At 37.8% G+C, this 121896-nt stretch overlaps 1 protein-coding gene across 4 annotated transcripts; it reads left to right on the top strand.

The window, feature by feature from the left end:
• Positions 1 to 8569: 8569 nt before the first annotated feature.
• On the top strand, positions 8570 to 72495 carry TRMT11 (tRNA methyltransferase 11 homolog). 4 transcript variants are annotated; one of them, XM_007190805.2, is made up of 13 exons: positions 8570 to 8690; positions 23744 to 23809; positions 25443 to 25516; positions 28766 to 28847; positions 28936 to 29028; positions 29267 to 29401; positions 30385 to 30541; positions 37666 to 37746; positions 40492 to 40656; positions 42007 to 42079; positions 42225 to 42356; positions 50029 to 50149; positions 69472 to 72495. In XM_007190805.2, exons 1-13 carry the CDS (start codon positions 8619 to 8621, stop codon positions 69601 to 69603), a joined length of 1383 nt encoding a protein of 460 aa, XP_007190867.1. In that variant the 5' UTR covers positions 8570 to 8618; the 3' UTR covers positions 69604 to 72495. The 4 variants fall into 4 exon arrangements, with proteins under 4 accessions (XP_007190867.1, XP_057383973.1, XP_057383972.1 ...); XM_057527990.1 differs by lacking the exon at positions 8570 to 8690 and adding an exon at positions 15491 to 15582; XM_057527989.1 differs by lacking the exon at positions 8570 to 8690 and adding an exon at positions 17455 to 17577.
• Positions 72496 to 121896: the final 49401 nt, after the last annotated feature.

Raw genomic sequence — 121896 nt, 5'->3', positions numbered from 1 at the left:
CTCAATGTTAGGCAGGTAGGTAGTGGAAGTTTAGGCTGAGAGACCAACATGTACTTTCCTTGGGTTCTGCTTCCATTATTATTTACTTAACAACTGAAGATCCAAATTCCATTTTGTTCACTGAAGGTGGAGAAAGGAATTTGGAATTAGGGGATATGGGCTCTCAAAATTAGATTTACAGGTTTTTCAGCACTGCTTTGTTAAGTAGCTTGCTGAGCACCCACACAGATTAGCAGTTACATGTTTCTATAAATCAGTTCAACTGTGATCAGCTTCAGAAAAGGAATTTTCAACATGTGCAACATGTTGTACTATGTGAACTTATAGTGATATAATTGACAGTATTATGATAACGATATGTAAGGTATTTAAGGAATTCTCAAATGGCTTATGGACCTCTTAAAAATGTGATTAGCCATTTGATTTAATTTATATGAGATTATACCCTGTCATAGTAAGTTTTTCTCCTTTGTTGGAAAACCCTTGGAACCTTACATTTTCAGTGGCTCTTCTCTTGTAAAGATTAATAATCAAATTATGACAAAATTCACTCAGCCTTTTCAGTAGTTCAATTATTTGGTAACTCTCTAGTCATCTATAACATTAGCTCAGTACAAAGCTAATTCATAACCTGTCTTAAAAATGTTTAAAATAGTATCAAGAGCATTATTTATGCATGTTGTGATACTTTTTTTTAACTGCAGAATTGTAAAATTATTAATAATGAACTATTTCAAACTGTTTACTTAGCTAAATTTCTGCTAAATCAATATGGAAAAATACTGTGTAAAATTTTGCCTATGGACTTAAAAAAAAATTTTTTTTAAAAGACTTTACTCCTTTAGAGCAGTTTTAGGTTCACAGCAAAATTGAGAGACAGGTACCGAGATTTCCTTATACCCTTCCCCCACACATGCAAGGCCTCTCCCATTATCAACATTCCCCACCAGAGTGGTGCATTTGTTACAAATGATTAACCTACACTAACACATCATAATCACCCCAAAGTCCGTAGTTTATCTTAGGATTCACTCTTGGTATTGTACATTCTATGGGTTTGGACAAATATATAGTGACATGTATCATTATAGTATCATACAGACTATACGTATTTTCACTGCCCTAAATGTCCTATATTCTCTGCCTATTCATCCCTCTCCCCTCCAACCCGTGGCAACCACTGATCTTTTTACTGTCTCCATAGTTTTGCCTTTTCCAGAATGTCATATAATTAGAATCATACAGTATATAGCCATTTCAAATTGGCTTCACTTAGTACTATGCATTCAAGGTTCCACCATGTGTTTTCGTGGCTTGATAGTTGATCTGTTTTTAGCACTAAATAATATTCCATTGTCTGGCAATACCACAGTTTATCCATTCACCTACTGAAGGACATCTTGGTTACTTCCAAGTTTTAGCAATTATGAATAAAGCTGCTCTAAACACCCATATGCAGGTTTTTATGTGGACAAAGTTTTCAACTCCTTTGGGTAAATACCAAGTCACACAATTGCTGGGTCATATGGTAAGTGTATGTTGAGTTTTGTAAAAAATTGCTAAGTTGTTTTCCACAGTGGCTGTACCATTTTGCATTCCCACCAGCAATGAATGAGAATTCCGGTTGCTCCACATCCTTGCCAGAATTTGGTGTGGACAGTGTTTGGGATTTTGGTCATTCTAATAGGTATGTAGTGGTATCTCACTTGTGTTTTAATTTGTGTTTCCTTGATGACATATGATATGGATCATCATTTCATATGCTTATTATCCATCTCTGTATCTTCTTTGGTAGAAGATCTTTTTCCAGTTGTTTTAATCAGGTTATTAATATTCTTGTTGTTGAGTATTCAGAGTTCTTTGTATATTCTAGATAATAGTCCTCTATCAGTTATGTCTTTTGAAAATATTTTCTCCTAGTCTGTGGCTTGTCTTCTTATTCTCTTGACATGATCTTTTACAGAGCAATGGTTTTTAATTTTAATTACGTCCAGCTTATCAGTTATTTCTTCATGAATTGTGCTTTTGATTTTATACCTAAAAAGTCATTGCCATACTCAAGGTCATCTGTGTTTTCTCCTGTTATTTTCTAGGACTTTTATAGTTTTGCATTTTACATTTAGGTCTATGATCCATTTTGAGTTAACGTTTTTGAAGGGTATAAAGTCTGGGTCTAGATTCATTTTTTTTGCATGTGGATATCCAATTGTTCCAGCACGACTTGTTGAAAAGACTATCTTTACTTTATGGTATTGCCTTTGCTCCTTTGTCAAAGTTCATTTGATTATAGTTATGTGGATCTATTTCTGGGCCCTCTAGTCTAATTCCATTGAACTATCTGTATTCTTTCACCAGTACCTCACCATCTTGATTATTGTAGTTTTATAGTAAGTCTTGAGGTTGGGTAGCATCAGTCCTCCAACTGTGTTCTTCTTCAATATTGTGTTGGATATTCTGGGTATTTTGCCTCTCCATGTAAACTTTAGAAGCAATTTTTCAATATCCACAAAATAACTTGCTGGAATTTTGATTGGAATTGCATTGAATCTATAGCTCAATTTGGGAAGAACTGACATCCTGACAATATTGAGTCTTCCTATCCATGAACATGGAGTATCTATTTATTTAGTCCTTCTTTGATTTTGTTCATCAGAGTATTTTAATTTTCCTCATATAGATCTTGTACATATATTGTTAGATTTATACCTAAGTATTTCATTTTGGGGGGGAGTGCTAATATAAATAGGTATTGTGTTTATAACTTTAAATTCCATTTTTTCATGGCTGGTATATAGGAAAGCAATTGACTTTTGCATATTAAGTTTGTATTCTGCCACCTGGCTGTAATCACTTATTAGTTTCAGTAGTTTTTTCATTGATTCTTTCAGATTTTCTGTATAGATGATCATGTCACCTATGAACAAAGACAGTTTTATGTCTTTCTTCCCAATTTGTATACTTTTAATTTTCTTTTATTGTCTCATTGCATTAGCTAAACCTTGGAGTTATAATGTTTAAAAGCAGTGGTGAGAGGGGACATACTTGCCTTGTACCAGATCTCAGTGGGAAGCTTTGAGTTTCTCATCATTAAATATGATGTTAGCTGTAGATATTTTGTAAAAATTGTCAAATTTGAAGTTCTTATCTAGTGCTAGTTTACTGAGAGGTTTTTTTTAAATTTATTTATTTATTTTTGGCTGAGTTGGGTCTTCGTTGCTGCACGCGGGCTTTCTCTATTTGTGGCGAGCGCGGGCTACTCTTCGTTGCGGTGCACGGGCTTCTCATTGCAGTGGCTTCTCTTGTTGCGGAGCACGGGCTCTAGGTGTGCGGGCTTCAGTAGTTGAGGCTCACGGGCTCTAGAGCACAGGCTCAGTAGTTGTGGCGCACGGGCTTAGTTGCTCCGTGGCATGTGGGATCTTCCCGGACCAGGGCTGGAACCCGTGTCCCCTGCACTGGCAGGCGGATTCTTAACCGCTGCACCACCAGGGAAGCCCGAGAGGTTGTTTTTTTTTTTTTAATAATAAATAGGTATTGGACTTTGTCAAACGCTTTTTCTGTATCTATTGATATGATCATGTGATTCTTCTTTTTTAGTTTGTTGATGTGATGGATTACATTAATTGATTTTCAGATGTTGAATGAGCCTTGCATACCTGGGATAAATCCCACTTGGCCATCTGGACTTTTTCAGCAGTACTATAAACAGAGGTTCAAATGAAAGATGTTTAATAAATTGGCTAATCCTAAAGTAGGAGTGGTTCACTGTCAAGAGATGTAGACATACCTCTTCTTTCATATAAGAACCGAAAGTCAAGAGTGCAGTCTTTATTATTGCAACACTCATACATTTCTAGATTTTGATGTCAAAAGGTCATCTACAAAAGTTGATGCCCACACTTTCATTAAGTGCCCAGTACTCTAAGTTGCTAAAATAAATCTGATACCTGTTGATTCATCTGTTTATGAGTCAGCTTTTATTTTAGCAATATAAATACAAAAAACCAGATCTCTGATTCAGCTTAAATAAACTTAATTAAAATGGCTAAGTGTACCTTTGACTAAGAAGAATCAGATCCTTGTTGTACGATTAGTTATTTAAAGCCACCTAGGTAGAGATGGATCCACAATTAACAATCATCCATTAATTAAACCAATCCCAAAGTCAAATACCTTTCAGGTATTGATACGTGTATTATATTTTCTGTTGATATAAAACAGGCATCTCAAGCTTAAAATTTCCCGTTCTCCTACCCATTCCTTTCAGTCTTCCCCATCTTTGTTAATGGCAACTGCAATCTTTCAGTTGCTCAGGCCAAAAATCTTGACTCCTGTCTCTCACACTTCATATCTAACCCATCAGTAAACCCTGTCAGCAGTATCTTCAAGATATATTCAGAATTTGACCACGTCTCACCACTTGTACTGCTGTCATCTTGGCCAAGTTCTCAGCGTTTCTTACCTAGATTATTGCAGTTAGCCTCCACACTTTCTCCCTGCTTTTGTCCTTGCCCACCCTACAGTCTATTCTCAACATATTTATACATTCAATAAATAGAACATGTATGCCTGAGTGTTCTCTCAGGCCCACAATTTCCAAACACTTTCCCCTCAGATAGACACAAAAAAGTTTTGGCATAAGGATGTTGCCTTAAAGGGACCTAAAACAGAAATCAGTTCATTCCTTTAAGTGCCCAGAGTCTTTGCCTTTTCAGACACTCATCCTCTCTTGCCTTGAATATTACTAGAATCTCTTGACTGGGCTTCATGCCTCCAGTTGCTTCCTTTCTAACACAGCCTCCATCAGAGTTCTTTCTAAATTGCTGACCTGATTATGCAATTTTCTTGCTTATGAAAACCTCACCATTTACCCTCAAGATTATTCATCAGCCTTTTCAGCTTTGTCTCCTGTACTTACACTCCGCATGCCAGACATTTTTACTATTTTAACTAAACTGAGCACACCTTTGAAAACCTGTTCACCTTTAAAGGCCAGGTAAAAATTTTACCTCCTCTGGGAAGTCTTCTCTAATACTTCCCATCCCCAACCACAGCATTAGTAAATATTCCTTCAGCTGTGATCCATGGCATTTTCCTAGCATAGACCTTACACAGTCTAGCCAGGAAATAATGGTATATTTCTTGCCACTGGATTTAGAGCTGTTTTAGGGTTGGGGGATCTAATTTTTTATCTTTGTATTCCCATTGCCTTAACCCAGTGACTGATCCATATTACTAGTCAGTAAATGTTGTATATTAATCTCTCAGTCCCTTAAAACGTTACCATAACAAACCAAAATCAGATCAAACACAATGATAACCCTAATTTCAGGCAACGTTCAATCCAAAAATCAAGAGTGTAACCTAGATGTCAAGATCCCCCTGATGTATGTCCTTCATGGCAGTATCCACGACCAATATAACTCAGGTGTGAAATCTCGTTGAGTTTCAAAAAAATCCACCCACGCCAAGCATTTCAAACACCTAATAACCAAACTTTTGCAGGGCAAGGGGAAAGTGTCGTCTAGCTCCTGCCATCTTGTTGACTCTCTTTTCCTCTACTTCTCCTCTCCTTGCTTTTGGAATACATTTATCTTATTTTCACTCTGGAATTTTAAAAACTTTCTCTGAAGCCTGAGTTCTAGTCAACATGCCTGGTCCACAGGAAATCACCTAACTTTGGAGGCTATACTAGGTATTTTCTCAGCTAAGGAGATTATCTTAGGTTCTCATTCTGACTAGTAAGACAGGAATATTCTTGTTATATCTTCTGCTGAGAAAAATATTTGCAGCATTTTGCAAATTTATCACATAAATTCTCTCCCCAAAGTGGGTGTGAAGAAAGCAAAACATGCTATTATCTGTGGTACCAGGGAATCAGAGCCCATCCATCCACCCACACAGCTCTCTCCCAGGCAGTGATTCTCAAATCTTAGTGTGCATTAGAACCACCTGGTGGGCTTATTTAAAACAGACTCCTGGGCCCCACGCTGGAGTTTCTGATTTAGGGGTGGGGCGGGACAGGATTTTGCATTTCTAAGTGGTTCCCAAAGTGATACTGATGCTGCTGGTGACTGCAGATTAAGTCAAACACTGAGGAGCTTTTAAAAATGTCTATGTTCAGGCCACATACCAGATAAATTAAATTTGAATCTCTGGGGATAGATTCTGGGCCTTGTATTTTTAAAATCTCCTCGGGTAATTCCAATGTGCAGCTAAATTTGAGAACCTGTGCCCTAGGGGATTGAATAAAACTCTTCTTTGGGCCCTGTTATAGTAGACACTCAGGAAAATCCCTTTTATGGGACTTGAGGCTATCTATACTATATATAATTATTTTCCTACTCATGGGAAGCAACTAGGAGCAAGAGATGGTGATTATTGGGAATTGTGCTTAAGCAAGAATCTGTGTGTTTTTTCCTAGGAAAGCTGCACACCTACTTTGAGACTTAATATTTGCAAACTACTTGTCAAAAGCCTTTCTTTAGAAATCATATTTGCTTCTTTTATTTTAGGAAGGAAAGAAGGAAGGGAGAGAAGGAAAATGAGGAGGAAAAGAGGAAGGACAAAAGATCTGGCCCAGATGAAGTAAATGCACTGTAAACTTATCCCTGATACACCAGTTCTGCCCAAGAGAAGTAGTAAATGGCATTCCATTCAAAGATGTGCAAAGCCACCTAAGCTACAAAGCTGAAGCCCGGAGCAGCGTAGATGATATCCAGGTCTTGCATGGCCTTGTATTTGAAGTGGAATAAAAGACTGATACCATTATTGGTATCTTGCAATCTCGATCTCATTGCGAACAAAAGAATCAATTTAAGGACCGGCCCAAAGAGGAAAGGTATCCCTAATTTTGGCAGGCCCTAGGTTAGGCTCCTTTTGGAAAGCTGTTTCCATTTCATACAGTTGCTCAGACTGGGGAGAGTTGGTCTCCTCTAGCTTAACTCAGTTATGCTGCCATCTTACATGTGCCTGGAAATGTATAACCCTTGATTATTAGAATTGTGGCAGCATTAGAGTTTAAGGATGACCAGGAGAGAAGGCTGAATCTCCAGCCTGTTTTCCTTCACATTTTTTTCTATGCACAGATCTTGCTTCACAGGAAGCAAATTAGTTGGTCTAGTTTGCAATTAGGGCTTCAGGTTTGTTCTGGGGAGTCTTTTCACCAGAGGATGAGATCTACTTTTCTCCACTTCTGGAGTTCTTGCTTGTTGGAAATTTGACCTCAAGGAGCTGAATCATATTTAAATCCATTGCAGTTGCTTATGTCTGAACAGGTGCCTCAGAGTCCCAACTTGTTCAGTTTTGTTTCCTGAGAGCAGCCAATGTTTTTTCCTCTCTTCTCTTCTTCCTGAATTATCTTCATTAAGACTGAAGATGCTGAGGACCCTTCTGGAATCTTGTGAAATAGAACTCCCTCAGGAATGCTTCACTATAGTGAAGTTTCCATAGTTCTTATATGACTTGTTACAATAAAACTTTACTCTCCAAACTGTTCCAAAACCCCTTGTTTTTTACTCATTGCAAAAATCTAGTCTTACTATGTATGAAGAGAGCTTTTCTCCCTCTCATTGGTTCACAAATCCCTATGGTTCTAAACCATAGGGACACCTAAACCCTTTTCAAGTGATAGATGTTTAGTCAGATGTATGGGCAACTTTGACATTACACGTGACTTCTGCCACTGGGACCTGTTAAGTCGCTAACTTCCTTTCTTCACTGACTGTGTCCTACTAGTCTCAACACTGTAGTGACCTGTTATAACCAGAACTCAAAATTCTCCTTTCCAATTCCTGGTCCTTCCCAGGAATACCTCTGGTTTTTTAATAAGCAGCAGCCTATACCAGAGGCTCCAATGCTTACACAATAGTAATCTCACAAGAGGAGCCAGGTCTCTAAGAGATCTGCCTTGGTGGGCAGATGGAGCTTTGGATCTTTCCAGAAGACAGACTTTGAACCTCTTTGCCCCTTCCAATACAAGTTTTTGAAAAAACTGCAGATGCAAACTAGTATATATAGAATGGATAAACAGCAAGGTCCTACTTAAGAGCACAGGGAACTATATTCAATATCCTGTAATAAACCATAATGGAAAAGAATATGAAAAAGAATATATATATGTATAACTGAATCACTTTGCCGTACCTCAGAAACTAACACAACATTGTAAATCAACTATACTTCAATAAGTATAGCTAAGTCCAGCTAAGTCAGTCCCCAAAGCCTGGAGTGGTTAGAGAAGTCTGCAGGGAAAAAACAGAAATTTCAGTTCAGTTTCGAAGACCTAGAATTTCAGGAGTTGTAGGGGAAGTTAAAAGTACATTCCAGGTGGAGGATCATTGGAACTACACTGTCTCCTCGCAACCTGCTCTTGAACACAACACAGCTTCTCACACCAGCTCCTGGTACACCGGGACCTCAAACAGAACGCACCCGGCAGCGAACGAAACTTCTCCTGGAGCTGCGGGGCTCAAATCCCGCAAGCCGGGAACCTCCGGACAGCACCGACTCTCCCCACTTCCGCTTCTGGCTCCTCAGGCTCCGCCTTAGCGGAAGCGGTCTGTAGGGGAAGAAAAGAGTGAGACACCTTCGGTGGCGCAGGCGCGCCGTGGGCTGATGCTATGGCGCTGCCGGGAGCCGTGAACAGGTATCTTCTGCTCATGGCACAGGAGCACCTGGAGTTCCGCCTGCCGGTAAGCGCCGCAGTGACCTCCACCTCCTTCTTCTGGAGAGGACGGCGGGGTGGAGGTTGGTGTGCGGGCGGAGGCGACCCACGCAGTCCGAGCCCGCGGGCATTGGGGGGTCTGTGCTTGTCGGGGGGATCACGCGTCCCCCCAGTCCCTCGGCCCCTGGGATTGGTCTGAGCTCGGCGTAGGGTGTGAGAGAGAAGTCCGAGACAGCCTCTCAGCCTTGCTAAGCATTTTCATTCATTCTTCAGCCCATGTGCCAGGTACCGGAGTCAGGCAGGTGAATATGACCGGTCCTCTCCCTCCTGGAGCTCTTCATCTAGAGAATAGAGACAGCAGACAGAAGTACTCAGGGTAGTGTTTTAAGTGTCGAATATGCGGGTCAGGTTTCGTGGGGGTTGGTGTAGTGGTGGTGATGGTGGGTGGTAGGGTTAGATGATGGAAAAGTTGGGGAAATTGTTTTATTTATTCATTCAAGAAACATTTTCAGAGTACCTGTAATTGAATATTCTGGACGCTGGGGATATAACGATGACAAAGTTTCTATCGTCAAGGAGTTTACTGTTTAGGCTAAGGGGTGAGCAGATGCATAAACATAGCACTATGAAATAACGTTGGTAAGTGCAGTGATAGATAGGTAGGGAAATAGCAGCATATAGAAGGGAAATATGATCCACCTGAGGGGTGGGTGATGTTGGCCATTAAGATGGCTTCCAGGACGGCATGACACTTGAACTGTAACCTAAAAGAAGAGTAGGAGTTAGCCAGGCCAAGGAGAGACATAAGTAAATTAGAATTACAAGCTATTCATTATTACTGGATTACCAAATATGTAGCAAAGAATGACAAGAAGAGAGCAGGAGAGGAGGGTAGGGTTCAGAAAATGCAAAGCCTTAAATACTCTGGATCTTAGAAGGGGACTTTATTGAAGAATTTTAAGGAAGTGACAGAATCAGATTTTTTTTAAAGAAATCACTTTGGCTGCAGTACGGAGGATGGATTTGAGAGGAATAAGGAGATAGGAGTTGAGTCTGTTGGAATAGTCTTGTTAATAAATTAAGAAGGCCTGAACTAGAGCAGGGGGTAAGAGGATGGAATAGACTGGGGAAATATTTAGGTGATCAAATCATCAGGGCTTGATGATTGATTGAAGGTGGGGGCAAGATGGACCAATCAAGGATGATTCCTGGGATGGATATAAGGGTGTTTCCACTTAAAATAGAGAGCACAGGCAGCTGTATGATTTAAATTTTGGTTATGCTGAATTTGTTATGCTTGTGTAACATCAAATGGAGATGACCAGGAGACAGTGAATATGAGTATGCACAGATGTTAATAGAGCTGCATGTACTGGTAATTAATGTTTGGGAGTCTTCTGTATATGAACTCTAGGAGAGAAAATGAAATTATTCAGAGAAAGCATAGCTTCAAAAGAGTGGTGGGCCAAATGCAGGTACTTGGAAGCATTGATATTAAGGGGAATTGGGAAAAGGAGGTCATGAAGAAGATAGGCAAGTGTCAGAATAGGAAGTATGTGAGACCATAAAAATCAAGAGGGTAAAGTTTTAGGATTTTGCTAGAGTGGTTGTGTAGTTTTAGACGAAGAAGCCAGATTGCTTGGTTTAGTGGTCACTGGAAAATGAGGAAGGGGAGATAGACTGCTCTTAACATAAGAAGGGAAAGTAAGAGATTGGTTAACAGTTTGAGGGGGCCCTAGAGTCAAGGGAGGATCCCTGTCCGTCTTGGAGAAATTGGCATGTTTGTAGGCTGAAGGGAAGGGGAAAATGGATATAAGGACACAGTGGGAGGTGTTGGCCTTTCAGTAGAAGGGGAGCGTGGGCAGAGGAGGCTTAAGATGGGTGTGGATAGTTGCCTGAGGGCCTGTTTTCTAGGTAATGAATGAGTCAAGGTAATTTCTTGAAAGATGGGGGACCAAGCGATTGAATGGAGAAATTGAGAAAAATAGTAAAATCTGAAATAATCATTGAGAGCAAAGAGGGAGCTGATGAGCTACAACAGTTGAGTAGAGAAGAACTCAGGTGTTAGAGCGAGGCTGAAAACCCAGCTGAGGGTGAAGAGCATGTATTTGTAATTGTGCCAAGATTCTGTGATTTTCTTCAGTTGTGTTCAACTCACTGGCCTTAGGAGTTTTGAAGGAAGATTGTGGCATTGATTCGGGACTAATGTGTTGCTGGGCAGGTGCGTTGATAAGATGGGGTGCAAGGACATAGAGTTTCATGGAAGAAGTAATATTTTAATTAGATCTTAATTGATAAGGGAGATATTCTGGGGATGAAGAGGACCAGAAAGTCTATTTCAGTCAGAAACGAAAGCAAGTGTAGAGGCACAAAGGGATGGTTGATTATGGTGGTTTGTGTGTGAGATGTGAGGGGAAGGAGGATGAAGTAATGGGCACTGAGGCTAGAGAGGTGGGTAGGATCCAGATTTTGGAGTGTTATGAAACCATTGGAAGGAATTTGGATTTTGTTTTAGATTTAATGGAGAGCCATTGACTTTTTTTTTTCCTTTTTAAGCCAGAAAGTGACAAACATTTTTTCTTTTTAAATCACTAAGTGACTAGCGATCATTTGTGTTTTTTTTTTTTTAATTAATTAATTAATTTATTTTTATTTATTTTTGGCTGTGTTGGGTCTTCGTTTCTGTGCGAGGGCTTTCTCTAGTTGTGGTGAGCAGGGGCCACTCTTCATCGCGGTGCACAGGCCTCTCACTGTCGCGGCCTCTGTTGTTGTGGAGCACAGGCTCCAGACGCGCAGGCTCAGTACTTGTGGCTCACCGGCCTAGTTGCTCCACGGCATGTGGGATCTTCCCAGACCAGGGCTCAAAACCGTATCCCCTGCATTGGCAGGCAGATTCTCAACCACTGCGCTTGTGTTTTACAAAGATAGCTCTGGAGTACAAGAGAAAGGATACCACTTAGAGGATACTGGGGTGGAATTAGAGAGAAGCCAAGGAGGGTGAGTGCCTATAGTCAGATAATGCAGGGAGAATGGAGTGGTTAGGCTGCAGTCTTAAAAATAGCATCCGTAGTCTTCGCTGGTTTTACCTGTTTTTTCTTTCTTAAATTCTTCTTAGTATCTTTCCCCTGTGCCAGTTTAATCTTCCAAAAGCTCAGCCCTCTTTTCTTTCTCCATTGTCCCAAGGCTGAAACTCTAGTCTGGCATTCAAGGCCTGCAGTTGCATGGTTTTCTCCTCTGTACCCTTCCACCCCCTCCTCCCAGAAACAGTGCAGCCAAAATAGACTTCCCCATTATTCCCTGAATGATGCCCTCTTGTTTGGGTCTTTCCTATCCCACTCTTCATTTTACCTATTTTATATAGTCAATATTCATTTAGATTTGCCCACATATTTGTTTATTTTAGGTTTATATTTTTTACTTGATTCTTTTTCAAATATGCTATTTCCTTTTTTTTTTAATCCTCTACCAAAATTCTAAATTTTGTCTTTTATCCCCTTCAATATAGAAAGCACAGTTATGTTAAAGTATGTAATTGAAAAAAGGGGTCCTGTGGGTCTGTTTCTTTTATGTATTGTTTCTCTTGGTTCTTTTTCATATGTGTGCTGGATGTTTGTTGAATATATGCCAGATATATTTGAAAATTTATTTGAAAAAATAATTGAGGGCTAGGATGATGTAAATCCTCTTGAAGCCTATAGGAGCATTAACACACTAGGATCACTTGAACTCGTTTTCAGCCATTAAGTTTTGTTTCTGTTCTGATTTGCACATACTGCTAGTGTGTGTAGCTTTTGGGGATGCCAATCTAAACTGGGTAGTTTATCAAACTTCCTTTCCTTCTCATTGTTGGCCCTATACTCTTTTTGTTCCTCTAGCTCCATTAAGCTGTCAAAAGGGCTGTCCACCCTCACAGCTGCTTTTGGAATTGGTAAATGTCCCAGGGAGAGAGTGGCTGCACCTTGAGATTTCTGTCCTCTCCTGGATCTTGGCTTGGTAATTCTTGTAATCTCTTTTTATTATTATTATTATTATTTATTTATTTTTGGCTGTGTTGGTTCTTCGTTTCTGTGCGAGGGCTTTCTCCAGTTGTGGCGAGCGGGGACCACTCTTCATCGCGGTGCACGGGCCTCTCACTGTCGCGGCCTCTCTTTGCGGAGCACGGCTCCAGATGCGCAGGCTCAGTAGTTGTGGCGCACGGGCTTAGTTGCTCCGCGGCATGTGGGATCTTCCCGGACCAGGGCTCGAACCCGTGTCCCCTGCATTGGCAGGCAGACTCTCAACCACTGTGCCACCAGGGAAGCTGCCCTCTTGTAATCTCTTGATGCCTTCAAGCAGAAGTCAGGGTTTTTTTTAAATTCTTTTCAGCAGGAGGCTTAATCTGAATCACCTAGTTTGCCATCATTGGAAGTGAAAGTCCTCTCTCTGTACAGATTCTCCCTGTGTTTCAGGGCTTAAGTGTGTTTCCATTGAAACTTTTCTTCTAAAACTGAAGTAATCTTTTCTTCCTTTGTACTCTAGTACAATATTTCTTTGCTTCTTTAAGGGCACTCACTGTTGTACACCTCACTTTCCAGTTACTGGATTAAATGTTAGTTCTAGTAGAGCTTAAGCTCCCTCAGGATAAATATATATTTATCTTTACATAGCTCAGTGCCTTGCATATATTAGTTGTTTAATAAATATTGAATTGAGTGAAATAGGATCTCTTCAGGGAAGGCAATCAAAAGGACAGTCTACACTTTTGGACCCATCTACTGTATGAGAACTGCTAGGCAGGAAAGCTATAATGAGTAGCTGCCTTTATGATTTAAAATGAAAGATTGAGTGCAAATGTGGTCTGGTTTTACCTCTGTGCAGTTAATCAGGGCCAGTTTTAGTTGGCAGCTGCCTTATTATACTAAAAGTAAAGTTCAGAGCCCTGGGTTTTATTGCTGGTTCTGAAGCAAACTAAATGGATGAAAGTGGCTAAAGAACTGAAAAGCTCATGTGAATTAATGCATCAGGTATGCATCAGATCATGCCATATTTTTATATCCAATGTCTAATATAAATTCTTCTGTTCCTGATGTAAAAATATTCTCAACTGGAAAGTGAATTTGCCATATGATGAATAAAAATCTTGTGTTTTGATTTTTCCAAGTAGGTTGATGTTGTAGTTTAATATGTGTTTTGCTTTTAAATTTGAAACTTGGATTATCATTTACTTTCACTTTTAAATCATTGCTTAGATTTTAGGTAATGGTGCTAATCCTATGCCATAAAATTTCCAATAATCCTCACTTTTTAAAAAAACCTCTTAGAACCTTTGTGCTTTAACCTGTTGCTAATTTCTAACAATGTATTCCAAGAGCAGCAAACTTTCCTGTTTTAAATGTAAAGCTGATTTCATAATATGGTTTAATACAGAATGAACAATAATCATTCTAGGTCAAGAGACAATCTATAACTTCATTTTTTTCTTTTAAGTATTATAACTTTGTCAGTCTCGCTTGATTTCTTGACTCACTGGACTTCAAGGATAGTGTTGGTCATCATCAGTTTGATTCCTTTAATAACAGCCTAGGTTCTTTGCTCCATTCTTTACAGACCTTACCTCGTGAGGTAGCTGATTCCTGTTTTATAGGTTGGGGAACTAAGGGTCAAAGGAGTTAAGCTTCTTGTAAAAAAAAAAAAAAATCACACAGCTGCTATTTGGAAGAACTGAAGAACAAATTGTGGTCTGACTCTGAGGTCCAGTGATGCCTCCTATTCAAATTTGTGTCACCCATGTTGCAAAATGACTTTTGGACTACCTTCAGTGATTTACTGATAGTCTGTGCTAGTTCTTGGTCTGTCCATGTGATTCAACTGATTTCAGCACCTTCTAATGCCAGGGATTAAAAAAATGATTTGTTGCATAGACAAAAGGGAAAACAGAGAAGGTACTAGTTGTTCAAAGCTCCCATTCTTCTTGGTCATGAGGGAGAGGACTTTCATGGTCTGGGTGTACATTCTCTCACGGTGGCTGTGGCTCATGGTGGGCTTGGTGTTAAACGTTCCTTCCCCTAGTTGGGATGAAAGGGGATTGTAGGCACCCTGCAGTGGGGACACTTATCTCTCATTAGGTTTACTCCTCTGTAAGACCTATACAGAGGAGTGGGATTCTACCTGCTTTATGTTATTTGGGGAGGCAAAATTTGTTAGTAGTATAAATCATAAAGTTTGTATAATCATCCTGTGTTTATCAGTACACAGTGATTGCTTCATAGACTATATGTACTATCTGAACAGATTTCAGTTTGCATACCTGATGTTTTAAAGTAGCTTTTGTATTCTCTTTCTGGTTCTGTAATTTTATCCAGAAAGGAGGTTAACATACCATAACATGTACATAATGAATCCACAGTGATGCTCCCTAGTTCATCACTTTTCTTTTTTTTAATTTAACATATATTTATTCATCTAATTAACTGGACAAGACAGCAGAGTTAATCTCTAAAGGGACTCCTGACATTTGGTAAAATTCTATTATTCATCTTTTAGTCTTTTAATCATAAATTAATACATTACTAATGATTTTAGTTTCTAGAAAAAGAATGGTTCCAAATACAGCTTGTAAACAAATATAGTAAAAATAATTTTCTGTGCTAGTAATCAAAAAATTAAAATAACAAGTTAAAAGTACTATTTTTTAATCTACTTAATTAACAAAAACAGTACAACATCCAACTGAGCAGTAGTGAAGGCAAATTGATACTCTGACCTTATAATTTAGAACAGTCCTTTAAGAAAGTATTTTGGGAGTGGCTTCAAGATGATGGAGGAGTAGACGTGGAGATCACCTTCCTTCCCACAAATACATCAAAATTACATCTACATGTGGAACAACTCCTACAGAATACCTACTGAATGCTGGCAGAAGACCTCAGACTTCCCAAAAGGCAAGAAACCCCCCACATACCTGGGTAGAGCAAAAGAAAAAAGAAAAAAGAGAGAGAAAAGAATAGGGACGGGACCTGCCCCTCTGGGAGGGAGCTGTGAAGGAGGAAAAGTTTCCACACACTAGGAAGCCCCTTCACTGGCAGAGACGGGGGTGGTGAGGGGGAAGCTTCGGAGCCACAGAAGAGAGTGCAGCAACAGGGGTGCAGAGGATAAAGTGGAGAGATTCCCACACAGAGGGTTGGTGCCGACTAGCACTCACCAGCCCGAGAGGCTTGTCAGCTCACCCCCGGGGTGGGTTGGGGCTGGGAGTTGAGGTTCAGGCTTCGGAGGTCAGACCCCAGGGAGAGGACTGGGGTTGGCTGCCTGAACACACAGCCTGAAGGGGGCTAGTGTGCCACAGCTAGCCGGAAGGGAGTCCGGGAAAGAGTCTGGACCTGCTTAAGAGGCAAGAGACCATTGTTTTGGGGTGCGCGAGGAGAGGGGATTCAGAGCACCGCCTAAATGAGCTCCAGAGACGGGCGCGAGCCATGGCTATCAGTGCGGACACCAGAGATGGGCATGAAACACTAAGGCTGCTGCTGCAGCCACCAAGAAGCCTGTGTACAAGCACAGGTCACTATCCACACCTCCCCTCCTGGGAGCCTGTGCAGCCCGCCACTGCCAGGGTCCCATAATCCAGGGACAACTTCCCTGTGAGAACACACGGCACGCCTCAGGCTGGTGCAACGTCATGCTGGCCTCTGCTGCCGCAGGCTCACCCCGCATTCTGTACCCCTATCTCCCTCCGGCCTGAGTGAGCCAGAGCCCCCAAATCAGCTGCTCCTTTAACCCTGTCCTGTCTGGGTGGAGAACAGATGCCCTCAGGTGACCTACATGCAGACACGGGCCAAATCTAAAGCTGAACCCCAGGAGCTGTGCAAACAAAGAGGAGAAAGGGAAATCTCTCCCAGCAGACTCAGAAGCAGCGGATTAAATCTCCACAATCAATTTGATGTACCCTGCATCTCTGGAATACCTGAATAGACAATGAATCATGCCAAAATTGAGGCGGTGGACTTTGGGAGCAACTGTAGACTTGGGGTTTGCTTTCTGCATCTAATTTGTTTCTGGTTTTATGTTTATCTTAGTTTAGTATTTAGAGCTTATTATCATTGGTAGATTTGTTTATTGATTTGGTTGTTCTCTTCCTTTTTAAATTTTTTATATATATATATATTTTTTTCCTTTTTCTCTTTTTGTGAGTGTGTATGTGTATGATGCTTTGTGTGATTTTGACTGTATAGCTTGGCTTTTGCCATTTGTCCTAGGGTTCTGAATGTCTTTTTTTTTTACTGTAGTTTTTAGTGCTTGTTATCATTGGTGGATTTCTTTTTGGTTTGGTTGCTCTCTTCTTTCTTTCGTTTTTTTTATTGCTTTTTTATTTTTAATAATTTTTTTCTATTTTAATAACTTTATTTTATTTTATTTTTTCCTTTCTTTCTTTCTTTTTTTTTCTCCCTTTTCTTCTGAGCCGTGTGGCTGACAGACTCTTGGTGCTCTGGCCGGGTGTCAGTCCTGAGCCTCGGAAGTGGGAGAGCCAAGTTAAGGACATTGGACCACCAGAGATGTCCCGGCCCCACGTAATATCAAACGGCAGAAGCTCTCCCAGAGATGGCCATCTCAACGCTAAGACCCAGCTCCACTGAGCGACCAGCAAGCTACAGTGCTGCACACCCTATGCCAAAAAACTAGCAAGACAAGAACACAAACCCACCTTTAGCAGAGAGGCTGCCTAAAATCATAATAAGTTCACAGACACCTGAAAACACACCACTGGACGTGGTCCCACCCACCAGAAAGAAAAGATCCAGCCTCATCCACCAGAACACAGGCACCAGTTCCCTCCACCAGGAAGCCTACACAACCTTCTGAACCAACCTTACCCACAGGGAGCAGACACCAAAAACAATGGGAATTACGAACCTGCAGCTTGCGAAAAGGAGACCCCAAACACAGTAAGTTAAGCAAAATGAGAAGACAAAGAAACACACAGCAGATGAAGGAGCAAGGTAAAAACCCACCAGACCAAACAAATGAAGAGGAAATAGGCAGTCTACCTGAAAAAGAATTCAGAGTAATAATAGTAAAGATGATCCAAAATCTTGGAAATAGAATGGAGAAAATACAAGAAACGTTTAACAAGGACCTAGAAGAACTAAAGAGCAAACAAACAATGATGAACAACACAATAAATAAAATTAAAAATTCTCTAGAAGGAGTCAATAGCAGAATAACTGAGGCAGAAGAACGGGTAAGTGACCTGGAATATAAAACAGTGGAAATAACTACCACCGAGCAGAATAAAGAAAAAAGAATGAAAAGAATTGAGGACAGTCTCAGAAACCTCTGAGACAACATTAAACGCACCAACATTCGAATTATAGGGGTACCAGAAGAAGAAGAGACAAAAAAATGGACTGAGAAAGTATTTGAAGAGATTATAGTTGAAAACTTCCCTAATATGGGTAAGGAAATAGTCAAGTCCAGGTAGCACAGAGTCCCATACAGGATAAACCCAAGGAGAAACACTCCAAGACACATATTAATCAAACTATCAAAAATTAAATACAAAGAAAAAATATTAAAAGCAGCAAGGGAAAAGCAACAATAAACATACAAGGGAATCCCCATAAGGTTAACAGCTGATCTTTCAGCGGAAACTCTGCAAGCCGGAAGGGAGTTGCAGGACATATTTAAAGTGATGAAAGGGAAAAACCTACAACTAAGATTAGTCTACCCAGCAAGGATCTCATTCAGATTTGATGGAGAAATTAAAACTTTTATAGACAAGCAAAAGCTAAGAGAATTCAGCACCACCAAACCAGCTTTACAACAAATGCTAAAGGAACTTCTCTAGGCTGGAAACACAACAGAAGGAAAAGACTTACAATAACAAACCCAAAACAATTAAGAAAATGGTAATGGAAACATATATATTGATAACTACCTTAAATGTAAATGGATTAAATGCTCCAACCAAAAGACATAGACTGGCTGAATGGTTACAAAAACAAGACCTGTACATATGCTGTCTACAAGAGACCCACTTCAGACCTAGGGACACATACAGACTGAAAGTGAGGGGATAGAAAAAGATATTCCATGGGAATGGAAATCAAAAGAAAGCTGGAGTAGCAATTCTCATATCAGACAAAATAGACTTTAAAATAAAGAATGTTACAAGAGACAAAGAAGGACACTACGTAATGATCAAGGGATCAATCCAAGAAGAAGATATAACAATTGTAAATATTTATGCACTCAACATAGGAGCACCTCAATACATAAGGCAAATGCTAAGAGCCATAAAAGAGGAAATCAACAGTAACACAGTCACAGAAGGGGACTTTAACACTCCACTTTCACCAATGGACAGATCATCCAAAATGAAAATAAATAAGGAAACAAAAGCTTGAAATGATACATTAAACAAGATGGACTTAATTGATATTTATAGGACATTCCATCTAAAAAACAGCAGATAACACTTTCTTCTCAAGTGCTCATGGAACATTCTCCAGGATAGATCATATGTTGGGTCACAAACCAAGCCTTGGTAAATTTAAGAAAATTGAAATCGTATCAAGTATCTTTTCTGACCACAGCACTATGAGACTAGATATCAATTACAGGAAAAAATCTGTAAAATATACTAACACGTGGAGGCTAAACAATACACTACTAAGTAACCAAGAGATTACTGAAGAAATCAAAGAAGAAATCAAAAAATACCTAGAAACAAATGACAATGAAAACACGATGACCCAAAACCTATGGGATGAAGCAAAAGCAGTTCTAAGAGGGAAGTTTATAGCAATACAGTCCTACCTCAAGTAACAAGAAACATCTCAAATAAACAACCTAACCTTACACCTAAAGCAATTAGAGAAAGAAGAACAAGAAAACCCCAAAGTTAGCAGAAGGAACGAAATCATAAATATCAGACCAGAAATAGATGAAAAAGAAATGAAGGAAATGATAGCAAAGATAATTAATCCTAAAAGCTGGTTCTTTGAGAAGATAAACAAAATTGATAAACCATTAGCCAGACTCATCTAGAAAAAAAGGGAGAAGACTCAAATCAACAGAATGAGAAATGAAAAAGGAGAAGTAACAACTGACACTACAGAAATTCAAAGGATCATGAGAGATTACTACAAGCAACTATATGGCAATAAAATGGACAACCTGGAAGAAATGGACAAACTCTTAGAAAAGCACAACCTTCTGAAATTGAACCAGGAAGAAATAGAAAATATAAACAGACCAATCACAAGCACTGAAATTGAAACTGTGATTAAAAATCTTCCCACAGGGCTTCCCTGGTGGCGCAGTGGTTGAGAATCCGCCTGCCAATGCAGGGGACACGGGTTCGAGCCCTGGCCTGGGAAGATCCCACATGCCACGGAGCGACTAGGCCCGTGAGCCACAACTACTGAGCCTGCGCGTCTGGAGCTTGTGCTCCGCAACAAGAGGCCGCAATGGTGAGAGGCCCGCGCACCGCGATGAAGAGTGGCCCCCACTTGCCGCAACTAGAGAAAGCCCTTGCACAGAACCGAAGACCCAACACAGCCAAAAATAAATAAATAAATTAATTAATTAATTAATTAATTAATAAAAATTCAGTAAAAAAAAAAAAAAATCTTCCCACAAACAAAAGCCCAGGACCAGATGGATTCACCAGCAAATTCTATCAAACATTTAGAGAAGAGCTAATACCTATCCTTCTCAAACTCTTCCAAAATATAGCAGAGGGAGGAACACTCCCAAATTCATTCTACGAGGCCACCATCACCCTGATACCAAAACCAGACAGAGATGCCACAAAAAAAGAAAACTACAGGCCAATATCACTGATGGACATAGATGCAAAAATCCTCAACAAAAATACCAGCAAACAGAATCCAACAGCACATTAAAAGGGTCATACACCATGATCAAGTGGGGTTTATCCCAGGAATGCAAGGATTCTTCAATATACGCAAATCAATCAATGTGATACACCATATTAACAAATTGAAGAATAAAAACTATATGATCATCTCAATAGATGCAGAAAAAACTTTCGAGAAAATTCAACACCCATTTATGATAAAACCCTCCAGAAAGCAGGCAAAGAGGGAACTTACCTCAACATAATAAAGGCCATATATGACAAACCCACAGCCAACATCGTTCTCAATGGTGAAAAACTGAAATTATTTCCACTAAGATCAGGAACAAGGCAAAGTTGCCCACTCTCACCACTATTATTCAACACAGTTTTGGAAGTTTTAGCCACAGCAGTCAGAGAAGAAAAAGAAATAAAAGGAATCCAAATTGGAAAAGAAGAAGTAAAGCTGTCACTGTTTGCAGATGACATGATAGTATACATAGAGAATCCTAAAGATGCTACCAGAAAACTATTAGAGCTAATCAATGAATTTGGTAAAGTAGCAGGATACAAAATTAATGCACAGAAATCTCTTGCATTCCTATACACTGTTGATGAAAAATCTGAAAGAGAAATTAAGGGAACACTCCCATTTACCACTGCAACAAAAAGAATAAAATACCTAGGAATAAACCTACCTAAGGAGACAAAAGACTTGTATGCAGAAAACTATAAGACACTGATGAAAGAAATTAAAGATGATACAAACAGATGGAGAGATATACCATGTTCTTGGATTGGAAGAATCAACATTTTGAAAATGACTATACTACCCACAGCAATCTACAGATTCAGTGCACTCCCTATCAAACTACCAATGGCACTTTTCACAGAACTAGAACAAAAAATTTCACAATTTGTATGGAAACACAAAAGACCCCAAATAGCCAAGGCAATCTTGAGAAAGAAAAATGGAGCTGGAGGAATCAGGCTCCTTGACTTCAGACTATACTGCAAAGCTACAGTAATCCAGACAATATGGTACTGGCACAAAAACAGAAATATAGATCAATGGAACAGGATAGAAAGCCCAGAGATGAATAAACCCACGCACATATGGTCATCTTATCTTTGATAAAGGAGGCAAGAATATACAATGGAGAAAAGACAGCCTCTTCAATAAGTGGTGCTGGGAAAACTGGAGAGCTACATGTAAAAGAATGAAATTAGAATGCTCCCTAACAGCATACACAAAAATAAACTCAAAATGGATTAAAGACCTAAATGTAAGGCCAGGCACTATACAACTCTTAGAAGATAACATAGGCAGAGCACTCCATGACGTAGATCACAGCAAGATCCTTTTTGACCCACCTCCTAGAGAAATGGAAATAAAAACAAAAATAAACAAATGGGATCTAATGAAACTTAAAAGCTTCTGCACAGCAAAGGAAACCATAAACAAGACAAGAAGACAACCCTCAGAATGGGAGAAAATATTTGCAAACGAAGCAACTGACAAAGGATTAATCTCCAAAATATACAAGCAGCTCATGCAGCTCAACATCAAAAAAGCAAACAACCCAATCCAAAAATGGGCAGAAGACCTAAATAGACATTTCTCCAAAGAAAATATACAGATTGCCAACAAACACATGAAAGGATGCTCAACATCAGTAATCAGTAGCAAAATGCAAATCAAAAGTACCATGAGGTATCACCCCACACTGGTCAAAATGGCCATCATCAAAAAATCTACAAACAATAAATGCTTTAGAGGGTGTGGAGAAAAGGGAACCCTCTTGCACTGTTGGTGGGAATGTAAATTGATTCAGCCACTATGGAGAACAGTATGGAGGTTCCTTAAAAAACTAAAAATAGAACTACCATACAACCCAGCAATCCCACTACTGGGCATATACCTTGAGAAAACCATAATCCAAAAAGGATCATGTACCACAGCGTTCATTGCAGCTCTATTTACAATAGCCAGGACATGGAAGCAACCTAAGTGTCCATCGACAGATGAATGGATAAAGAAGATGTGACACAATGGAATATTACTCAGCCATAAAAAGAAAGAAAATTGAGTTACTTGTTGTGACGTGGATGGACCTAGAGTCTGTCATACAGAGTGAAGTAAGTCAGAAAGAGAAAAAGAAATACCGTATGCTAACACATATATATGTAATCTAAAAAAAAAAAAAAAAAAAAAAGGTTCTGAAGAACCTAGGGGCAGGACAGGAATAAAGATGCAGATGTAGAGAATGGAATTGAGGACATGGGGAGTGGGAGGGGTATGCTGGGACGAAGTGAGAGAGTGGCATGGACATATATAGACTACCAAATGTAAAATAGATAGCTAGTGGGAAGCAGCTGCATAGCACAGGGAGATCAGCTCTGTGCTTTGTGTCCACCTAGAGGGGTGGGATAGGGAGGGTGGGAGGGAGATGCAAGAAGGAGGGGATATGGGGATATATGTATATGTATAGGTGATTCACTTTGTTACTCAGCAGAAACTAACACACCATTGTAAAGCAATTACACTCCAATAAAGATGTTAAAAAAAAAAAGTGTTTTTGGCCACATATACTCTAAGAAGCCATAAAATTTTTCACATCTCTGAGTATAGTAATGCTACCTTAAAGAAACAATCTCAAATGGAAAAAGCCATATATTTGTGAAAGTAAGTATTTACCTTTGTTTTAAACTGATAAAATTGAAAACACCTAAATGTCCAACATAAAGTATATTGTTTCCTAATGAAAAATTTGTAATCCTGATGCCAAGGAAGAAAATGTTTATGATATTAATATTCAAAGGGAAGACACAGGAATTCTAAACATCATTACAAACATGTTATTTCTTTTCTGAACATCCTCAAATCATCTAATTTATTTGTATTGATCCATTGTCAGATTTACTAATCTATTGTTTTTATAATCTGCTTTTTCCTTTTAAAAATCAGGGCATTTTCTCAAAGTTTTTTGGCAACCTCTTTTTTTTTTTTTTTTTTTCTAAAATTTCTTAGAAATTACTTACCATGATTGTGACTGTAAAATTTTTTTAGAACCCAGAGTTGTAATTTGTCTGGTATTGACATTTAAATACATTAGGTAGATAATCCGCTCTTTGTGTGTGTGTGTGTGTGTGTGTGTACATGTGTGTGTGTGTGTTATAACTGCATCTTAATAGATTTTAAGTTCCCTGTGTTAAAACGTATTCTCTCTCTGATATTTTCAATATAGGAAATAAAGTCTCTGCTTTCACTTTTTGGAGGTCAGTTCACCAGTAGTCAGGAAACTTATGGAAAGGTAAGTTGAATTTGTATTTTTCATTAGACCATATGTAGTATCCTTATAAATAGAACCTTGGATTTGAAGAGAAGAACTGAAAATCTTAAATTTATATTTTTATGGTTACTTGTGTCTGTTTTTAGGGGCAATTGAATAAAAAGGATATTTTGGAGAAATCTTGGTTTTGGAAAGTTAGATTTATTTCCAGTATTCACTTATTTTATTAGTTTTTAAATTGTAGTTCAACAGTTATCCCATAATTTATATGTGTCGCTTCATTGGGAAAAGGGCTGTCTTCTATTGATGAGGTATAATTAGAATTTAGAATTTAGCTGAATTTCAGGCTTATATTGGTACTCATTTTAAAATTTGTAATTGTGCATGTGTGAGATTGTGAGTTTATTTATATATTTTGTATTTGACAGTTTATCAGTGTATTAGAGGAGTTTGGAAAATAGAAAAAGGAAAAATCATTCACAATTCTTCTTTCTTGACGTGACTTATAATTTGGGGATACTGCTTTCTAGTCTTTTTTCATATACGTTTTTTCCCCTCAGTGGTAATGCTACCAGTGAACTTCTGCATCTCTTTTTCATTTGATAGCATTAATATAGGCACATATTTCTGCATAGCTTTCATTACTAACAGGGCTGTGTAATATTTTCCATCGATTAGCTCTACTGTAATTTATCTAATGATTTCATTTCATTCAGGTTGCTTTAAAATTTTTCCTATTAAAAATAATACTAAGATGACCATCTTTTTTCCTGTTTGGATTATTTTGAATTTTTCTGTAGGGTAGTGTAAATATTGGAATAAAGGCTGGGTGTGGCAGGGAGAACTTTTCACAAAAGATGAGAGAACTTAAGTTGAAAGTCCCCTGGTGTTGGACTTGTACTCCTGAATGAGTTTCACTTATTGAGGGAGGAGGAAAAGAGGGAGAGTATGGATATAATTGGGTGAGGGTGTTAAACTGAGGTTAGGATCCTGCTACATTTTGCTGCATTCTGGCAAATGGTTATCTGGGTGGAGCACAGAAGTGCCTATAATCTTGGGTATTAAAACCCGCTGATGCACTTGGAACTTTTTTCCTTAGATAAAATAATAAAAATAAATGATAATTTAATAATATACTGTATAATTTTCCATCATAGTTATTGCAGAGACAATAACTATGTTTCCCACCCCCTCGGGTGGCCACAACTACCTAGAAAAAAAGGGATCATTAAAAGAAATACATTACTTAGTAGTTAAAAATAAAATAGCTGTGTTATAAGAAATAATTAGCAACAATAAAAAATTCTGAAATTATACTTTGGGGTAAAATATTCATTAATTCTTGATCAAACTATATAAGAGCAAATACAAAATTAACCTGAAGTTTAAATATCCTTAAATTTGCTGATGTTTTCATTTATACAGTCATTTATAAAAGTGTTCTGATATTGTACTGTATTATCTTAACAGGTTACCTATTAAAATAATTTACTTTTTTTTTTTTTTTTTTTTTTTACTATTGGAGCAATTTTTATTTTGGTTAGTGTCAAATCAGATATTCTTACATAAAAGTAGCAGATAGGAATCTCTCCTTATTGACTTCTTAAACGAAAGCATATGAGGCCATGAAACCATATATTGTTGTTTCTTTCAGTCTCCTTTTTGGATTCTTAGCATCCCCTCTGAAGATATTGCCAGAAACTTAATGAAACGGACAGTGTGTGCCAAGTAAGAAAAACTTATAGTGTCCTCCTGCATGAGTGTAAACCAGACTTCTCGTAACTACTCTGTCCTACTTTTTGCTTATGTTGGCAGAAGGTAGAAGGGGTTGATTGTTGGGGGAGCTCAGCTTAGCTTGTAGTTACATGTATTTGCCACTGGATGGTGGTAGGAGAACAGAGGAGAGTTATCTGCTGAAACTGAGGGTGAGAGAATTTCAGTGGTGAAATGCAGAAACACTTGATTTAGAATAATTTTTTTAAACTTCTACATTAAGCAAGCATATGGTATAAGATGTAAATGCTATGTTATTACATAGGATAAATGCCACATTTAATTATAACCAAAGTATTGAAAACCTAAAAATGTTTTTCTTATAGATGGTTTTTAGTTAGATGAACAGATTGGTGAAGTGTAAGATGACAAAAAATGAGGACTACCATAAAGTATGTTTTCTGTTTTATTTGTTAGAGGAACTCTGATTATCATATCTTGATATGGATTAATATAATGATGTCATCCTCATTTATCCTGCCTGAGTGTTTTCTAGCTTTTATCATTAGTATCTGTTCTTTTTTCATTTCTTTTCTTTCTTTCATTTTTTTTTATTGTTGGAAAATTCTATCTTTGGGTTTGAAAATTAAACTGCATTTTTAGCTACCATTTTGAAAACTGAACAACTTATGTTATCCTTGAGTTGCTTTTTTTTTTACATGCCCCCCTGCCCCCAAACATTTCTGAAAACTTCTTTTTGCTTAGAAATTACAATATTTAATAATGCAGTGCAAATAAGAACTTACATATATCTAGTTTTGTTAGCATGGTTAGCAATACTTTATAGCATAGTATATAATTGCTATATTATTGAATAGACTACAACCCCCATATTAAATTTATCTTATTGAAAACTAGCTGCAGTGCTGAATCTAATCTCATAAATTGAGGCTTGTTGATGGGTCTTACTTAGTCAATAAAAATGACTAGAAAGCGGAAACAGAACTAAGAAACTTATCCTTTGAATAATTATTACTTTACATTAGCGTATTAAAATTTATGGCTCTAAGAAGTGTTTGAATTCCAAAGATAAAGCTTATAGGTTTAAAATAGCTACTTGAGAACCAGAACTTGTATACTTCCTTCAAAACTCATATCTTCTGATGAATGTATTTGAGTAATGGTACAATAAATAGTTGTGTAATAGTTGTATAACATTATGAAATAATGTCCCTGGCTGCTTTTTAGTCTCTGTATATTTTGCATAGCTATGGTTATACCTTAAGTGATAACTAAGTAAGAACAGTATTACTGCAAAGGCCTTCTCTCTATAAATTTAATAGAAATGGGGGAATTCATTTTCAGAGGATAAAATTTACAGTTCTAATTGTAGCATTAATTGTTCTGGAACTAATAGACTTTTAGAACTGTGCATTCAAACCTAACTTAAATTCAAATCTTTTTGTGGTAGAATAGGGATTGAAAGTTGATTTTATTTGACTTATTTTTAACATGGACTATTTTGAACATATCACAAGCAGTGATATATAACAAACACCTAGGTACCTACCTTGTTAGATCTCAACATTTTGAGATATTTGCCACAGCTTTTTTTTTTTTTTTAAAGAAATAAAACCATGACAGAAACCATTGGTGCTCCTTGTGTATCTTTCCCCATTCTATTACCCTTCTTCCCTCAAAGCATAGTTTCTTAAAGCATTTCTATTTGTCAGAAGGTTTCATTATTACTGCTATAATCAGTGAAATATTTTAGGTCATATTGATGTTATATTAGTAACTTGACATCCATGCTTATTTATATAGCACCCATGAGATGTGGCAATTCATATAAGTTTTATAATCTCTAAAATAGGGATCATAATAGTGCAGTCATATATATGAAAACCATTTACTCTGAAATCTAAATCACAAAAGGTGTTACTCCAGTGTTCCAATTATAACTGAAGCTTATGATGTTATATATGTAATATTTTTATTTTGCCATTTAAATATAAATTTATTAATGTTATATAAATTCTTTCTGAAAAAGAGGGTAGGGAGTATTATTTCATTTTTACTGATTCTAGGTTATCACTACAAGCATTAGTTCCTATAAATTACTGTATAATGGTTCATTAGGGATAATTATGATTTATGGAATTGTCTGTGCCTTTCCTGAATGGCCTGGAGTTCCTGTCTTTTTGCATATTTATATCTGAGAAGCAGTGTATGGATTCTGGAGTCAGATGGATTGGGTTTGAATCTTAGCTTCACCAATTGCTGTATGACCTGAGAGAGTTATTTAATCTTTCTGTGCCTCAGTTTCCTCATTGGTTAAATGGATGATGATACTGGCAGCTCCCTAATAGGATTCCTGTGAGGAATATGTGAATTAATATTAAATGGCCTTGGAACAGTCCCTGGTACTTTGAGTTATATTGTTAGCTCTTACTTAGCTAAGTAAGGGTAGTATTACTGTAGAGGCCCTTTTTCTATAATTCATTACAAGGGAAGGGAGGAATTCATTTTCAGAAGATAGTATACTCAGTCCTAACGGCAGCATTACTTACAATCATAAAGTAGTTGAATTCAGATGCACAAAATTGTGCTAATATATAGATCAAGTTCCATTATAACTAATTCTAAGAATTGATTGATTACAATGAAATTTTGCTTAATTTTTTATGTTCCTTGAAATTGATAGATGCTTGAGATTTTTCATAGTAAGAATTTTGTTTTTGTAGTAGTCATAAAAGTAATTATTACTAAATGTTATTAAATAATGGCTAAATATTAATGGTAACATTTTTATCTGGTCATTTTTCCTTTTGTTTTATTCAGAAGACAATGGAAATGATTGAATTTCCTGCACCTTTATTACTGTTTCACTAAAATCACAAGTCATTTTATGGAATCATTTGTGTTCTAGTTAAAAAATGCTGAAGTGATAGCACAACATTGTAAATCAACTATACTCCAATAAAAATTTTTAAAAAATGATGAAATGATTATGATGAAAACTTCAAAAAATTTTGACTTATAAATTCTCCTTCTTCTGTGTAAAGTTCAACTTCTGTGTTAATTTAGACTTAAGCTGTATTTGTTTCCAGGATGCATATTTCTCATTTATAGCTTAGAAAACATAGGCAATAATTGTTTTAGTGGAGCAAGCATAAAGAACCAGTGAAATAATTGTTACATATTACTGTATGAGCCCATTTTTTTTTTTTTTACTGAGGTTAATGTCAATCATTTATTTCCTAGGTCTATATTTGAACTATGGGGTCATGGAAAGTCTCCAGAGGAGCTGTATAGTTCTTTGAAAAACTACCCTGTGGATAAGATGGTGCGTAGTGAAATGTGTTTTTCTGTAAGCATATCTGTAGATACTGTAGAATTACTAAGCTTAAAGAATTTATCTGCTCTTATTTTAGGTTCCGTTTCTGCATTCAGATTCTACATATAAAATAAAGATTCACACATTTAATAAAACGTTGACACAAGAAGAAAAAGTCAAACGGATAGATGTAAGTGAATTTAGCAAAAACCAAAAACCTATGAGATTAATGTAATATAGCCACTGTTGATATATAATATCCGCAATGTCTACTAAGTGCTTCTTTTGTACCACATTATGTGCTAAGTACTTTTCATGTTTTGTCTTATTTAGTGCTGATACCAGACTTACAAGGTTGGTTTTATTATATAAGCACTATGTTTTCTTTTAAATTTTTATAGGACATTAGAATTACTTTTATTTTTTAGGCACTTGAATTTCTGCCATTTGAAGGAAAAGTGAATTTAAAGAAGCCACAACATATATTCTCTATTTTGGAGGATTATGGTTTGGACCCAAACTGCATCCCTGAGAATCCACATAATATCTATTTTGGTAGATGGGTAAGCAAGTGTTCTTTTTACCTATTCTATGAAACAGAAACAAAATCAGAGACATAGAGAATAGACTGGTGGTTGCCAAGGGGGAGAGGAGTGGGAGAGGGTAGGAGTGGGAGTTTGGGATTAGCAGATGCAAACTGGTATATATAGAATGGATAAACAACAAGGTCCTACTGTATAGCACAGGGAACTATATTCAATATCCTGTGATAAACTATAATGGAAAAGAATATGAAAAAGAATGTATATATATGTATAACTGAATCACTTCACTGTACAGCGGTAATTAACATTGTAATTCAACTATACTTCAATAAAAATTGCAAAAAAAGAAAAAATGCTAAGTGGTAGGCCTTTGGATTTGACTCTTTATATGTAAAACTTTAAAGGAGCTGAAGAGTCAGAACTACTGTATGAATTAAAATCAGTGGAAAATATGTTGTTGTGTGTTTTGTTTGTTTTTCCAGAGATTCTGATGAAATGCAAGAGGATTGTTAGATATGGGGCCCAGGTAGCCTTAAGACTCACTGGAAAGTGTGAACTGCTTTTTTAATAAAGCAGAGAAAAGGCAGAGTGCTGTGATAGCAGGATTCTCATTTGTGGAGCTCTCTGATCTAGGTTTCCATTCTGAAGAGAAATGAAATTACTGCAGAGCAGTTCTGCCCACTTCTCTGAGGCAGGAAGCAGTGGCTTATGTTACAGAATATTGTTATTTAGGAGAAAAAAAGAGGTGGCTAGAGCTCACCACCAAGCCCTGGAATAATTGCATTCAAATTCAATTCAAATTTGCTTTGAAAAGCAAAAGTAAATGGGAACACACTAAGAAATAAAGGTATTTGTCCATAACTGCCTTAATCACATATTTATGTGAAGCAGTGGTAAATGGAAAGAAGTTCTCATTATCAAGATACTGTGGGTTTATTGTGAATAATTATCTTAAATCTGTTCTGTACATTTACACAAATTGAAAATTATCTCTAATCTAGATTGCAGATGGGCAGAGAGAGCTTATTGAGTCATACAGTGTCAAAAAGAGACACTTTATTGGAAATACAAGCATGGATGCTGGTTTATCATTCATCATGGCCAACCACGGAAAAGTGAAAGAAAATGATATTGTATTTGATCCATTTGTTGGAACAGGTATTTTTATTTAATTGTTAAACTAGTATAGAGATATTGCTTGTTTATATTAGTTAAGGTCATAGTAATATTTTTGCTAAAAGATAAAATAATCTTTTATTTATCATTAGATAAGAGACAACCACATATTTGTATAGTAGCCAATATTTAACACTTTTGCCACGTCCAAAGAGGATGCTGAAAGAATTTTGTGGGGTTTTTTTCCCCAAGTAAACCACTAAGGGAAGTATACCATACATTGTAGAAATGTTGTAAAGCTATATAGTTTATTTAAGTAGGAAAACTCTTACTATACTTCAATTAAAAAAAAAAAAAGGAAAACTCTTGGGGGGGAGAAAGACTTGAGTGGCAAAATTTTAAAAAGTGTTCATCTTTTAAAATTGATAATTATATACTTACATGGAAAAAAATAATGTGCCTTTGGTTTGTGGAGGTTCATATGTGAAGTTTGAAAATAAGAAAAGTGACTAAGTATCAATGAACTAGAGCTTGGCTGCTGAGGCTATGACCTGGGTTCTGTATGCACTTGATTGGATGTCCTCATAATTAACTTTGTGTGGAAGTCCTAAAAGTCCAAGTTTATTTCATCTGACTCTGAAGACGTTTTCCTGCTTCAACCCATTTTTTTCCATCTTGCCTATACTTAGGGAGTACTCACATTTAGGTTCATCTGACTAAATTCATTATGATTCAGATCGTTTAGGAACAAATTATGCATGGTTGGAGTTTCTTCCTGTAGTGGTCTTTCCCCATCAGAAACTCATCAGTAACTTTGTAAGCAGTGATGATGCAGTAGCTACTATTTGTTGAATAGTAAACATGTCAGGTACTAGCTATGCACTCTAATGTTACTATCTAATTTAATTCTTACAACTACTGAAATTGAGATACTTAAAAAAATCTTCCTGAGATTATGGCACAGACAGAGGTTAAGTGACTTGGTCAAGGTTACACATTGTAGAAATCTCATGAGATTCAAACTCAAGCAGTCTAACTCCAGAGCTCGTGCTCTTTACTATCATAATGCTGCCTCTCTCAGCCTTAGGATCTGCCAGCCAGCTATGGTACCATCAACTAACTTGAGGAATACAATCCCATGTCATTAGGAGCACATAGAATCAAGGTCAAGAGATTTTAACTGGTGGGATTATTTCCTGTGTTGTTGAATTAATCTTAGTGAGTCTCTCTTCTGCTATTCTACCATTGTCTTCATATATCCCACCCCCAACATACTATTATACCTATTCCTTTCTTTCCTATCCTCATTATCCTAAGTGCCTCCCCAACTTTTTGAACTTTACAGGAAATAATGCCAAACTTATAGAAAAGTTACAAGATTAAAAACAGAAGAAAGAACACATACATATCCTTGACCCAGAGTAGACTGTTGTTAAAATTTGGCATCATTTGCTTTATCATTTATTTTCTCATTATGTTTATATACAAGGTATTTTTTTTCTGTATCATTTGAAAGTAAGTTGCATCCATTACATCCCTTTACCTCTCAAAGACTTGAATATGTTTCTTAAGAATAAGGATATTCTCTTACATAACCACAGTATAGTTTCCAGTGTTAGTAAATACACTATTAATACAGTACTTTAGTGTTTGTATTCCATTTTTGGTAATTGACCCACTGATGTCCCTTTATACCATCTTTTTTCCTTTCCAGGTATTGTATTTTGTTGTTAACATTTCTTTGATCCCTTGATGTGGAGTATATCCAAAATCTTACTTTTTCTTTTATAAAACTTACAATTTTGAAGAATACTATCCCTCCTCTCTTTATTTTTTATCCAGAATGTTCCTTATTTTGGGTCAACCAAACATATACATATTTTAGAAATTGTGAGTTTTCACATATACTACAAACTCTGGTCTAACCCTACAGATTTCTTTTTTTTTTTTTTCACTTAACAGTATTTCTTAGAAATCACTTCCTTTAGTTCATAGAGATTATCTTCGTTCTTTTTTATAGTTGTACTCCGTGGGTTTATGTACTGTAATTTATTCAAACAATCACCTAAACTTGGATATAGGTAGTTTCCCATATTTCACAGTTACAAATAATGCTTGCAGTGAATAATCTGTACATATATACTTTCATAGTGTTGGAAGTATAGCTCCAGGGTAAATTCCTAGAATTAGGATTGCTGGGTTGAAGAATGTAAGCGTTATGTAGTTTTGTTAAATGTGGCCAAATTACTCTCCATTATACCATTTTGCCTTCTCGCCAGCGATATACGAGCCCCTGTTCCCTCACAGCCTCACAGCAGAGTATATTGTCAGGCTTTTGAAATTTGCCAATCTGTTGGATGAAAACGTTATCTCAGTGAAGTGTTCATTTGTATTTCTCTTACGAGTGAGATCTAATCACTTTTTCTATTTTAAGGTCTAGTTTTATAACCTTTTTGGAATTATCTTCAAGTCTTTTGCCTGTTTTTCTGTAGACTTTTTGATTCCCCCCCATTTTTAAAAATACTTTATATTTTAGTCACTCTCCCCCTTTTTTCCTGTTTTATGTATATAAATATGTAAAATATTTTCTCCCAGTTTGCCCTTTATGTTCTGACTTTGCATGTAATTGTTTTTTTGCCAGGCAAAAACTTTCCCCCTGTATCCAAGTTATAGAGGAATTCAGCTCTGTTTTCTTCTGGTACTTTAGTAGTTTTGATTATTTTCCTTTTAGATCTCGAATGCATTTGGAGTTTATTTTCTTATATGCCGTGAGGAATGGATTTAATTTATCTTTTTCCAAATGGTAACCCTCTATTAATTCTTAATCTTGTTCTTGGACTTCTAAAACCTTTTCCTGTGAAGTGATTCTTTGAGATACATACATGTACGTGTTTAGTATGCACACATACTCATAGGCCAGACCATAAAGTTTAAAAATAGTTACCAGTATGGGTAAAATTTCCTTCCCTTGATGTAGACGAGCCTGGGCATATTATGAAATGCTAACTTCCATAGCAATCAAGGTGTTGACTACTTTCAGTGTGGTAAGGGGTGAGCAGACCTGCCCCTAATTTGCTTTAAGGCTGCTCCTTAGGGTGGGTAGCATATCTTGGTCATTTGACCGTTTATACTCTATAGGACAATTAATGGAAAATTAATTGTAATATGTAGGACAGTTAATGGAAAATTGCAAGAGGAAGATCTTTGCAAAGATGCTGCTAAAATACATTTCATAATCTGTGTTTGTTGTTTAAGCATAGCTTTAAGACTTTAGCTAGTTTTTGGTGCTTTTGTTTTATAACTGGTAATGGCTAATAATTGAGAATAGGCACAGTTCTTAAGCAGTTTGTCCTCTTTCCTGGACCTTTTGTCTCTTCGATGGGTAGTACCTTCTGAAGGATTGGAGAAATAAGTAGCCCTGTGCCCTCCTCCATGGTCGTAGTTTTTCATAAAGTATTGGATGATATTTTTTTCTTTTTTCCTTTTTTAGTATTTTTGTTTTAATTCAAATGTATGATATCCCTTTTCCATTCTAAAGGTACAAAATTGATGTTTATTAGTTTCCTGAAGGCTTTACCCACAGACTACTTATGGCTTGTGGTATTCTCAAGGTTATAGAGTAGGTTAGAAAGCTTCTGGGAAGTTGAAAGGCGAGATATAATCTTTTCCTGCCTAAATACCTTTCCTTTTTCTTTTAGACAGTCTGTTCTCTTGTCTAGAATGACATTATGAGCTACAGAAACACACTTTCATTTCCATTTTAGCAAATACATTGATTCTCATTATAGTAACATTTAAGTTGTACATCTCCATTTTCTCAAGGGGGAAGATATATATCATGGGTCAGCTGTCAGTAATTAGGAAGTACTGCTGTTCTAATATGAACATTGCTAAAGGAATGATCAGCATGCATAAGTTGAATACCTGTAATGGCACAGGCCTGCCTGTGATACGAGACTCGTGAATTGTATACAACTCTTATTAACTGAGTGTGTAGCCTTACTTAACTTAATTTGTTTAATAACAAATTTTACTTCTGTGTATCTAATTAGTAGGCTAATGAATATTTACTTCAATTGCTGCTGACCCTAAAGGAGGTTGTATAGTATAGTGTACCATAAGAGCAAAGAGAGTAAGTTTTAAATCCTTACTCTGTCACTTACTATGTGACTTTGAGCAAGATGCTTTACTTGTCTGGGCCTCAATTCCATCATTTGTGAAATGGTAATAAGTAATATATTGTGAGGTTAAATGAGGTAATATATGGATATGTAATTCTTAGGAAATTGTATGATGGATGGAAAACAGTCAACTAACCATACTCTTTATCATTTTTTAATTATTTTGTTAAGCACTTAGATACCTTTTTGGTGAAAGATGTTAGATATAGCTAATATTGAATGGTGATGATGAACAATTTGGCCATGAATTCATTTTCTAGTTCCTTCTTTGGCTGATTTCCAAGATATTCATAATTTGCAACTATTGGCAAATTATGGCAGCAGGCAAGGTAATTGAAGGTTAAAATTGTAAACTTCTAATTCTATGTCCATAGTGAAAATAATTGGCACAAGTGTGTGCCGATGTCTGTAGGTGCAGTGACGTAGTTCTGCAGCCCTAGCTCTGATTGCTTTTCCCTTTCCCCTCTCTCAAATGAGTCCACTCCTTTAGTAGTTGAGAATATACCCAGGAGACTATTGTGTACTCCTTGCCTGTTCTACCTTCAAATGGCTCATAGGTTTAAGGATAGGAGTAAAACTTTGAAATTTTGTCATTGCAGATGATAGACCTGGGAGCAAGGTGTTGAGAAACCCACTGTCCTACCTCTGGGAGGAGACTATGAGGAGGAAAAGAGAAAGTTAGGAGAGAGATAATGGATCTCTGTAGGTCTTTGTGGAAATCTCTGCTTCCCATTTTATCCACAACTCTTTGTAGACCCCTTTTCCTGAGTCGCATAGTTTGGTAGAATTTCTGTTTTCTGGCAATATAGTTTTGCTTAAGCTGCTAGCTTAATTTATGAGTTGTTTTTGTTTGTTTGTTTGTTTGGTTTTTTTAAGGATTACATAGGTGACATAGTATTACAATTTTTCTTTCTTTTCTTTCGGCAAAACCAAAGCCCAGTTCTCGTTTTCATATTTTTATAAGGCTTTCCACTTAAATCTCTACAGATGAAACTCATAAATTTGTTTCTATATCATAAAAGTTCAGTTACTGTGTCCTTTTACCTGTAAGATATTACCCTAACCTTAAACTGGTTACTATTTAGGTAATAAAACATTAAAATACTGATTTGCTAGTCTAGATCACATATGTGGTATTTTTACACTTGATAGCTAATAAGAAATCGGGTGAGTCATGTTATCTGCCCCCTCAACACTTCACCCCCTCCTTTTTTATCACCGCTTCTTCCACCAAAAAGCTTCCAAGGAAACTCCAACTGAGGTATAACTAAACGTGAAAATGCTTCAATTTAATTGAAAAAAACAACTAGATGATTAACAGTGATTACCCAGTGACCAGTTCAGAGAAGCTAATTTATAGTGATTTTATTTGAAACTTGAAAAGCTTTTAAAGGGCACAAAGTTAACTAACAGATGTAGTCTAACAGATTATTCATCTCCTTTCAGCAGTGTACTCTAAATTGGGTCTTCTCAAAACTCACTCTAACCAAATGGATAAGGTTCTGTTTAAGGAACACAGGAAAGCTTTTCTGTTCCCCTTGACAACTAGTTCTTCTAGGTGAGTATCTGCCTTAATTGGCAGAATTGTAGTAATTCCTCGTAATTTGGGTGAAGTGATTTTTGTATTTCAAGTCATTACTAAATATAGTACCTTTCCTAAATATGGACTGTTCCATTTATAGGCTAAGAACTATGAGGTCTTACTTAACCTTACCTCCTCAAACAAATGCTTTTTGTAGTTAGTATGAGGGAACCTAGGTTTTGGTTTCTGCTGTACTTTTAGTCTTCCATTTCTCTTATTCATGGCTCCATTAGGTAGTAGTCAGTTATAATATTTTTCATTGAGCAAAGTATTTTTAAGTACGTGTTACCAAACTATGTTTTAAATGGCTATGGAAGGAACACATTAATTTATAGACCTTGACCCTCTGGAGGCACTACCCATCTTAATTTTAGAGATTACATTTCAAAAGGATATAATGGAAAGAGCCCTAGTTATTTCGCCATATCCAAGTTTGTGCATAGGCTAAGAATATTTTTCTGTATATTTCTGATTTCAGTTTGGCTGACAGATCGTTCTGCAGTATAGCTATTAGGACTTACCCAAGTACTAAGAACATTTTTAATTTGGATAATTAAAAAAGTGAAGTTCATTGAGAAGAACAATTATTAAGATATTTAACTTTGTGAATTTTTATTCTTAAACAATTTAAAAATATTATACCTTTTAGTTTAAAGGATTTCATTAATTTTTAATCTTTATAAGGATGTTCCTTCATATGTGAACTGGTCACACCTACCAAATTACTTAGTCTAGTCAAATTGTGTTAGGACATTTGTTCTTTCTTTGTTCACAGCACTAAGTAAACATAAAATTCATTGTATTACCTATTTTTGTGTATGTCTGATAACAGTTATTCAGAAATTTGTATCTACAGTTTAAAATCAGATAATTACCTCACTGATAATAGGAGTAACTATTTGTTGTCCTCATATTTTAATTTTTGTAAGAATTAATCTCATATATTAATTATGCCCTCTTTAAGTTATTTGAAACTCTGACTTCAGTGAGAATTAAGCCCAATTGTCAGACTTATTTATTGCCAGCTCTTTGTGTAGCAGCCTTGTATGTTCATTGTAAGAAAGGAGCAAGATGCTTTTGTATAGACTTCTCAAAATAAGATGAAAATGTCTAAATACACATTATTTTGACCAAAAAAAGGATAATTTTCCCAAAGTAGTGCTGTTTAAAGTAATAATGCCAGGACATATATTAATTCCCTGCTTTGTGACCAGTGTGATGAGCACAGCTTAGGGGTTTGTTTTTTCAGTTCTGAAACCTACTAAATATGGCCAGAACCAATGTCATTCTAGGGTACTCTGCCTACAGCTGGTTTGTAAGAATTTGGATCAGATTAAATAGGGGAAGAAATAAGAGTCTGGGACTTTCTGGTTAACAGATCACAATTGTGTGATTTTTTTCAGGTGGCCTTCTGATAGCATCTGCTCATTTTGGTGCATATGTATATGGGACAGACATAGACTACAACACCGTTCATGGCTTGGGTGAGTAGTGGTTCTAGACAGTGTTACAGTCTTTGCTCTTGTACCAAATGTGCCTTTAAAATACTTAAATAGTTATATATGGCATTATACGTCTATTTTTAATGTTAAAGAGTTGTGATGTAGTTTTAGTTATTCTTACAACAATAAGACTTCATTGGGTATCTGCTTTTTATGAAGTGATCCAGTATGAGCAAATTGACCCCCTGGGGAAACACAAAGATGAGTAGGAAAAAAATCCCTCCTCTCAGAGCTATTTTTGGTCTTAGATTTTTAAAAACTAGGCAATCAATAAGGTTGTAAAACTTTCGGGTTGGGAAGGAAGTTGGAGAGGGACTAGTCATTTTTAATTAGCATATTCATGTTAGTAAAACATAGAGTTTCTACCTAAAAATTATCACCGTTCTTTTATTCAGCAGTCATATATGTATACTCTAATTTCTAGTCCTTGAGTACCATACATGTTTTTAATTTCATAACTGACCAAAACATCTTTGAGACAGTTAAGGTGACAGTAATAGTAAAGATTCTGCATTAGACTGAGAGTAATTTGAGATAAGCATCTGCTTGCTTTTGAGGCAATTTTGGAAAATACTTTAAAATCTAGAAGCTTTGCTAATGAAGTATGATTGGATGAAATTGAATCAAACTGAAAATACTTCTTCATAGCTGAATAGTATTAAAAATGTAAAGTTTCTTTGATTTTGAAATTGTATTTATGCTGGTATTTCATTGTTGTAACTAGAATCAGCCTATAAAACATGCTTTTCCTTTTACTCACCCAGTGTAAATTATTATATAGGTGAGAATTTATTAGACTTTATTTTCTTTTGCTTAAGTAATTTGATATATTGTATTTGATGAACTTTTTTCCTACCTTGCTATAAGGAATTTAGTACTATAAGGAGAATGAGTAACATTTTATAAAGTTCGCCTAAATGGGCTAACCAGAAAAAGATAGTCTTTGTCTGCAGTATGTTAGAGTAGACAAAGTGCTAAGAAGAATTATTCCTGTTTGCTTTTGGTAGAAGCAGTATGTTTGCTTTAAGGATATTGTCCTATATAATTCATTTGAATTTTTATTTATTAGAGTTATGTTTAAAAGTTATGTGATAACCTTTCAGTCTACTTGGGTAGAATTCTGAGGTAGAGTTTCCTCAGAGCTTATCCAAGATGCTGTTAGATATGCCTTCTGTTTCCTATGCTTCTAATCTCTTACTATACTCTCAAATACTTCCAAGTTTCTTCTATTTTAAAAATACAAAACTTTTTCTATCAATCCTATAGGGACCCTCCTAGCTACTACTTTGTTTTCCTCTTCCTTTTACCAAAGTGTTTCTTTTTCTTTTTTTTAAGAGATTGAGTTTTTTAAATTTTGCTCTCTTGTTGCGGAGCACGGGCTCTAGGCGCCAGGGCTTCAGTAGTTGCGGCTCACGGGATCTAGAGGGCAGGCTTAGTAGTTGTGGCACATGGGCTTAGTTTCTCCACAGCATGTGAGATCTTCCTGGACCAGGGCTCAAACCGTGTCCCTTGCATTGGCAGGCGGATTCTTAACCACTGTGCCACCAGGGAAGTCCCCCAAAGTACTTCTTAAAAAGACTAGTTTATTTGCTATTCCTCTTCTTCATCTCTAACTGCCTTCTGCCTGTTATTTTTCAGCTTGCATGCCTACTGAAAAATCTTACTAAGGCCACAGATCTACAGTATTTGGCAGTGTTGACGTTCATAATGCATCCCTTGGTTTCCTAGACAGTGGCTTCATTGGGTGGTACTTTGATTTCTTTGTTTCCACCTCAGTCTCCTGAAGGCCCTGCAGTTTTCTTCAGTGTCTGTTTATATGTTGCTTTTCTCCAGGCATCTCTCGTTGACCCCTTTTATCATATTGTGCAGAGTCATGTCATTCTTCTTCTTTTGATTTTTAAGTTTTGTTTTTATTGTGAAGTAGTTCATAATACAGAAGAGTTTATTAAAATAACAAGAGTAATTATCGAACGAACACTTATGTAATTACCACCTAGGTTAATCAGAAATATCATTCATTCTTATAGATTTAACTTAAGTTTATATACTGATATCTCTCAAGTATATATATTCTGGCCTCTAACTACCTGCTGAATATCTCTTTCTGAAGCTTCTGTAGGTACCTCAAGGTATATATCAAGATTGATGTATCTCAAATGAATCTCATCTTTCTTCCTAGGTTTTCTTTTCCTCTTGGTTTCTCAGATCTTAACTGATGGTATCATCATCCACTCATGTCTCCTAAACTAAAACTTTTGAACTTCTTCCTTGAGCCCCCCACTTTAACTTTTCATCTCTTGTGTTCTCGTTTTACCTCCTCTGTCCATGGTCACAGCTCCTGCATTTCCCAAGTTAGCTCTCTTCATTTCTGTTCCATTTATCTAATTCCTCAGTATTTCTACACTGCTAGAGGAAAGGGACCATGTTCTGTTTAACTCTGTATCTTTATTAGTATGCTTTGAATGCATTAATTATTGAATGAGTGTTTTAAGGCAGTTTTATGTGAAAGGATAGTTAGACATCAGTACAGTTTACTTTTCAAAATATTTTTTACAATAAGTTAAAATAAAAGTAATTGTTCTTCGTATAAATAAAATTGAGATTTTAAATGAAAGCAAGTTTTATTTGATTAAATATAGGTTTAGATAAGTTAAACGTTACTTTTAGCTAAATGACGAGATAAGAATGTTGTTTGTTAGTTCTGTCTTCCTTTTTCTTTCCCTTCAGGAAAGGCTAGTAGGAAAAACCAGAAATGGAGAGGACCAGATGAAAACATTAGGGCAAATCTTCGTCAGTATGGTTTAGAGAAGTATTACCTTGATGTCCTGGTTTCAGATGCATCTAAACCTTCTTGGAGGAAGGGCACATATTTTGATGCAGTCATCACTGATCGTAAGTTTATTTTTATACAAAAGTAGGAGTAGGATTAGGTTCCTAAAGTCATTTACATTTAAAGTACAAAATTTATCAGTACAACAAAAAAAGCCAACTTGTATTAGTGTTCCCCTCACCCCTGACTTCTTCACATAGTTAGAAGGAAAAAATTATGAATGTAGGGCAGGACACCAATTTAGCTCAGTGGTTTTGATTTTTTAAACTATATGTATTAACTTGTCATCCCTTTTTCTCTTTGGCTTATTTTTTAAGACATAAATTTGTTTTTATATTAGTTTTATATTTGACCGTAATTGGTTATTAGTATAGCAACTGGAGCCAAAATGTCATTTGCAATTATGGTATCAGATTTGAAGAAGAAAGTTTCAGATATCTCCCATTTCTCTATGTGTAAGCTTTTATGTTTTTTTTTTTGTTGTGCCCGTTGTAACTGGCATCTCCTTTATAGAGTTACAAGAAATTTGGGTGTGACCCACTGTGCTTGTTAACCCACTGAGCTTCAAGAATGTGCATGAGAACTTGTTTTCTCATGCCATGTGAGTTCTTGGGCTTTTCAGGCATCCTATCTAAGAATAAATCTGCCTTTTCTATAGTATTTGGCAGTAAATCTGTATATAGTGGCATATAGTATCTCAACCCTTCCATCTCAGACCTTTTCAGTTCTTTGGTAACTTAGATATTTTCAAATCTAACAAAAGAAAAATTAGCAAGTATGAATATCAGTATGAATATACTTTTGAAAATTGAGTGACTTTTTATTAATAATCTACTTTATTATTTGCTCTCACTCTCTATGTGTATTTATAAAAATACGTAATTTTTTTCCTGATCAATTGAGAGTAAATTGTATACATCATGGCCCTTCACCCTACCCATACTTCAGTGTATATTTCCTAAGAATAGGGATAGTCTCTTAGATAGCCAAAGTACAGTTACCACTTTCAGTGAATCGCTAATTCTTTAATCTGTAGTTTCTCATCCAGTTTTGTCAATTGACCCAGTAATATCCTTTATAGCATGTTTTTTCCCTGAAGTGCAGTATCCAGCCTAGTGTCAGGTATTGCCTTTAGTAGTCATATCTTTTAACCCCCTTTAATTTGTAACATTTTCACGACCTTTCTCTGTCTTTTATGACATTGACATTTTGAAGAATACAGTCACCTGCTTGCCTGCCCTCCCAGTGTTTTAAATAGAATGTCCCTCTTGTTATGCATTCTCAGCTGGAATATTGCATAGGTGATGTGTCCTTCTCAGGGTGTCACATCTGGAGGCACATGATGTCCATCTGCTTCGCAGTGGTGATTAGGTGACTTTTGACTATCCGTGTTACCTCTGTTTTCTGTCTAGCTCCATATGGTATTAGAGAGTCTACAAGAAGAACAGGTTCACAGAAGGAAATACCAAAGGGGTTAGAAAAATGGTAAGTAAAAGTTAAATATGTTATGTTACTACTTTGGGAAGAAGCATATTGCTTTTTTTTTAATTAGCTTAGTTTAATAGTCTTAAAGTTTTTCACTGGTTTTTAAGTTTTTCACTGATTTTGAAATTTCGTTTTCTTTGTCTAGTCCAGAAAGCCACGTTCCTGTTTCCTTGAGTTATCATCTGAGTGATATGTTTTTTGACCTGTTAAACTTTGCAGCTGAGACCCTCGTATTAGGTGGAAGACTAGTCTATTGGTTACCAGTGTACACACCAGAGTATGTAATATTAAATAATTTTACTTTTAATTATTTAAAATATTAAATAATTTTACTTTTTCTTATGGTATTTGTATATCTAGCATACTTTTTTTCCCTGTCTCTAATCATATTCAGAGTAAATATCTTTGTGTTTAATGTGTATGATGGCCTTCATTTACCAACACGCTGCATAAAACAGGCCCCTTCTTCTTATTGATTGAATTGCTTTGAACTTTTTATCTTACATCAGGGGTTGGCAAACTACAGCCTGTGAGCCTGATATGGTTTTCAGCCTGTTTTTGTAAGGCACTTGAGCTAAGACTGGTTTTTACCTATTTAAAGGGTTGTTAGAAAAGAAAAAAACAACAAAGAAGAATATGTGTCAGAAACACATGTGGTCCACAAAGGCTAAAATATTTACTATCTGGCCTGTAAGAGCAAAAGTTTGCCCCTGTTGTATATCATACTTAGCTCGGGGCCTGTGTGTTCAATAGCTCTTTTGCCAGGCCATAAACTTAGATAAATTTTAACAACTTAGCTGAGTGATTCATCTATCAACTGCTAGTTAGCTTGAATATATATTGGCTCTTATGATCACCGTAAGTGCAGTAAAATCTTTTTTAAAAGCTAAGACCAAACAAACTAAGAGCTATGCATATATTTAAAACCCTGATTATGTTCAACATTATTGGTTTGGGTTTTATTATTCAGTAATTATTAATTATAAACAGAGCTGTGTACACCAACAATGAAAGACAAGATGTGTTGACAAAACAGGATCTTTAGATTTGAAAGGCAGTGTCAAGCTGAAAATTTGGCTATTTGTTCAATATGCTATAGATATCTTTTTTTAGAAATTATTTTAATTTCTATATTTACTATACATAATTGTACAAAAAGCATTTTAGACCAGTGATATCTTGTTTGTCTTTTCATAATGGTGGATGGTCCCTCAGCAGTTGGAAGCTATGCTTTTTTGTTGTTTCTTTTATAAATGTTTCATTGGGAGCTACCATGACCTAACTTTATTTTATTATTATTTTTTTTTTAAATAAATTTATTTATTTATTTTTTGGCTGCATTGGGTCTTCGTTGCTGCGCGCGGGCTTTTCTCTAGTTGCAGCGAGCAGGGGCTACTCTTCGTTGCGGAGTGCGGGCTTGTCATTGGGGTGGCTTCTTTTGTTGCAGAGCGCGGGCTCTAGGCACACAGGCTTCAGTAGTTGTGGCTCATGGGCTCTAGAGCACAGGCTCAGTAGTTGTGGCGCAGAGGCTTAGTTACTCCACGGCATGTGGGATCTTCCCGGACCAGGGCTCGAACCCATGTCCCCTGCATCGACAGGCGGATTCTTAACCACTGCACCATCAGGGAAGCCATGACCTAACTTTAGTTTTGCATCTTGTTTATCAGCTAATAAGACTGTACACATTCATACCCATACCCCTTAACACAGGGCTTATGTTCTGTTAAGAAATAAATTATTTCTTAATTCTGGAAATAAGAGAAATTAATTCCAAGGAGTGAAATGACTTGTCTAAAGTTAAAAGCTAGCTAGTTTATTGTTTTCGTTATTCCTAGTGCTGTTCACATAATTCAACATCTTGCCAAGATCTCAGGTGTCTGGTATGTGAAGTGATAGATGGTGTTTTATTAATATTTTCAGAGAAGAGCATATTTGTTTATTTTTATTCTAAAGTGGTTTCTGCCTTAGACAAGCTGAACTCCAGCAGCAAACTAACTTGTCTTTTTGTTTTAATTCAAGTTTTCAGAGCTGGAATTTTTAAAAATTTATTTGAAATATATTTCGAATTTACAGACAAGTTTCAAATGCAAAAAACTCCCATCTCTCCCCCATCCAAATTTTCCAACTATTAACATACACCTCCTCTACCCCCCTTTCCTCACCCATTACATTAATCACATGCCCATTATCATTAATCTTTTTTGGAACTATTTGAGAAGTTGCAGATATGATGCCCCATCACCCCTGCATATTTCATTGCATTTCTCAGAAGCAAGAGCATTGTTGTCAAATCACCATCAACCCCTGAAGTCTGGAAATCAGCATTGATAGGGCTGCTGTCCAGATCATGGACCCCAGTCAGATATTACTGATTGCATTCTATCTAGGAAAATGTACTGCATTGACCCATCATGTCGTTCTCCTCCAGTCTAGAATATTTCCTCAATCTTTCCTTATCTTTTGTGTCCTTAACAGTTTTATAGAGTACAGGGCTTATATTGTGAAGGTTGACCCCTAACCCAGTCCATCTGATGTTTCTTCCTTGACCAGACTCAGGCAATGCTCTTGGTAGAAATACCACAAAATTGATACTGTGCTCTTAGTGCACTGCATTGTGGGGCACACAGAGCCAGCCTCTACTGGATGTCTTAAACTTGATCATCTGGTCATGTTGTTCTCTGTCAGGTTTCTCTGCTGTGAGTTATCATGTTCTTCTCAATTACTGTTTCCCAGGGGGAGGTATCACAAGATTACACCAATATCTTGTTCTTCATCAGGTGACTACTCACATTGACAACTCTATTGTTGACAACCACCATAATGATGACTTTTCTATTCCATCATTCCTTCTGCATTTTAAGTTGGCATTCTACTATAAGGATTAGTTTTCCCTTCCCTCCCATTAATTTATTAATTTATAGTGGTATGGAGTCATAGATTCCTATATTATTCATTGGGTTATAATTTATTACTATCATTATTTTGTTGTTCAAATTGTCCCAGATTTATGATCAGCAGGAGTCCCTCTGAGGTGGCTCCTCTGTCCTTTTGAAATATCCTCCTTAGTTTTTGTGTGTTTCTTATATTCTGGCATTTCTGACTTTCCACTATTTTGTAGTTTATTATTATTATTATTATTATTTTTTTTAACTTTATAGCTACTTTATTTATTTATTTATTTATTTATTTTTGGCTGTGTTGGGTCTTTGGTTCGTGCGAGGGCTTTCTCTAGTTGCGGCAAGTGGGGGCCACTCTTCATCGCGGTGCGGGGACCATAGTTTATTATTTAATTATAATTGAAATTAAATGTGGTTATGAATATCTTGTGTAATTCTTTTATTTATTTCTTTTTTATAAAAAGTCAAACTGGAGGCACTTTCAACTATTTTAGTATTTCTGAAGACCTTAAAAAATGGCCACTGGATATTTCTTCAGTGACTTCTCTTTTAATAATTTTCGACAAGGGGAAATTTCCACGTCCATATAACCAAAGGGATTCTTTAGAAGTAAAAAAGGGAAGCATGTTTTTGTCACTTTTTTTTTTTTTTTTTTTTTACCTTAGATGTTTTATCAAAGGACAAATTTCATCCAGGCTAGGACACACATGGAAAGACTACTATGGCATTTACTTCCCTGACTTATTTGTCAGGTCTTCTGATGTTCATAACTAGACTTCTTTTGTGCCTTCTCCTCCCCTTAACTCAAAGTGATCTTATTAATGAACTTAGTTTGTCTTGAGTTTATATTAGGGAATGAACTATTTTCACTTTTGCAGTACACATAATCCAAAGTATTTACTCTTTTTAAAATAACACAGTATTAGATGAACTTAAAACTAAAGTCATCTGCAAAAGTTTGAAATAATGTTCTTGCTTCTCAATTAAACACAATTAGTTTGGTTATGTTGTATTGCAAATATAGCTTTTTATTAGACTAGGAATAAAGAATTCATTTAAAAATTGTACCTTAGCACAGCTTAATTTGAAAACTTTTGTATTTTTGGTATAGTGAATGTAGGCTTTTAGTCCTACTATTGAATTAATTTACTCAGCCAAATCCTGTTATATGATTGAAGTTTAAAAATAAGATTTGCACATTATAATCAAGTTAAGGTATTATTCATTAAACCCAGAACATTTTTATTTTTTTTAAAACCCAAGACATTTTGAAAGGTATAAGATGATAAAAACAAAATACTACCTAACAGCTTAGTTATTTGTGAAGAATTGTCAGAACTGATGATTGAAAAAGGATTTTCTCACTATTTGGTAATTTAAATTGTGATGAAGAAACTGCTACTCAACAAACTTCTGCTTCCTCTAGTGCAGATTCTCCCCACTCTAGTATATTGTATTTTGGGCCAGCATCAAGACACTCTGTATATATTATGTCCTTCAACCTTTATTTATTCTGTACCCATTGCTTGATATACTGTTTCTTCTTTCCTCAGCCCTAAAATTCTAGTCATCTTTCAAGGCCTGGCTTAATTGTTACCACCTCTGTGACACTTTCTGAAACCTTCTAAGCAGAATTCATCAGTCCTTCATATGTGCTCTCCTAGTAGTTTACTCTTATTACTCATAGAGACTTACCACATAAAATTATTCTTGACTTTTGGTATTTGTGAGTTTATTATTCACAATTTCAACTATTTGCAAATGACCCTGAAGATCTGTGTAACATTGATTTGGGCAGGGCATACATTCAACTCGTGTATTTGATATTATAGGAGTTGCTAAGCTGTTGAGTGAGTGTAGCTTTTTGCCCAGGTTCCACATATCCCTATGTGTTGTTTTCTAATTGTCATTTATACACAGATAATGCTCTTGAAGTGATTAGAAACTGTGTTTCTTTGTGGAGGATGTCCTTTACTAGAAATCCAACTGCTAGTGCTTGTGATAAAAATGATGACAAAGTGAAGAAGTCTAATAAAGTACTCCAAAGTAAGATTTGGGGATAAATTTTAATTGTGATAAAATGAATTTTGTGGTGGCTCAGAGCCACACAAAACAGAACAGAACATGTTGTTTTTCATCTTTCATACAGGAAACAGAGAAAAGTGATTCTTTAAATTGTTTTCAGTAAGTGCTCCAATCAGCACAAAATCTGTTTCTCAAAGGGGAAGTGAAACTCTGATGACACTTGGGAATAGTTAGCTTGAGTCATGAAGAGTCACAGGAAAATAAATGACTGTCAAAATTGATTGATGGAAAAGCTAGGGACCTATACACTTTTTTTTTTTTATTGCTTTTTTTAAAAAGGTTGAAATATAATTTGTATACCATGAAAGTCACCCTTTTAAAGTGTACAACTCCATGGTTTTTAATATAACCTCAAAGTTATGCAACCATCACCACTGTCTAATTCTAGAACATTTTTTAAAATAAATTTATTGTATTTATTTATTTATTTTTGGCTGTGTCGGGTCTTCGTTGCTGCATGTGGGCTTTCTCTAGTCGCAGCAAGTGGGGGCTACTCTTCGTTGTGGTGCGCAGACTTCTTTGTTGCGGAGCATGGGCTCTAGGCGTGCGGGCTTCAGTAGTTGTGGTGCGTGGGCTCAGTAGTTGTGGCTCGTGGGCTCTAGAGCGCAGGCTCAGTAATTGTGGCGCACGGGCTTAATTGCTCCGCAGCATGTGAGATCTTCCCGGACGAGGGCTTGAACCTGTGTCCCCTGCATTGGCAGGTGGATTCGTAACCACTGCGGCATCAGGGAAGCACTCTAGAACATTTTTATCATCCCAAAAAGAAACCCTGTATGCATAAGCAGTCACTACTGCTCTTATCCCTAGCAACCACTTATCTATCTCTGTGGATTTACCTATTCTGGCTGATTTAAATTTTAAATAGATGCTTAGATTATAGGGGAATAGTACTAAAAACAAGGAATTAAGATAAGATACCATACTATCATAATAGTCTAGGCATAGTACAGATTTATAGCTTCTACTTAACAGATTGCAAACAGTCCATTAGTATGAAATATGTTAGTAAATATGTAGTAAATAATTTTTAACTGCTGTTTTTTATTTTTTAGTGTGATATTTTGGGAGTACACTGTTAAATTGTTTGGCTCATTCATATAATAGAGTAGTGGTTAAAAACAAGTTTGTTAATGATATTGATGACCTAAATGATGTCCTTTCATGCTTAAACTCAAAGATCAAGTCAAAAAATAATCTAGAACGTGTAAATGTTTTTCTGCTGTTAAGCCAAATGCCAATGGCTTAGTTTTACCAGTTTAGCATTATTCATGTCATAAATATTAATTAAAATTGTATTGGTTTTGTACTTTGATTTAATTTATAAATTTGTTTTGGGTTTTATAGTTATATAAATTATATAAGCATGAGGAATTTATGTTTGTGTACATTTAAGAAACATTTTAATAAAAATACCTTGTCAATAAAAGGTATATAAATAAAATTTAATAAAAATACCTTTTCCTTTGCCAAGAAATAAGGTTTTTTTTCTTTAAAAATGGGTACATTACTAAATTTGACAATTTCAGACATTTATAAACCCTGATGTTTGCAAGCCTAAGGTCAAAACTATATCTTCTCTTTGTTACCATTACTTAAGTCTGTCAACTGTGGTGTAGAATGTATTCTTTCATATCATAAATGCTTTGTATGAAGACTCCAAATTTGACATCAACTTAATGTTATAGGAGCACAACATTTCTGACTGTATAGTGAACATTAGAGAATTATTAGGTGAGATGAAATCTGAAATGGCCATTATTTGTTGGAAAGCCCTAAGGAGGGAGGCAGAGAATGACTTCAAGAGAATTCCTTCCACTGATAATGAAGTGAAGTGCATTATGAATGTTACTAGGTAAGTGGGTGCTGAAAGTTTTGAGCATGTGGTCAAGGTAATGAGGGAGAGCTTGTTGAAGGTCACAGGGACCTAGAGAAATCAGTGAACGAGTGGTGGGGAAGACAGTGTTGATGCATTAGAACTGGCTGGTCGGATGGTGGTCCTTTACAGGAAGCGCTGATCAGCACCTTTCCCGTTTTGGATCAGAGCTTTAAGATTTCCCGTATAAGAAATGTTTGCAGGCTGTTTATCTAGAAACATAGGAAGGTTTGCAAAGGAAAAATAAAAACTGGCAGTCACAGTGTTCTTAAAGGTGCCCCTACCTAGTGAGCCCTCTCTCCTGCTGTTCTTCTGAATTCTGCTCCATAACTGTTTCCCCCACATTTGTTACCTGTTTCTTCTACCAAGATTAGTGCCAACAACCTATCAGACATGAAGTTCTGAACTACTGCACCCTGACTGTCCTGCTTTTTAGGTGTCGTCCTCTTCATTCACTAAGTACATGTGCTGTACAACATCAGGCACCACTGCTCTTTATCATAACTTTGGTTTTATTTCATGGCAGAGGGTTGATGTCATCTGTAGTGTTTAGTTTAGTGGTAGTTTATCTGAATAATCTTATATAACAAAGTTAATAGAGGTCTCAAGATGTCATAAAAAATTTTGCAGGGACATTTCATTTTAAAGGGGTATATGCTGTAGTGGACTTTACTTAGGGAATTTATAAAAATCCCCAGTTGAATCAGTCCCTCATGAATGTTAGGGGGTTGTTGTGGAACGTATTTCTGTCTGTCTTATGTGCTCTTGTGGGATCCTTTAGGGTAGAATTGTCATCTTGTATTTTTGTGGTTTAAATGCTTGGCATTCTTCAATAAAACATATTTGTGTTCTCTCTCATCCTCATTATACAGGTAAAAAAATTAAACTACTTTCTTTGGATGTGGTAATGTTAAATACTTTGCTTTTTAAAAATGCAGATTGTTTATGGATTATATGGACAATTAACGTATGTGAAATAAAATGGTATAGCATGTAGTGGGAGGACGTCCCATACCACCCTGGATAACCCCCATGGTGATCCTTTGCGGGGCGCACATGTGAGTATTCCTAACAGTCAGCTGTTCTTTCTTCAGATACACTGAAGAGATGGTACCCTGGCACCCTTGCTTGAAACTCATCAGCAACTGTGAGCAGAAGCTTTCCAGTCACACATCAAGGCGCTTGATAACGATGGAAAAGGTGAAGGAATTTGAGGTAAATTATCCTAGTATTTTTCAGATAAATTCTGGAAGAATTAGAAGTAGATTTTTCTAGTTTTCCTCTAATGAAGTTTGGAAATGTTAGTCCTTGATTTTTTAAAAAATTATTGACGAGTTCAGGAAGAGGCAAAAGTTGAACAGGTTTGTGGCCTTTGGTGGAGTTTAGAGGGTAGGAATAGAATATAGAAGTTGAAGACTAGAAATAAAAGTTGACCTTTACTTTTCAGGCTTATTTGACATCCTTGGGCTAACGCAGTTATAAAACAGAGCACTCTTAATTAAACAACCATTGTCTAATTAGCAATGTACTAGTTACCGTTTCTTTCCAAAAGCAGAACCTACTTGATTGCAGACTATACTAAAGAGAAAATGTCACTCTGTATAAAGGAGAAAGTAATTTGCCCCAATCTGTTAGGGTCCGACCCGTGTTCTCTCTCTCTTTTTCTTTCTCTTTCTCCCCCACACATAATTCATTTAAGCTTGAGAAGAAAGAACAAAACATCTGTTCCTTCATATCCAGATCAGAATTGATATGAATAATACCTCATAATGGAGCTTAATTAAATCTACAGAATGCTCCTTGGGCTGTACTTATCTTGATTGACAACCAAAGCTCTTCCATATTCACTAGAAATTTGAGTAAGCCCCATCTTTGTTTTGGATTTGTAGGGCAAGGGGAAAAGAACAGGATGTTACTGCCTGAGGATTTTGTCTTACTCATCCTTACTCTGCATTTGATTTTTTTCATCTACTTCACAGCTTATGGGTTCTTTCACAATAATAAAAACTAATGTTTGTACAGTCCCTTTTGCATATATTATTTTACATATTTCTTGTTTTTGTCCTTTTAATTTCCATTTCCTGTCTGTCTCTAATTTAGACCCTTATTACCGTATACCTGGTTTATTCTGATAATCTCCTAAATTACCTTTCTCCTTCCATTTTTCACACCTCTAGTTCTTACATGTTAAATAAATCTTGCTAAAACACTGCATTCATTAAGTCACTTCTTGATGCAAAAATTTTAGTGACTCATTTTTATAACAGAGTAAGGTTCAGAATCTTCAATGTGACAAAATTTCCTCAATAATTGGGCTCCAGTATCAGGGCATTTCTGAAGGCTAAGCTATGTGTATATATACATATACGTATGTGTGTGTGTGTGGGTGTGTATAAAGTTGATTGGTGTCCACTCTTACGTATATGTGTATGTATGTATTTGTGTACACACATACATACATATGTAAAGGTATATGTGATGTAATTAAAATGAGTGTCTGATAGTCATTTTAAACAAATACTAGACGTTTATATGCAAATAGCAGATATTCTTGGAGTGGCATCTTGTACTCAGTATACTTATGTCATAATTATTCAGCATGTTCTTAAAACTTTTAGATTTACATTTAAAGAAGAAATATATTAAACAGTTATTTTACTTTATAGTACACCTTGCTTTTCTTCAAATTATATTCCTGGACTTTGCTGCTCACATTTTATACCAGACAGGTCACTTAATGTTTTTTGGAAGTCAAATCTCGTTCCAAGGATGACAGTTTACCATAAAACGTTTAAAACATAAGCAGTTTTCAGAAATTCCAAAAGAGGAGTTTTCAAATTATTTGACACAGTGACAACGTTCCAAAGCGATCATTTAAAATGGCCACCATTTATTTGGATATGCAATAAGCCCTCCCTATCCGAGGGTTCCACATCCACAGATTCAGCCAAACTGTGCATCCTAAATGTGGTACACGATCCACAGTTGGTTGAAACTGAGCATGCGGAACCCGTGGATGCCGAGACCTGACTCTTCAGACTTGAGCATCTGCCAATTTTGGTATCCACAGTGGGTCCTGGAACCAATCTCCTGTGGATGCCAAGGGAGGACTGTACCATAGAAGCCCTCTTAACTAACCTCATTTCTAACTCAGTTGATTAACCAGTACTGGCTATTCCTGCTCTAAAACACAATGCATGATGCCTAGAATAGGTCAGATACTTTGAGCTAGTGAGTTACTTGGTCTCTACTATATCTGTATACTTCTGTACTTACAGATGAATTGTCTATTGTGAGTCACTTGTGTTTTTCCTGTGAGCTGTTTATGCCAGTTACATTTGCTATGGCATTTATATAATCTAATTAAATACTAGTTAGACCAGTGAAATATGAATGGAAGAATAAAGTTGTCATTTCTGTAGAAACAAATATGAATGCTTTAGAAAGATAGGACAAAGTGAATTGCTAAAAAATTTAGAGTCTTGTATTGGAAATGGTTGAGATAACTATAGCAGGTTGGAAAAAAGTTACTGCAATCCAGGTTTCTGTACTGAGGTTGCTTTGTAAGAGTCTAAGTTCTTGCTTCATTTTACAGAAGCCAAAACTGGGCATCTTTGCAGGTCTTAATTCTGTATCAAAAGATTGATAACGCGGCATGTGGAATCTTAGTTCCCCGACCAGGGATTGAACCCACGCCCCCTGCAGTGGAAGCGTAGTCTTAACCACTGGACCACCAGGGAAGTCCCTGAATATACAATTTTTTAAGTTGAAATAAGATGTTTAATTTTTTTTTTTTAATAAATTTATTTATTTATTTTTGGCTGTGTTGGGTCTTCGTTTCTGTGCGAGGGCTTTCTCCAGTTGCAGCGAGCGGGGGTCAGTCTTCATCGCGGCGCGCGGGCCTCTCACTGTCGCGGCCTCTCTTGTTGCGGAGCACAGGCTCCAGACGCGCAGGCTCAGTAGTTGTGGCTCACGGGCTTAGTTGCTCCGCGGCATGTGGGATCTTCCCAGACCAGGGCTCGAACCCATGTCCCCTGCATTGGCAGGCAGATTCCCAACCACTGCGCCACCAGGGAAGCCCCAAGATGTTTAATATATTAACAAAGCATTTTAATTTTTTCCTGCTTTTACTGACTTTTTAAATTAATTGTAGTCTACTTAGCCTGCCATAACAGAATAGTGCAGACAGAGTGGCTTAAATAAAAGAACTTGATTTTCTCACAGTTCTGGAGGCTGGAAGTCCAAAGCCAGCAGGTTTAGTTTCTGATGAGACCTCTCTTCCTAGCTTGTAGACAGCCGTCTTCTCTTTGTGTCCTCTGTACATACACACTGCTGATGTTTCTTCCTCTTATAAAGACATCGGTGCTATTGGATTGCCACCCCACAGAGATGGCCTCATTTAACTTCATTCACCTCCTTTAAGGCCCTGTGTCCAAGTACAGAAATATTGGGGGTTAGGACTTCAACATACGAATTTTGAGGCACACAATTCAGTCCATAACACTGATTATCAGTATCTGTCACATTGAATAAAAGCCTTCTGTTGTATGTTAGAGTATGCTTTTTTCATACTCTCCCAGTCACTTCTCATGTCTTTTATATTTTGAGGGAAGTAGTAAGACATTTGATAATTCAGATAGTAACATTACAGCTCTTAAAAATCACAGCACTTAGTGTACTTATTTGAGTTAGTAATAATAAGAATAATAACTAACATTTATGTGCCAGCCACATGAGTAATACGTATAAAAAACAAATATTACCTATAGATTTTGTAGTTTTAGGCTTGAAATGAGAAAGTAAAGTGAGTGACATTAGCATTCTTAATGAGGTATAATTGACATATTTCTCATCTGTACATCATGGTTCAATGTTTGTATGCGTTATGAAATGATCACCACAGTAAATCTAGTTAACATCCATCACCATACATAGTTACAAATTTTTTTTTCTCATGATGGGGACTTTCAAGATCTACTCTCTTAGCAACTTTCAGATAAGCAATGCACTATTATTAACTAGTTACCATGCTGTACATTACCTCCTCATGGCTTATTTATTTTATAGGTGGAAGTTTGTACTTTTTGACCCCCTCCACTGTCTCCCACCTGTAACCCCCTGACAACTATCAATCTGTTCTCTGTCTTAATAAGCTTCGTTTTTTTGTTTGTTTTGTTTTTTAGAATCTACATATAAGTGAGATCATATGGTGTTTGTCTTTTTCTGTCTTATTTCACTTTGCTTAACGCCCTCAGGGTCCATCCATGTTGTTGCAAATGGAAAGATTGCATTCTTTTTTTATGGCTGAGGAGTATTCTATTACACATATCACATCTGCTTTATCCATTCATCCATCGATGAACATACAACTTGCTCCCATATCTCAGCTGTTGTAAATAATGCTGCACTGAATGTGGGGGTGTATGTATCTTTTCAGATTAGGGTTTTCATTTTCATAAGGTAAATGCCCAGAAGTGGAATTGCTGGGTCATATGTTAGTTCTGTTTTTAATTTGAGGGGTCTTCATATTGTTTTCCATCGTGGCTGCACCAATTTACCTTCCTTCCAAAAATGCACACAGGTTCCCTTTCCTTTTTATCCTCACAAACATTTGTTATTTCCTTTGGATAACAGCCATTTTAATAGGTGTGAGATGATATCTCATTGTGGTTTTGATTTGCATTTCCGTGATTAGTGATGTTGAGCATCTTTTCAAGTGCCTGTTGACCATCTGTATGTTGTCTTTGGGAAAATGTCTATTCAGATCCTCTGCCCTTTTTTTTATTTTAATTTTTTGCTTTTGAGTTGTATGAGTTCTTTGTATATTTTGGATATTAACCCTTGTCAGATACATGATTTGCAAATGTTTTCTCCCATTCGGTAGGTTGCCTTTTCATTTTGTTGATGATTTTCTTTGCTGTGCAGAAAGCTTTTAGTTTGATGTAGTCTCACTTGTTTATTTTTGCTTTTGTTGCCTTATTTTTAAAGTCATATCCAAAAGATCATCACCAAGATCAATGTCAAGAAACCACCTGTGTTTTCTTCAAGTCTCTAATCCATTTTAGTTAATTTCTGTGTATGATGTAAGAGGATAGAGTTTCATTCTTTTGCATGTGGCTGTCCAGTCTTCCCAGCACTCTTTATTGAAGAGACTGTCCTTTCCCCATTGTATATTCTTGGCTCTTTTGTCATAAATTAATTAATTGAACATAAAAGTGTGGATTTACTTCTGGGTTCTCTATTCTCATCCATTGATCTATGTGTCTGTTTTTATGCTAAAACCATACTGCTGTAATTGATATAGCTTTGTAATATAGTTTGAAATCAAGGAGCATAATACCTCCAGCTTTGTTCTTCTTTCTCAAGATTGCTTCAGCTATTTGGGCTTTTTTGCAGTTCCATACAAATTTTTATCATAAATGGATGTTAAATTTTGTCAAATGCTTTCTCTGCATCTGTTGAGATGATCATATAATTTTATTCTTCCTTTTGTTAATGTGGTGTATCACGTTTTATTGACTTGTATTGAACTCTTCTGGCATCCCTGGAATAAATTCCACTTGATCATGGTGTATGATTCTTTTAATGTATCGTTGAGTTTGGTTTGCTAATATTTTGTTGAGGAGTTGTATATCTATATCCATCAAGGATATTAGTCTGTAATTTCTTTTCTTGTGGTATCCTTGTCTGGTTGTGGGTAATGCTGGCCTCGTAGAATGAGTTTGGAAGTGTTCCCTCTTCCTGTATATTTTGGAAGAGTTTGAAAAAGATGGTATTAATTCTTCTTTGAATGTTTTGCAGAATTCACAAATGAAGACATCTGGTCCTCTGCTTTTGTTTGTTGGGAAGTTTTTGATTACTGATTCAATTTCTATTAGCAATTGGTCTATTCAGATTTTCTATTTCTTCATGACCCAATCTTAGAAGGTTGTGTGTTTCTAGGAATTTCTTCTAGGTTGTGTAATTTGTTGGCATATAAGTGTTGATAGTAGTCTCTTATGAGCCTTTGTATTTCTGTGGTATCAGTTTAAAGTTTCTTCTTTCAGTTCTGATTTTACTTGAGTCTTTTTTTTTTTTTTTCCAAGTGAGTCTAGCTAAAGGCTTGTCAGCTTTATTTATCTTTTCAAAGAACCAGCTCTTAGTTTCATTCATCTTTTCTATTATGTTTTTAGTCTCTATTTCACTTATTTCTTCTCTGATCTTTATTTCCTTCCTTCTACTGTGAGCTTTGTTTGTTCTTCTTTTTCTAGTTTGTTGAGGTATAAAGTTAGGTTGTTTATTTAATGTTTATTTTAATACATTTAAAAAACAAATATTACCTATAAATTTTGCAGTTTTAAGTCTTGATATTAGAAAGTACAGTGAATGACATCAGCAATCTTTATTTTGTGGCCTCCATAAAAAGTACTTGCACCATATGATGATTATGAGGGCTTGAAGCACTGTTCCAAAGAATTGGAAGAGAAAAATCTAGAGAAAAGGCTTTAATAATTAATGGAGCCCCATAATAAACCAGTCATTTCTGTTTTAGTGACAAAATTAAGACCCATTGTGGACAATTTCACATTTGCTTTTCCCTGAGTTTAATTTGTTTAAGAAAGTCTAGTATATTTTTTTTTGGTAAATTTATAATATTTCCCTAAGCAAATTTGATACACAGAAGAAGAAATAGAGAATGATCTAAGAATGCTTCTGAGAATGCTTTTTCCTATCTAAAAATGATAAATAAGGGCACTCACCTTAGATATTTTTAAACCTATAAAGGCAGTGTTAATTTTTGTTTGGTTGCTTTTTATCATTTTACTTTTGTCCTTTCAAATTAATTTATAAAACAAGGAAAGCCTGTTGCTCAAGTAATATTTTGAAATGGCCTTCACTTTATAAGATCAAATTTAATCAGTGAGTTTTAACTTGTATGGAGTTTATTATAACTGAAATTACTTTGTCATGTTAAATTCGTCATGTTTGGCTTTTAATTAATTACTTCATTTCTACCTTCTGTTTGTATGGAGAGGAGTGTATGTAATTGCAGCAAGATCCCAGTCCTTTATAATGAAAGTGATGACATAAAATTGTCAAACAGTTCTCATGCACATCTAACAAATTATTCTCGACCTTGTTCAGTGTTGTTGATTTTGGCAGTGGAAGACTATTAATTTTAGATTTTTACACTTTTGTATACTGTGTCTCTTCATTTTTGATTTGTTACTTGTTAGGTTTAACTTCAGTATAACTTTTGACCCACTGGATGTGTTGTTATAAAGTGTTCTCCCTCCCTCTCCTTTTTAAAATGTAAACATAAGTTATAAATGTAAAAAATATCTAAAGAATATAGATATTTCATAAAGCTTTGTATCTTTACATTATTGGCTATAGTTTTCAGACTTACTGAACATTAGTAGTAAAGGAGAAAATTCTTGCAACCATGTTAAAATTATGAAGATGCCTGATTAAGAAAAGCTAGTTTTCTGTCATTATTCCCTGTTGATATAGTCTGAAAGCTAAGTGAATGACAAATAACACTGTTTTAATGCTTTATTTTTTACAGCGGTTTCACATCCATTTGACCTTATTATTTTGCCTCTGTTAGAGATGAGGAAGTGGCCAAGGCCTAGCCCAGTCCACTTAAATAGGAAGTGGCCAATTTGAGACCAAAACTCCTCTTTGTCCCTGAAATTCTCTATCCTTTTTTCTAGATCATGTTGCCTCTTTACCAAAACACAATTCTACCTTTAGAATATGCTAAGATTAAAAGGCAAATGTTCTTGAGTAGCATGTTACAAGTTTCTTTTAAAGCCAGTTTTTTCTCATCACTCATGGGGCCATGGCAGAATGTGATTTGTTTTTACTAGATCTTATTTTTCCTGTTGATACAACATGTAGTCAATGCTGCTATATATAGTTGTGGTCACAGTGGTTACTCCTATAAAACATTTTTCTCATATAAAATTCTTAGGAGAAAAATGCTGATCTCTAGAGTTGTCCAGAACAGTTCAGAAATCAAGTGTAGTAGTTTGTCTTCAGTGAAGTACCCAAAATAATACTCTCTCAGTGTTTTATACCAATGTACTTGGATAGACAAACGGGTACCCAAAGCAGCCATTTTCAAGACTTCCTTGAAATTTTTTTTTAAACATTCATGCAACTTTTATATGCTATAGTACTTGGTTAAATATAAGAAAATTATCTTAAATTGTCATTGCACTAAATGGGCCATCATGTGCCCTATTTGTTTTGTGGCTTATTCACTTGACATCCTGCCTTACACTGCTGGTGGTTTGAGAAGTACTGAAGTATAGATAAATTTAATTTTAGATACCATATGGACATTAATTTAGACTAAAGTTAAAATATTGTGTAAATCAGTTGTTATTTTTTTTATAGCTAGCCAGTATAGTTCACATGATTTAAAGTAGAGAATATTGGGAGGTCATAGTAGCAGGTGATGAAAGTTAATGTAATTTTTTATTTTGGACCAAATGAAAGAGTCCAGTAACATGAAGCCTATGAATGCTTCATTAATCAGAATGGAAGGTGGCCAAAACTGAAAGACTTGACTAAAGGACTGAAAGATTTTAAAGCTGTGGAGGGAGAAAAGAACCATTAACATTATAACAACAACAACAGTGTTTTAAATGAGGAAGAGAGAGAAGAGAAACTGAGGTCACTTGTTTGAGAAAATGACTTATGAATGGCTTGAAGTGGAAGAAATTAGTCTTTGTATAAGTAGTTTCCATATTAGAATGATAGTGGTGTTGCTAATCATAAACTGTGGTGTTTTGCTGACATAATGCTTGTGCCTGTTTCCATCATGCATTATCCTTTCCCAGGATCGATGTTGTCAATTTTTTTTCCTTTGGCAGCCATTTGAATTAAAGGTGGTCTCTTCCTGTTGACCTTTCTTTCTGAAATACTTTGTTTTTTGCCTGTCTCTTGCCAGGATGGTTGGGTATTTTCCTTTTGATTAGAGCTATGAAAGATTAGAGATTAGGTATGAAGTATTTCAATCTTATAACATGCCTGGTGGGAAATAGATGCTACTTCATTTATCAGTGAGAAAAATAAGACAGGGTGACACTAGGTCAGAACATGATAGTTGGATAAGAACTGAGTCTAGGTTGTAGTACAATACAGTATTCATTACCATCAAAATTTGTGTCTGTGTGTGTGTCTCTGTGTGTGTGTGTGAGAGAGAGAGGGCAAGGGAGAGAGATGGAGAAAGAGAGGGTCTTTTAAATTATTTTGCTTTAGAAATCAGAAGGAAGCCATTTGCATTATTTATAAATTATATTTCAACTTGAGATATTTTAAAAAGGCTTATAAAAACAGAAAGAAGCCTGATGCTGCATATCATATTGTATTAAATCAGTTTTAAGGATCATGCCATCTACTTAGTTCTGAATGAATTACTTTTGCTGTTAATGGTACTTTTCCTTGAATTTAAATTTTACGGAGTCATCACTTGACTTTTTCTTTTATACTTCTGCAACTAAATGACTTTGCCAAACTGGATTTTTTGTTAAATTAATGCTATCATAATAGTTTTAAATTACTATTTCTGGTAAACCAAGAAAAAGCAAAAGTCTATCCCCTACTAGCTCCAAGAAGGAATCATTTAAGATACCTGTATCCTTCTACTTATGATGCTATTTGGATATGACTCTTTTATTTGCAGGAAAAAAACAGTTCTCTGAAGGCAGAGAGAGCATCCATCTTAATGTTCCAGCTCTAATGCTCATATTTTCAAACCATGGCAGTAAAACAGTCTTTAACTGCTGTTACAGAATCTTAGGCAGAGGTCAGTTGCAAAATATAAAGTATGATCTAGGAGTCCAAGGCGTGAATAGTTTAGGGAAATGGGAAGTTTATGTTCATAGTCAGCATAATCCTCTGGAGCTTTTTTTATAATTCTCAAATGACACATTTTCTATTTTTTGTATTTTTATTTATTTATCATATGGTTATTTAATTTAGAACTATCTTTCTAGTGTTTTTCAAATTCAGACACAAACTAGTGTCTTCTTCTCACTCCATGACCCACCAAGAACCCAACCCTGAGATTTTAATGTGTATTTTTTTGCCCAAAACCTAAGGGTACAGTTTAATGAATAATTGTAAGGTAAACATCTCTGTAACCACCACCAAGGTCAGAATTACAGAGTATTGGAGCACCCCCTTTTGTGGCTATTTTTGATCATAAACACCTCTTCCTGCAGGTAAAACCACTAATCTGACTTTTATGGTAATCACTTCCTTACTTTCCTTTGTAATATTATCACTCTTGAATTCATCCCTAAGCAAAATAATTTTGTTTGGTTTTGATGTTTACATATATAAATGCATGTGTATTTTAATTAATTTTTCTTTTAATGGATTGTTGATGATTTTAAGAAGTCACCTAGGAGATGAATTGTCTCCAGATTAAAGCAAGAGTATGTATGTTCATGTCTATGCGTGATTTGGTCTGTTACTCATCCTCTGCTGCTTAGGGTAAGTAAGGTTCTTCTTAACTTTAATTGACTTTTAGATATAGTAACTAATAAGTTGTCATTACATTTTTATCCCCTGTGTTGGCCTGTATTTTAATGTTTAAGGTTAAGTTTTGAATTTTATGGAGTTATAGGTTTTAGTGGCGAGTATGTAGAAAGTATTCATAGTTCTGTATCATCATGATAGCACAAATATCCATGATGGTTTTTTTTAGTTAGAAAGAAATTATGTGTTGAGTGCCAGATGTCAAAGTTCAATCATTAGATGTCACTCATTTTCAGAACTCTAGATATAAAGATTTTTATATATATTAAAATATTTTAACAAATTTTAGGTAACTTAATATCTTACAGAGTAATTAAACTTTTTACAAGTACAGGTTATATGTAAATACCTAGTTTAGGGATGAAGATTTCCAACCCTTACCTTGCTCCCATTAAGAATAGTGCTAGAGGTTTTTTTTCCTTAATAGTATTGGATGCCAGACTTTTGACCTGCTTGTCCTTGGTTTGGAAATGGCCTAGTGCTGTTTATAGTTGTATAACTTTAGCACAAGTGGTTTCTATAGCTACTGTCCAGTACCAGATGTAGAACACTGGGAAGCTTTGATAAGGGGAGCAGGATTTTTAAACAAAAGCAGGACATGGATAATTACCCTGAAGCTGAACTGAGGTCCATTATGTTCAGTACTGTCATTTACATTTCATTTTCACTCTCTGCTGATTATAAGAAGGAAAATCTACTCACTGTCTTCCTCTTCCATCTCTTTGCCTTCTTCCTCTCACCTTATTAAAGAATGTGTATTATACCTTTAATCTGCTTCATGAATCCTCGACAGAATTAGGTGAGCATCACCAGTCTGATGGCTTTTACTTACGATGACAGCATCATTGGTTTCCACTTATCATAGAATAAGTTTCATAAGCCATTTGTATTCAAGTGTTTGCAGTGAAACTGCTGTTTTGTATAAACTGCTGCCACTTTGAGAATATAAATGACTTAAGGTTAATACTAGTGAGGTAGAAGAAATCATTATCTCATTATCAGGAGCTGTCAGTAAGTGAAAGGACAACTTAAACCTGACCTATAATTAAAATAGAAGCCATTTGGTTTTCTTCCAGATGGTTTTCAACTTCATCCCCAAAGTGACACCTTTTCTAGGGGAAAGTTCTTGTTTTTAAACAGTAATTTTTATAAATTGATGATTATTCTTAGGTATATTGTTGGGGGATTCTTTGAAAGTAACTCTTTTGGCAGTAAAGGGATACCGTGAGAGAGAATTTTGGCTTCAGTTAGAATGTGGGTTGGGAGTGATGGGACAGACTGTAGAGTTGAGCAAGGGGATCCGGTTTGTAGTAGAGGGGGGCTGGGGGCAAGGAAGTTGAGAAAATTCATACCTGATGACTCCTTTTTTTTTTCTCTGTAAAGAAGGATGTAAGTTTTTGTTGAGAGTGAATGGAAAAGGTAGGATGAGAAATGAGAAGGAAAACTGTCTTTTACTGATTTTTACATTCATGTAGTTTTCATATTTTTGTATGTTTTCTTTTTCTGATTTGACTGCATGTTCCCTGAGGGGAAAGCCATGGCTTTCATCACTCACCGTGTGTTTATGGGACCATTTGTGTCATGTGTTGAGACAGAACAGACTGATAAAACAGAGTCCTTATCCTTAGAGAACTTGCATGTGGGAGAAACGATGACCCAACCCATTCCAGCATAACGTGTTTGGTTCTGTAGTGATCAGTGCACGTTGCTCTGTGAACACCAGAGAGCACCTACCTGAGGAGATGGTGCTTGAGTCAAGAGGCCAGCATTTTCAGCAAAGGTACAGAGACATGAGCGGGGTTATGGTGCATTCAGGGAACCCTAGACATTTAGGCATGACTGAAATACTAAGTATGTGGGGAGGAGTGGCTTGAGAAGTGGAAAACCAAAGGCCTGCCTAGTGTTGAAGGTCTTTACATACCAAAGAGTTTCAAGTTTATCCTATCGGTGATGGCAAGCCCTGAGGAATTTGAGTTAGGAGAGTGGCAGAAGTTCTTGTTTTAGGAAGGCCACCCGGGCTTTAACATGCAGGCAAGTTTTTATTATGGAAAGATGCCAGTGATGCCAGCCTGGAGGCTTCTGGCATGGTCATGTGAAGATGATGAGGCTGTCAACTAAGGTAGAAACTGGAGATTGTGGGCGAGACAGTGGAATTGAGAGCTTCCGGGGGGGGTAGATGTGGCAGGACCTAATGACTAATTGAGTAATTGAGGCAAGAGAGACAGGAGTTAAGGATAACTTTTAGAAATCTGGCTTGGGGTAGCTGAGTAGGTGCATGTATTTTTATCCTTCCTCCCTACTTCCCAAAGGACATGGTGCAGTGCCGCTTTCCTGGACTACTGCAGTAGTCTTCCAGCTGGTTTCCCTGCTTCTGGAATTTCTCCTACCATTACATTTCCTGTACGGTAGCCAGAATATCTTTCAGAATGTAAATAGATAACGAAACTCCCCTGCGTAAAAGTCATCAATAACTTTCTGTGAAATTTAGACTAAAATTCAAAATCCTTCGCATAACCTTCGAGGCCGGCCTGATTTTAGACTTCTGGCCTGTCTCTCCAGTTTCATTTTGTGCCACCTTCCCTTTAGTTTTGCAAGCCTTCGCCACACTAGCCTGCTTTCAGTTCCCAGAATGTACTTACTTACCTCTTTCTAGTCTGAGTCTTTTCACATTGTGTTTCCTCCCTCATTGTGTTTGCTAGAACACAATGTGTTCCCTAGAATGCTTTCTTCTCGTCTCTTTCTACGAGTAAATTTGATTCATCCTTTAGGTCTCAGATAAATGTCACTTCCTTAGGGAAGCCTTTCTTATCCATTCTCTTCTCCCCCATCTAACTAGGTGTCTCCTTATATTCTTATAGTACCCTTTTCTTACCAGTGTTTAATCATAGTTTGTAAATATATGTTTGGGTATACATTGTTTAATGTCTGTTCCCGCTAGTATATAACTGTGAATTCACGGAGCTTGACTGTTTTGCTTACCACTCAGTAAATATTTATGGAATGAATAGTAATTGTTCAGTGATTGTTCTGGGCCCCTCTAGAATAAAAACAATCAAATTCAACAGCATTTAAATCATCCATTTGAAAGAAGAGTAGGAGTAGATAGTTATGGCTAGCTAAAAGTTTTCTGTTTCAAAATACACTGAATTTTATCATTACCCTGATATCACTCTTCAAAAGTCAGTGGTACAGAAACATTTTAATCCCATCATACCTAGGCCTCATTTCTCATGAGAAGCAAACCAAAAAATCAGCTGAATCGCCGTACTGTGGAAAATCATAACACCTTCCTTCTGTTTAAGGAGGAGATGATAACAAAGAATGGCAGATTTCTGGGAGAAGGCAGTAATTAGAAGGATAGTTTTACCTAAATGGAGTTGTCAACTTTAGTTTCTTTAAAGTCTGAGCAGTTTTATGATGTTCAGGACGCTCTTACATATATGTATTCTCCCAGTGTAATCCAGAGTGTCATTAGTTCCATTCAAAGTGTCAGCTTCAGATGTAACTACACAACATACAGTTTTTTTTCTTTTCTTGAGAATTTGTTCCCCTTTAGATTAACATTTATTAAATTACAAGTGTCTGAAGTACTTTCCTTTTAATGTCTCCTGTGTTCTTTTTGATGCTCTACTTTTGATGTAGAGTTATTTGTAAAAATAAAGATTAACTTGAATAAGGTCTAGTTTATGTACTTTTCCTTTATTTTTCTCGAGAATAATTTGCAAATGGACATAAATGACAATGATACACTTTATAGTCACTAAGGTAAATATGTATTTGTATATTTCCACACTATTCTTCTAAAAATGAAATGGTGTGAATAAATGCCAGTGCCCTCTGAAGGAAAATGGCCATCACGTTGCTGCTCTGTAACTCTAGACGTTTACAACAATCAGGACTTAGAGACAGCGAGGGAGATAGAGTGCTCCTGACTGTCGGATGCATGATGGTCAGCTCTGCTTTGAACTATCTTTATCCACTGCAGGAAATACTATAAAGAAGGATTTATCTGCTTCAGCCAGCAGAGGGCACTGTACACATAAAAGTACACTACGAATTGTAAAGCTTCCTTTGATTTTTTTTGGCAAGTGTGTTAAAATTCCTCGAGTGGTTTATGTTTAGAATTAGCAGTACTGATAGGACAGGAAATTGGCTGGGTGGGACAGTGGTTAAAGGGGTTCTGTCTAAAAGTTTAGATCTGAAATATGTGCTACCAAATATGTTGCTGTTCCGTGAAGAACGTCCTCTAAATGTCAAACTCCATTTTGAACGACCCACTAATCTACCATGTGGGAAGTTAACTCTTTAACCATTGTTTTGATGTAATTTCTACTTAAAAAAAAAAAAGTGTGACGGAAAAAGCATGAGCTTTGAAGGCTGATCTAGTCTACAATTCTGGAACTACTGCTTACTAGATGTGTGACTTGTGGCAGATTATTTAAACTCTTTTAGTCTCTTTCCATATCTGTAAAATTTAGATAATAATCTGCTGTGAAAAGATGCAGAAAATTAAATAATTCACTTATGTAAAACACATAGTTGCAAATACGTATCAGTTGCTTTCTTGAATCAGAACTTGTATGTTTCTCGTCATATTTACAATTGCTGTTTGTCTTACAAAGTTAAGTGATAGGTCCAAAAGCTGTGTATTTCCATTATGTAGCCATCTGTAGCTAGCACAGATTTTCCTACAGAAGTTCTTGATTTCTGGTTATAAAAATGATAAACAGTAGATAGTGTAATCAACAATCTTAATATTTTATTCATATTTCCTTAAGTACTAACATGTGCCAAAATTTAACCAGTAGTTATGAAATTTGGGAAAGGTGGTCTGTAAGCTTTCATTGCCATAGTTTTCTTTCTTGGCATTTCCTAATTCTTTGTGTATTTTTATTTTCCATGAAGTATTTCTTGCTTACTAAAGATTGGCAGAACTCAGGTTTTATGATACATAGGTGATATCATGACTGATAGTGATAGACAGATTTGGAAGTGTTAGAGAAACCAGAAATCAAACATTGGGGCAAGACTGAGTAGTGAGGGACATCAAGGGTTGTGTTGCTTGAGGATACTCTTCTCCTCTTAAGTAAACCCTTGGCCTTTGAGATACTGAGTTGAAAAAAAAAAAAAATCTGCAGATATTCTTGGTTGAGATGGGCAGGGAATGTGAATAGAGAAGAGTTATCAAAAGGTGATGAAAAATATGTAGAGTTGAATATCATCATCTCAAGTGTTAGCCCTGGTAAACTAAACTGAAGATAGGATGAAAGAGAGAGGGAAAAGAGAGAAAAAAATAGCGAGTTTGCCATTTTATTCAGCATCAAGGTAACATAAGTTCTGAATGCTGCAAATGGTATTTTTCATAAGGACCAGAGTATATGTTAAATGTATATTGTTCATAGGTAATGATATTTACATATATGATATGTATGTGATAATATGTGGACCATAAATGTACTGAATGTTTTATGTGGAGCACTTTATGAACCATGTCTTTTCCACTTAGATGAAAATGGTAGCCAGAGTCTCTGGAGTGTCTGGCTTATCCCGAAGCAGGACTTAACGCTGCTAGTAATAGAACGGCTCTTGCCAGGTCCCTGGCTGCACAAGGGATTTGGAGCTTTTGGGTTCTCCAGGAGTTTTTGTTATGAATGTCTTATTTCACAGTTAGGGGGCAATCAATCTTATAGAAAGAGGCGTTCCAGTATAGGACCCAAACACATACCTCACATTGATTCTTCTCTACTCCCTGGGAGATAAATAGGATTTCCCCCAGCCCCCAGAGGTTGCATTTCGAAGGTTAATAGTCTTTCCCCACTTTTCCCGTAGCATGTATTTCTCTGTCACTGGGTCTCTGTAGCACTGAATATATGGTCTGTTAGGGCCTTATTTTGCTTTTACTACTATATGTTCTGAGCGAATCTTGAAGTCTAAACTAGTTAGATAAAGAATGCCATAGGTAGTATATGTTTTCTTGATAAACATTAATTGGCATAGGTTTTAATCATTACTTTTGGGTTTTCCAGGTTTCTGCTGTTCATTCTCAGTCTCTGCCTCTGGTCTTTATAGTCTCTTCTTCATCCTCAGTTTGTCCTATATATCCTTTAAGTCGAAGACAAGCTATTTGGTTAAGCTCCCACTTTGGTCTATGAGGATACCTACCTTCCATTGTGCTTCGGCTTTTCTCTCCTGCTTCCCCCAGTGAGCTGCCTAATTGGCAGTTTAGGTGGGTTAGGCACACAAGTAACTGAGCCCGAGTCAGTCCCCGGCTCATGCTGGTCTTCAGCTGTCTTACCATGCCTCTACCTTTTAAGCTAGCACTCTGGGATCACACATTTCTGTCCTGTCATACCACTGCAGCCCCAGGACATTCACTGAAGTAGTCTGCAGTGCATTTTGAGATGTAGAGGTGCTCTTGCATGGCTTAGAGGAGTCACAGGGAGAAGAGAGGACAGAGGGCAAAGCTGGGAAGGATCTCACTGCCTGACAGTGTTCTGATCCCTCTTGTACAGAAGAGGAAAGTGAGAAGACATTCAGCAAACGGATGTGCAATTGAATCTCACTCCCAAATGTTAAGGGAAAAGCCTCAGAATTGGGGAAAGTTTGAACTCGTTTGGATTTTAGCCAGAATGCTGGAATATTAGATTTGCATTTTAATAAGTTGCATTTGATCCCATTATGGAGAATAGAGAGTGAGCCACAAAGGCAAGGCAACTGGCAGTTTAGAAAAAAAGCAAGGAGAGATGAGGAAGGCTTAAACTATAGTACTGGAGTTATGGATGAAGAGGAGGAGTGGATGTGAGAAATACAGGGTGCAGAATCTAAGATTTTAGGACCGACTTAATGTGAGAAGAAAAGGGACAGTGATTTGACCCAGGTTTCTGATTTTGATGACTGGGTGGGGAATGATGCAGAGCTGTGAGAAGTACTGTAGCAGGAGAGATGTCGCTTCTGGACATAGCTTTACACATAACCAAGTAAAGGTATTTCTGCCAGGATTAAGCTAATGTAGTTCAGAAAGTAGGCAAGTTTTCTAGTGATCTTATTTGATGTAAGGACAGAATGTAGAACGCCTGGAAGAGCAGATGATGGCAAGTCCCTTCCTTTCCTATGACTCTTCAGTCAGACTTCTGATAAAAGTTGGCATGCGCAAGGCAAGGCTAAATGCTGGACCATTGCCCTGTGTTGCTGCTCTCCCAGGTCCGGCCTGGAGACGTGGGCGTTGAGTCCTCCTGTCCAGTCGACAGTACTGCTAGGGTTATGGTATCCCTCAGGCATCCTGTGGCTCCTTATATCTCCTTCTAGTATGAAAATTTTGTGTCATTGAAATAATCCTCTTAGTTGCTAGAACTAAGTTAATAGCATTTCTGATCCAGGTCTCTTCCTTTCTGGGAAGCCTTTGTTCATCACATGTTTATTCCCAGAGATACTCCTGCTTCTTGAGTTGAGGAAAGAGTTAGCTCTTTTGGGGAAAAAAACCTCATTATGTTATAGTCAAAGGGTGTAGTCCCTGGGTCTGGTAGACCTGTGTTCAAATCCTAGCTCTGTCACTTACCAGCTGTATTATCTTGGGCCTGTACTCTTAAATAACTCCTCATCTGTAGATGGTAATAATAGTGTACTTATCTCTTAGAGCTGATGAGTTTATATTAGCTAGTGAATGTAAAGCATTTAGGATGGTTTTTGGCCCATAATAAATACCCCATAAATACGACCTTTCATTTGGTATTCTTTAACTTTTTATCTTTTGGGGATTATATAGCCTGAAGTTAGTAATCATTGGCATGCTTTCACGTGCTTGCAAGAATTTGGAACTGTAGTATACTTAGTGCCATAAAATTTAAATAGCCACTTTTTTTCTTTTTAAATGAATCAGGAAATCTGGGCATGTTTAATAATTTCTTTTTTTGTGTAATTAAAAAAAAACATTCTGGGGCAAAATAGTTTCTGAATAAACAAATCAACCAACGTAATTTTATTTTGGCTAAACCTGGGCTTTTATTAATATTAGATATGAGGGAGAGAATGAAAGTATTCATCTCATACAGGAATGAGGAAAAATACAAAAATATTTTGAGGATTGTTATATTGCAGATGTATTTGTAGATATCATTTTGATACTGAAACCAGGATAAATAATTAGGGTTCATATTTTCTAATTATGTCTCCCGCCTGTTCTCAAAATCACATTAATCCCTGTACATTTGAATATGAATTTACAGAAACGCACGGGAAATGAGATTTTATTTCTAATTAGATTTTTTTTCCACAGCTTAAGGTGGCTAGTGAAATCGGCTGAGAAGCTGATGTCTCAGTGTTGTCTGTCAGTCTTCTTATCCTCAGTTTTCTAAGCTGAAACATGACATTTTATCCCAGGTTAATATTTCCAGTTTCCAAATGTCAGTCTAAGCACTAGTCCTCACCTGTCTCTGAAGTCTAAAAGTGTGAAAATCGCTTGTTCATCCTGTGTCTTCATCTACTGAGGTTACTTAAAGTTGCCAGGAATAGTTTATTTCATTAACTGAACGTGCATGTACCCCCAGACAGTTTTACTGATCTGTATGACATCATATAAATGTAATAATTTGTTATTGTACACCATTGGAGTAGAAGCTTCCTTGCTTGATAATTCTTATAGTCAAAGACGGTTTCAGTTTGTGCTGAACTAGGAATCGGAAGATGCAGGTGGTTGTCCCAACTCGAGTTGCCCAGATGATTCTCTTTGCATTCCCTGGGTCTCTGTTTTCCCAGTAAAAGTTTTTGTCTTCTCTGTGCAGAGGACTGTTGTGTGGATCAGATGAGGTGAAGTAAGTGAAAACACTTTGGATACCCAAGCATGATACAGATATAAAGTGGTGGTGTATTTCTTGTTCATGTAATAAAGGAAAACAAATGTGTACCAGAGAGTGAGATTTTCCTTAAAGTAAATGACTGCTTTGGTTGCTGGCTAACGAAAGAAATAACTCAAACATCTTTATTTTCTGTATTTTCCAACCAATCAGAACCGGGACCAGTATTCACATCTGCTGAGTGATCACTTTCTGCCGTACCAAGGTCATAATTCCTTCCGTGAGAAATATTTCAGTGGGGTAACAAAAAGAATTGCCAAGGAAGAAAAATCTAACCAGGAGTGAAAATTAGGATTTTGACGATGGAGAAAGAATAAGGATTTGATAGAAAAGACATCTGGATGTGAACTTTCATGTATGATACAGGAAATGTACTGTTTTAAATAATTTTATATAACAAAATAAATGCTATAAAGTCAACTGAACAATTCTTTTAACGTTAGCTTTGTTTTATAGACTATTTTGTTGGATGTGGTCTTTTGAACTTTATATTTATGCTTTCAAGTATTATGGAAATTGAAAACAGTTATATTTTTGGTAATTAATTTACAAATGGTGTTGACTTTTTAAACAGATATCTGCTGGATATGTTATAGGCATTAATAGTGTTTGAGAATTTATTCATTAGGTAGGCTTGTTTAATTTTGTTTCTGATTGTAATTGTTTTACACTGTCACTAATAAAGCTTACTGAGGATTCCTAAAATCGTGTAGTATACAGAGGGGATGTGATGAAGGAAATGAATTTTTATTTATAAATCCCAGACAAGTAAGTAATCACAATGATAATGGTGATGATGAGAAAGGCTAGGACCTGACAACCTAAAAAGATTCCAAACTCCTTGAGGCCTGTCCACATCTGAAGCTCGTCTGTACCTTGGATTTGCTTCTGCATTCCTAAACCTTGACTGTCGGTCAAGTTAACTACCCACAATTTTTGGTTTAGAAAGTAACTGATAGTTAAAAGCAGTAACAACAACACAAATCCTTGATGGTTCCCTAATGGTATTAAGTCTAATCAGAGCTCTTTGAAATAGAAGCTGTATTTTCTTGAAGGAGAAACTTTGCTGAGTCCACATTGTGTCCATCATGAAAATATCTTGTTTGAAAACCACTCTACCCATTAATTCAGGATGCTAATAGCTTTCCTGCTCTCGGTGATCAGTGTACCTCAGCAGGACGGCAGTAAACGAATCCTCTCTCTTTAACCAGAGCCTATTTTTATATATGCTATTATTATTATTTTAGTGTTACTGCTGGCTTTTATGGACTCATAACTTGAACGTGCATAGCTTAGGACCTCCAGAAGACCAGTGCTGCCCAAGCCAAGAGAGAGAGCAGGCCGTCCGCTTAGTTCTGCCTCCTTTTCTTGTCCTGCAGCTCTGAATTTCAGCAGCAGATCTCAAACATTTCAGTGATTGTTTTGTTTGGGTTTCTGGATGTGATTTGTGGTACACTGGGGAAAATCTAAGAGTATTCAAGGATGATTTATTTTCAGTATTTCTGTTGTAAACTGACTTATTTAAAATTTTTTGAGGTTATATGGGGGGTGAGTTTGAAACTTTGTAGCTGACTAAATTTGGAATGAGATTTTAGCCTTGCCCCATTTTTTGGTTGTCACAAAAATTAGTCCAAATTAGTTCCAAATTAGATCTGGAAAAGTTGCAACATTAATTTTAGTCACTTTGTTCTTAAAAATTATCCAACATTAAAAAAAAATATTTCAAATTATTTCTTATTACCATTAGTGGAGGCCTTCTAATCTTTAATTCTTCATTGTTGTGAGGTTTATTTTCATATATATCAATAAGTTCAGTCTCCCACTCCTGAAATGTCACTGGACTCAGAGTGTGCATTTGTGCAGTTGTTTTAAGGTTGGTACTCAGAAGTGAAAAAGAAACCTGATCACTTTCAACCGATTTTGATTTTAGTGCAGGTAACACGTCCTCTTATTTTAAAAAAAGAGACTTTATTTTCTGGCATCAGGATCTTACTACTTCTGCATAAGTTGGAGAAGATCATTTCCGGGATTGCTTTAGTTTTATGTGTATTCCTCATGCACTTACCAGCAGGAATATCACCTACCAAAATGCCTACATTTTAGGTAGTCCTGTAGTATGAATTTACAGTGTAATCTGTGAGCGAACCCTAGGTGGTCTGTGGGCTGGCCTATTTAATGTTTATAATATGACAGACTATAATTTTGTTTCTGGCATATATTAAAACATCCGTAGAATACAGACGGTTACGGATGTAACCGTCTTAGTGGTGTTTCATCATAAGTAACCTCCTTCCCATCCATTCTGGTGGATTTTTTTCTTTTTTTTTTTTTTTTTTTGCTGTGATAGCTGGGAAGGAATAGTGGAATAGGAGGTCTTTGGGGTATTTAGCCAAAGTGGCCAACAGATTAAAAAAAGTTTAAAATCTGCTACAAATTTCTAGCCGCTTCCTGCCCAAGGTGACCCAGGTCTAGGCCTGTTAGCCACTAACTTCCTTATGACTAATTCTTTAAGTACAGAGATTGAGCAATGAAACATTTTCAAACTGTTTAAACTCTGGGAGGTTAAGTCAGTGTTACCATTATTTCCTTATGGAGGAAACGCACTTAAAATTTGATATACCCTACATATTTAAGAAGAATGGTGATTACAACTAAAGAACTTTATTTCAAGTTTGGTAGGGAAAAGTAGAGTATGAGTTAACATACCAAATGCATCGTAGTGAATGTGTTTACATTATTGGATGAAAAATGTGCTTTAAAAGTTTGGGACAGAAACAACTTTTAAGGTAATATGTTTTATACTCTTATAATTAAACAATCAGGGATGACTTTTTTTTTTTAACATCAGGAAATTAGATGTTAAGTTTGTGTTATCTAGATGCCAATATAAGCAAATCTGACTCTTGAATCAAAGGGCTTAGTCCTTTTGGGTTAAGAGAACTAACCCATGCTGGAAATATTATCAAGTATTGCTAATCCAAAGAGATATGTAATAAAACATTATGTGTTGAAAATCAAAGGTGACATTTTTTGGGGGAAATGATCTTTCTACACCATTCTAATCTCCCTCGTAAAACCACAGTGCAACTAAGTTGATGTTCATGGTTCTAATACTAAAGAAGGCACTGGCCCTGCATAAATTCATTAATGGAACATAGGGGTAGAAATGGAGGTTGGTGTTGCTGAGAATATTGTTGACCTTATTGTTGATTTGCCTGTTTGACCAAAAGGGAGTAAATTAGACCAGAATAAGGACTTTGGCTCTTTTTACAAGAGCATGGGTTTTCTCCATTATAAAGTTATTTAGAAAACTAAACACTTGTAAGAATCTTTCTTTCTTAGAAGGATTGTATTCATAGAATAAGCGAAGTCTACTTTGATTTCCAACTCACCCACTCCCATTTTTCTCAGATATTTATCAAGTAATGTGGTTTGTAATACAAACCAAAAAAAAAAGTGCCTTAATCCAGAACATACACATGGACACAATAACACTAGGCTGATGATGTTTGTACTTTACTAAAACATTGAGATCGTCTCTAAAACAGAGTGGTTTAAGAACATAAGGTCTAGAGTGTAAAGAATTGTAATGGAATGATAAACATATCTGTGATTCTATCTAGCCATAGAATCATGGAGACAGCACATTCCTGGATGTCCTTTGGGCAAACCTGACTCTATTCCCTTAATAGAGGTCTGCCTCAGGATGTTCATATGTTTCACTATGTGGGATAAGCAAGTTGACATTTAGACATAACTGAGGCCAACCTGGAATTTGGCTCTTATCCCTTGCTTTATAAGCCATTGTAGACAGGCTCTTAGGGGGATGGAGGCTAAATTCTCATGGCAGTCTCTTAAGAAGCCTGGGCCATGGAACAAAATAGGCTTAAAAGATGAATGTTAAGATAAGCCAGCTTCACTTTATGTAACTGCTAGCCCTATTTCTTGGGATATTAGGACGTGCTTAGTATATTTTTGTTCTAGAATTTGAATGTTCTTACTAAGATAATTATATCGCCATGATGCCAAACTGAATCACCTAAAAAGGAATCTGCTTTGACCTCTATGACTGTAAAATCTCTCCTTTAATCAAGTCTTCCTGACTTTCTCCTGAGGGCTTATCAGAAGAACTCTATTTTGTCTAACATCCAGCAGTGGAGCTTAGCTGGGCTTATGTGTGAAGTTAGTCAGATTTTTAAAGTGGCTGAGGAGAAAATTAAAATTGGAAATGAAATGGTACTTGGGTTGGGCTTTGATGGGCTGCCCAAGTATTGTATCTAATGTGTTATACATTTGTGAAGTGGGTCAGGATGGTCAGAGCTGGTATTGGTGAGCTTTAAAAATCTGTAAAACCTCTTTAATATCTGTTTATTTATAAATCATGGACTGGAGTATCTCACCACAAGTCTGAGTGCTTCCAGCACAAACAGCAAAACTTCTTTTTGCATTATTTTTCTATAGTTTTTACCTCTTGGGAGACAGTTCTCTATAGATGCCTTGCATTTCTGTATACCTTACTAAAGGGGGCACTGACCCCCTGCATCGTAGACTGTCTTTTGGTGGAGTGTGAGCACCCCTGAAAGATAAAGATCGTGTCTCCACCTCCCCTGCCTCCTCCCTCTTCTGACTATTATTCTAGCTAATAGTCTGCTAACTATTAGCTGACTACTGGGCTCTTTTCAAAACTGAACACCTGAGCCATCCAACCTGATACTTCCAAAGTGGAGTGGATCAAACAGACTCACAACTACCAAGATAGAAGGGCCCAACAAGCCTCACTTGTCCAATGGAATTGGTATATTCAAGAATGCAGCTGGCTTAGCCCTTGTTGCATCTTGGATTTAGATGAAAAGGTGGCAGCTATCCTGTTTGGGGAAAGTTCTACCCCCCATTCCACTGCCTGAAACAAAGGGAGTGGCTCAATGGTGTCCTTGATTCATAAAGGTTACATTTAGGGTGGGTTAAAAATACTTTTAGGTTACAATTAGGAGTCTCCTCTAAATGCCTTCTGCCTCGTTCACTGATGGATTGGCCAAACTGAAACCCAGTGGTGTCCAATGGACGTGGCTGCTCAAACTCAGCGCCAGGTACACAGACCTGAAAATGGATGTGGTTGGCCTGGTCCATGGGCAGAAAAAGCTACTCTCATAACTCCAGCCAATACCCTCTTTGCTGAGCCTTGTTACATTTTTACTGACTTTTAGGCTGTTGCTAATGACCTACCGTTCTGTCGCTTGGGAAACTACAGATTCGCTGATTGAAGATACCCTTCCTTAGGGGCTACAAATAATGGAAACAGACGGTGGCTGCTGACAGAGCTGTCTGGGTCATTCTCTGATGAGACCAACTAGAATAAAGCTGTTGGTTGGGCTAGCACCACCCAGATTGCCGTCATTGTTCCCTGGATCCATCATTGTCCCACACATGGCAGCACATCCACCATTATATAGACAGGACACAAAGTAAAGGACTATGTTTCTGATGCGGAGTTACCATTTGGTGCCAGACTTGTGACTCTTGCCAAAGGTAGACCTGATTGCCTTGTGGTGAAGGAGACCACATTGCATGGAGCGTTGTCCAGCCTGCTTCTGGCAGATTGATTATTTTAGATCTTTGCCCCACTCTCAGAGCTGTTGGCACTTTCTCGGTTTACAGTGTTGTTCTTCAGTTGACTCCAGCCACATCACTTTGGCCCTTGAGACAAATTCGTGTCACATGTTTGGCTTTCTGGACCATTTGGTATGACAATGGTATTATACCTTTCATTGCAAAAGCCACTCAACCATGGGCTGATAGTCAAGGTATCTGATAGACTTTCCATGCTCCCTACCATCCACAGGCATCTGGAATTTTTGAGCTTTGGAAATTTTCTCTACATTGTTCTGTGTTTTCTCTGGCAGTCATTTACCAAGCCTTCTCAGAAAGGCTTAGTACATTGCTCCAGAGTGAGCTCTGACTAGTGCAGTGTTTTGTCCTTTGTCAGACACCTAAGTCTTTTAATTGGTGGGTTTCAACTCAGAGACAGTTGTTGATTAATAGCTTGAGTCTCAGGCTGGGAAGGTTTCCAAAACCAGCACCAAAGAGGGAGCTGTGACAGTCCAGTCCAAAAGGACTCCTCTACCTAGTATGCTTTATTCTTGATGTTGAAGCCGGGAAATCAATATTTCAGCTGATTTATTATCTTTACTTTTCTTCTCTTTACATTTTCCTCTAGATCCCAAAAAATGTAAACAAAAATTGTTTTCTGTTTTATTTTAATGGTAACTGCTTTTCCCTGTAGCAGTTATATGTGCTACTCTATTTTCCCTATTATACGTGTTCTAAGGCTTGCTTGCTGGTGACTGGTTGATGCCAAGGCATAGAAAGAGCATGGTGTGTAGGGGAGCTACATGTGGTTTAGAATCACTGAAGGGTGATGTGTGACCTGGGAATCAACAAAGTAAGGCTAGAGATTATGGCAGGAGGGGTTTCTACCTTGCCTCCCTCTGCTGTGGGGGAGGAAGGGAAGCTACCTCAGGATTTTTAGTGGGAAGGAGATATTATCAGGCTTGGTCTATCACCATCACTCCAGTGGTAGTAGTTTGGAGTGAAGGGAGATACACTAGAAGCTGGGATGTTTGTCAGAAGGTTGTTGCAGTCATCCATCCAGGTTAGAGATGTAAGGATCTCAACTAGAGCAGTGGTAGTAAAGATTGAATGGAGAATATTAAGAAGATGAAATGAGCATGTCCTGGTGATTGACTGGGCACAGGGATGAGTAATGGATGATGTCCAGGGTTCCAACTGGGTGACTGCATGGATGGCATGACACAAACTGGAATAGAAAATAGTGGAAAGAGGATGTGTTTGGGATCAGACAGACATCCTGAACTTGAGAAGCCTATGGAACAGGCACAGAGACGTGCACAGCAGGCTGTTGAGTATTCAAGGCCGAAGCTGGATAGTGATTGCAAACGTGAGGAGCAGAAGATCCCTGCATGAGACAAAGAACTACTGAGTGAAGATACCCCATACAGCGCTAAGGTTCGTTCTGTTGCATTGTCCCCCTGCATGATATGTATGTTTAGCAAAGAGAATTGGCACGACCCAATACCCATGAGACTGGATCAGGCAATTCCAAAGTTATTACAAGAAATTTATATTCGAGTTACTAATGAGATGAATTACTACGTTGTGCTACTAGAAGCTGCAGAGAGCAACACGGGCTTTGGGGTGATGTGCTTCTGTACGACTGGATGGGTGCATGCACTCCCATTTGTTGTATACATTAGTGAGCCTCATCGTAGAACTAGAACTTTAAAAACTGATAGGCTGTTGTTAGTTGCCTGTAAGACAAACCTGCTAAAGAAACACAGGCCACTGCTGTTTGAACTCTGGATGTAGAAAAAGAAAAACTCAAGAGTTTTTTTCCTCTTACCCTTTAAAATTAAAAATACTTCCCCTTTCTCTTTTTTAACTAACTATGTAATAACTTTTGGGTAGCAACATAAAAATTAAAGGGTAGGCCAGAATGGGGAAATTTTTAATTAAACTGGGGATTTTGTTTGTTTCTTCGTTATTAAAAAAATGTTGGGCCAAAATCCCAATTTCCCTCTACTCCCTTTTTATATATACTTATGCATTTGGCAGAGTTCATGACAAAACCTCTTCCCAGCTGAGGACGGGCCAAAAGTCTTTTCTGAAGCTCCTACTAATTTGGATTAAACTAACTGGTCGAAAACTTCACACAAATTCTGCCAGGAAATGTCATAAGATCCCTTGACATTTAATTCTACAAACAGCCTTATCTTTTGGAGCAAAATAGAGAATAAAAATTTATTTTTTGATTTATGCCTTTGTTAGTTTGTTTTCTTTCTTAGTTTTGGAAAAACAGATCAAGAACCTGAAAACAACAGAACTTTGTTTTTGACTCCAGTCTGGCTTCTAAACCCGAAGAGAGGAACTTGCATGATGCTAAGTGGGTTCCTGAGGAAAGAAGGGCAAGATGAGTGCTGTGTAATGAGCAAGGCTTCTTGGAGAAGACATGACACGTTTCCACGAGCTGTGAATGGTCCAGGAGACTCAGTCCTGCAGCAGGTGATGTCACCTAGTGCACCAGAACCAAGGGTTAGACCTCGAAGCCTATCAAGTTGATCTCTGTATACTTTGTTGCCGTTCTTAGCAATGAAAAAGACACAGCCCCTGTCCTCAATAAGCTTATAGTCGTGGGGCTACAAGTGGTAGTAAACAAGGAGGTAAGTAGTCAATTCAAATAGTCGCCAGTCTTACCAGAGGGTTAGTCCATGGTGAATATAAGAGGAGCATTTAACCACTTCGAATAGTGTAGAGTGTATTAACCATGTGTTTCTGATATTTTGACATGTGGGACCTTGCTGATCTTGGAGAGACTGCTCCTTCCAGGGCCAGCCAATTCCTAGAGTGGGTAAAGGACTCGCCTGCTAGTGTGCCTCTCATATGCAGACTAAGCAGCTCAGAGCCCATATATCCCTATGTCCTCTCTCAGCCCCTTACACTCTGGGCCACTATTCCCATGTCATAATCACTCAAGGGCCAGATACAGACAATTAGGGACAGACCCTACACCCCAGAGCCCACTGAAACTATTCAAACTAGCCAGTCCCAAGCCTGCTTACCCTACTTCACAGTTTGTTCCTGTGGGAACCCCAGCAAAGGCTCTTGCCCACATTTTCCCCTCACTCCCCTCTGCCTTCTGACCAACCTGTGTGCCCCTGCATGGCAAGACATGCTCTCTTTTAGGAACTTTGAGGAACAAACTATCTTTTCAATGGCAATCATATTCTAATCTGTTGGTCTCAGCTTACTTGAATAATCATAAAATCTACATTTTAAAATATAAGGGGGGCTTCCCTGGTGGCGCAGTGGTTGAGAATCTGCCTGCCAATGCAGGGCACACGGGTTCGAGCCCTGGTCTGGGAAGCTCCCACATGCCGCGGAGCAACTAGGCCCGTGAGCCACAGTTACTGAGCCTGCGCGTCTGGAGCCTGTGCTCCGCAACAAGAGAGGCCGCGATAGTGAGAGGCCCACGCACCGCGATGAGGAGTGGCCCCCGCTTGCCGCAACTAGAGAAAGCCCTTGCACAGAAACGAAGACCCAACACAGCCATAAATAAATAAATAAAATAAAATAAATAAAAATTAAAAAAAAATAAATAAATAAAAAATAAAATATAAGGGGTGGGAGAGGATAACATCTAAGTAGACTCCTGAAGAAGAAGCAGTGCAAGTTGCCAGCTGACGTCAGGTTGTGTGAGGGCGAGAGGGGGATTCCAGGCAGAGGGAAAAGCACATTTGGTTAACAATTCAAGTCGTTCGGATACTTGGAGCTAAACTAAAAGTGTTGGGTGAAGAGAAGAAATGAAGCTGGAGAGGAAATGAGGGCCAGATCATAAAGGACTTACATGCCTTTCTACAGAGTCTGGGCTTGAACAACTGGGAGAAGTTCCTTCCCTACCATGATCGTTCCCTTTATACTGTTGTCAAGGCTCTTTAGGAAGTTTTAGCTTCTTGCAAAATGGCACCTTGTGGCTGAGATGCTTGACTTCCTTGACAAAGGTCCTATGGTGGTGGAGTTTGTGGCTTTGCCACTGCTCTAGGGTCTGTTCCTTTCTTGGCTCTGGGTCTCAGTTAATGACTGCTTAGTGGGGCAAGCCACATACTTAAGGCGGCCTGAAGCAAAGCATTACCACCTGGGAGCCTCAGTTTCTTCATCTTAGGCTCTCATTTACACTGTGTGAAAGATTTCCCAGCTAAATGCAGCAGAAACCTCCCTGACCCTGACTGACAGACCCTTGCTTCAGAGCCAAGAAACAGTCTTGAGTTGGCCTCCTGCATTGAGGGAGATGCTTTTTATTGGTTTCACTCTTCACACGGTGCTGATGGTGTAAGCCTGCAGAAGAGCAAGCTGACGAAAATAAAGACTTGAGCTGCCGGCTCTTGTTTGTCCTTATTTCCAAGGACAAACACAAACCCTGTCTCCGGGAGCTGCTTCTTCACTCCAAGACAAATGAGCTGTTGAAGTGTCATGATTTTGAAATCCTAGCAATAGACATAAAGGATATTTTATTGATCAGCCTCAAGGAATCTTTCATAAATAAAAAACGGTTTGTGATTCAAACACTGTTCCTTGTTTCAGAGCTTTGCCTTGGGGTCCATTGTTCTGATGTCTAAGACCTGGAGTGTTCCCTGAAGGAAAATTGTTCAGAACCCCGAGCACTTGTCTTTCCCATCTCCTTGAAGTAGCCTACCCAGAGCATACAGTGTTTTTCCTTTTTTTTTGTCACCAAATTCTGATGACCCTTTAAAAACCCGTCGATAACGAGGATGAGAGGGAGGGCATTTGTTTGTCATCCTTCTTTCCTCTCCAGTCCCCTCCATCATTCCCTTCTTGCTTCTCCTTCAACATTTACTGAATGCCTGATGTATACCAGCCACCTTGGACAAAAAGATGATAAAAAGCCTGTTTCTTGGGCTGAGAAGCTATATACATAGTCTTTGGTTAAGCTAATTTTTGTTACACTATTAAAAATCATATTCTGAGTTCCAAACTCTGGTACTTTAAAAAAAACAAGCAAAAATATCAAACACAAAGCTAGACTGTGCCACTTTCAATATAATACTGTTCTCTTGCTGAGGAACTAGTGAGGTTAGGAATGATGGGGAGATAGGCTGGGAGATACAGTCAGTCTTAAAAGAATTGAAAATTTTTCTCCTTTAGTGTATATTTCTTTTTTGGGGCTGCACCGTGGGGCATGTGGGACCTTAGTTCCCCGATCAAGGATCGAACCCATGCCGCCTGCATTGGGAGCGTGGTGTCTTAACCATTGGACTGCCAGGGAAGTCCCTTAGTGTATATTTCTTTTCATCCCTTAACCATTTTCTTTAAATGTTCATGTTTCCGCCTATAAAGTTCTACAATTATCTTTTGCATGCTTCCTCTGTGTTCTATAAAGTTCCACAGTCCTTTAAACATTTTTTTTAATTTGGTGAATAGGCAATAAGTTTACATGGCTTAAAATTCAAAACAGTTTAAAAGGATATACCCGGTGAAAAGTTTCCCTGTCCCCTCTTTCCCTCCCCGTGGGTGCCTCAGCCACCCAGCTCCCTGCCCTGGAGACAACCACTGTCACAGATGGCTTAGCTCAATGTCAAACAACACAGGATAGTCCAAATGTGAAGCCATCATTGCAACACACATGCGGAACATGGCAAGAACAAAGTGTGACCGACCCTTTCCAGTTGGGCCCCAACAAGCATCTTCCTGCCCTGTATCGTTTGAGCTAATAGAAAGAGACCGAGTTCGGTTCAGAAGCAAAGGACAGTTTTATTCTTTGATCAGAGACTGGAGAGGTGAGAGCTCGCGCTCTAGAGTCTACGCCCTCCCTGACAGGCCGTGATCAGGGCTGCTTTACAGGGTTCTCCTGGCCGGGGGAGGGGCTGGAGCAGAGCTCTCACGGCTCGGGCCCTGGCGCAGGCGCCGCTGTGCTGCTGGGGCTCCGGGTCACGGGGCGGGGTCGGGGGGTGGGGTGGGCGGGGCGGGCAGCGTCTCTGCACACGCCGCCGCCATCTTGAATTGCGGTGTCGAGCGCAGCGCTTCTGCGCAAGGTCCCCGAATGAGGTGTCAGCGCAGCCTTTCGTCACCGGGAGCTCTGGTCTGAAGGGCCGGGGCAAGGCCTCTGCACGCGGCACCCTGTGAGCAAGTGAAACTAGACCAAGCACAAAGGAAAAGGAAGAACAAAAGGTTAGACTTTATTACCTGGATTCTATTTTTATTTCCCAGGAATTGTTGATGGGCTTTGCCGGTAACAAAAGAACCAGAAGTGAGAGGGTCCCTCCCAGCACCATCAGGACAGCTCTGACTTCATCTGTGTCTACTTCTCACTGTTAACCTAAAAATAATAATAATGTTTCCTTAGCTATCTCCCTTGGAATGAGAGTCTATTGAGATGATGTGTATAAATGCATTTTAAAAGATTGTTCTGTAAGGGAAGAGAAAACCCAGAGCCTAAAGCTAAACCCATCAGGCATATTTGTCATGGGAAAGAGTCAAATCCTCCAGGCTATCGTCCAAGAAAGTCTTTCACTTGATTTCAAAACTTCCAGTGAGGAGACGTGGAGGGGCTCTTGGGCTCAGTAGGGAAAGGTAAAGGATGGATTTATTTCCTGTCAATTTTCAGATTCTTTCTTGAGTCCTCCCATGACCTAATGGAGGCAGTGCCCTTTCTTAGGTGCATAACTAACCAAAGAATGCGACTCCTTTTGTAGCTGCCTGATCGGCCACCTTTGGGATCAGCTGAGGCTTATTTCCTGGGCTGCTTGATTCCTTTCTGGTTCGTGGAGTGGTTTCCAATCGAGAAAAGATCTGGTCAGGGTTACTTTGAAAAACATGTGGGTTCGGGAGAAAAGATAGATTGCTGGAGGACTGTTTCTTCAGGGTGGATGTCACCATCCTCCCTGAGGCAAGGCGTGCCCTTTACTTGGGAGGAAGTTGTACTTCTGGAAGGAATGCGGACCCGGTGTGCCGTTGAATATGCATGTGTGAAGGGGACTTGGCCTGAGAGCCCGGGCTGGAGCCCTTGTTTATCCACAGAAGATAAGAAGCAGGGACGGAGATAAGGCGGGCTTTGATGTGTGTGTGCCTGCACCTGGCCCCGGAAAGGCTGTGTCTAGTGCAGATAGCAGCTCTGGTAGGCAGCCCACTGAGTCTTGTGTAGTGACAAATAGCCCTGCAGTTATGTGGACGAGACCGGTGTCCTCTGGTCAGTGAATTCTGGTGCCATTTTATCAAAGGATCCCTCATCTTATGCCTTTCATAGACTTTTTTTTTTTTTAAAGAGAATTATTAATATGTACATACTCAATAAATGATAAACCTCTTTTGAGCATTAACTTTCCTTTACAAAGCAGCCTAAGCAAAGCCCCTGGATGCCTGGGAGAGTGTCCAAGGTTGCAAGACTTTACTGCCCCCTATCTCCCTCTTTACTCTTCTCCGTCCCTCTGTGGCAGGAAATAAAGTTCATTCCACAGGTAACTGTCTGATGGTGTCTGTGGTTTATGTCTTGACTTTCGGGTGCTGGGAATTAAGTCTTATGTGTTAAGTTTTCTTTGAAGTTATTTATCTTCCATATATTAGGGAAAAATCAGATACTTTTCAAGGAGAGTCTTTTGGTGAATCATATTGGGATATCTGGGTGGACATACTGTTTCTATTCCTTGCTCTGTTAGGGGATCTCTGGAGAAGTTTAGAGTCCCCACTGATTGGAAGGGATTGGTGGCTTTTTGGTCAGTGTTGAATATAAATCAGAGCTCTGAACACTGTAATTCTAGGAGAAATCATAGTGACCAGTGAACAAAACAAGCTTGGTTAAAGTTGCTTTAAATGCACAGACACCAGGAGTTTTGTAATGGGTTTGGTGATAATTAAAATAGTTAAAATGCTTCTGTGCAGGGAGCAATTAGTCTTCAGGAAAAACACAGAGAATGTGTCATTTACACCACTGTCTTCAGGCAATCAAACCTGCCATCTGTATGTGAGATGGTTTTAGCTTTTTCACAGCAATGGAACTCAAGGCACATAGGTCAAGCCCTAGTGGCCTAAGAGATTACCTCCTTATGGCCCTGGTTGTCTTCAAAGTCTTTCTACTAGAGCATCTTTGCTCAAGGGCAGGTGAGGATTGAGAGGCTTAGCTGGGCAGCTCCATCTCCCCAGTAGTATTTCAAAAGGATATGGCCAATGCAGATGATGGAGCTGGCTGGATTTTTGTTATCGTGCCTCAGATGGGTCTAGGAGCCTACCTTGGGTATTGAGGTTATTCCGTTCTATGCCTCTGGATGTATTGAGTCCTTGCATCTCTGCTGTCTATCAGCACCACTCTATCTCCCTGTTGATGGCCAAAGATGTGGCAGGTAACAGCTCTACTATAAACAGGGTTAGCTACTAGATTTCTAAGTTTCTCTTCACTTTTAAGATTCTGGGCCCAGAAGGGTCCCAGAGGTGTTGCAAGCCAATCATACATGACACAATTCAGGGTGTTCCTCCCTATTCTCTCAATGTATTTTGGACCAGGGGATTGTGTGGCTAAAATGAGTGTCTGTGACAGCTCTTATAAATAGACCAAAAACATGAGTAGTAGGAGAAACAGTTAGTGGATAGAAGGTAGAGGCCGAGCATGAGGAAATTCAGTGAGCTGCAATGCTAATGATAATAATTACTCGAATATACCAAATATTTAATAGGCTGACATTGTAATAAGTGCTTTTTATGGAATATTTCATCTTCATGGCCATTCTATGCCATTTTACGGATGAGGAAACTGAAATTCATGGAGACTAAATGAAGTCAGTGGTTTAACAGTGAATAATGTTAGATTTGAACCTGCATTTGACTGATGACGTCTGTACTTTTGACCATTACGGTCTGCCAATAGCTATTAACTCTTTTCTCCTATGGACTATAGGTTTCTCCAGGATAAGGCCTCTGGCCCATTTATTTTGGTGTTCTCAATACCTAATCATATTGTCTGGTCGTATGCAATTAAATCCTGTTCTCAAGAAACTTTTCTCCATTGACATAGAACTGCACATTGTCATGTCCAGAGACAGCTCTGAGAATATATTCAGAAAATTTATCTGGAGGAAAGGAAGGAAAAAAATCATGGTCAATGGAAATGTGGGTGAGAACTGTTTCTGCTGGCCATGATGTTTTCACGAACCCTCTGCTCACCAGCATTCTAGTGAGAATGAATGGACAAGGACCATCAAGACTCAGAGAAAAACTATATAAACCCTATGGATTTACTTCAAATGCATTGTCACTTTTTACTTTTTGTGAGCAGGTTGTTTTTTTCTTCCTTTCTTCATGCTGTAGACCCAACCTAGACCTGGTTGCAAGATTTTTATCATATTTCTTAAATTCAAAACCTTAGGTCAAGAACTCAAATTTTAAAATTGAGGAATTGTTTTCCCCTTAGGGTTAGCTCCTCTCTTACCTACAAGCTCTAAAAATAATGCTTCGCCTCAGAACCTGACATCCGCTGTCTCTGTTTTACTTTTATCTTATCACTGGCTCTCCAGCTCAAGCTGTCCACTGAGGGAAGTGAAATGCCAGAGGGGGTGTGTGTGGTGCCCTCACTCTCCTTCAGGCAAGTAAGGCCAAGTGTGCTACAAGAACACTGTTGACTCTGTCTCTACAGAGAGAATAGACCATTCACTCCATGTTCTGTCACTCAGTGCATCTGTGACAAGGTACAGATAAAAGCACCTCACAACATCCGGAGGGTCTGGGTTGGCCCTGCTCACAGGATGTGGCCAGTCACTGCCAGAGGTGAGGACAAGGCCTGGGCTCTGTCCAGCAAGCACACAATAGATTTGTTTCAAAGTTTCCCTTTTTTCTTTTGATCGCGAAATGAATCCCCCAACTCTGATGACAGACAATGCCCCATTTTAAGGGCTGATATAAGTCAGTATATTAGATTTCTGAGTTGAGCAGCATTTTGAGAATGCAACATAAACCACTGTGGTCTGCTTTTAGATCAGAGGACAAATGGATTGTAGTTTCTGTGCTGAGGGAAAGGGAATCACTTGGTGTCTTAGTCTGTTTGGGCTCCTATAACAGGATAACATAGACTGGGTAGCTTATAAACAACAGAAATTTATTTCTCACAGTTCTGGAGGCTGAGAAGTTCAAGATCAAAGTGCCAGCAGATTCGGTGTCTGGTGAGAGCCCACTTCCTGTTCATAGATTGTTATATTCTCGCTGTGTCCTCACACGGCAGAAGGGGCAAGGGAGCTCTCTAGGGTCTCTTTCATAAGGGCACTAATCTCATTCGTGAGGCTCCATCCTCATGACCTAAGCACCTCCCAAAAGCCCCACCTCCTAGTACCCTCACACTGGGGATTAGGATTTCAAAGAATGAATTTGGGAGGGACACAAACATTCAGTCCATTGCACTTATGTAAGTGAAATCCATAAGACTCACATTCATGGGTAGTTTCAATCTTCTTCCTCACCATATCTTTCTAAAAGTTGCCAAAAGGTAAGTAGCCTCTTGTCACTTGGAAGTGCTGGTGAGTAGTGCAGGGGTTTAATGAAGGACCGCATGATGTGAGAGGAGAATCACGGCCACGGCCATGGGGGAGCCGCAAGGTAGGGGGAGGCTCAGCCCTCTGGTGCTTTGCTGTTATCACCCCAGAGCTTGTTAGAAATGCCTGATCACAGGCCCCACGCCAGACCTGCCAAATCAGAATCTGCATCTTAACAAAATCCCCAAGTGATTTATATGGACATTAAAGTTTGATAAGCACTGCTCCAAACTCAAAACAAGTTTCCATTAATACCACATATGTAACAACTATTGTCTAATAGCAGAGAAGAAAGATGACTAAAGTCATTAACATAGTTTGTAAACTTTTGTTATCAAGGTTAATTATTTGTTTATTTAAACTAAAATGGCCTACTCTCTCCAAAACCATTTATTATACATCAGTAAATCACAGGCTTCTTTTCTTTTCCCTACATGCTTCACAATCCTCAGAATGAACCAAGGATCAGTCAGTTCTTTCAGTTGCTGATGCCTGTAACCAGTTCAGTCTGATACTTGAATTTGTTGGTGTCCTTCTTTGCCACCAATAGCCAGTGTGTAGTCATTACACTGTTAGAAGATAATGGCTGTTGTGAACAGCTGTTGGTCTTGCCTGCCCAGAGGCCCATTTCCCTTTTATTTCATAATAACGTCTTCCTCATCAGAGGCCTCCAGATTGGTGGGGCTGTCAATCAAGGTCCTCTCCCCTCCAGTGACCAAGTGAGTTGGTGTGTGACCAAAGCAGGGCCAATCAGGCACTCTCTGATTGTGAGACTGAAGCTCATTTATTCTATCATAAGAGCTGAGAGGACCATTGCTGCCTAGATCCCGGGGTTTCTGGATTATCATCCTGTCTGAGGCTTGGCTGTTCAACTTTTTCTTCTCTTGCTATTCCATGTTCTTAAAATATAGTCCATTTTTATTTTCCTAAGATAGCCAGAGTTCCTTTCTGTTGATGCAAACCAAAGAACTCTGGCTGAGCAAAGGAGTCTAAATATGTTTCATGTTGTGGAAAACCAATTTTGTTTTTAATGAGGAGGGATGGTGCTTATGAATCACCACAACTTTCCACTTTGTTTCATTGACTGGGTTGTGTTCTGTAGCCAGGTGTAAAAGATTTTAAGGTTGTTTAAATGTTATTTATAACTTTTATCCTGTACCTTGTTGTAGTTTTTTGTATAGATGTATGTCTTTGCAAAGGCTAATATTGATCAGTAATCACCAGGATACAGGTAGGTGATACTTCCGTGGCAACTTCAACCTTAACCTCAGTGTGTTTGTTAGTTTTTAAACTTATGACTTTGGTTTTCATGTGCTCTTAGTACATCCTAAGTGAGTTCAAAATTAACCCCAGGGAAAGAAAGAACACAGGTATAGCTTATCAATCTATTGTACAGAAAACAATACTGTTAGTATAGGCCATCCACTTAACGACCGTCAAAGGATGTTACTTAGTGGACAGATTTTGGTTTTATCTATTCATAGAGCTGCATAAAAACTCACACACTTTCCCCACAGATGTATTTCTTAATTGTATTAGTGAACACAAAGGACTGAAGGTGATACAAATTAATCAAATGAATAAATGATACCGCTATATAAACAGTCAATTGAATCAAGCCCAGAGGATAGCTAACATGTAGTTACTATTTTTTAAATGCCTTTGGAAGAAAATAGAAATGGATCCTGGTGAAACATTGGTTGTTTTAATGTCCTAAATAAATAATCAATACTCTTCAGCCATTTAAAAAATATTGTAGATTAATATTTGTTGGACATGTGTTATCCATGATAGATAAATGAAAAAAGGGTATATACCATGTGATTGCATTTTATCATCTGTTATTTGTAATGATGTTACATATACACAGAAATATCGCAGTGTCTTACCGTGGTTATCTCTGCATAGTTTTATTTTATCTTATTTTATTGATTTGTTTTATTTCCTTCCAATTATGTATTTTTCTGCTTTTCTGTAAAAACATGTTTTGCTTTTATAACATGAAAACAAGAAAAGGTTATTTTTAGTTAAAAATAAATTAGAGACTCAGTGAACTTTGTGTGTAAATTAATATGGGGAGATATGTCAAGGATTAGATATCTAGACTGAACCTTATTATACAATGTAGAAATTATATACAAAAACACTAAATTTTCCTGAGAATGTGGAAAGTCTTATTAGCTTTTATTTTTAATTAACCACATTCAGTGGAACTTAAATTAAGAAAATATTTCTGCAACAGTTCTGATTTTGTAAAAACATCCTGCAATTGGGGATTAAAAAAAAGAATAAATTAAACTTGTGTTAGAACAGAGGTTTCTGTTTTCTGGACCAGAGCTTCTGAAATCCTAATGTGAATCCCCTAGGGATCTTGTGAAAATGCAGATGGTCTGTGGTGAGGCCTGAGATTCTGTATTTCCATCCTGCTTCCAGGTGGAGCCCGATGCTGCTGGTCTGTGGCCACACTTTGAGTGGCAAGGGTCTCTAGACCGAAGTTGTCATTCTTAATGACATTGGAAATCATTCCAAGCCAAGGAAAAATAAACAATCACTGAGCAAAAGCTTTTAGAGTCCAGGCCAGAAAGCTGGGAGGATTTGAGCCTTCTGGGTCTGGGACTTGAAGGTTTCATCAGAGTGGAACTGAGGTCAGAGTTCTAGGAGTAGGAGTGAGGGATGAGATGGTGGATCAGAACATGGGGAGGTGGGTCGAGGGGGGACCGTGCAAGGAGGGAGACCATCCTACTGATGTTGCCGAACCCTAGTTCGTGTGCCGGATGCACAGTAAGGCCAAAGAAACCAAAACATCGGGGTTTGGAGCAGATAAATTTTTATTTCAGGGCCAAGGAAGGAGAATGGTGATTCGTGCTCAGAAGGCCTGAACTCGCCACTGATTTTGAGGGAAGAGTTTTTATAGGCAAAATTTGGGAAGAGGAAGGCAGTGTGTGTGACCTTGCTCTGATTGGACGGTAGTGAGGTAACAGGGTGGTGTTGCAGGAACCAGACTTCTGGGTCCACGCGCTTATGCTCAGCCTGAAGCTATCATCCTCCACCTGGATAGGAGGCTTAGTTCCTGTAGAAGAACTCAGAAATACTGCTCCCCTAATTAGTAATTATTTGAATCTGCCCTTTAGAACTCAGGGAAGGTTTAGGAGGCTGAAGCCTTTTTCCTACTAACAAGAAATGGGGGACATGGAAAGGCTTTTGTTTCCAGGAGAGCCCCACAGGATCCTGCTTGGCTTCACTGACATGGCTGTTCCTGCAATATTATTTGATATAACATTCCTGAAGATGCCACTGATGGTCTCCTTCAGCCAGTGGATTAGGAAGAGCTAGAGGTTGGCCACATTTGGAGAGGATAGTTTGGGAGAAGTGGCAGCTTGTAAGCATGGGAGGAGGGGAGGGAGGAGGTGATGGTGACGGCTGATGTTGGTGCTGACTCCTGAGCAAAGGTGGGCCTGCAGTGGAGGGACAGAGGGACCAGGCAACAATTTGGGACCCTTGACCTGTGGGGTATCTGAGGACAGCCCAAGGCATCTCTGAAAGCCTGCCTATGTGCCAACTGACACCCTGGATTAAACCAGAACTCTGCGGACCCCTTTTAAGAACATGGGAACAGTTCCAGAAGGATTAGTATCTTCTCTTCTCAAAATGGGAATTAGAGTACATTAACTACGATGCTGCCAGAGTCACCCAGAGCCATGGGCTCCTGGATTGAGGTTGTGTAGGGGAAATAGAGGCAAGAGCTATTAGACTGCATTTCCCAATCAGCTTGCCTCCTGAAGCTGAAAGGCAGTGTTATAAGAAAAAATTAATTTGCCTCCAATATACAAAGAAAGTCACAATTAAAGTTTGGAGACAATCTTTTAAAACTTTGTGTTTAATAAACTGTGACAATTTCTGACAAGATAATGTCAATAAACCATAAGGAGCAAATTCTATTTTGAGAGCAAACACCAGGTCAAAAACATGGTTTCTGCAGGCCAAAGAATCATGTAAGTTAGGAGGCTCAGTGGTTTTCATTCTGTCTCTTAATTGTTTGTTTCAAAGCCTTGTTTTATGTTTACTTACTACCTTTGATGCAGAGCAGGGATAGTTACAAAGGATAATTAATTTGATACTAGAACAGAACTTGCATTTACTTTGGAGGTAAAGACTGATCCCCTGGTGGGGGGGTGCCCTGCTTTGAGTCTAGGAGCATCTAGATTCAGCTGAGGTCCTCATCTGCGGATAAGTACAGAGTCACCACTTACACTCACTAGGGGACAGAGATGACAGAAGGAGAAAGTGAAAGGGTAGAAACTAGTTCCCAAAGCTAGAAACCACTGACCATAGTTCACTCACAAAAAGACATGAACTATTTGCCTATGAAAAGGAGCTCTAAAAACCCAAATAATTGAATCTGAAGTTTCGTTTTTTTACTGTTAAGTAAATAGCTTGACAAGACCACCTACTATAAAGGGAATCTATTAACTAGAGTACTGTAAAGGAGAGATGATACTTGGTCCAGTCATCTGTTTCTTCTGTCATGATGTCCACTGAGCCTGGGCCTGGAGAAGCTACAGGGCTCCTGTAAGATGCAGGCAGGACTGAGCTGAATCCCACCAGCCTGAGTCCTCATGTAGCCCTGCTACCCAGCAATGTAAAGGATGCCCCCTTTGTGTTTTATCCACTGACAGTGACCTTCTCTTGGTACATTGGAAGACTCCAAACCAGAAAACAAAATAATCTCTCCTTTAAATCTGGACAGCCACTGGCTAAATTGTGATTAAGTAGGCTTGGTTTAATTCCTGATGCCTCTGTTCACTACTATCAGCACCTTACTTAGTCCTCTCTGGGCTTCAGTGTTCTTAACTGTGAAATGGGAATAATCATAGTACCTATCTCATAGGGCTGTTGTGAGGATTATAAATTTAACACATGTAAAGTGCTTAGGAGAGTGCCCGCACACAGTAAGTACTCAAAAGATAATACTTCATCATCAAAATTGTATTATTATTACTCTTTAGCTCTGCAATCAAGGGCAGATTGTACTGTTTCTCTGAAGCTGTTCCTTATGTGTACAATGAGGATAATAGTACCTATTTCATGAGCTTATTGTGGGTAAAAAAAGGATAGATGCTGAGGCAGATGCTTAGACTATGGGCAGGTGGAACTCAGATGGTATTGGGCAGAGTTGCCTGCACATTTACGTTTACACAGGAGTGGAGACTCCTTAGAGAAATGGACTAGGATTCAGACCTCCTCCCTTATTGGATGGCTCCAGGGACCAAGATCAAGGCCAGACTGTAAAAGTAGGTGAGCAAGGAAGCCCTCTGGAAGAAACACATTTTGCAGGCCAGTATCAAGGCTGGCCTCTGCCGGCTGGCCAGGGTGAGCCAGGGGTGCCCTGGGGGCCAGAATTCATCCTCTCCTGCCTTGTAGTGAGTGAATCACAGGCCCATGCTGTTTGGCGTGACTCTCTGTGGACTGAATATACTCCTCAATCGGAATACTACATTCTCTTGCCTAGAGATGATGAAAACCCCGGGTGAATTGTCAGACCTACCCTGAGGGTGAGACAAAGGGCAAACTACATGCATGGTGCAGTAGAGGTGAGGCTTGAAGTGCCCTCTACCTGAACAGCCAGAACATTGGCTCCACTAGCCAAGGTGAAAACAAGGTGCATTGCTTAATGGCTGGAATGTTGGGGAGCCTGAGCAACTCCCTTCAAAACTTTATTTTTAAAATAATTGCTGTTTTGTAAAATATACATAGTAAAATGTGTACAACATAAGTATATTGTTAAATAAATTATCGCAAAGTAAACGCACATGACTCATGTAACCATCACTTAAATCAAGAAATAGAATATTGGGCTTCCCTGGTGGCGCAGTGGTTGAGAATCTGCCTGCTAATGCAGGGGACATGGGTTCGAGCCCTGGTCTGGGAAGATCCCATATGCCGTGGAGCAACTGGGCCCATGAGCCACAACTACTGAGCCTGTGCGTCTGGAGCCTGTGCGCTGCAACAAGAGAGGCCACGATAGTGAGAGGCCGGCGCACCGCGATGAAGCGTGGCCCCCGCTTGCCGCAACTAGAGAAAGCCCTGGTACAGAAACGAAGACCCAACAGAGCCAATAAATAAATAAATAAATAAAAATTAAAAAAAAAAGAATGCTTGTTTATATTATTAAAAAAAAAAAACTGGTCAAGTTAAACAGAGTCAATTGCACTTTACAAATGGAGTAAACATGAGCTGCTCTCTACTTTAAAAAAAAAAAAAAAAAAAAAAAAGAAATAGAATATTGCCCAAACAGGAAGCCATCCATGTGCCACTTTCCCAACACAGTTGCCCTGGTGCCTGTTAAATGGAATCAATACCCTGACTTTCAGGTAAGCGCTTCATTGCTTACCTTAGAGATTTACCACCTAAGAGTGCATCTTCAAACACCATGGTTTGGTAGCTTGTTTTGCTCAACACTTTTGTAAGATTCATGTATATTGTTGCATCTAACCAAAGTTTGTTCATGTTCTTTGCTGTGTGAATATACTATAGTTTACAGTATTTATCAATTCTAGCAATGATGGACATTTGGGTTATTTACAGATTTTGGCATTCATGAATAATGCGGCTGCCAACATTTTTTTATGTGTCTGCTGATAGACGCATACATTCGTTTAGTCGGGTTTATACCTTGGAGTTGACTTGCTAGGTTATACTGTATGCGTATTTTCAACTTTAACAGATTATGCCAGATAATTTTCCAAAGTGGTTGTACCAATATACCTTCCCACCAGAAGTGATTAAGAACTTAATTGCCCCGCATTCTTACCAATACAATCTTTTTAATTTTTGTCATTTTGGTAAGTGTGTGCTAAGTGTGCTGTGTTTCAACAATTTTTTTTAATAATAGTTTTATTGAAATAGAATTCACATACCACACAATTCACTCATTTCTTGAATGGACAGTTCAGTGATTTTTAGTATATTCACAGAATTGTGTAACCATTACTTATTGTTTGTAATTTTTATTTTCCTGATTTCTAGTAGATGAGCACCTCTTCACATGTTTATAGATCGTTTGGATTTCATCTGTGATGTGTCTAAGTCTCTGCCTCATTTTTGGCGGTGTGTTGTCCATCTTTTTTTAATTGTTTCATTGGAGTTATTAAAAAATTCTGAGTCTGAACCTTTCTTCAATTTGTGGCTTTTTACTTGTTTAACATTACTATCTGATAAACAGCTGTTTTCATTTTTGTTACATATAAATTCAACAATTTTTTTCTTCATGGTGAGAACTTTATGTGTCCTGTTTTAGAAATACTGTATTTTCCTAAGTCAGGTCATGAAGTTAGCCTCCTACATTATCTTCTAGAAAATCTGTTGTTTTGCCTTTCACATTTAGAGCTCTGATTCACTCAGAAATAATTTTAGTGTATGGTGTGAGTTAAGGAGATCAAATTTTATTTTCTTTCTGTTAAAATATCCAGTTTTCCTAGCACTGTTTATTTAAAACATCATCCATTCCCCACTGCTCTGCAGGGCAACATTTGACATAAACCAAGTATCCATTTATGCACAGGTCTGTTTAAGGCTTTTTCTATTCCATAGATAGAATTGTGCATGTTTGGGCCAGTACCTCACTGTCTCAATCACTGTAACTTTAGAATATGATTTGATATTTGATATCTGGAAAAGCAAGTCATCTTCTCTTTTCTTTTTTGTTTTTATTCAAAAGAGCATTTTGACTATTTCTAACTCTTTGCATTTTCCTATGAATTTAAAAATCATCTCATCAAGTCCCACAAAAGCGTCTGTTAGAATTTTGACTGAAAGACTTTCTTCATTCCCTCTTTTTTTCGTTTTTGTGGGTTTTTTTTTTCCGGTTTTACAAAGTGGATCCCAAAAGAATTGTTTCTTCTCACTTTGTGAGTGACCGTATTCCAGGCACTACAGCTATGATGGTGGTGACTGCGGTCTGGCATTGGCTTTTGTAGGAACCAACCTCCAGACCAGCAGTTGTGGAGTTATCCAGAATTGAGGGCTGTTGGAGTTCCTGACCTATGGGAAGAGCCAGGACTCATTTAGGAGATGAGTCAGCATATCTGGGGATTCTTGGACACATGAGAAGAGGACCACAGGAAAAGGAGAGAGTCTGCCAGTTTGGGGAGGGAGACCTTGGAGTCACTGTAATTTAAGGTATCAAGGTGTGTGCCTGGAAGCTGGTGAAATCCAATCATTCTGATTCCTTGATAACTGAAAGAGTGAAGGGTCTCTATCAGCACCAAACAATGCCAAGTCACAGAAGATGTTCAGTAAATGAGTTACCTTCCTCCCTTCTCTTGCTTTGCCCCAACTACCTGAAAGGCTGTGCTTGACTGAACACATAGCAGGACTAGGATACAAATGTTAGGCAGCCGTAAACCAATGGCTTGGTAGTTTGTGATCAGATATAGGAAATTCCTTTGAGCAGATGTGTTGTCTGTGATGCCAAAGAGAGAAAGCTGTGAGCAACCACTAAAATGCCAAACTTTTACTGACTGTACCTTTACTGTTTCTGGGAGAATTCCAGGAGAATTGGAATTCTGGGAAAACATCCCTAAAGCAATAATCATTTGGGTTTCTCTGATTTCTACATAGTTTCTTTTTCTTAAAAGAAGCAAACTTCTTAAGAAACAATAAAACTTAACATTGAATTGTACCTAAGCATTCTTGCTGTTTTAGTTGCTTTGGACCTGTCTGAGCCCTGCAATTGGAGACAGCTGGCAAGCTGCGAAGCTGCATGTTATCCCAGCTCCCCTTTGTTAACAGCTTCATGCTGGGAGCTCTCCATCTGCTGCTGCCAGCAGGGTGTCTCTGTTTCCGGAACCTGTCATCTAGGACCTGCCAGCATTCAAAGGCATCGTCTTCTCTGGTTATTGGAAACTTCTAAGGAACAGTTTTTCTTTTGTTTTTGAAGGCCGTAACTGTGGACATGAGGGAGAGATTGACAATAGTGATACCTTTGGTTTCTGTAAATGAAGCAGGTTTCTTCCTAGTTTCATTGAAACAGAAAAGGATCTGTCATAAATGCCCTGTTAAAGTTACCTCTGTTTTTGAAGAGTCAAATAGAGGAGTTAAGGTATGGCTACTTCCCAATGGATCGCTCTGGGAGGGCTTGGGGGCAATTAGAGAGTCCTACAAAAGTAGAACCACATGGATCAAAATACAAGCAAACACAACAGATGACACAATAAATAGTAGCCATGGGTCCCTTTCCTTTTCTGAATTCTGGATGGAAACTCAGTCAGGAAAGGGGGTCTAATCTCTGGAGACAGTGATGGAGATGTGCTGCCTATCAGAGAACGAAGGAACTTTCACTTCTCTTGCTTTCTGTCTAGGATTCCCATATCAGAATCAAGAGACATGTTGGCTTCCATAGCAGTTTCCAGTTTGCTGCTTGTGGTTAGGGTCCAGAGAACTTTGGAAGCTGCAAGGCTTATCCTTGCTGCACAGACACCCTCTTCCCTTGTTTTTTGGCCCAATATCACGTACCTGGTATTCTCACATGTTCTCTTTCTCCAAAATTTGAATAAAAATTGACTTTCAGATCTTACATTCATCCTAAGGGAGAGATGTTTGCAAAACCAGATGGATTCGTGAGATCAAAAACCAAAAATAAAGGAATGAAGCTCTGAAGGTAGAATTCCAGGAATCATCCAATTGGTGGGAAAGTTTGTATGGTTTTTCTCTCCTTCCTCCCTTTCCCCCTTTCTTTTCCACGCCTCCCTTTTTTCCTACAGGAATCATAAACCTAGTGCTTTTCTTCCAGGAACTTAACATTCTAGTTGGTTACATCATCACGCATAAACCAAATTTGAACAATAATGGCAATATAACAGCACCACTTATTCAGCATTTTTATAAGCAATGTGCTAAGCATCTTATATGTTTTACTACATTTAATTCTTACAACAGTTCTGTGATGTTAGTAGTATTATTTCCCACATTTTTACAGATGGGGAAGCTGAGGCCGAGAGAGGCTGAGCTTGCCTAATAACCATACACCTACTAAGTGGAGGATCCAAACTGGTCTGACTTCCAACTACTTTGATAATTCAGCGCTACACTCTGACTTACAGGCTACAATAATTCGGTCTGTAAAAGAAGGAAATAAAATGCCAGTGAGTGAAGCTTTGTGGAGTTGATGGGACTTGAGTTGGTGAAGAATATATGGAGGAAGTAGGCAAGTGAGTGTCATTTATGGCCTTATTATGCCCTCAATTCTGATCAGTTCTTTCCCTTCAGAAAAAATAGTCATTCTCACTGACAGACATGAGTGTTTGTAGTGTAGTAGTTTTCCACTTTAAGTAAAAACTGGTTATCATTAATCAATGCGTGCAGCCCTGTTTCCTCTGGGGGGCTTCCTTTGGATGCCCATAAATCTTTCTAATTAGCTGTAAAAATCATGTAAAGTAGACGTCATGGTTTTTTTTTTTTTTTTTTTTTGGTTGTGCTGGGTCTTAATTGCAGCAGGCAGGCTCTTTAGTTGCAGCTTGCCTGCTCCTTAGTTGTGGCACGTGTGCTCCTTAGTTATGGCTGGTGGGCCCTTAGTTGTGGCATGCAGGCTCCTTAGTTGCAGCAGATGGGCTCCTTAGTTGTGGCATGCAAACTCTCAGTTGTGGCATGCATGTGGGATCTAGTTCCCTGAACAGGGATCGAACCCAGGCCCCCTGCATTGGGAGCTCGGAGTCTTAACCACTGTGCCACCAGGGAAGTCCCAATGTCATGTTTTAATCATAAGCCACTTGGGCCATTGGTATTCATGTGATAGCTTGAATTCTTATTTTCCTTTACCAAATTGCTTTGAATTTATGACATTTTTAGTAGATCTTCTGTAAGTCCACAGACCTCAGGATTGCAAAAGCTATGCATTGTTTTCAGTAACTCAATCACAGAAAAGCAAAGCAAAAAAAAAAGCAAAAGAAAACATTGACACATTGTCAGTAGTTTATTTTCCCATATGTTGGTGGGCTATTAAAGATCTTTGAAATCTCTGCAGATAATTCAATGCAGGCCTGGTTCTAAGAATAAAAGCTGGCATACTGATCAGTGAAGGAGAATTTTTTTTCTCAGAAGCTAAAATGAACTCTTCCAAGAGTTGGGGAGAAGAATATGGGATTAGAAGTCACATTACAATTGGCCTTTAGTGTTAAGATGTAACATCAGATCAGGTTCAGAACATAATGGCCACAGGTGGAAAAATCAAGTGTCAGCTAAAGTTTTCTCCACATCTTGGCATATCAGTGGTTCTCAAATTTCAGCATGTATCAGAATCATTTGGAGGGTTTGTCACAGCACATATTGCTGGGCCCCAGGCCAGAGTTTCTGACTCAGTAGGTCTTTGATGGGGCCTGAGATTTGCACTGCTGATGTTCTCAGGTGATGCTGATGCTGCTGGGGCAGGTACCAAATTTCAAGGGTCTAATTTACAATCCCAGCTCCGTGCTATCCAGCTGTGTGATCTGAACACTTCTTAGTGTCTTGTGTCTTTTTCCTTGAATCACTTGCACCTAGTCTAGTGCCGGTTTAGGAATCACTATCAAAACCACTGTGATATATCTAATAGCATCTGCTGGGATCCCAGCTGATAAAAATATTTATTTCATTGTTCCTGGGGAGTTCTAAGGATTAACTAATGCTGTTCTTCAGTATAAGGTCATGTAGCAATGTTGAACTTAGTGCATGAAGCCTGATAATTACTTTCAGCACTTACATTCTGAAAAAAAACACTATTATTTCTGAAAGTCACATACTTGTGTTCTTGTCTTTTTTTTTTTTTTTAATTTTATTTATTTATTTTATGGCTGTGTTGGGTCTTCGTTTCTGTGCGAGGGCTTTCTCTAGTTGCGGCGAGCGGAGGCCACTCTTCATCGCGGTGCGTGGGCCTCTCACTATCGCGGCCTCTCTTGTTGCAGAGCACAGGCTCCAGACGCGCAGGCTCAGTAGTTGTGGCTCATGGGCCTAGTTGCTCCGCGGCATGTGGGATCTTCCCAGACCAGGGCTCGAACCCGTGTCCCCTGCATTGGCGGGCAGATTCTCAACCACTGCGCCACCAGGGAAGCCCTGTGTTCTTGTCTTTGTGTATGCCACAGCACCTAATAGAATGTGTTAAGTTTAATAGGTGTTCAATAAATGCTATTAAGTTGAAACATTGGATTTTAAATTTAAACTAGGTGCCAAGAACTCATCTGTTAAATTATAGCCTTTGTGTAGATAGAAATAATCTGAATTTTGTACACTTTATATGTGAATTAGAATTTATACAGAATTGGGAGAAGAAATTATCTGTCTTCCTCAATCTTTATAAAAGTTGAATGTAATGATTGAGCATTTGGGGCTCAGATCATAGAGGATCCTATTTGAGGGGTATTAGTGTTTCCCTTACCAGGATTTCTGGGAGTAACCTTCTGGCTCTGTGCCTCTTTGGGAGGCTTTTCCCTGTAGCCATTGATGGCTGGATCCTGAACATTGTTGGAAATGCAGATTTGTGTCATAGTAGAAACGCTGTGTGCCCCAGTTGAGTACCACCTCAGAAGGATTTTTGCTCACTCTGAACCCAGGAGAATGAGCACTCTCCCTGAGTCTTCGCTCGTGAGGACTCAACGAGAGATTACTGAAACCGCTCTCTTATAAAATATAGTCTGAATCACTGCACCTTGCCACCAAATACATGTGGATAATTCCATTTTCTATTTTTAAATGTTAGGGCAAGTTCCTTCATTTCTCTAGTTAATAAATGAAGTCCTCTAATGAGACATTATGTGCGACCCACTCTTGTTATCCATTCTCAAATGGAAACATGAATTGCAAAGTTACAACATAAACCCACTTTGGAAATAGTTCCTTGCCTCATACTCAATTCATGTGACATGAATATAAAATAATTCCTATTCTATTATCCTGTATACAGTTAGTGAGTATCAAAAAGTTGACTGGTTAAGTAATAAACTGATACTTTTTTATTATGAGTATGTTATTATATTCTTTTTTAGTGTCTTAGGGAGATATTTTTCTTGGATATAAATATCAGGAATATCAGTGTTTTTCCTGAATGACTGGTTTCTTTTAAACAATGTGAAATTGTTGCTAACCAAGTTTCCATGCTCACAGTAGCTATTAGACAGTTTGGGCCCTATTTGTGACTAGTCAATCAGGTAACTTACAGGATATGTGCTTTTGCCTGTGTGTGTGTGTGTGTGTGTGCGTGTGTTTCCTATTCCTTTCTCATGTACTTTATAAAAAAGACTATAATTGTAAAACTGTTCTTGTTTATCTTAGACTAATTGGAAAATATGGAAAAGCAAAAACAACAAATCCAGAATATTTTATAGTCTTTTTCTATACATATATACAAATTTCTATTCTAATAAATTGGCACATTAGTATGTAACTGTGTTATAAGCCACTTTTTTCTTTATACAGCACGTCTCTCATCGCTTACTCTTAATGTATGCTATCCTTCTGTGTTTATATATCTTTTAAACTACCTAAAATCCTTCCAGAACAAGGAAGGGTAAATGTGAATTAATCACACTTAAAAAAACAAACCTGTATCTGGTGACTAGATACAGATTGATAAGGAATGATCGTGATCAAACGAAGGGTGAAAAATACAATGAAATCCCCTGTAGTTTCCCTAAGCAATGACGTTTGTGGTGGAGAAATGAATAAAATATATATCCTTCATATATAGGCCACCCTTCATATCAAAATACATTACCGACCTATCCACAAGAAAATATGGTCTCTAAGTGGTGTTTTCATGAGGGTGGCAGATCTGTACCACACTTAGGTCTTGACACAGCTGGGACAAAGGTCCACTCCACAGTCAGAGGTCCCACAGTTGGGGATCAGCAGAAAGCTCACTGGTCCGCACAGTGTTGAGGCCCAGTTTCATTCTTATTAGTTGCATGCTAACCCGTGGAGCCAATCAGCTTAGCCTGTGGAATTTCCACCTGCCCTCTGGCTAGCTCTCTTGGGGATCCTAACAGTCCTTGCAGGGGTAACAATGCCATATCTCAGCTTCCTGGGATCAATTTGTGCACAACGAGTTTTCAAACCAAGGATTCATGCAACATGCTGTGAATTGTCCTTCCAAGAGAAAAGGCACAACTTGTGCCTTAAAATCATCTTTTGTAAAGATGCCCATGGTTGCAAATGTATTCCTGAATATTCCAAGGCTGATTACATTAATAAGTAAAAACAGCCAATCCTTCTTCCTCTCTCTACTTCTGTGCCTGTGCTCTTTGCCTCAGTGCCCTAAATTTGCATTTTTACCAGGCTAGTCCCGAGGACAAGCTGAGGTATCTCTTCTGCCAGAAGGTCTTGTCTACGCTTCTGCTGCATGTACTCCTGTGCATATGGCTTACACAACACTTAGCACTTATTACACCATAATTGCTCATAATCCTGTGCCCCACTGGCACAGACTACTTATTATAGCAGCACACTATTTGTTGAATGGATAAATGATGTGTAGGTTTTTCTCAGCAAAATGGACTTCTTGGGGTGGGGATAAGTATATATAAGCTAAAATAGTTTGAATAGTACCTATAGCTAAAAGAAATTATCAGAAGGGCCATTGCAATGGAGAGAAAAGGCATTAGGGTCTAGCGGTTATCCCATTTTTTTTTTACTATTAGATCCCTGGAACAATGTCTGTTTTTCTACACTGTTTTCTACACTGCATCCAAAATAACAACTTCTTAATTTCTTATTTCAGTGAAACCCAGATAAATAGGAACTTAAATAGGCAGAATCCTTAATTAACTGGATCCTACCTGAACCAGAATTTGGGGAAAAATACAAAGAGCAAGTAATTAAAGAATTATTTTCAAGACAGGCTGCCAGAAAAAGTCTGAAGGTCAGTGCTCATTCAATCCATTTCTTCATTTATTGAAGTAAATACAAATAATCAATTTTCATGGTGATGTTATACCATCAAAATTTTCTTAATTTTTGAAAAATAATGGCTGATAAGAGAAATAATACATTTTAGAAAGGTTCTCAATAAAAACTCAAAAAATCATTTAAATGTAAACAGAACATCGTATTTTGGGAATCAAGTTTCCTAAGTTAAGTGCTAAATGCCAATTAAATGCTCTGTATAAAGAAAACACTGTCAATAAATTAATCATGGAGACATATGCAGGACACCTTAAAACAATTGCTTTTAACTCTCTTATTAAAGGAAACTTTCAAGTTTCCATTTTCAAGAAGTCAGAGAGTAAATGACTATGTGAGATCCATAAGTAAGGCTTTATTTAAATGGTACCTCTCATCTCTCTACTGCTAAGAAATAGTAATATATTAGGTAATTAACCCTAGGTGCTGCAACATGCAAATTTCCAAATCTCAGTAACTTAATGCAATAAAGTTTGTTTCTTGCTCACACGGAGTCCAGTTTGGGTTGGGGAGAGCTTCTCCATCTGGTCCCATCCCATCTGGACCACAGAGTCTCCAAGGTCACTCTTGCAAAGACGGAGGAAGATGGAGAAGACACATGAGTCTTAGTTGTCTTGGCCTAGATTTCATTCATCCCCTTTTTCTGCCTGCTTAATATGCTACTAAAGTTGATGAGGTAGGAGTAGGAGGTGGGGAAAAACTGAGGAAAAGAAGACACAGGTTGTAGATATTTATTATCTCATCTGGTAGCAGAACCCGCATTTCCTTATGAGAACGAGCTGTCTTCCAATTTTGGTTCATATAGCTCTGGCTTGACCTTTCCTTTCCCTCCAGGGCTGAGCATGTGCCCTACACCTGACCAAGCAGAGACAGCATGAGACAGGAGAGCCCTTCTTTCAGGCCTCCCTAGCTTTAAGTGCTCTATACGCCTATAATGCCAATAACTGTGCCAGTACAGTGCCATCATTGGATGTGTCTGCTTGAAAATGAAGCCAAAGGAACTGTAGAGCAAGAGAAAAGAGGCAGGATTTGGATGACATTGATAGAACCCCTGGAACGAGCAGTGCCAATTCATGCCTTGGCTTTACCAGTTATGTAAGCCACGTATTCCCTTAGTTTGAGCTAGGATGAGTTGGGTTTCTGTAACTTGCAACTAAAAGAGAAGAGCTAGTTATTATCACTCTACAAAACTCCAAAATAGCATCCTTATACCCCTTTGTCTTTAAACCCAAATAACTAGCAGTTGCCTAAGAAAGTATTGATAATTATAACCCATACATTTATATCACAGAAGTGTTGCTTTTGTAATATAGATACCATATAAATGAAGAGTGACTAATTGTCCTGTATGTGTTTCTTCTAATCCTAGTTCAACTATTAGTTGTTATAATTACTAGTTGGCTGATTACTATCTGAGTCAAAATGGATTTAATTCTGTTAGTTAATTATTTCCATTTGTGACAAGTCAAATATTTAAATCAGCTTTAAGAATATTAAGGGAGAAACCCCCCTCCATCCCTATCACCTCCACAAAAATCAGACTGTTAGTTAATAGAATGTTTTGCAAATATCTAAAGTAAATCTGAGTAATGTTTTCTCTGGCCATAATACCACAAAGGTATAGATCCCATAGCCAGAACCAAACTTTGCAGACTGTGTCGGGGGATTTGGCCCAGGTGTCTGTCCTATTTAACCCAACACTTCTGCAGAAAAGTCTGAAAGAAGATACGCAGTAACTTTCTGGTGACCCAAACTATTGTAACCTCAGTCTCTAAATCACATGACATTTGCTTACTTTCTTTCCAATAGGCTGATTAATTATTTATCTTTATTTAGTGTTCTCAGTCAGGAGCCAAAAGAAGTTGAAGCAGCTGGGGCCAATTTTTAAATTTAAAACTAACAGAGCAATTTGGCTGTCTGATGTGGAACCGAAGAGTGACTTTCCTTTAACATTGTCATCACCACAGTGTCCAACATACTCTGTTTCAGATGTGCAACATCTGGGCTTTGAAGAGTATGATTAGGAAATCAAACAAGACACGTGGACAACCAAAATGAGATAAGAGGCTCCAACAGATCACTTTCCTTTCTTATGTAGTTTCTTTCATCTGATTCTGTTAAAGTTTGCTGGAAACCTCTACCTGGAAAACAGAATTCCTCCTCTTTTACAAGCAAGGCAGCAAATGTAAAGAAAGTTTTATTGTCCAAGATAGTTAAATGAACTGAATAAGAATCCACATGAAAAAATCCCCTAAATCCCTCCCCATAGATTTTCCTCAGGTAATAAGTTGAATTAAACCAAAATCCTCTTACTGGCTGGACGGAAAGTGTTACTGGCCCTAGAGGGGTGAGTGGGAGGAATCAAGTTTCCTCTTAGAAGACATTTCTTTTCTTCCCAGATTGGGGCTGTTTTTCCTTCAACGTATATAAAGTAAACATTATTTTCTTCCCTATGTTAGAGTGGAGACTTAACAACTCAGCTGAAAACTTCAAATGACAATACTTGATCTATAGCAACTTCAACTGGGAAAGGCTAATGTTAAACTTTAAGTGGGATTCTCTAGGGGTAGAGAGAGTGTTAATCATTTGACTATTAGCCTGTTCTTCATTACAACTCTGCTTCTTATGTGGTTAACATAATCTCCTCATGTCTAAAAAATCCTGAAGTTACATAAACCAAGTCTGGGTTGAATCTAGTCGTCTCAGTTGAGTATTAGCATATATATGGACATATGGGATGGAGCACACATCCTTTGAGTATTTGTTGAGGATACCCTTCATGCTCACATGGTACTAAGTGGATGGGGGCAGTGGATCAAGTCCCTACCTTATCGTAATCTAGTTGCTGAGATAATACTAGCACAGATTAATGGTTACTAGTAAAAGGCAGCATACCACTAAAACTGTGTTATGTGATATAGACTAAAACTCTTTAGGAGCTCAGAAAACAGCCTATGGTCATGATATATTGACACCGAGAGTGAGGGATTGTTCTGGGATTTAAGAAAGGTTTAATCACAGACCGTGCACCTCACCCCCTATGTGTGCCTGAACAATATACACCCTTAGTCACAAGGTAGACTGGTTTGGGAATATGGGATGCTAATGTGTCATCCCCACCAAGGAAACAGCATTTGTATCCTACTTATTGTGGCTTCGTTGCGTACATTTTATGCTCATTGGAGAGAATATTTATGCATAGTCTATCCTATTCTTTCTTATTCTTATAAAAGAGATCTTGGAAAGGTAAGATAGTCACTTTCCTGAGGGAAGTATAGGACTCAGTGATGGAGGGCACTTTGGGATTGGGAGAATTGCCTGTGAAATCAAATTTAGGTAAAAAGATATCCCAGCAGCCATATGTAAATTGTTCCCTCATGTAGAAACAATAGTGTGCACCGGATAATTCAATCGAAAACATTAGTCATTTATCATCCTTAATTATCAGTCATCTCTAACTGCATCTGGTTTGCATTTTTTATTAGAAACTTTTTCTTTTTGAGTTGGATCCGGGCATTTTTTTCTTCCGTTCATGATTTCATTTTGTTATTCTTTTAAAAATTCCATCACTAATTCCCATGATGTGAGGAGGGTTCTATTTCATAAGGCACAATAAATCAAGCAGCTCCTCTGTCGTAATGTCGTCCTTACTGTGCATTTGTCATAGGCCCTGGATCGCTGAGTTTACTTAAGGTTAGAGAGTCAAGCTGCTTTGAGGACAAACTCGGCCAGCACTGAGGGGTATGCACGTAGCCCTGCCAGAGGAGCCAAAGGTATACAACTTCAGTCAGCTTGAGGGGGAACAGCTGCTTCAGAAAAGACAAGTGGCAAAAACTGACCCGGGGACATCTGGAAGTTTGCATGCTTTTGTCCTGCTACTCTGGACAGTGTATGGTGGCTGAGGTGCACTTTTGTGTGTAGAATTGATGCATAATATTCTTCTCTTATAGAGTAATGGTAATAGCTAATATTCCTCAAATTTTTTCTATATACTCTGCATCATGAAATGTATTACTTTTATACATTATCACATTTAATCCTTACAACTACCATTTGAGGGAGGTAAATATTATTTACATCTTTCAGATGAGCAAACTATGACCCTAAAAAGGTATAGTTGCTTGTTAATTTTTTGACTGGGGAGTTCCTGGACCATAAAGGTAGAATAAATCAGAATCTCAGACCTGCATGAGGTAGCCAAAGAGAGAATCATTTTTACTGTGAAAATCCCAGGACACGATAGGACAGTTCCTTCTTTTTTCTCCCCATGATATGGGGTTTCTTTTTACTGAAGGTGTAGGCAGCAGGGACATAGTAATCATCAGAGTGCATTGGACTGCAGAGATCTTTGGTGATGGCTAATTGATCATGGTGTCCCTAGGAATGAAATAGGAATGAGCAGTATACTAGAGTATTGCTTGATCTATATAATAGAAAAACTCTAGTTCGGGTAGCCAAAAGCCTGACTGAGTTGCCACAGTGGAGAGTAAAGGCCACTCACCAAGTTTTCTAACCTAATCCAGTTCACAGATTCAGAGTCCCTTGATTGAAGGAAAGGCCAGGCCCCGTTGAGCAAGGACACTTCATTATTGCTTCTAGTAAATACCATAGACTTCCTGCAAGTCTTTTCCCAAAGGGACCTGCAGCCATTTGATAGAATGAAGGTGCATTGTGGAAAAGGAAAAAGAAATACCTAGGTCTTTCAGGAATTACTAGATACTGGCTCTTAATTATGTTAATTCCTATGACCTAAACTACCCACCATAGCCCACCAGTTAAAATAGGGGTTTTCAGTGGTCAGGAGACAGATGAAATCTGAGCCCAAGCTTAACTCACTGTGAGCTCAGTTGTTCAATTGACCAATTTTGTGGTTATTTCCCCTGAATGTATAGTTGTAGAAATTGGAATGTATAATTGGCAGCAGTCAGAATCCCTGCTTAGGCTCTCTGACCCATGGAAAAAGGGTCATTACAATAGAAGGAGCAAAGTAGAAGCCCCTGGAATTTCCCACTCCTACAACTATAGTAAACCAAAAGCAATATCACATCCCTGGGGGAAATTGCAGAGATTAGTGCCACTATCAAAGGCTTGAAAGGTGCATAGTGCCCATTCTCATGCCCATTTAACTCACCTGTTTAGCCTATGCAGACATTGACTGGATCTTGGAGAATGACTGTGAATCATAAATTTAAACAGGTGGTAACTCCAACTGCAGCTCCTGTCCCAAAATGACTAGAACAAATAAACACAGGCCCTGGAGCTTGGAATATAGCTATTGACCTGAATAATACCTTTCCCTCCAAACTATTTTGCAAGGATCACCAGAGGCAGTTTGCTTTTATCTGGCACAGCCAGCAGTGGACCTTCACACTCTTGAGTCAGGGCTATGTCAATTCTGCTCTCTGCTGTAAGATAGTTTGCAGAGAAATAGATTGTCATGACATTGAACAAAACGTTACACTGGTGTTCTACATAATATCATGTTGATTGTATCTAAGGAGCAGAAAGTAGAAATCAGATGCCTTAGTAAAAAAAATGTGTAAACGAGAGAGTGGGACGTAAATCCCACAAAAATTCAGAGGCCCAACATTTCAGTGAAGTTTCTGGTGGCTTAATGGTCTAGAGTAAGGTGAAAGATAAGTTGCTGCACCTTGCACCATCCGCCATGAAAAAAAGAGGTACAGTGCTTGGTGTGTGGTTTCTAAAAAAGAAATTGAGGTCCCATATACCACATTTGAGCATGCTCCTAGCTATGTGCAGAGTTACGCCGCAAGGCTGCCAGTTTTGAATGTGAACCAGAGCATGAGAAGGCTCTGCAGCGATTCCAGCTTCAGGGCCTGCTCCACCACCTGAGCCTTGTGATCCAGGAGATCCAGTGACAATGTGTACATAGCACATAGGGATGCTGTATGGAGTTCTGGCAGGTAGATCTCTAGGCTTTTGATGCAGATCTGTGCCTTCCTCTACAAGTAATTATTCTTTTGAAAAAGCTACTGATTTGCTACTGCACCATGTAAAGACTGAAAGTTCAACCACGGGACACCGAGTGAGTATGTGGCTTGAGCTTCCCATCATGAACTGGATGTTGTCTGACCCACGAAGTTGGGTGTGTACAGCGCAGTCTAGCATCATGTGAAAATGATATATAAGAAACCAAGCTCGGGCAGGTCTCGAAGGTACTGGTAAGTTGCTCTAGCATGTTGTTCAGACTCTCAAAATTGAGTCCTCATCCTCGATTCACGCCTGTGACCTCCAGTGGAGTTCTTTAAAGCCAGCTGAACAAAGAAGAAAAATCTTGAGCATAGTTTACAGACGGTTCTGCATGTTATGCCAATACCACCGAAGTTGGACAGCTGCATCATTATACCCCTACTTAGGGGTGACTCTGACATATAAATATGTCAGCAGGTTTCTGTTTCTCTGAAACCTGGATAATACAATAGATGATATTATTGTGATATATTATATTGTAATATATTGTCAATATGTTATTGGGTATTTATTGTATTTTCAGTATTAGGAATTGTAACATCAATTGTATATTGTTAATATAAATGTAATAATGTAATATCAGTTAACCATTCGCTCTGTGTTCTTTTCTTTGAAGACTTGGTTACCACACTGTGGAATCTTGCACCAAATTATGATCATGTTCATTTTTTATAATTTGCTTTTCATTTTGAAACTTGGTCTTTAGGCATGTCCTGTATTCTCTGACATTCTTTAACTACTATCAATTTTGATCTACTTTATATCAGGTTTCCCAGTGTTCTAGAAATGAACCAAGAGACTCTTATTTCATTTTATTTTTTAACATTTTGGAATTTCATATCCTCATATTTAAATTATTCTCTAGGTTTCAATTCAGAGATCACTGTTTTCAATGCATAATGCAGAAGCAGGTGAAAGATTCACTCTCATCCACTGATCTTGTTTTTAACCATGATTTTTGCTGATCATTCTTTTTGGAAGCCTCAGCTTATTTAGAGAGCTTCACTTATCTGATATGCTTTCAGACCTTGACAAACTGATATCCCATCATCATCTCTCTCTATGAGGCTCTCCGAGGCACATTATTGAGTTTATCAGTGGTAGTTTCTAGCCCTTCCTTGTTCCTGGAGTACTCTTCCTTTTCCCTGATCCCAGTTTACCTGAGTCTGAGCATGAATATGCTCACAGAGATTTTGCTCTGAGAGATTTCTATGACCCTTTGCACTAGATTTGATCCCTTAAGTGAGGTCCTCCACTGTTTACTTCCATTGTCCTCGGTACCATTTTCCAAATTTTCAGCAGACTTTCATCATTGGTTAAATGTCTGTCTTTTTCACTAGCCTATACTTTCCACTAGAGCAGGAATCTGACTTGGTTCCTGACACATAGTACTGATTAACATATGCCAGGAAGTGGTTTAGTTAGTCATTAGTTATTCACGCATTAGTGTATTAGTTATTCATGCAATAGGTAGTTACCCATTCTTATTTCATAGGAGACCAGGCCCATTTACCATTTTCCTTCAGTCTCTTGCCATTTCAATTTCCTTTATTTTCTAAGCATATCAAACATTAGAAAAATTTTGATATGTGAGGTAGCATAACATATTTAATATGAGGAAGGCTGCTCCTTGTGGCCCTGAACGTGTCTCCATGTCTTCTTTGTACTCATGAAGGCCTATAGCATCAGTAAGCTACAATAGGCCAATCCTTGACACAGTGGATTTCTTCAGTCAGTTGACATCCTGGCTGTGTTCAAGGTGATGCCTGCCTGTTGTCCCTTTTCTGGTCTCAGAGGTTAAACAAATGGTTTCAGAGGTCTATGGTTTTCACAATTGGAGGAAAATGTCCTTAGATTACTCACATGAGAAGGGTACATTTTCTAGTCTCTAATTCCTGTGCTGATTTATTGAAAAGTAATGGATTCAAATTAAGAAATACTCAATACAAATATCATCCAAATAGAATCACAAATGAAATTTTTCCCATTTTATGCATTGAATCATGAGTGAATTACTTAAATTCCCATTATTACTTAAACACATTTGCTTAGCTTAGTTCTGGGCAAAATTTCCTTAAGCCACAATGAGTGTTAGAGAGGAATGTTTAGTTAGTGGTGCCACAGTGGGCAGTTGCTCAAGCTGGAAACCTAGACATCATCCTTGACTGCCTTTTTTCCATTCCCATATCTATCCTCATCGAATCATTCCATGTATTCTGTCAATTCTATCTTCTACTGCCTCTCAAATTCATCCCTTTTTCTACGTATGAATTTCTACTCTTTTGGTTCATAGTCTCTTTATTTCTCACTCAGATCACTGCATCTATTTCATCTGTTCTTCTCCTTGTCCTCAGTCTGTTCTCCAAATCACAGCCATATTAAGCCAGATCATGCATCTTCCTACTTAAACTTCTTCAGTGATTCCTCATTATCTGTAGAGTTAAGTTCATGCTTTTTTGGTACCACATACTTCCATACTTGGTTCTTGTTCATCTCTTCAGTTTTATCTTGGGTTACTTCTTCCATGCTTTGAGCTTCATGTGTCGTTAGGCCGTTGTACAAACCGCTTCCTCTGCCTGAGGTGACTTTTCTCTCTTATTTGTGCAGCTAAAATCCTTTGCTTTTACTACAGTTGAGGCACCACTCAGGGATGGGATTATCCTCCCTCTGGGCTCCCCTGTGCTTACCTAAGCATAGCTCCCTGTGCTTACCTTTGTCATGCCATTATTCACATTGTGTTTGCACTCTCTATTTTTCTGTCTCCTCCCCACCCCAAAAAGAATCATAAGTTTTCTGGAGGCAGGAGCTGAGCCTTATTTGTGCCTAACCTGGTGCCTGATGCAGAGAGGGTGTCTCAGTAAACATTTGTTGAGTAAATAAATTAATGAATAAAAGGAATAGAGTGTACATCCAAAAATTTCCTATTCTATATTAGTTCACAAACCTAGTTATTAGTAGTTTTCCAATTATAAACCATCACAAGCTCAATGCAAGAACTCGCTTTTGTTCTAACTGAATACACTGTTCTTCAAAGACACAAATGACATTAAATATTTTGTAAACGGACCCACTGAAGTGCAAGAAGGAATATTATATTGGAAAATATTAAACAGATCATTTCCCAACCACAAATTGCAAATTAAAGAAGAAAAATCCTCAACCAATATTAAAACCTTTAAAGTAAATACTGCTAGCATTTTAAAGGCAGGACACAACCAAATCCAGTGAGCAAGACTGTAGACTGAAGACAAATGGTAAACTAAAGAACATTAGCCAAGAAAATAAAATGTCAGGAAACCCACTTGGGAGTGAGTGAAAATGAAATAAACTCAAGAGTGTTAAAAATGTCTTGATTTCTACAGGGTTGTTCCATTGTTTTTGGTTTTGCTTTTCCCTATGAACTGATCTCAGAGACTTTTTCTTTGCAGAAAGAGGCCATGGCTGTCATTTTATCATGGTGTGTGTCTGTTCATATCCTACACGGGCACCAAATTGTGAAGAAAGGAGAGCCTTGTTGGAGGCCAGGGGCAGGCTGGGTATGCCTTTAAACTAGACAATGATAAATAAGCCCAGCTAGAAAGATGACTTGAAAACTGGATTCTTCCCAATGTACATCCCCAAAAAGAAATGCTGAGCAACTTCTCCTTTTCTCTCTGCTTTTACAATTCTTACCTTTTAAAGATCTGTGTCAGTTTCCCCCAGTGTCCTTGAAGCATTCCCTAGAAATTTAGCCACTTTGGTCATTTCTCCTGACCTTCCTGAGACTCTAGAATCAGACCATTCAATTATTCATATTATTATGTTATAGCTATCACTAATTATGTTTTTGTGTGTGAATGTTGTCTTCCCAATCGGATTATTTCCTCTGCCAAGAACAGTGTCACTGACTTTAAAAAAATATTCCTGACAGTTATTAGCACAATGTACAGTGCACATAGCAAGCACTCAGTAAACATTGCCATTAAATTGAATTAAATTAAACAAAAGACATTTTATGACATTATTTTTCCCTTGCAAAATTATTAACGGAACCAAAAATCAGAACATGACCATCTTCAAGTGTCCCTGTATATAACAAATAGTTTCTATTCTCTCTTTCTTGTTTTTAGTATTATAAGAGGGCATTATGCCACACCAGTGGTTTTAAATCTTGGATGCACATTTGAATTGAGTGGGCAATTTTTGAGATGCAGACACCAAGGCTGCTATCTAGACCAATTCAACCAGAAGGCACAAGGGAGCATAAAGGGATCCCCAGGTGATTTTAATACAGCCAGATTAAAAAATACTGTGCAGTTGCATCAGTTGAAGAGTCAGTCAATTGACAGTGCTAATTATTAAGGTGTTCTTGGAAACTGCTCTTGTGGGCTTCTACTGGTTGCCTTTTTTAAGCGTGCCATGCTGTTCATGAGTTTTTAGGCTTCTCAAATATCTCAATATCCCCTTCTTTGGTGTATAGGTACTTTTTCTTTCACTCATCTATTTATAATAAACAATACAAGCAACGTTTAACTAAAGGGTAATTTGGTACAACCAAAATTCAAGAAGTTCAGGGAGTTTAGTGAGAACAGAAGTTTAGGTTGGTTCTATACACTTAGAAGAAAAAAGGGAATTGACTGACTTTGCTAGAAAAACCAAACCCCAAACCATTTTCATCTGAAACCCACATCCTTTTAAATATCTAAAATAGCTGTTTTCTCAAAAATGAGAATTAGTTCACAATTACTTGGATGCTTACATAAACTCCTAATCTTGCTTGCAGTTACAGACCAGTATTGTATTGTCTTGTTTTGTTCTTAGTTTTAAATCATTTATTGAAATCTTACTACATGCCAGACTCTCTGCAATGCTCTTTACATATAATCTCATTTAATTATCAGACTATCCATTTGAGGCGTGTGTTGGTATAACACAAGGAAACGGAGGCTCAAAAAGGTAAGAAACTTAGGGTCACATACTTACTGAGAAACAAAGGCAAGATTCAAACCCAGGTGGGAACAGGTCCAAAGTTCTTAATCTTTGCACTGTGCTTCAGGAATAACTTCTACCATATGGTGCTTCTGAGCAAAGAATTGAATTAAATGCTTAACCTGAAATCCAAGGGTGATGGAAAAGAAATAAATTGGAGGAGTTTCTTCCTATTGAAGTTCAACTGTAAGTCATTTGTGAATTTATATCTACTGTAATTGTGTTTGTAACTTTCCCCTAGAATGTGTTTTGGATGATCTTGTAAAATTTCAAAGAAAATTCATGGGATTTTTTTTCTCAGTATTAAAAGATGGGGAAAAACCACAATGTGGCTTTAATGTATGGTTTATTTATAAGGAAATTATAGAATATATTAACACAACTGTTCTGTATTTAAATCCAATGACAGTTCAACTACTGGTTCTTGAACATGCTGTGCTGTTTCTTGCCTCTGTGAATGTGCACATGCTGTTTGCACTACCAGGCCCTATGCCCTGCTATCCTTGGTCATGTCTACTTGTCAAATTCCAGCTAATCCTCCAAGATGCTCAAGCATCTTTCCCCTTGTTGAACTCTTTTCACTACTACCTGCCAGGGAACTAAATAACATTTTTTCTTTGTTTCCCTAATTCAGCCTAGACCTCATGACTTTCTCTGTTAGTTTCTACAGTTCTCATGACAGCCCTTTCTCACTTGTCTCTCCTGGGAAACTTCTTTGAGGCAGAACTGTTTCTTGATTGTCTATCCACAGTGCCTAGCACAGGGTATGTGCTCAGGAGATGGATGGTTGAATTTTTGAATGAATTGCGATTTAGACAAATTGGAATTGACCAAAAAGACCATGCTGTGCAAGTAGAGCAAAGCTTCCATCCATTTCTGATTAGAATTCTGTTCTGCTTGAAAACCTGTTGCCTCCCCAAAAAAATTTTTTAAGGGAAATATAGGTATACATATACAAATAAACACATTTACTGTTGATCAAAGATAAAGCCTTCTCTGAAAGCAATTAGTTGATTTACAGTGCCATTGGTAGCAATGCTTATGTACGTGGGTGTGTATGAATGTAAGTCTTTATCTCATGTCATCTGTTTATCTCTTGATATTTAATTTAATTTAGTAAACCAAGACATCCTTATATCACTGTTTGCTCTAGTACATAAGACTGGTTCATCCTGACATTCATCTGTGCAATTTCTGTGACTAAAATAACAACTTTGAGAGAGACTCCATATATGTGGGGTGTGGGTGTTAGTTTGTTAATATGGGAAACAGCATCTGAATCCATCTTCTTCAAAGCTTTCCTTTGAAACAGATGTGCTCTCTCACACTGAGGAGAGATATTTGGGGCAATGTCTCTTGGGTACACTGGGTCAGGTCCCATCTGCCTGGCACTGTGAGGGTCCTCAACCTCAAAGGGCATGGTAATCTAGTGTGGCAACTTGATTGTTTACATAGAAGCCTAAGGAGCCCTGGTTACCTTCTTTGGGGTTGAAATGTTAAAACTCAAACAGTTATCTCAGTCTACAGAATAGTGTGCATTTTGATGACACATTAATTGCTTTCCATCAGTATATTCTGGCCTTAAAATGACTGTATGGAAATTCATTCAATATCTTGAGATTTTTTCAGTTTGCTCAAATTCTGGCTTCTTAACTTATTAATTCATATTCCATGTTTTTAAATTACTCAGAAGAGAGAAGTTAAAAATAACTCATCACTGTGTTTACAAGTCCTAAGAAGCATTTAAGTTATATACAATCATATGATCTCAAAATTTAAGAAGCTGTGCAAGAAACAAATAGCCAGTTAAGGTAGTTATTCAGATGATTCAAGTTTAGTCTTATAAAAACTTTATTTGGTGTGATTAATCATAATTACTTGCTCATAGTGGTTGAATTCTCTGTACAGATTTAGTTTTCATTTTCATTTAAGTACCACACCTGGTTTTCTAACTGTTAGAGGAAATGAAGCACACAGTGAATACAATCTGAGGCCTTTTGCTCTTCGCTGTGGCTGGTCCATATGTTTGTTTATTTCTTTATTTTTGTTATGAAATTTTTAAAATTTAATTTTTTTTTATACAGCAGGTTCTTATTAGTCATCCATTTTATACACATCAGTGTATACATGTCAATCCCAATCTCCCAATTCATCACACCACCATCCCCCTTCCCGCCACTTTCCCCCCTTGGTGTCCATACGTTTTTTCTCTACTTCTGTGTCTCAGTTTCTGCCCTGCAAACGGGTTCATCTGTACCATTTTGTTATGATATTTTGAGTCTGTGGTGACTGTGAAATTCTGCATTTGTCTTGGTGATTTCTAGAAGTTTCAGGGACTTTGACCAATTCAGTGTTTCTACTTCCAAAGATTTATTTGTTAGCTGATCAACTGGATACCGGAATTCTCACAAATAAGTAAAAATGACACATTCTTAATTTGTGACTCAAAGTATGTGAGCTCTGCCAATCTTGGTGGAGCCAAATGATACAGTTCTAGAAACTGTACAAGAGTTCTAAGTTTACCCCAATGTACTCTGGACCCCTCACTCAAATCTCGTATGTGCTAGAGTTTGTGTGAAAAGGAATCTTACATTTTAATCTGCTCCATGAACTGTTTCTTACTTATGAAATACTTTCCACATTGCTTATTTAATTGAGGTGGAAAGAGGGAGATATGTTCCCAGAAAGGTGTTAAATTATCTTTTTAAAAGTCCAAGTATAATTTTGAGAGTTTTATGAGTTATCCTCACATTTGTTTGATCACAAATCTGAGTTATGTGGGTAAGATAAAAACACATAACAAATTAGTGATTTTTCCTAACATGTCAACTCCATCACATTGCCTACTTTGAACTTCAGACACCTGAGAGGAAGATGTAAACGCCATTGGCTCTGGTTTTCTACACTATAAGATTTCTTTCCTTGTTGCACACTCTCTGTATGTTATATATTTGGAATGTCAAGATAAATTAACTATAAAGATAATTCCAATGTAAGTATGTAGGATGAGAAGTTTGGAGACCAGTAGAAAGGACTTATAACTCCTTTCTTCTGAGTGTAACTGGGTTCCAGACACACTAGGGGTAATGCTGCTTCAGGCTTCAGTACACTGGCCAAGATTGTTTCATTTGGTACCCTAGTACAGAAAATAGGACATATTTTTTTTTCCCCCTAGTACTGGATGATCAGTTGGGTGCTGCAACTTTCTCAAGAACTTAGAAACAGAAAATAAGAGGAACTCTGTTAGAGAGTTAAATTACAGAATTTACACAGGTTAGTGGGAGAGTACAGTTAATCAGGTACTTGAGTAGCTTGAGGCCTACAAAACATATATATCTCCTACAACTAAGTTAATTTAGCAAGTTCATAGGACATAAAGTCAATATATAAAAATAAATTACATTTCTAAATACTAGCAATGAATAATTGCAAATTTTCTGAGTTAGTAGACTTATCCAGGATGCTTCATCTAGCTCTAGAGTTTTTTCCAAAGTGTGATGTAAGCAGTAGGAGGACTGAATGCTTTCTGGAACTGTTTTTGAGCTGACTTTCAGGGTGGTATGTTCTTGAACAGTTTTTCCTTGATTCATGGTTATTTAAGTGGTGGAATGGAAAAAGTGATGGTATACATGGGACATCACTAAGCAAACTAGTAGAGCTGTCTGTTGAGTTTTCTCTGACTACTATGTTTTTGTGAAGTATGCCTGGGGAGGTGGTATTCTCATATTCATAGTCATTTAATTCTGTTTGTGCTTCTCAGAGTAATAAACTCTCATGTGTCATTTTGAGCATGGTTGTATCCTTTAATCCTGTGTGGAGGTAGAAACTCTGTCAAAGAAGAGCATACATCTAGTAGGATGGAGAGGGATGTTCCTTTAGAAGGGAAATTTTCTCATTTAAAATTATTGCAATGTTATATATTTTATATATTTATATGTCAGTGTTGACATAGTCTCAAGGAGCTTTAAAATTACTGCCCTGGTTGCCAGGATTCAATACTTGTGATTTTGTCATGGAGAAATAGAAAACCCTTGGTCTGTTGTGTCTTCCAAAGGCTTTATGCCCAAACCTTGGGACACAGTAGACATGTCATAGGAAAGGTTATTCCCTGGCTGATGGGCATGGAGAATGCCAGGGATCTCATAGGCCTGACCTGGGTTTGAATATAGAATGAAAAAAGACGATGGTTCTTTTTTGTACCTTTTAATTACTATGTGTGAGCTGAATGTTCAAGAACAGGCTTGGGGTGAACATTGTAGGTCACATTAACTGTGGTCTATTTTCTACTTAATTAATAACAAGTACATTATGTAGAGTCTTTTCAAAGAACTCTCACGTATGTTTATTCCACCAACACATTCTGCCTTATTTTACCCTCACAATGAATTTGTGAGGCAGGTGGAGATCTGCCTTTTGAGGTAGCTAAAGAAGCTTGGATTGAGAATCAGATCTAGATTCTAGTAATTAATTTTATGGCCTAAATCTCCTCATGTTTAAGATACTTCTAAAACTCTCATTATAATATTTCCACTCTCTAAAGATAAACTCATAAAACACAGAGAGTTAAGTTATTTCTTCAAGATCATGCTTTTCCATGCAGTTAGGGCTGTCTCTGAGCTTATAGCAGTCACCTATAGAATTTAAAAACAGCATGCTAGGAATGTCGATACTAGCAGTGTTGGTAAAGAGATACTAGTGGTAATCAACGTGTAATGGATGAGACTGGCCCTCCTATGTGATTATTTAAGCATGAAGCCTTCACTGAGAAGTACAGACCTGGAAAGTAATCTCTTCAGTTGTATTGCCTACTGAAGACTGATGAAGAGTTGCGTTATTTGCAGTAATCTGTCAAGGTTTTAAACATACTGTAAGGGAGAGGAAGCTGTGGTCACCCTGGTCCTTGTGTGAGGTAATGGTCTAGAATGGAGTTGACTGCATAATGCTAGAATGGCTGGATGACCTCCTGTTCATTAAGAATATTTAATTCCCTTGCTTTTTTTCTTTGTTTGCCATATAACTTTTCAATGCCAACTTGGCTTTTCATGTAGTCACTTATTCAGTCAGCAAAAAATTTTTTGAGTCTGCCAAATGCTAGGTCCATATATTCAGAGTTGAGCAATGTGGTCTCTGTCCTTGTCCTTGTTCATGACCTATTTGAGGTGGGAGAGGGGGTGATAAATCAAATGTAAAAAATAATTATTTTAGCATGAGATACCTGCTATAACAGAGATATGAACAGATTGTAATGGGAGCAATTAACTCTTCTGGGCCCAGGTTTAAGTGGGAAAGAAGGAATAAGAAAAATTTTCACATGGGAGGTAATACTTAATCCAAGTCTTACAGTATGAGAAGGGGAGAAGAACTTTCTAAATAGAACCATTTGTTAAGGGATGGAGGCATGAGAAAGCATGGCTTATTAAGGAAAGAATGACAGATTTCGTGTGATTGGAGCTTGGTTTTTGGGGGGGTTATGGCCAGGTGTGGGAGAAAAGAAGAGATAAAACTGGAGTCAAGGTGACATCAGACATGGAGTGACTGATTCCCAGGCCAAGGTTTTTCTGCATCAAATGATGAGCCAACAAAGGGAGAAGAGTTTGCTATATTTAACCAGTAGGGGAATTCTGGTTGTCTTGGAAATTAACTCTTGACTACAGAGTAGAGTATTTTGGTTTTTAGTGTAGTTTTTCTCTTGGTCCAGTACACCCATAGAATTCCAGGTTCATTGGCAAGTAACCTGATCAGTGCAAATAGGTAAAGTAGTGTTCTAGTTTACAATTCAGTCTATTCTAAGTCTTGATACTTTCAGTCTCCTTTGGGCCTGATCAGTTCTGGGTAATTCCACAAAACTGTATTTTTTGGATCTGCACAATGGAATACCCTCCTGGTGATCCCTTTGTGATGTTTCCTATGTCCTTAATCAGCTTATCTCCAACTCTCAATTGGTAGCAAATTGAGGTTAGACTCTAGAACCTCTTAATCCTAACTAATTATTTATAGACGTCATGCTATCTCTAATTTCAAAAGCCCATGTGAATTAGATTTCAGTCTCTTTCTCATGAGAATCAAATACTTTAGCTAGCATGGTGATCATGACCATGAGGGCATTGTTGCTGTTTGTTGCCTTGTCTTTAAACCTCTGTAAATGGAAATGGGATTTATTAAACTTTGTATTTCCCCCCCTCACCCTCCATCATGCCTAGTCTTGTGCATGTAGTAGGAGCTCAGTAACTATTCACCAAATGATGACTTCACAATCATATTTCTTCTATAAATAATTTTTGGGTTGCATCTGGGATCTGTCTCTTGCTATTTTGCGTTACCTATTAATATGAAATTGATTTAAATTGATCCAACTCTCTTGGAGAATTTCCTTAAGAAGAGGCTTGTTATATCAGAGCTATGAAAGGCTAAAATTTGGAGAACAGAACACAAGGCAGTGAGTCACTGCTACAGATATAAGCTTGGGGTTTATAACCACAGTCAATGGCTGGAACCATTTGTAATTACAGGGAATGTTATTTGTTTCATCAGACTATTCCGAATTGCAGGCTTTTCTTCCTCTCAAACAGCTTAACTTTTATTTGACATTAATGTATCAAAACTAAAGATGACTAGATACATAAATGAGTGGGTTTATGTTTTCCCCAAACTGTGTGATTTGACGGTGATGGCTATGAAACGGAGGAACCTTCTGATGGTATTGTTAGAAGAAAAGTTATTAACTTCAGAGTTCTAATAGAGTATCTAGATTGGAAAATAACTTTCTCTCTTGGGAAGGTAATCTTCCTGACTCACCCTCTGTTTGTTAGCACTGACGGTGTCTCATTAGCTGCTAAAAAGCAGCAGCAATAATGTTTACATCACGGGACCTCCATTCTGTATTAAAAAGACCATATAGTAATAAATGATAATTATTTTAAATACTACTCAAGGGAAAGCAAAATTCCAGAGAATACGTTTTTAATGTGCCAAGCTGATGAATAAAAGGAGCATTTTACATCATTTTAACTTTCCTTTCCTTAGGGCAATAGTATATTATGGTACTTGTCTGAGAAATATGACATAATCTTTATTTTATTGCATGCATATTGAGTGTGAAACATTCCCATATTTTTAATGGTTTCTGAAGCATGGTTCATGAATTTTTTTGTAATATCCTGGGTGTTCTCAAACTTTTTAATCAATTGAAATTTTAAAAAAATCTGAACTTGAGCCAAGATTTCTTCATCTCATCTTCTTTTGCCTCTAGAGATTTAGTTGGCTTATGAAGACTAAAATTTGTTTAAGCTCTTTATTTCTGAACACTTTAATTTCTTTACATTTCAATATGTGTGTGTTCTTGGGGCAAGGGCTGAGGAGTGTGGGCAGTAAGGAGAGGAAGTGGAGGGAAGCACTTAAAAATGCTTCTTATCCTTTTAAAGAAACATCTCCAAGCTCTCTTTGTTTATTCTTATGGTAAGTGGTTTTACAAAGTGCTGGGTAGGATAATTTCCCTGAAATTTTCCCTGGATTTTAATGACCTGAGAATTATTCAGAATTTCTTCCAGAACACTAAATGGAAGGGCATGTGGTCTAGTCTGGAGTTTCTGCACTGTTTTTCTGGACAGATCACACCTCTAGACTCAGCAGGCCACCCCAGAGGAGATGTCCTTCCTTCCTCTCATTGAAGAAGCCTTCTGCCTCCCCTGCCCTCTAGGCTATTATTTGGGGTAATTACGTATTGCATTTGGTGTCCACTCACTCTCGTCTCTGCTCCCCTCCATGTCCTCTTTGCTGCTGCCCTCATTTCCCTAGTTAGGTGCGGCACAGCCTCTGCACAGGTGTTCCTTACTGCACTATGGAAGCTTTCTCTATAAGGCCTCCTCTCAGTCTTGCCCACTCTGAACTTCCCATTACGTACGACTTGTCTTCTCTTTGTCTTGGGTGCTATTTAAATTTAAAAGAATTATTCAATTATTCATATATATTCCTCTTAGATATACTTGCCTTTTAATTAAGAGTACGCGTCAGATGCACTATTGGAATGCAAAGAAATGAATGGCGGTTACTTTGGGTTCCATAAAAGTCTGAGCTTTTTATAAGTGTGCCTGTATCACTCCATATAGGCCACAGGTGCCATACAACCCGTTTGCATTCCTGCCTCAACCTGCTTCTCTCTTCTGCAGCAATTCTGTCTTTCCCCCAACATAGTTGCAATCATCTCCTTTCTTTAGCCTTCCTGTAGAGATCTGAGAAACAAGATTGAGAGAGAGGAGGGGGCAGGGCAGGACAAGCTGGAGAACAGTATAGTTAGTAGAAGCCCAGTAAGGAATATTAATAGGTACCAGTCCCTCCCTTTAGTGATCAGTTTCCCTCTTGATCAAATGGGCCTACATAAACAGATGCCTACACTGTTTTGCTCTTTCATGTTTCAGCAGCTTAAGAAATGTCCAAAAAGGGGATTTCTTTTTTTTTTTTTTTAAAGGGATGGGTAAAAAATTTATGGGTTTAAACTACTAATTAATTTACAAAGTGTAGGTGTTCAACATTCATTAACTCTACAAGTATGCATTGAGTACCAGTTATGTGCCAGACACAGCTGGCAGATAATTAAATTAGGCAGCTGCTCACGTAGCATTAAATCTACCGAGGAGTTGCTTCCCAACCTCCCTCTTCTGGGAGTTACTTCTCACTGCTAGGAACTTGGTAGCACCCTTAAATTATCTGTAGTCAATGCGCATCATTTTGTTGCCTTTTAAGAATATATTGCATTTGTGTATTCTGCTTCGAATGTGTTGTGTTTTGAATTCAGGAGGGCAAATTTCCCCAGATTTCAGTAAAGCCCTACTCTTTGGTGTAATATTAATACCATACCTCTTAGCCTTTACTTTCACATTCTCTATATCCAGCCACACCACCTGTTCAGCAAAATTCTCTGTCTAGATGTCTTGTTCCACATATCTCTGTCAAAATGAAAATAAATTTTATTCATTACTCAAAATTTGTCCACATGCTTGTGAGTTGATATCAGAACTAATAGACTATATGTAGTTGACTTTCTATGTATTGCTAAACAAGACTTAATGCTGAGATCTGCCAGGTAATTCTGATCAACTTCGTGCATGGGAAGTTGGATCCCTGTACTTTTCCTGATAATAATAGCAGTTAAAATTTATTGACGTCAACTAGGCTGGGCTTATGTGCAGTATCTCATTTAACCTATGCTGGTCCTGTGAGGATGGGTCCATTTTCTTCCCAGTTTTACATTTGATGAAATGAAAACTTAGGTTAAGTCATAATGATAGCAAGTCAAATTTAGTGGATGTATTTGGGAGTGTTAGAAAAATCAGATTCTTCTTTAACATCTGAGACGTAATAAAGGTAAAGTAAGATAATTTTTTTCTCAATATATTTTGAGAAGGAAAAAGAAAACGAAATACTTTAAGGATTGTGAAATCCTTCCCACATCTTTGCAACACTGAGTGCAAAAACAAGGAGGGCAGGGATTCGATCTTAGTTAAAAAAAAACCTGTAGATATTATTAAATCTCTCTTCATTTTGATATATTGTATAAGTCTGATTATTACACAACCCCAAGTATTAGGCCATTTTTCATTTCTCCAATGAAAAGATAATAAAATCAGTTTTGTGGCCAATTTGAACACATAGCTCTTTTAGGGATAGATAAAACAGGTAATTTGTGCCTATAATAATGATTGATTAATTAGTTGTTCATGCATATTTGAAATAAAATAATATATTGATTTTAGAGTCAATATGTTGATATGAAATAATACATGAACTAGTATATTGATTTAGAAATGATTTTTTCCACACTTACTTTTCATGAAACAATTTCACTTAAATGCTTCACATAAATCTTCAACATCACTTTTTTATCACTAGAAGAACCTTTGAATCACCTATCAGAGTTTTCCCAACAACTTCATATTTACCTGCACCTAACTATTGAGTTATAACATTGTTCGATTTAGTATATGATGCCGATACTGGAAATTTTACGCTATTTGTAATTTCTGTATTATAATAACTTATTTTCAAAAAGCCTACTTACAATGTTAAATCTGTATTAAGTTTCTTTGCCTCCTACCTAATTTTTAAAAATCAGTTCTTTCAGGTGACCTCTATAAGCGTTGTCTGATACAATTTCAGCCAACATTACTTTTGTTCAAACTAAAACAATTGAGAAAGTGCCCTGCAGTATGAGAGATATTGTAAGGTCTTCAGTATATGATGATTCTCTCATTTCTGAAGTATAGTTTTTGAGGGAAAACAAAAGCTAGATTTATATTCATGAATATGTTGTAGTTCCAGAAATTTCACTTCTGAAGCACAACCATAGTAATTTATGGATGTAAAATGATGTGGAAACTGTGTATCAGGTCCAAAGGACTCTATAATGTCTATACGATCCAACCTTTTATTTTAAGCTCTTTGCTTACAGTGAAGACACCAAGACCAAAGATAAGATGTTTACAAAGTTTCTTGGGTAAGAGTAGAGGATAAACTAGTACATGGAGAGTCAAACTTGAATGCAAAATATATTATCAAAAAGGAGGCACAGAAGCTGTCTTTTCTAATTCTGCTTGAAAATCAT

Source organism: Balaenoptera acutorostrata, chromosome 14 (genome assembly GCF_949987535.1).
Source record: "Balaenoptera acutorostrata chromosome 14, mBalAcu1.1, whole genome shotgun sequence".
Classification (NCBI taxonomy): Eukaryota; Metazoa; Chordata; class Mammalia; order Artiodactyla; family Balaenopteridae; genus Balaenoptera; species Balaenoptera acutorostrata.
This window is presented reverse-complemented; position numbering and strand designations above follow the sequence as displayed.

Bases quoted from the DNA above. Each gene is read 5' to 3' on its own strand.
- TRMT11 (XM_057527988.1), top strand. From the start codon at position 22,548: ATGGAATATTACTCAGCCATAAAAAGAAAGAAAATTGAGTTACTTGTT. The intron at 25,517-28,765 runs GTAAGAAAAACT...TTTATTTCCTAG, and splicing joins AAACGGACAGTGTGTGCCAA to GTCTATATTTGAACTATGGG. The intron at 28,848-28,935 runs GTGCGTAGTGAA...CTCTTATTTTAG, and splicing joins ACTACCCTGTGGATAAGATG to GTTCCGTTTCTGCATTCAGA.